Source organism: Crotalus tigris, unplaced genomic scaffold, assembly GCF_016545835.1.
Source record: "Crotalus tigris isolate CLP2741 ecotype Arizona unplaced genomic scaffold, ASM1654583v1 scf7180000018064.1731613, whole genome shotgun sequence".
NCBI lineage: Eukaryota > Metazoa > Chordata > Lepidosauria > Squamata > Viperidae > Crotalus > Crotalus tigris.
Window position 1 is genome coordinate 1,098,887 of NW_024096804.1, and position 144,179 is coordinate 1,243,065.

The window sequence follows — 144,179 nt, forward strand, 5'->3', positions numbered from 1 at the left end:
TAATATTTTCAGGACTGTATCTCCACATTTGTTTATGGCCATCCTACCCAATCATGCAGGATGGCCATGGTTCTAGATTCTGTCAGCTAAGGAATATTGGCCTAGAAGATGACCTTCTTCTGTCATAGTATCCACCCTCTGGAATGGTCTCCCTCCCTCCCTCTCCCGAACTCCGATGATCTTTCCTAAGATCCAAAGACTTAGCCTGAAGCCCCGAGTATGTGAAGCATTCCCTATTCCTGGCCATGATAATGAGCATTGTGGTTTTCTAAACTGCTATGTATTTTAAATTTTGAATATGTTTCCATTTTTTATTTTTTAAATAAAGTTTGAAGCCCAAAGACACTGTGTCTGATGTCTGTGTCCATGTCTCTGAATCTATTTTTGTATGAGAGAGAGACATTGGGTGTATGAATGTGTGTATACACACACACACACACACACATCACCAAGTGATACATATTTATCTATTTTCATGCTTTCAAACTCCTAGCTAGGCAGGAGCTGGAGCAAGAAACGGGAACTCATCCCGTTGAGCAGCACTCAGGGCTCAAACCCGGGCTGTCAGTCCCTCTCCCTTCCCCCCCCCCTCTGATTTAGACTTATATACTGCTTCATAGTGCTTTAGACTATGTATGATTTAGACTTATATACCGCTTCATAGTGCTTTACCACCTTCTCTAAGTGCTTTACATAGTCAGCATATTGCCCCCAACAATTTGGGTCCTCATTTTACTTACCTGAGAGGGATGGAAAGCTGAGCCAACTTTGAGTTGGTATGTTTCAAACACCTGGCAGTGGGCAGGATTAGCCTGCAATAATGCATTCTAAACATTGCACCACCATGGCTCATATAATCAAATTACTATATTGATATTTAATATAGTATTAAATATTAAACATAGTATAATATAACATTATTATATTGATATCAGTCTAGTTAATAAGAAAAAAGAGGAAATTAAGCATCTAAAATAATAAAAATGTTTAAATATCTTGAAATGTCCAGACAAAACATATTTTAAAAATCATCAGATTATTGCATAATGAAAAAGAACAAAGTCTTCTTATAGCACTGTTGTGGTTATTAATTTTCATCAAATAGCATCGTCAAATCAAGCCAGTTGTTTGAAACAAAAGCATTTTCAGACTAGCAATATTCTGTTAATATAGTCTTACAATAAAATAAAATTAGTTCATCTGGTCATGTTTCCTAGTATACCTAGGAGAACTGATCTCAGTCTTGCAAGTCTCCTACCATCACTTTTAATAGTCGGTTCCATTAAGGTGGATCCTTTTTAAGTTTCTTTGCCTTTTAAACATTTATGGACTTCTCCTCCTTTTATCTTTCAGTCAGTTCGCACCAGTTCTTCAGAACCGGTAGCTAATTTTTTGTAGCCCAGGCCCAGAATGGACTTCTGGAAGCGGCATCCACACAGAGAACTAGTTGTTCACATATTTGAATTCCACCACTGCATATCCATTCTGCCTAACTTCATAAGATCCATTCTGCCTAGCTTCATCTACATTGAGGGGAAGATGTGCAAAAGACATATTTCTTCCCATCTCCAGTTGTTCTGGGCATCAGACATTTGTATAAAAGGAATCATTTAAAAAAAATTATTTCCATTTCATTTTTTTCTACTTCTGTTGTTTTCAGTTGAATGTTATGAAAAATACTGAGAATCCCATGGGACGGTTGCAGATAAACATGAATTCAATTTAGGACTGGGAGCAGCACCTGTTTGAGCAGAAGGGGAAACTCGGCAATTTGTCTTTTCTTGACTTTTGTACCTAACTCTCTTTGCCCTCCTCTTGCTCTTTTTTTCTATTTTAAAATGCTACATAAAAGCTTTTCAAGTGCTTATATCTTTATGCAAGCATTATTGACTTTTTGATTGAAAAGCCAGTCCTTTCTATTTATGAGCAGTTTTGTATAATGTAACCTGGCATTTCTCATCACTGTTCATTGCAGTCATATCTTATAAAACGTAATGGATGTCAAAAATGAGTCAACTGAATCAAGTACGAGAAAGAGACAAAAGGAGAAAAAAAAACTTCTCTGCACATGAACCAAACGCCACCCAAAAATCTCTGAAAGTTTTAACCTCCGTGAGACCAAATGGTTTGGGTTAGGCCAAAAAGCTTTCCTTTAATATTCTGACAAGCCAGATCACAAAATCTTTGGTATTCAGTGGCAATTGTTTGTATAGTACATGGCTTCTCCAAACAGTCCTTCAGTTTATGAAGGGATGTCAGAAAAAAAAAGGCGGGGGTCTTTCTTTTCCAATGATTTAGACAGATTAACTGGCCTAATTGGGCCTAAGCTACTGTGAAGAGAGAAAGAAAAAGGTGAAAGCACAGGCACTTCAGGTCTTCCAGTCACATCCTCCTGGTTGACTGGTCTGCTTAGCCAAGCTGAAACCGGTCTTATTGTCATGTGGGATGCATTAATTGGAGGGCAGACTAATTTGCTAGGCTGCTTTAGTGCCCTTAAAAGGTGATTTAAAATTTGAAGTGATGGAAATTGTATAAAAGCATGCTGATCTGATCATTACCCAGAATTCAGTTTGACATTTCTTCTGTTTTTATCTGTTTTTATGATTTAGGCTTTAAGTATACCATTGAAGGCTAACACTAGGTTCCCTGGAATGTTTGATCACACTTATATTTATTATTCAAAGAATGCAGCGAGTGAAGATCCCTGCTGCTTCTTAAACAAATGAATATATTTTGCTGCAAGTGAGTATTGAGTCAAGATTTCTTTTTAAATGTATTTGCTTTTTTCTTTTGCTTCAAACCATATAAAGGAAATGTGATAATGTTATGTGCTCATGTTCTAATAAACAGGATTTAAATGCTGTGATAATGAAGACAAGATGCACACATTCCATAACAAAGAACATGAAATCTTCAGTAATCTATTCAGCAAAGGGCAATGGTTGATTCACGGCTCTGCATTATATGTGAATCCTTGAGCCTAGACAGTGCTTCTCAATCCCAGCAATTTTAAGATATGTGGACTTCAACCACCAGAATTCCCAGCTAGCATACAGTTCCTACAATTCTGAGACTTGAAATCCATGCCTCTTAAAATCACCAAGGTTGAGAAATGTTGCCCTATAGCAACCCTCACTGCACAATTGAATTTTTTTCCCATCATTTTAAAGCAGGAGGTGCCCAACAGCTATAGATTAATCCTAAAACAGCTAAAGCACTTTTAAAACTACACCCTCTAAATCAAACATATCAAACATAAGGCCCAGGGGCCAGATGCGGCCCACAAAGTGGTTTCATATGGCCCGCAAAGCCATCCTGGAAACAGTGAGGGAACAGCCTCTGCTGCTTTGGCCCTGGTCCAGGCCAGTCAGGAGACAATGTACAATTTTGTGGTGGCCATCTATGCTAAACGCATTCAGTCTTAGCTCCACAAGGCTGTCTAGAAATAGCGAGGAACCAGCCCCTGCCGTGTCGACCTCGCCCCCTGGATGCATGCTGGGGAGGTATCACCCTTTGTGAGGAATGAAGAAATGGACCATGCCTTGGCGCTTGCCCCAGTCCCACCCCTTCTGCCAGAGACCCTCAGATCTGCCCTATTCCTACCCAGGCTGCCACAGGCACCCTTTACGCGAATGATGTAGAGCTGGCCATGCCACCCAGTAGGCCACACCCACTCCATCCATGCCCACCCAGTAGGCCACACCCAACCTGGCCACACCCACCCAGCCCCCCAAGAGCAACCGCAATGCTGATGCGGTCCTCAATGAAATTGAGTTTGACACCCCTGCTCTAAATGGACACCGAAAAAAAGAAAAGAAAATCCCAGCTTGGCTCTAGTGCAGAGGCCTCCAACCTTTTGGGCACCAGGAACCAGTTCCATGGACAGAGGTTTTTCCTCAGACCGGAGGGGGAGTGGTTTTGCAAGCTGCCTGCATCCCGCAGATGGGGCTTCACTTGTTTGCGTGGCCCAGTTTCTGCCATGCCACAGCCTGGTGCCGGTCCATGGACCGAGGGTTGGGGACCCCTGCTCTAGTGAATGACACTCTGAATTGCATTTCGGATTACATTCACTGCAAATTTCATCCACTCACAAATCCTGATGTACTTAATATGATAAAACTCCACTTTATGATAAATATAACAGTATTGTTTTAGTTTACATTGTATATATAAGGCAAAGGGTAACCTGAATCACCTTACATAAAAACCCATTTTCTCTTTTTCACCACAATATTCAATTAGGTAGACTCAGAGCCGTGTGCTAAACAATAGATTGTGGCAATTAATTAATTATTAAACTGACATGCCGCCCATTTCACCAGAGTGACTGTAAGTGGCTTATATTCATTCAATTAAATTCAATGTAAAACATTAAAACAATAAATAGGGATCTTAAACTAAAAATTTAAATTTAAAATGAAATTGACCAGGATGGAGAGGGAGGCAGCAAAGTGTACATGGAGAAGAAGGTGGGGGTGCTATCTAATTAATTAGCCATCTCCAAAATGTCACACTCCTTTGGGGCCTGAGGCCAGCTGATACATTTATGTCTTTAAGCATTTTGGAAGGCCAAATGGTTGGGTGCAGATCTCACCTCAGGAGACAATATGTTCCAGACGGCAGGAGCCATGGCAGAAAAAGCTCTTCTTCTGGATCCTGCGATGCAAAATTTCTTGATCAACCACAGAAGAGCAGTGTAACATGGATCTCCCTAGATGGCCCAAGAACTGCCCATGAAGCTGTGTTCGGCACCAGCTGAAGCTTTCAGATTCTCTTCAAGAGTAGCCCCATGTAGAGTGCATTGCAATAGTCTAAGCACCAGATGAAGAGGGCTTGAGGGGTGGGCTAAGAGAGAATGACTGGCCTAAAGTCATCCACCTGGAACTAGGACTTACACTCTCCTACTTTCTAGCTTAGTGCCTTAACCACTAGACTAGACCATACTTGCTGGATCATTCTAAAGAGCTTTGCATATTCTTTGCTTAAAATTTGATAAACATATATTTGACAAGAATTTCATCATCACCATTATTATTAGAATTGTTATCCAATTGAAATCACTTTATTGTCTTTCATCCAGCAAAAATCAAGTTCACTAGAATCTGAAGTGATTTTTAACAATGGATATAAATGGTTTAAATTGATACGAAATGTTACCAGATAGTAATCTAAAGAGCTTAAGTATAGACTGGTATTAACCAATTAATTTGGCATATTTTACTGATACAATCATACTTTATATACTGCACAACTATAGCCACTGTATCAGAGTGATGGCATGAATTATCTCTACATGCTCAGTGCTAAAAACACTTTTGTAAATGTTTGACATATTTTGTGGGGCAGAACCATGTATGTCTTGTCAAGTGATATAACTCTATATGACAAATGCCATATGCCAAAAATTAGAAAGAGATGCATTCATCTCCCTGAAATTTGCTTTCTATATTAGCATTTTTAAAGCATTAGATTTATTTTTCTGCCTTTGTACAATAAAAGTATGCAAGGCATCTGAAACTAGGCAGAATGAATGTGGTAGCATTATCATTCCTGCTTAGAGTCCAACATTCTAGTATCCTATTAGTATACAGCAAATTTTGACCCATTTTGGGCCATAAAAGCTGAACAATATGGAAGGAAGGCCTATACATTTGCTGGACATGAGTTTGGTGAGATAAATAATATTATAACATTCCAATTTTGAAATTTTAAGAAAGTATAAATTTTTACTCCATTTAGTCCAGAGTGAATGCCACCAAATGGAAATATATAAATATATGCTGAGTATTCTTCATATACAGTACACATAGAGGTTGAGAATTGTACCTTCCAGTTGTGGGATTCAAATACCTGAACAATTGGTTCTCTGCATGGTTGCAGGCCTGGGCCTCTAAGGCCTATAACGGACTTCCAGAAGTGGCATCTACACACTACTGGCAAACCATTCTTCCAGGCCTCCAAGGCTTAGAAGGGACTTCCGGAAGCAGTGTGCATTCAGCAGGTTGTCCAAACTCAACAAAATTTAGCTACCAGTTCTACTGAACCAGTACGAACTGGCTGAATCCCACAACTGGTACCTTTACTCAATTATTGTACTATGTATCTTTCTTTTTTGTGAAGCTCTGAATTTCGCAACCCAATGACCTTATCTGGGATTTTTGAGTTCTATTGTATACATGTTCATGAGATTTTATTTATTTATCAGATTTATATGCCACTTATCTCATGGTGCAGTGGCAGTGAGACGGCAGCCATTTTCAATCCAGAATGCAAACTGCTGAGTTTAACACATTGCCATTTTCTGTTGCATCCCTTACCACCTGAATATTTTCTAGGCATTTAATTTACCTTTAAACAAAGCACCAGAGGCAGCTATATATCCTTTTTTTCCCCTAAAAATGGTTGTATGAGGGAAGATTCACATACAATAGCATTCTTGGGAATATTTATATATTTATTTATTAGATTTATAGCCTACCTCTTCTCCAAAAGCTCAAAGCTCCCTTTCTTTTTAACCACTCCCATCACCACCCCAGTGATTTCCATGATGGATTTGAACTCATTGTCCTAATTCAACAATTCATCTGTTGCAATTTCTGCTTCCCATTCATTTTTTTAAAAAAATAACTAAAATGGGAATGAGGGGAATGATGTCATCAAGAACAATAGTGGATGAGAAAGGTATGAAGAGAAATGTCTCTGATGATCCTTAGTATACTATGTCACCCTCATTTAACAGGTGCTATTTCTTAACTGAGGAAGATTTATATTTTCAGCAGTGTAAATGTTGGTAACAGGGATCCTCTTTCTAGAAACAGAAGATGTACTTTCAATGAGATGGTTCCAGTGAGGATTTTGGAAAACCAGACATCCCTGAAGGAGTGGGGACAACAATATGGTGAATATTGGTGGCTAGATCAATAGAAATTGGTTGGCACAAGTCTTTCCAGTTAAAAGAAAGATCATGAGATCACCCACTTGAACTCTGGACTGCCACTCTTCATGAGTAGATAAGGAATTGAAGTTTTTGTAGCTGGTCATAAATTGAATGACTGAGACTCAAAGGATTTAAATTACACTCACAACCACAAAACAATTGAATATGGCTATTTCTGTCCTGGGAAGGGTGTCCTAAAAGAGAGGAATTGCATTTGAAGCCCTGCCCTTTTATGTAAAAGTGAGCGAAGTTTAGATTGCATGGCTATGAGCACCATCTTTGCTTTTTAACCCCTCATGTAGACATTTCCCCACCCTGAAGACTTTCTCTGAACATGTAAAGGCTGGAAGGGAGCCTCTTACTCTTCCTCCTCCCCTTTTACTAATTTAATAAAATAAGTAATTTTAAAGATGAAATTAAAGGAAGCCAGAATGAAAAGGGCAGAAAATGCACTGTTGTTATTTCTAATAACATTTATTTAAATTATGAGTCATAATGTTAGCTATATGTATCTCCCTTACAAGCACATCTCAAACTGGATAAATATAAATACCGTATATTCCGGCGTATAGGGCAACCCGGCGTATAAGACAACCCCCTAGTTTGATACCAGGTCGCAAGACCATCGACGCCGAGTCGCAAGACCATCGACGCCGAGTCGCATGCTTAGAAAGTCATCTTATAAACCGGAAACTACGTTATTTCCGGTGTATAAGATGATCGACACCGAGTCGCATGCCTAGAAAGTCGTCTTATACGCCAGAAACTACCTTATTTCCGGCGTATAAGACGACTCGGCGTATAAGACAACCTCCGAGTTCAGAGTCTGTTTCGACGCTCTCAAAAGCATCTTATACGCCGGAATATACGGTATCTCAGAGGATGTGTAATAGATTTACTTAAACTCATTATTCTGATCCTACTACCCCTGAAAATGGATTATTATGAGAGGAATAAAACTCTAAACAATTTGGAAGGATACAGTTCTGGTGTATTGGCTTCTCATAGCCAGTTTCAGTGTAGCTGATGGAAGATGACCAATTGCTCCTTGTATAATCAGAATGATGAAAGAAGGATGAGGTTGGCATAAGAATTTAATTAGGGTAATTTAAACTTATTTTTGTATTTCTACATCTTTTAAAATATTAAGGTTTGTTTTTAATACAAGAAGCAATTTAACATCACCTTCTTTCAATATTTGAGACAGGAGAGGATTATTAATTAAAATAAATTACTCTCACTTTTTAGCTTCTGAATTTTGTATTTTGGCCTGAAGTAATATGTACTTTCTAAGCTGCATGATAAGATATAGAAATAATTAGGCATCTTTCTTTTTTCTATGAAACTTGAAGATAAGACTTTGAGTTAAATATATATCAGGGAAAGAGAGAGATAGAGATGAAACATGAAAATTATTTCATTACAGTAATGAATGTTACAAAAATGAATGAGAGAAAAAGTCAATATGTTAGTATCTTCTATTCTAGTCCTACTGGGTTCTAATTAATTTGCTTTAAGACTGAACTTCTGTGCTTTTTTGCAAATGGTGAGTAATTTAGTCCCACTTCTAACTTTATGTAGGACAAAATAGTAATGCAGGTTTCATTTAACTGGAGGAACTGGGTTACTTTTTAAAAAAGTTTATAGTTCATGCCAAAGTTCTAAAATAATCTCATTAAGGAAGCAGAGAGATGACTTCAGAAGTAATGGCACAAGTTTTTTTTCAATTATAGAAAAATATTATGAATTACATCAGTCCTTAGCCCCAGAGATAGTTACAGTTGTTTCAGTAATTAACAGTCTCTTGTTCTTTATATGGATTTAGGCTTGATAAATAATTGTATTCCTATATTGTGTGCACTTTTGCCCATTTACTTAGCATTTTACTATACTCCAGGGCTTTTCAACCTTTTCAGCCATTGTACCACTTTTAGGATATGGCAATATCCGAGTACCACTAGTCACCTAGCAAGATGTCAAAAACTTGATGATCAAAAAAAAAAAAAGGAAAAAAGTGATGAAGTACAGGTAGTCCTCGACTTATAACAGTTCGCTTAGTGACTGTTCGAAGTTACAATAGCACTGAAAAAAGTTCCCCCCAAGTCACAGCCGAGCAAGACACCTGCCTGCCTGCCCGGCAACACTCTTCCTCCTGTCCGAGGTTTTCATTGTTGTGACCATTTCTGTTGAGAATTGGCAGCGGGGGTGGGGTGGGGGTGTTTGGTTTTTACTCCCCCCATCTTCTGGGTGGTTGCAGCAGGTTTTGGTCACTTCACATGACCCTGGGACACTGTGACCATCATAAATATGAATCAATTGCCAAGCATCTGAATGTAAATCACAAGACCCTGAAGATGCTGCAACATTCCAGCTGATTGGCACTTCTTCTGGGCTCAGCAGAAGTGACAGGATCAGTGCCGAACTCCAGCTGGAGCCTGGCACTGATCCTGGCGTTTCCACTGAGCCCTGACAGTCCCGAAGAAGTGCTGATCCTGGCACTTCCGCTGAGCCCTGACAGCCCTGTAGTTCCAGCCGTCTCTCGCTCAGGCTTGTGCGGTGCTGCCACTGGTTCATCTCATTCCCCTCCCCTGCTACCACTTTTCTAGGATGGTCGCGTACCACCTGCCAGGTGCCAATGTACCACAGGTGGTACCCGTACCACTGGTTGAAAAGCCCTGCACTAGGCATCCTTAGTCTCCCAAAATAGGCATTTTTGTTTTTATCATTTTTTGTGAGCAAAGAATTCCTAGCAATTGCTATTATCTGAATATGAACAGTAGCTTGAATTCAAAATATTCTTATGATATAAGCATATACATAAAGTAGACATATGGATCTTGGTTTACATTTTAATATGAACCAACCTAATTAGCATTTCCTCAACTATCTTCCTTCCTTTTTTCCTTTAATCTATGCAAAACAATCTCTAGTTAAAAATAATTACAAATTTGTCTACTTCAAGAAAATTCTATTCAAAAGGATTTCCTATATTAGGAAAATCTACTTGCCAACATGGACATCTCCGAGGAAAATATGTTCAAGAATATGTCTAAAGTTTTAAGATTTTTTTTTTAAAATGCAAACTGATAGCAGAAATGGGAAAAAAATGAGCTCATGCTTGAAAAAAAATAAAGTTATAAAAGTAACTTGTTTTGTTTTATTTTCAAGCAATGCCATTTCATCTGCCATTTCCAGATTAAGCTTTTGTTTGAATTGGATTATGTTTCCTTGATTAGCAGCTTCTTTCTGAGGAAGGGTAAATGTATCACTGTTTGTAGGCACAAATTCAAGATTGCTATTCTTTACAATAAACTTGTTGGAATAATCTCATATTGATAACACTGAATTTCATATCTTTCCAGGTGAAGTCTCTAATATAGAAATTAAACTGCATGGAAGCCAAAATGAAACCCACTGGACTCAGATCTCAGTGACCAATGCATAAAACTGGAATCTAGCATATTCTTGGAGGAGATCTCAGTTTGGAGTTCTCTGGTTCAAAAGATTCATGTTCAAAAGAGTTTAGTTCTAGCTTGATATCTGAATCTCCAAAGACCTATGCAAGGGTCCTTTCTGTAGACTTCAGTTCGGCATTCAATACCATCATTTCAGATATTCTTCTCACTAAACTAAATCAGCTGGCTGTGCCTGACCGCATCTATAAGTGGATCATAAGCTTTCTAACAGACAGGAAGCAGCAAGTGAAGCTAGGCAAAATCACCTCAGATACCTGTACAATTAGCACAGCCTCCCCCCCAGGGCTTTGTGCTCTCTCCACTTGTGTTCTCTCTATATACCAACCACCACATCTCAAAGGATCCCTGGGCTAAAGTACTGAAGTTTGCTGATGACACAACAGTGATTGGTCTCATTCAAGACAATGACGAATCTGCATATAGAAGGTTGAACAACTAATTTTGTGGTGTGGCTGGAACAATCTTGAATTGAACACACTCAAAACTGTAGAAATAATAGTAGATTTTAGGAGAAGCCCTCCTATTCTACCACCTCTTACAATACTTGACAACACAGCATCAGTAGTAGAGACCTTCAAGTTTCTAGGTTCTATAATATCTCAAGACTGAAAATGTACATCAAAAATGTCATCAAAAAAACATAACAAAGAATGTTTTTCCTGCACCACTCAGAAAACTCAGATTGCCCAAGGAGCTGCTGATAAGTTCTTGTTGTTGTTGTTGTTGTTAATTGCGAAGTCGTGTCCGACCCATCGCGACCCCATGGACAATGCTCCTCCAGGTCTTCCTGTCCTCTACCATCTTCTGGAGTCCATTTAAGTTCACACCTACTGCTTCAGTGACTCCATCCAGCCATCTCATTCTCTGTCGTCCCTTTCTTCTATTGCCCTCAATCTTTCCCAGCATTAGGCCCTTCTCCAGTGAGTCCTTCCTTCTCATTAGGTGGCCAAAGTATTTGAGTTTCAACTTCAGGATCTGGCCTTCTAAAGAGCAGTCGGGGTTGATCTCTTCTAGGACTGACCGGTTTGAACGCCTTGCAGTCCAAGGGACTCGCAGGAGTCTTCTCCAGCACCATAGTTCAAAGGCCTCAATTCTTTGGCGCTCAGCCTTTCTTATGGTCCAACTTTCACAGCCATACATTGCAACTGGGAAAACCATGGCCTGGACTATACGCACTTTTGTTGGCAGGGTACAGTTCTACAAAGGAGTTATTGAGTCTGTCATTTGCACCTGTATAATTGTCTGGTTTGGCACTGCAACCAAACAAGACAGAAACAGACTTCAACGGATAGTTAGAACTGCAGAAAAAATAATTGTTACCAGCTTGCCTTCCATTCAAGGATCAGAAGGACAAACCAGAAAGAGGGCTGTGAAAATATCTACAGACCCCTCACATCCTGGACATAAACTGTTTCAACTTCTTCCCTCAAGACGATGCTATAGGGCATTGCACACCAAAACAACTAGACACAAGGACAGTTTTTCCCCCATGCCGTCACTCTGCTAAACAACTAATTCCTACAACATTTAGTAAAGCTGTATTACTATTATTCTCATCTTTCCTATTACCTATCCTTATCTTCTTATGACTATAACTTGGTTGCTTTATCTAACAATTTATTTGTTTTATTTAGTATTTATATTGTTTGCTTTGCTAGTATCCTATGACTATCACTAAGAGTTGTACCTTATGATTTATGATGAATGTATTTTATGTTGATTATGATCATGATTTATCACTATTGCTTGTATGTAGACTGAGAGCTTATGCACCGGAGACAAATTCCTTGTGTGTCCAATCACACTTGGCCAATAAAGAATTCTATTCTATTCTAACTTGACAGATGTTCAATAGCTTCATTGTTAATTGTCAGTCCTTTGCGATAGTCCAGACAAGAAAACATAATCATGAATACCAACACTATTTTTATTGTAAGATTACAGTAACAAAATCTGGAAGTCTGAAAACATTTCTCCCCTCCATTGCCTTTAGTTTCCAAAGAACTAGGAAGGGTCCTTTCTGAAATGCTTTTTTCACTCCCATTCTTTCAGAGGTTTGATTTTTCTCAATCAAATTCTTTCTTATTGATTATTTCCAGGCCAAACGTAGCTGAACTTTTAGGCCTCCATTCACTATTAGAAAGATAGTTGTCAGCTAACTAAAGAATTCAACAAGGACTCCACAAATAGAGTCTTAATTCTTGCTTAATTCTTGTTGGGTGATGGTTCAAGATTACAATGTGCTGAATGGCTTTTGCTTACAACCAATTCTCAAAGTTTTGATGTCACAGCACCTCTGTGGTCACATGATTGTGATCTGAGCACTTGGCAATTGGCTTGCATTTATAAAGATTGTAGTGGAACTTCATCCCTGTGGAAATAAGATTGGTCGCCACTTTGACACTTTTTTGAAAGGCCCTGAAAAGATGGTTTTACCAATGAACCTGGGAACCCCAGAATGACAGGGAGCTATCAAGTGGTCCAATTGCTGTTGCCAGGAGGGTAGGATATTGGGATTTTATATTTGTACATTGCCTAGTGTTGGAAACTAGGTGAGTTGGGCAGCCATATACATTTTATGAATAAATAAATAGTGTCACATGTGTTGCCATTTGCAATATTCCCTATTGGCTTCCCACAAATAAGGTCAGTGGGAAAGCCAGCATGAGGTAATGAGTTGCACCTGCAAATTGCTCCCACTCCCTCTCCTGTCCTGAGGAGTCCAGCTTTTGAATACAAGATCCTAACACTAACTCACCTGCATACACACCTGGCTGCACTCCATATTGCAGACATACCGGCTTGCAGCATACTGTCTTATATCTAGCAGCAGCCACCCCCTGCCTCGCCACACTTGTACTGTACCACAACAGCCACTGGCCTGCTTGCAAGCTGCCTGGGACTCACAATTTCCTGCCAGCTTCCCCACTGACTGGGAAGCTAGCAGGAAGTCATGAGGAAGTGTTTGATTAACAACCTATGATCTTTGCTTAGTAGTGGCAGCTGAAATTGCTGGATTTCTGTCTCTAAGTGATGCATTAGCATGACATCAAGCTTTACCACCACATCCCTGAGTGATAGAAATTCAGGATATAATTGCAATTTCTAAACAAGGGCTGATTGTAATTAAAACTCCCCATTACTGCTAGAGAGGATTGTCACAAAATTGTGATATAAAACCTCCTAACTTTTTGCTTCTAATTCTAATTATTCATCGACATATCATAAACAGATTGTTACAGGTTACTTCTCTGATGCCATGGAACTGCTTTCCAGGGAACCTCTTCTTTTAATGGAAAGAGATGAAGTTGGCAATCTGAAATGTTAAAGGGTATTGTCGTCAGTCCATCAAAGTCATGGGATTCTTCACAGTAATTGTGTTTGCTAGTCAGCCTGAATTCTGCCCTTAACAGTTTGGTGATGTGATCCACATAAGTTATACTCACTGTGATTTTAAAGCTTAAGGATTCTATTGGAAGCCTCATTTTTTTTAGAATGTTACACTTGTAAAGTGGACCACGTTTTATCAAGCATTCAGAGTATATCAGATGATACTCAGATTATATCATAACTGATTGAAGAGCTCTCAGACAATGCTAATCAATAATCTGCAACTAAAGCTGAAAGACAAGCTAAGCAAGGTTTAAAACAAAGCAACTAGGGGGAAAGTGCACAGGGTTTATTAAATTAGGGGCTAGCATGTACTCTAACTTTCTTGAAAAATGGGCTGAGTTTACGAAATACTGGAACTGAAAGTTTGGAACCAACCAGAGACAAACAATGTATTATGCATTATTTTATACAAATTCAAAAGCTGGATCTTAACCTGGAATTGACTAAAATAATGATAGCAAATACCTATTCATCAATGAGAATTTTATATCTAGTTACTATAGAAACAGAAAGGGAGCAAATACAAATTCCTCATTTCTAAAAGTGATATATTAGTATCATTACCATAGGAATGATATTTTTATTCAATATCTATACACATAGTTTTATGTCTTATGAGAAAACATATACAGCAAACATGCTGATAGTTGACACAAAAGTTCCACACATCAGCATATAATACTGTTCAATGAAATTTGAAAAACTCCAGTTTCCAAGACAAATTCAGTAGTTTAAAAATGTGTCATGAAAGTTCTAAAAAAAATGATTGCCATGAGGCCACTGGATGTTCACAAAATAGTGACTGTGGTAAATCCATAAAATATCCACTTATGAGAATATAGCTAACTGGAGTATAGGAAATCAAATTGTTTCCTATACTCCAGTTTTTCCTCTATCTATTTTCAGAGGCATATTGTTCATTTTCAACCAATTGCAGTCCTTCGGCTTTTAAAATGTTTATGAGAATACTCATGGAACCCAAGTGTAAATAACACTAAAGAAAATGAGCAACGTTTTTCAAGCATGCTGGCTGAGGAATTTTGGGAGTTGAAGTCAATACAACTTAAAAGTTGCCAAATTTCCAAAAAACCACTGTTGGAAGATAGCATTTTGTTTTACAGCATGGCAGCTTCCCACTTAATTTTTTTAATTAAAGGACTCTGTAGAAAAGTTAAGTGAGGGAATCTATTAGGCAGCAAGGAAATATTCAAATGTCACTAGTTCCCAGAGGCATCACAGTGCTAGGCTGCATTAACAGAGGGATAAAATCAAGATCACGTGAATTGTTAATACCACTTTACAATGCCTTGATAAGACCACACTTGGAATACTCGTGTATTGGTCACCACGATGTAAAAAAGATGTTGAGACTCTAGAAGAAGTACAGAGAAGAGCAACAAAGATGATTAGGGGACTGGAGGCTAAAATATATGAGGAACGGTTGCTGGAATTGGGTATGTCTAGTTTAATGGATGAGGGGTGACATGATAGCAGTGTTTCAATATCTCAGGGGTTGCCACAAAGAAGAGGGAGTCAAGCTATTCTCCAAAGCAGGGGTCCCCAACCTCCAGTCCGTGGACCAGTACTGGTCCGCACAAAGAAGCAAAGCCCCATTCGGGGGATGAAGGCAGCACACAAAACCACGCACCCTCCGGTCCGTGGACAAACCTCTCTCCATGGATCTGAAGGCAAGACAAGAAGCAATGGATGGAAACTAACCAAAAAGAGAAGCAACCTAGAACTAAGGAGAAATTTCTTGACAGTTAGAACAATTAATCAGTGGAACATCCTGCCTCCAGAAGCTGTGAATGCGCCAACACTGGAAGTTTTTAAGAAGAGACTGGACAGCCATTTGTCTGAAATGGTATAGGGTTTCCTGCCTGAGCAGGGGGCTAGTCCTCCAAGGTCCCTTACAATATTATAATAATAATAATAATAATAATAATAATAATAATAATAATAGTAATAATAATAATAATAATACCTAAAAATAGAACAATGTGAGTTACTGAAAGACTACTGAAAATAGGAGTGCAATCTTTTTCAGTTGTTCACTTTGGCTAATGAATCTGTTTATGTGGTGGGAAAAGCCATATGCACATATCTGATGTAGGTGGCAGAATAGATTCTCCTTATCCTTCACAGTTGACTGCAGGCTCCCTAATATAATCCATAGAACTCGGGAGAATCTTCTAAAACACATAGGAAGAGATTGAGAGAATACAGAAGTCTTCTCAAGCAAGAGTTGAATTAACCCAAAGCCCAACCTCTTCAATTCTTCAAGTCAACAAAGAGGCAGAGTCATCAAATATCTGACCACTGAAGCTTGGAACCCTTGTTCAATATCCCCAAAAGAACATTGTCTTCAATTCATTGAAAGAAGAAATGGCACCAGATAACCAGTAAATTGGAAATTGGAAATAAATATACGGTATATGTAACTTGGCTATGATTTTCATTTTCACTGTCATTTGCCTATAATATGCAAATTATAATTAATATTGCTAACTCAATTCTATTTTTAGTAGATGAGCAAGGGGGAGATAGAAAATTCAACAGTCATGTAGAAATTTCTGAGGCAATAGTTTTATTAGAGACTTTTACTGTTTTTATTTTATGTACACATTATTCTCTTCTACAAAAGTGAAAAATTATACTTTGGTTTTCTGAAATCTTATTTCTAAAAGAATCATGGAGTTTACACATTAGTCTTACACCATATATTAGAGAACTCTAGTTTGGAAAATTACCAACCATACATACTTTATAAATATAGTATAGTATTCAATCAAACATGTCCACATATCCCTTTAGAATTTTTCATTCTATGTAAAATACTGGGAAAAGAAGGATGACAACAGAATATTCAGCCTCATAAATCTGTATGCACAAATGCAGAATTCTTAAATACAGCCGGCATTCTGGTATGACTAGATTGCCATCCATTCATATTTGGAAAATGTAAGCATCATTTTGAGAAATCATCATTCTTTACACATTGCATCATCATCATATCATTATTGGCATAGAATATCATTGTCACCATATTGTAAATAATTGATTCTTGGGGAAAAATCAATATTTCAGAATTCCTGTATAAAGCATTGGAACACGCATATTTAAATATCAATTCTGAGATCATTTTATGAATGCAACATTAATAAATATTTAAGTATCAATTTTGAGCCCCCTTTTTAAATGGCAGTTTGATAATAAATGGAGGAATGTTAACACAGAGCTGAAAGAAAAAGAGTTGTCAATCTCTAAAAAATGAAACAAAGTAACCAAGGATAACTGAATACTTATTCATTGGCTTGAAGACTATAATTACTTGGATCTAGTTAATATTATCAACTAATTTGCTGGACATAAAGGCTTTTATGGTGCACTTTTGATCTAGGCTTCCATCCTCTATTGCTAGTAATGTATTTTGCTATAATTACTTGTGGAAGGCTGCAAGGATATTTTGTAGAAGTTGTAGATACAAGTGACCTTTGAAAATTTTGCTTGGAAATAAGCTCTATTAGCCCAGTGGTTCTCAACCTTTCTAATGCCGCGACCCCATAATACAGTTCCCCATGTTTTGGTGACCCCCAACCACTTATATATCATCGGGTGCCAAAGGCATGGCCAAAGAAAAGGGGAAAAAATGGCAGACAGCCTTGTTTGGTGACCCCCGCGAAATGGTCGTTCGACCCCAAATGGGATCCTGACCCATAGGTTGAGAACCACTGTATTAGCCAATAGAATCAACCACACAAAACATTAGCGTAATTAATGAGCTTTGGAAGATAAATGGAAAGTACTTCAATATGCTGAAAAAACTGTTGGATACTTTTGGAGGACAGGAAAATATAACAAGATATGGACCTATTTCTTTTCTAATGAATTCTAAAGACATTAAGCTTTGAAAAAAACATGTAAAGGTTTTTCAAGCATAATAAATATTTTGAAGCAAATCAATCTCTTAATTTCTTTTAGCACTGCACCAAGACAAAACTATAATGGCCACAGAAACACATAAGTTCTAGCTACTCATCAGGTTAAAAACGTTTCAATGGAATCCAGAAAATTTAAATTTTTCAGAGATACTATGAATCTTTAACTACTGAAGAGGACTAGATGATACCGGTAGCTGTCTTCCAATATTTTAGAAGCTGTTGCAGAAGAGAGGGAGTCGTTCTCCAAAGCAGAACAAGAAGAAATTTAGGAAATTTATGGAAATTTAGGAAAGATTCAACCTATAACTATGGAGAAATTTTCTGACAATGAGAACAATTAATCAGTGGAACAGCTTGCCTCCAGAAGCTGTGGGTGCTCTGCCACTGGAGGTTTTAAAGAAGAGATTGGACAGCCATTTATCTGGAATGGTATGGGGTCTCCTGCTTCACCAGGGGGTTGCACTCAGTGGCTTCCAAGGTCCCTCCCAGCTCTGTTATTCTGTATTCTTTAGTTAGGAATTGGATTTAACAAACAAAATTGAGTTACTGTGATATAAGGTTAAGCAAATCAAGTCATCAATAATTAAGGGCTTTAAAAGTGATTGAGAGCTTAAATATAGTTTTAGAAATCACATATAGAACTTTATATTCCATCCCTATGAATTCTCCTGTATCCAATAAATTCTGTTATGTCAAATACTTGGGCTGCAAATCTGTATTTTCCACACAAAATCAGCTTCTGGTTACATCCAGTAGAGTTCTTATGTTCAGATGCAGAATTGTAATGCTATTCTTTTATATTGAGGCATACAGAACTATTTATCTGTGTTGCAAATCTGTTGTGTTTTATATATTTTGCAGAGATATTGACCTTATAACAGACCGAACAATTTTGCAGTGACTTCTTTCAAGATATTTTTCTGGACAAAATGTATTTTGTGATATTGAGACTGAGAAGAGTTTCACAGTTCTTCAGTAGATCTGACCCTGGAAGCCAAGACTGAAGGGTTTCAAGCAGTGGGGTGTCACGAAAGGAGGGGGGCAGGGAGTTGTTGATATTGCTCAAAGCATTATAAGAAAAGAAACCAACAGCTCAAATAAGCCATCAACATTTGTAAGTTGCTGTGAATCACCAAGTTGTGAAAATAAGAGGGGGTAAGATGACTGCTCAGCCCTCAACAGAGCTTGGAAAAGAGCCCTAATGCCTTTACAGGGAGAATTACTTTAACAAAACCACCGTAGCTCTGAACAATGCTTCACAGAGACATGTTCATACTATATTCTCCTGTTAGCCCTCTTGGCCAGAGTTTATTGTTAATGAAGCAGCAATTCTTGCCTATTTAGCAGAACCACTTGGTTACTCTTTTGAATAAAATTTGAATATGATTGACTCGGATTTCATGTCTAAAACCATAACTGCGCAGAGTAACAGATTTAGCCTCTTTACCCGTTGGCATTTATTTTATATCAAGAAACATTCTAACACCCAAGTGTCTGTGGCTGCTACGTATTCACTCACAACAGATTACATGCAGCCAACTCTGCTTAGTTGTTTGGTTCAAAACACTGTGCTTGTCTCCATTTCTTTTTAATTCAGTGTATATAACACTATTTTTATGATATCTTCTGGAGCAGTGGTTCTCAACCTTCCTAATGCTGCGCCCCTTTAATACAGTTCCTCATGTTGTGGTGACCCCCAACCCCCCATCCAGCTGGCCGGGGGGTATCAAAAACTTGACCAAAAAAAAAGGGAAAAATGGGAAAGTATAGATAGTCCTCGACTTACAACAATTCGCTTAGTGACTGTTTGAAGTTACAATAGGACTGAAAAAGCGAATTATGACCATTTTTCACACTTATGATTGTTGCAGCATCCCCAGGGTCATGTGATTTACATTCGGATGCTTGACAACTGATTCATACTTATGACATTCACAGTGTCCCAGGGTCATGTGATCAATGGCCAGGGGGCATGGCCAGCTGATCAGTCAGGTTGCAGAGTGCCTGTGGGGGGGGGAATCTGTGGGTCTCTGGGATGGGACTGGGGTAGGTGCCTGCCTTCCTTCCCACCCTTCTCTCCCTTTGTCCCTTCCTTCCTTTTTTTCTTCCTTTCCTTCACCTCCCTCTTAGTCTCTTCCTCCTTCCCTCCCTCTCTCCCATTGTCCCTTCCTTCCTTCTTTCCTTCCTTTCCTTCACCTCCTTCTTAGTCTCTTCCTCCTTCCCACCCTCTCCCATTGTCCCTTCCTTCCTTCCTTCCTTCCCTTCCCCTCCCTCTCTTCCTCCTTCCGTCCCTCTCTCCCATTGTCCCTTCCTTCCTTCCTTCCCTTTCCTTCACCTCCTGCTTAGTCTCTTCCTCCTTCCCTCCCTCTCTCCCATTGTCCTTTCCTTCCTTCTTCTTTCCTTCCTTTCCTTCCCCTCCCTTAGTCTCTTCCTCCTTCCCTCCCTCTCTCCCATTGTCCCTTCCTTCCTTCTTTCCTTCCTTTCCTTCACCTCCTTCTTAGTCTCTTTCTCCTTCCCTCCCTCTCTCCCCTTGTCCCTTCCTTCCTTCCTTCCTTCCTTCCTTCCTCTTTGTCCCTTCCTCCCTTCCCTCCCTTCCATTGTTCCTCCCTTCCTTCCCTCTCTTATTGTTCCTTACTTCCCTCCCTCTTCGTCCCTTCCTTCCTCCCCACCTTTCGTGCCCAGGAAGGGACAAGGGGATGGGGATAGGCTGCCAGCATGGCTGGGGGCTTTACTGCCAGCAAACCTGCCTGTCACAGGCAGAGACAGAGGAGAGCTCACCCAGCTCACTTGCTCAGCTTCGCCAAAAGGCATGCTGCTTGCTAAGTTAGCAGAAGCTCTAGGATCAGTGCCGGGCTACAGCTGATTCGCGCTTCTGCTAAATTAGCAAGCGCATGTTTTCTAGTGAGCAAGTTTGCTGGGCAGGAGCCAAGGAGAGCAGCTACAGCTGCAGAAGCGCAGATCAGCTGTAGAGGCTCACCCCGATCCTGGACAAGAGGGAAGGAAGGAAAGATGGAAGGGACAAGGCGGAGAGGGAGGGAAGGAGGGGCAAAGAGGGAGGCGAAGGAAAGGAAGGAAGGAAGGAAGGAAGGAAGGAAGGAAGGAAGGAAGGAAGGAAGGAAGGAAGGAAGGAAGGGACAATAGGAGAGGGAGGAAAGGAGGAAGAGACCAAGAGGGAGGGAAGGAAAGGAAGTTCCAGCCAGGAGAAGCTTCCAGCCCAGTTGCCGAGAAACAGAAGAGCGCAAAGCCAAGGAGAAGAAGGTGGCGGTTTCCTCCCAAAGTGGGCTCCTCTTCTCCACCCCTTCCCTGGGTTTGTGGGGAATTTCTCGTCACCAACGCTGGCAGGTGCTGCTTCGAGCCCGCCACAAGCTTTCTCACCCCCTTTGCTTCTTCCCCCTCCCTTGCTTTCGTGAGGATTGTGGCACCCTTGGGAAGTCGATTCTGCTTTGAAGCTTAGGAGAGGAGGAAGAGTCCCTTCCTCCTTCCCTCCCTCTTGCATCAGTTGGTGCAAGTTCGGGGTCGCCAGCTGACGGGTGCAGGAGTTGGGTGCTGCAGCGGCCTCCCCTTTGCTGACCTGCATGCATGAGAAGAAGTCAATCCAGTTGCTGCACAATGAGTCTCTGGTGAGGGCAGGGCCTTGCTCTGCGCCTGCATTCTTCATGCGCCCCCTGCAGGGCACATTTGGTAGAGTTTGTGCAGACTGCTGCCAAGCAGCATATTTTCCACAAACAAGTGAGGTGGAGCGGAGGGGGAGGAGGGAGAGAAGGCGGTTGATAAACCCTGCCTAAGACCACCAGAAATATGTGTTTTCCGATGGTCTTAGGTGACCCCTGTGAAAGGCTCGTGCGACCCCCAAAAGGGTCGTAACCCACAGGTTGAGAACCGCTGTTCTAGAGTGTCAACGCTGCTAACATCGGATGTTCTTGCTTTGACAACAGATGGAAATGTAACCATTTTATCTATGCCTTTAGATTTAGCTGATGCTGGGAGGGGGAATAGGGATGAGAGTCCAGCTAGTCATAACAATAATAGCTCAGCCGTGAGAACCCAAGGACATTGGGCTCAGAGTTGTTAGTGTTTGGCGGGCTGGAGAGCTGGGGAGAAAGCCCGCGCTTCAAGCTAATTGAGGAATGTGATTTATGACTGTGTATTGGAGGAAGGAATTATACTTTGTTACTTTGTATCCAGGGGAGGGGAATTTAGTTTTTGGGTTCAACTATATAGTGCTGATACTTTGTTTCTCGAATAAAAGATTCTTTAAGATAAACAATGCCTCGAAGTTTTTTTGAAGGGTTTTATCTGTCAGAACCATGACATAGAGGTGCTGTAGCTCCAAGATCCAGTAACATTAGAAATGGTGGAGAAAAGCAATTCAGGGCTGTCTGAACCATTAATTCAAATTTGAATTCTGGAGTTCAATTTTAAATGAAAAGCTGGAATCAGAAATGGATTGAGGGGATCAAATCATTAAATTGTTCAAGGTATCTGATATATGATGTGTGTATTTTTAGTAGTTTTAAAAAAATGAAAGAGAATATAGAGTTCTGTTAATGTCTTGATTATTTTAGTCCAAATCAAACCCTAACTAAACCACAATGCACCTGTCACTTTAACGTTCTCCCAGAATGAGTAGAGGTAGGAATTATTAGACAAATAATAGATTATAATCTATAATATAATATAATATAATATAATATAATATAATAATATAATATAATAATAATACAATATAGTACAATATAATATAATAATATAGTAATGTAATGTAATGTAATATAATATAATACAATACAATACAACACAATACAACACAATACAATACAATACAATACAATATAATATAATATAATATAATATAATATAATAAATATTATAACAACAATAATAGACAAATAGTGTTTTTCAGTTGCGGGCCACCTATTATCAAATAATCTCCTTTTGAAAATGACCCTTGTGCCCTCATTGTTGGCATTTTAGAATCTGATAAAGGCAGCACTGTTGTAGAGGGCCTTGGGGAAATGAATGATCACAATTAGGTACTTGCATTGTGGCAGATTTCTGTTTTTACTTTAGGTTTTTGCTGTGATTTATGCTTTTATGATATAAAAAATAATAGTCATTTTCTGAATCTGGAGATATGCAGCTATAATCAATCAATCAATCAATCAATCAATATAGATTTTTATCTGAATTCCAACATAATCATTTGTCCAATGATTCAGATGCAATGAAAAGAAAAATGTTTTTTATGAAATGCACATTCATTTAGAACTTTATTGGGCTTTTAAGACTATTAACTTCATTTTCCTAAAAGTTGCATTTTTTATAGCCCAACTGTCACTTTCTATTTGTGATATTGATATTGAGAAAGATAGATAAGAGAGAGCGGGGGCCGACACAAAGAGAGGGACAGAGAGAGAGAGAGGGAGGGAGGGAGGGAGGGAGAGAGAGAGAGAGAGAGAGAGAGAGAGAGAGAGAGAGAGAGAGCACAATCCACTTAATTCTATCAACTTTAATGATGACCCTAATAGCAATAGCACTTAGACTTATATACGGCTTCATAATGCTTTACAGTCCTCTCTAAAAGAGTTTGCAGAGTCAGCCTATTGCCCCCAACAATATGGCTCTTCATTTTACTGACCTCGGATGGATGGAAGGCTGAGTTAATCTTGGTCAGAATCAAACTACTGGAATGTGTGGTGAGTTAGCTTGCAATACTGCATTCCAACTACTGTGCCACCATGGCTCCACACCTAATGCCTATCCAGATAGTTTATTTCAGTAGTCTAGCAAAGAATTCTAACCACAATAGCTTCTTTAAAAAAAAAGAGGTGAGTCCTGCAGTCCTTTCAGATCCATAATTGTGTAATGCTGACATTCATTCCATGTCTCTTACATGTCTATGCCACTTTGCCTTCAGAAATTTTCAGGGGCAGACAGTATTTCTTGCAGAAAATATTTGCACACATGATGCCCTTTTTTAAAATGTGAATTTTTTTGTAGTTGGCAATGATTTAAGAATGGCAAAATAAAATATTGTTAGTCTGTTTAGGGAATATTACAAGTAACAGACGAAGCCCAGCAATATCCTTCTCATCTCTCAGCTTGTCTGTGTGGGGCATGGCTAGCATCAAACCAAATAAAGTTTGGTTTAATTCAATTCACAAATATATTAATTTTATAACTTTTCACTGGTCTTTCTAAATTTAAAAAAAAACTTTCATTTTTGGAGAGTATTTTTAAATAAAAAACTTACAATCTTCTTGTCCTCTCTTTGTTTTTTATCTGTCTTGTGCTTTTACCATGCAGTTTCCTCTGTATCACATCCTGTAGGGAAATAATGACCTTGTTTCCAAAAATTCAAAACAATCCTTTAAGTTTAAAATTTCAGGTCACTTTCACATCACCCCTTGTTTAAGGGTCACTTACAATGAATAGGACTACGCATACTATTTTCTGTTCACTGTGATTATCCCTAAAAGACCACAATTATGAATGTATGTAAATCTTGCTTTCTTGCCCTATAGTTTAGATCAACTACTATATTCTGAAGCTTTTAAAATGTCGTTTCAAACAGAATTTAAACTAGCAAAGCCTGCTTTCATCATGATTTAAGCCTGAATAACCACCACTTAAATTACTACCTGCTGATGCTAATATTACATAGCAAATGAACCACTATGACTTACCTGGATGAAATGTGCTATGAAAGTCATGCAAAGATGTAAAAATATATTTCCAACAGATAAATAGAGTTATCAGGTACCTTGAGGAAAGTCTGTTAATTTTTTCCCCATTAAAAAGAAATATAAAATTTCTCCCGCTCAGTTGGGGCAATGGGTACCTTTTGTACAGAAGAAGAAATAAACCTTTATAAATAATTGGGAGTTACAACAGACATGGTTTTATGTATATACGAAAGAAGAGAACATAGAGAGAGAATGCTGAATATGTTTTTATGGCTGCTTTGTAAAATGGATTTTGTGTTTTTAGAACACACACATATATCAATCGACAGTTGAATAATACAATTATTAGCAAACTATAAGAAATCAAAAGATTTGGAATGTTTTTAAATATATGGTTTAGAGATGATTCCTGTGCTATAATGAACAGAATTTGGGCAAAGAATTAGGATTTTCCCTTAAAAATAACTTTAACATTTCTGATTATTATTCCTGTCTCTCTGCTCTCTTTCCAGTTAAAAGATTATCTGGGCTCATATGTCAAGATAACTCTTGACCAATTCATGTTTCCAAATGTTTCAAATATTATCTTTCAGCTTGTTTAGAAATAGAATTCACAATCATAAGCAATGGCCTAAAGTCCAACATGTAGTAGTGACAGAAAAGCCTAATTTAAATATGTATGTATGTATGTATGTATGTATGTATTCATTCATTTATAATTGACTGCCCATTTTACCATAGAGGAACTCTGGGCAGCTTACAGTTACATGTACAGTTAAATAAAAAGTTAAAATCAGACATTAAAACACATGGGGAGGCTGAGGGCACAGTGGGGGGAGGTGGGATCTCTTATTACTCAGTCAACCACCTCCATTGTGTTGATCCCCCACTGGAGCCCCAAGCTCATTGGCAGAGCCATGTCTTTTGGCCCTTAGGAAAAGGGAGTTGGGCCAACCTCACATTGGGGGGGCAAGATGTTCCAGAGGGCTGGAACAACAACAATAACCCCCGGATGTAGTTTAGGCTGAGAAAAGTAATTGGCTTAGAGTCACTCAAAATTCCACAGCTAAGAGTTGGCTTGAACCTCGGCCTTCCCAGTTCTTGTTTTAAAACATAGCAAGGATACTGCATTATCTATGAAGAACAAGATGGATCAATAAAAGTATTAATAATTATAAAGCTCCCTATGGAATTGAGATGTTACTCTATTTAATGTAATCATTACTAAACATGCATGCACTGGATATCTGATTTGTAAATAGGGAGAAAATACAACTGGTAGTATTTCTAAATAAAAAGCTATAATCTGACTGAAGTCTTTGCCAATAGTCTACTTTAAATCAAATAAAGAACAGGCTCCTTTCAGGGTGCAATAGATCAGAGACAGTATTAAAAATAATCAATAGCACATCTATAGCAGCATTATTATTTTTTCATGTTAAAACTGTAAATTGTTTCTACTTAACAAGCAAATATATACCCCATCACTGGTCTCTAGGTCACAAAAGAGGGTTACCCTGTCACCATCACTGATTTCTGAAAAAATGTGACATGTATTTAGTTGTCAGCTCCTATCAGCAGCATTCACAAATCAACATTGCATCAGCAGCAAAGCACACCATTTTGTGCTCTTTTTTGAAGATAATTAGAGTTCCCTTTTGTTGCAAATAAGATGTAAAACAGCTATAACTGCTGGGGAATGTGATTAAAGTAACCTCTATAGAACCCCATTATTTTAGACAGATTCCTTCAGATGCATAATTTCCCCATTTTAAGAAAACATAATGCATGCATATAAAATTCAAATTGTCGAGACACCTTGAACAAAAATTAGTTTCTCTATTAAGGCATTCTTAGTAGCTGGTTAACATGTAAAACTCTTAAAGTGTATTTTAAAATAATCATGAAATAATAGTGCATGTCATTGAAGGTAAACATTTAACAGAGTTTTTGCTCAGAAAGAGATATATCAAAGTTTTACTTAAATAAGTTCTAGAGAGAAATATATGAACATACACCCTAGATAAACAATATTTTGTAGTAGATCTGCTCCACATCTTATTAAACAACCTTTACACAAACACATTGGGTTTCTTATGGGGAGCTATTCAGTAATAACTGAATTCCTTTTAAATTCCTGCAATTTTCTCCAGATTGCACTTACGAATGGCCACCTATGGGACAAGGGCCAGAACAGGCTCTAAGCCCATTTTAGCTGTTTTCTGATTCCCTTAAAATTTGAATTAGGCTTGAGTTTGTACAAAAATGTAAAGAGTATTTAAAGGAGTTTTTTGCTTTAAATATGAATAAGGGTATATGAGACATAATACTTTTTGTAATGCGAATAAGCCTGGGAGGTGGCTGGCTTATCAGTTACGAAAGAAACAGAAGGCTAGGATTATAGAGAAAGTAAAATATAAAGGTACCGAGGTTTTTCAGCAAAACTTGATTAAAAAGAGTTTTTATAGATTTTTATACAAAATTATACTCAAGTGATAATATAAAGGGAATGGATATAGATAAATATTTACAATCAGCACATTTTCCTAAACTTTCTGAGGAACAGCAAAATGGGATGAATTGTTTAATTACTGTGGAGGAAATTGGTTTAGCTATCAAGCAGTTAAAGGTGGGAAAGTCTCCAGGAACAGATGGATTGACATTGACGTATTATAAAATCTTATCTGAAGAAATGATGGAGCCATTAAAGGAGCTCTTTAATAGTATTTTGTTGGAAGCACAAGTCCCCCCTTCTTGCAAAAGAGCGTTTATATCAGCAACAATCTGCTCAAATTGTTGTTAATGGGGGACTGACTGAGACTTTTAATATTGAAAAAGGAACAAGACAAGGATGTCCATTATCTCCACTGTTATTTGTTTTAACATTGGAGATTTTGTTGATCCAGATTCGAGAATCAACGGTATTCAAGGGTATAAAGATAAGAAAGAATGAGTGTAAACTGCGGGCTTTTGCGGATGATTTGGTTTTAATTTTGGAACAACCGACTCGAACGGTTGATTGTTTATTAGAACTTATAACACAGTATGGGAAAGTTTCTGGTTTTAAAGTCAATAATCATAAGACTAAGATATTATCTAAGAATATGTCAGTTAATGATAAGGAAAGTTTAGTTAAAGCCACAGGTTTTCAGATGGTGAAAAAGGTTAAATATTTGGAAGTATATTTAACTGCTTCAAATGGAAAATTGTATAAGAAAAATTATGAATTATTATGGGCAAAAGTACAAAAGGACTTAAATAACTGGAAAAAATTGCAATTGTCACTGTTGGGGAGAATGTCAGCTGTAAAAATGAATGTTCTACCAAAGTTTCTTTTCTTATTTCAGATGATACCTATTTTAAAATGATTTGGTGGAACATTCAAAAGATTTTTAAAAGGAAGATAAAGTTTACTCCTCAATTATTCTTACTGGATATTTTTGTGGACTTAAATGATAAAGAAATTATTTTAATGTTGAATTTATTAACTGCAGCAAGGTTACTAGTAGGCTCATATTGGAAGAAAGATTTGTTGCCTACTTTAGTAGAATGGATATTTAAAGTTTCTAATTTCGCAGAAATGGCAAAAATTTCTGTTTATTTAAAGGATCATACACAAGAAAGATATATTATTGTATGGAGAAGATGGATAGATTATATTCAGAAAAAGTATGGGACTACAAAGTATCATTTATTTTATGAATAATGGATTTGTTTATAAAATTATGATGTTAAAGTAAATTTTATAGCAAATGTTGTAGAAGAGATTTGTTTATGATGATGTAATTTAAGGGGAGTTGAGGGCTGAGTATGATTTTTTTTTCTTTTCTTTTCTTTTTTTCTTTTCCTTTTTTTTATTAATTTTGTTACTAATAACCCTGTATTCTGCTTTGGGAAGTGAGGGGGGAGGGTTGAGGGTGGGTGGGTGGGTGGGTGAGTGGATGGGTAAGGATAATATAGATATGGTTGTTTATGAGAGAGGTGCTGCTTGGGCGTTTCCCCTATGCTCCGTTCACGTGCTTGAGAGGGATGAGAGGGGAGGAAGGTGCAGGGAGGAAGTAGGATGGTGAGGAGAAGGGGAGGGGAAGAGAGTAGGAGGTGAGGAGAGAAAGAGGAGGGAAGTAGGGAAGGTATTAGAGAGGGGAATTAGTAGGTAGATATTAGTAGGGAAGGTATTAGAGAGACGCAGCCTGGGGGGAATGGGCAAGCGGTACCAATGGTTATGAATTTATTTTATCTTGTAAATTGTATTCTGTATGTTGAATAAATGGAAAAATAAAAACTTTTTTAAAAAAGAAAAATTTGAATTAGGCTTGAACAAAATATTTTTGCACCATTATACTTTTATAAGAAATCTTATAATTGAGATAGTATTAAATGTCATCAAGGTAATTGGACTGTGCTACAAAATACATGGCTCACATATCCTTGGGAAGACCATGGTTTCCTGTCTTTGGCCTATGTTATTATTTATTTATTTATTTCTGAGACTTATATACCGCTTTAAGTGCAAGCACTCTCTAAGCGGTGTACACCAGTAAGCAATGTATATATATATTTACATTGCCCCCAACAATCTGGGTCCTCATTTTATCTACCTCGGAAGGATGGAAGGCTGAGTCAACCTTGAGCCGGTGAGATCTGAACCGCTGACCTGCTGAACACAGTCAGCTAAAGTGGCCTGCAGTACTGCACTCTAACTGCTGCGCCACCTATTTTAATTATTTTGTTCTGTGTAGGTATTTGAGAGTGTATCTCTATGACAATTTGGTATAGTGGCTTAAGGTACCAGGCTATGAAAAGAGAGACTGTAATTTCTAGTCCTGGCTTATGTACAAAGGCAACTGGGTGATCCTGGGCCAGTCATTTTCTCTCAGCCCTAGAAAACTCACTTGAAAGATCTGCCTACACACACAAATACATACATCCCAGGTTATATGTATAGATATACAGATCTATACATGCACACACATACATTGATCCAGACTCTTGTTGTTTTGTGTAAATATTTTGTAGCCAAAATTAGAGATGACATCTTACCACAAATAATATTCACAATATAACTACCATATTGGACCTGGAAAAATCAATGAAGCTTATTGATGGCAGCAATGAATAACAGAAATATTTCAGCTTTTTGCTACCATCCAGGAGTCATCTAGATCAGTGTTTCTCAACCTTGACAATTTTAAGGCATGTGGACTTCAACTCCCAGAATTCCACAGCCAGCATTGCTGGCTGTGGAATTCTGGGAGTTGAAGTCCACATGCCTTAAAATTGTCAAGGTTGAGAAACACTGATCTAGATTGTTGCTGCACAACTATAGTAGCCCTAAGTCTTAAGCATGAAAATATACCCATACATCTAGGAATCTTTTGTTGATGTGACTTAGTGTGTATCTACATCATTCAATTTCAGTGTAGAGAAAGAATTAAGAAGCATTTATCTTCTACATTAATGAATTCAAATGGAAGATGTATCATGTATTTTATATGATTTGGGGAAATAATCTTGAAGGGTTGATATATCACAACACAATTGTTCATCTACTGACCATTACTTTTATCAATAGGCCTAAAAATAAAATCCTTACTTTACGCAATGGGGTATATCTGTATCAACAGGAAATGTTATTAAAGAAGCTTACAAATGAATAATCATGCCCAACAACTCACAGCAGCAATCTCAGCAGGATTGTATAAGAAACGAGGAAAGTTTTGAAGCCGTAGACTGATTAGGGTGAGCTTGATTCTCTGTCAGGAGAATGTATTGTGCAGTAATCCCTCAGGAGACAGAATTTTCACCTGAAAAGAAACATCATTATGAACAGTACCAAGTGTGGCTTGCAGGACACTGGTCTTATTAAGAACTAATGCTAATTTTCACACCATCTCCTGCTGAACTGGAAGTCAGTTTACCACTGGGTTTGTTAATTTACACAGGACACCATTATCTTTGGTTGGTCTTAATGTTTCTGAGTAGAGGTCATTAACTGCTGGGTTCATTATTATCCAGCAGGAATTACATATAGTATCACAGAAATACAGTTTTTCATACTCTTCATTTCTCCATATGTGTTTCTTTAAAGATGATATTTAATTTTTGACACTTTTGTTCACACAGAGTCAGGTCTAGAATATGATTTTTTTTTCTTGCCCTGTCTGTCTTAAAAGAAGTAATATAATTATAAATTGAGGGTAATAATTCTGAACTCCATCCATAAGAACTAAAATATGTGATAAGATTAACATGCTGCCTTTGAAAATAAAAAGTAAATTGTACAGTTGCTCAAATTTCTCCATGTCATCTCCCCCGCCCCCTGCCAAGCTTGTAATGTAGGCTGTTTGTTCCAAAGTCGAGTAAGGAACAGGGAGGAAATATGCCAGATATAGAAGCTGGGAGAGGAGAAATTTATGCAAAGGGTTTTGAGGAACAGCAGTAGATGTTTCAATTGGTTCCCTTTTATTTCTTATTGTTTATTTATTTTATTTTGCAAAACCAAGATATTAAAACCAAACAACAACTAGAACATAAGCATGCAGCTTCCACATTGTATCCCATCCTGAACCCTGATAATAATAATAGTAGTAGTAGTAGTAGTAGTAGTAGTAGTAGTAGTAGTAAAGTTGGAAGGGACCTTGGAGGTCATCTAGTCCAACCCCCTGGTCAGGCAGGAAACCCTATACCATTTTGGACAAATGGCTGTCCAGTCTCTTCTTAAAAACTTCCAGTGTTGGAGCATTCACCGCTTCTGGAGGCAGGTTGTTCCACTGGTTAATTGTTCTAACTGTCAGGAAGTTTCTCCTTAGTTCTAGGTTGCTTCTCTCCTTGATTAGTTTCCACCCGTTGCTTCTTGTCCTGCCTTCAGGCGCTTTGGAAAATAGCTTGATTATATAACCCACTTCTTCCAGAGGTGGCTGTCACAAGGCTTCCATCTTCTCGATAACATTTCAAAGAAAAGGAGGGTTGGTCTAGAACTGTACAATAGATTTCTTTAGCAGAGGTTCTACTATTGCATTCTTGGCCGTAGATTCCATGGTGAGGGAAATACTCCCTCATCCAAAGAAATGCTTATTACTGCTTTGATTCAACCTTCTGACACCTTCTCACAAAAATATTGAACTAACCATAAATGGCAGATTTCCAGATAAAAATAGCTAACATCACATGAGTAGAACTAATTGCATGGAATCCTATCTACTTCTTAAGCACTTAAAATCTCAAAATTATCCTAGATCATTCACAAGTTGATGGTCCAGTAATCTCCATTGGCACTGTCCAGCTAGTGTCCATTTCATCTCAGATCTGAATGGTTTTGTCTGCCAATTGGTATGCAAATTTTTCACAATAATAAAATAGATTTTTCAAATGGCCCTGGCCTTCTACAAAGAGAACTATTCAACTTTTAAAAAGACCATTAAGCACCCTCAGCAGACATACTTTTCATTATCAATGTCTGGTTAATCTTAAGATATGTCTTCCTCCTGTGGCACTCTAGGCATCTCATATGTTACTTTATCTCCTGAGAGCTTCAGTAAGCAAGTGATATCAATGGATTTGTGAATAGGGATAGGCTACTTTGAATAACTCAGTTCCCCACTCCAAATGTCCCTCCAGTGACACTGGGTGACTAAAGTCTCAATTGAATTGCCTCAGATGTATATGAAACTCCCCAGAGCCTGCTGAAAATTGACATAATCCATTAGACACCTAGGGAGGAACGATCTAATATATATGTTCTTTCCCACTATGGAAGGCGGTTACACAGCAGAGGTCCAGAAAGGGATCTTATAAAATGGGATGAAAGTTGGTGGTGTGCACTATTAAATCATGTCAAATCTGTCCTGAGATAAAAACCATTTGTTGTACCATGTGACTGTCCTTAACAAATGGCTTTGCTTGCTTGCTTAAATAAACAAATAAATCTGTTAGCAACTCTTGGATTTAGGAGCAAACTAGGAAGTATATTCAATAGCTTGTGATTTATGCTTAAATATGTCCTTTTCCATTTCCATATTAATTCATTTTACTTAAATTGAATCAACCAACTAAAAATTCATTTACTCCTTTCATATCAGTAGTAGTATATTTATAATAGCAGGAAATACTTTTGTGTCTCTGCATGATAGCTTTAAAAAGATGTGATTTTTTTATTTATTTAATGCAAATAGTTACAGAAGGTAAATTGCTTAGGCATATACAAAGTATGTTTTCATGGTAGCATGGCACTGTGGAAAATAATATAACATAATTGTACAATAAATGGAATGCAGCAACTTTAAAATTATGTATTTTGTAGACTAGCAGATAAAAAATGTTAAAAGACAGAAATATTATTTGCAAAATCAGAGCTGTTTTTCTTTATCATTGATTTCAGTGTAGTGTTACATATATTTAAGGAATTGCTTCTCTTTTTGTACTAGTGAAGTATCCAAAGAGGAGGCATTTCTTTGATCTCTTTAAATAGCTTTAGAGCTCAAATTGCTGAAAGTTGTTGGAATTATCAGACTCTGATAATACTTGAACCCAACAGTTTAGTGTTAACAGTTTCAACACAATCATTTTTTTCTCCTTTAACACAGGATTCACAGGACTTATGATGCATATACATAATATAGTCATGTGTATCACCCTGAATTTTGTTTTTTGACAATATGAACATTATTTCATTCATAATTTGTATACTTGTAAAATGATTCACAACATGTAATTTCTCAGAAGTAAATTTTATAGGATTCTCTCATACTTCTTTTTTTTTTATTGAATCATGTTCAATTCTCAGATAGTGTCTGGACAAGTTCCTGCAGCTTTTTGAGCAAGGTTTTTCAGAAATGATTTGCCATTGACTCCTTCCTAGGGCTGAGAGAAAGTGACTGGCTCAAGATCACCCAGATGACTTTGTGGAACTAGAACTCATGGACCTGAATTGTATAGATGAGACATTACCATCTCGTGAATACAAACTCATGGAAGTATACAAATTATAGAGCATGAATTAGCAGTAACAGTTTCTCTCCAATATAGAATTTCAGTACAATTGCTGTCAAAAGAGATAAAATAATTTATTGTTGGGTGGTTCTTGTTAATAAACTACAAGCCATATCAGGACTGTTTTTAACGATGACAACACACAATAGCTATAAGTGACCCATAATAAAAAATAATTTATACTTCTACAATACATCTATATATCCATCTACACACAGTTAATTCCAAACTGAATTAGATGAACTAGATGGATATTTAAAAGTTATTCATGTTTTAAAACATTATGGAACCTCACAGAACAAATGATGCTTGATGACATTTTCTGGTGTCCTTCAGTCGATGCTTTAGGACTAAATTTCCCAGAACTTTCAATGGACTAGAATGTTGGCTATTATACACTGAATATCTCTAAAAGAGGTGCCATTTATTTAGTTGCAATCCTCTATTACTTTTCAGGAGAAAGTCAGTCAACTGAAAATACCCACCCTCACCTCCCCAAAGTTGATATTTCTGCAGATTTATGTTTGTTTGTTTATTCAATGTATAGTCCAGTTTTCTCTTCAATTATGGCTTTATCATCTTCCCTAGTAATTTTTGACTTGTGATTGAACCAGAAGAGGCAGCCTGAAGCACTGTTCCCACCAACCCAACTATGATGATCAATAATGAGGGATGTTCTGGAGAACTGTAGGTTCCCGACCTGTTGACAGGTCTATCTCTGAGGAATTTTGCCTGTGGCAATTCCAAATGATGCCCAGTTCTTAGCTTTACAACTAAAATTTCCCATGGAACATGCTACCATTCCTTATCAAAGACTTTTGAATTTTGGATTAGGCAGAAATTCAGTTGTAATGACAAAACTTGTTAGATGTTTGTTTATTAAAAATTCAGGAAGTACAGTCTCTCAAATCCTTGGTCATATTGATCCTATAAATATACAATACGGTATGTATTGGAAGAGCAACATAATTTCATATTTTGAAATGTCATTTCAAAAATACTAAAAATCAAAGATGCTCCCAAAATATGTTCTATAGTGACTGCTGTATTTATGTGGGTTTTCCTTGGTTATACTCAGGGGCTGATATCTGCAAATCAAAGAATCAACCATCAGTATCACTTTGTGAGCTAAGATGGTCAAATACAAGGCAAGACTTGTAAAAGAATGTATAAATATTGTAAGAGATTGAACTTCTTCCAAAATGAAAATCTAGTTTCTGTTTTGTTTGGGACAGTCTCTACAATTTCTCTCTATCCTACAGAAAGACAACTTTGACCCCAATTTTCTCATCTGAATAGCTGAGCCACAATGGAAATAAAACAAAATTTACTTAGCAAAAGAAAAACAAATTAAGTACTAAATTTCTGATCATTTTCACTGGAAATGTCTGCAAGTTGTTTGCCATCTTCTCTGAGTTCTACTTTGAGGGATATTCTGAAGTGTTCTTGGTTATATAAATCCCCATAAACAATCTAATTATAACCGTAGATCAGCTCTTCCTGTTAAAATGTTTGTAATCTCAAAATCACATTTTTGAAATAGAACGATCCATATACTTATGCTTACCTATACCTTTTAGGTGTTATGCCATTTATGTAATCCCATATGCATAATAATAACTTTGTCCCAGTAACTGTAACCATCATTTCATTCTTCTAGTGAGAAACTAAGAGTTGCTTGCACCTGTGAACAACTCTGCTTATTTTCATGAATAGATTGAGGAAGATGGCATGGAAACATCTGCCTGCCCTAAATCGATGTGCACCTGTTCCTACCTGTAAAGGCTGGAGATTGTCAGGCTCTGTCTTCCCCACCTGTGAAGCTGGAGAGCCGGCTTACCCATTTATCTCTGCCATGTGGCTGAGCAAGGGATCACTAAGGTGAGTAGCCTGAAATGTTTCTGCTGGCAGATTATAGACAATGCATAGGTGGGCAATGGCCAAGGCAGAAAAAGCAGAAGCTTATTGATGGAGAAGGGATGAAGGAATCTGTCTGTGCCATGTGGTAGTTGCAAAGGATGGACAGAATTCTAAATTTCTTTTGGGCAGGTGACATGGTTTGGAGGAAGTGGTTATGAATTTTGCTGTGCAATTTCTATAAAAATTCTATCTCAGAAAAAGAAGTTTCTTTTCTCTTACTTCCAGGATGTTTAAAAATTCCTTTAGAATCATAATTTTTGGAGTTTTTGAGTTTGCAATGCTGGTGATAGGAACTGGCATTGCCAGTATTGGTTTTAAGTATACCGTAGACTTCTTTTCCTTAGAGAGATGTATTTGCTTATTCCTCTTGACCATCACAATACTAAGTAAGTAATAAAACAATTGATCCATGAGCATGCTGAAATTCTAGTAATTTTTTTTATTAAATTGAGTTCACATGATAGATTAAGTTGCAGGAAAAAAATTCACTAGAGCGTTAGTTGAAAACCATGAAGACTCGGAGAGCTCAAAATTCAGTAGTATATCCACTTTGTGATTTTTAAACTGCTATTTATTTATTAGATTAAGATTAGATTATATTCTTTTTCTCCAGAAGGTCAAAGCATGGGGATATTTTTCCATTTTTATGCCTACAACAGCAGCCCTGTGAGGATAGACTTGAAACCAAGATTAAAGTAGACCAATACCCTAACCATTACTATACCATACTGATTCACAAATTGCATTAATTAGTAGCACATGGAAATCCCTTTTCTTTTTATTTAACATAAAGTGCATTCCTGGGTTTCTGGTATGGATTAAGAGTACTACTGAGTGAAGAAAGATTTAATCCTTCGGTTTCAAAGACATTCTTTCCCAAATATTTCCCAACATGGCAGATGAAAGAAGCAAAACCTGGATTAATGGTGCTGGTAGAATGATATGTTTTATTAACTGCTATCTGCTGAGTGGGTGACTATAATTGTGTTAGACAGAAGGTGTTAGGAATTCAGGAAAGAAGGGTTGGTTGCCAAATTAAGATCTAGCAGAAAAGAAGTTTTGCCATTTAAAATCTAGCATGTTTTTTCTGTTGTACTCCTGTTCTTTGGAACAATATTTTACTCAAGGTCAGCTCAGTATCAACCCTCCTGGCAGCAGACAAACAAATCAGGGACAAATCTTGGGGGTGTTGAGACTCACAAACCATCTACTGTGCTATTTACTTATAGATCCCCTCACAAATTTTCTACTCTCTCCATACAGATATGAAAAACAGGGGTAAGGGGGATTGAATATTGATATCCACCCAACACAAAGTATGATTTAAATAAAAAGCACTGAAGATCAGCAAAATTTCTGGAGCCATGCATATATGTTCAACAGAAGCATATTGCTGAACCAATTATCTGAAGTTATGCAAGTGATTAAAAAATGTGATTGCCAAGGGATGTATCTATTTATGCATTGTAACTTTAATTAAGAAGTTATAAAAATCTATTCCAGTTGACACTGTCTGCGAAAGAAAATAAAACCTTTGATATAATTGTATGTCCAGTAAATTGCAATGGTTTTAAAACTTACCTAAGATGAAAGAAAACTGCTTTCATCCATGAGGACAAAAATATCTGACCCAAGTCAATTGGCAAAGATGGATAATGATATCATTTTCCCCCTTTTTTCATATGCAGAAGAATACCTTTGCAGGAAACACTGACAGGATGTTGATAGAAGATGAAAGTTAAACACTATTTAGCAGCTTGGAAAGTTGGAAGGTGTACTTTTTATATCTCTCTTCTTTTAAAAAGCAGTGGTTACTTTTATATGTGTATCCTAAATCTCTGGAAAGAAACCCTTAACCTGTGTGAAATTGCATATTAAATTTAGCAAGCAGATCAGCTTATTTCCCACCATCTAAATTTGTCCAAACATTGGCCTTTATGACCCTTTCTGGTATTTATGTATAGTAGGCAAATGTAAGCTTAATTTCAAATGTCTTGTGGCTACACTGACTTATCGAATGACAAGAAAAGTTCACCTCATCCTTAATTGGAAGACAACTTTAAGAGGGAGTCAGACAGAGAGAGAATAAAGAGCAGACAATATATATAATAAACACTGCTGTTAAATTACTGGAGATATGCCGAGAATCAATTTTTAACTCAAATCATGTACAAATTTGATGCTTACTGACACATTGTCCCCAAGTCATTACAGTATATAATAAAATATGCAAATTTAATGATAGCTTTGTTATAAATGATGAGTTAAAGGGAACAGGAGTTTGGTAATAATTGTAATACCTATAATGAAACCATAATGTTAGTTTCCCTCCATTTAAGTTTGTTAATGTATTTATTTAAAACACAGTATTCGAAATGTTGATGGCACTTGCTGAATTCTAATGAAGGTCCTACTCTAGATATGAATAAAATATGATAGAAGAGTAGTAAGAGAAATAATATATGCTTTCTGGTAAGTTAGTTTAATACACAGGAAAATAACTGAATTATTCTGTGCCTATTGTTAGATTAGACTATGCACACAAATTAAGAAAGGACTAGTTACAGGTCCTTTTACAAAGCTGAATAAATAGCCTACAGTTTCTGTTTTAGGGTAGAAATTTGTAGTTTATTTCCATAAAAGGCCATAAACATTTATTGTTAAAATCCTGTTGGAGACCAATTACTTTTCTACAGTTCTTTTTCCTTTCTTACAGTTTAATTGCATGGTGAACACTACAGAACCATGGCTTTGTGACACAAGGCTGAGTTTAGGAGCACAGCCTGCAACAGCATGTCCATTGCATATCTCCTTCCTGATATTCAGGGATCCTCCATTTTCTATTCATCTCTCCAATCAATGGCACAAATATAAAGAAAGTAGAGGAATTGGCATCGTAGGATCAAAGGTATAGGTGGCCCACTGTATTCTACCTTGCGTTCTCTTTCTTGCTGTATGTCTTCAATGAATCTGACTGCTTGCGTAGAGTTACCATCTATTTTCTGAAAAAAATCTGAAGGACCTGTAGCTGTTAACAAAGCTCTTGAGATCACCTTGCTGCTATGTTAGTAGTCAACTCTTAGTCATCAGAATTCAGAGCTCCTACGTATAGTCCAAGTTTGGAGGCGCCACTAGAAGCTATATTGGAAGAGCAATGTGAAAAGAAAAAGGTAGCAAGTGAGGATAAGGCAGCCACTACTTCTACCAATTCTTCTTCTGGACCTACTCCTGGGACAGCTGTTGATTTAACAACAAGAGTTTATGTTGGAAACATAATATGCTGAGGACCTGTGACTTCTCTTTTTCTCTTCTATTTGTCTCCTGTTTCTCACTTGGAAAGACATGAGAACAGAGAGAGAAGAGGGATACAATATCTGAGCTGCAAACATCCAGATGATCATTAGATTGTAGCAAAGAGATATGGGGACTATCTGGATATTTTCAGCCCAGGTGTGGCATCCTAAACAAGAAAGCCTTTCTGCTGGCTGCATTGGGGGGTTCTGAGGAAAGGAGCAGGACTGGGATACTTTTTGAAGATTGAAGTGATAAAGAGAGACCCTTGTGAGACTCATCTCACTGGTGCAGCACCAGAAGAAAAAAAAAAGTACGGATGTGACCTCCTGCTTTCATTTTCTCCTGCCTGCCTGCCTTCAGCTGCCATGGTCTGGAAGGAGTTTCATTATTGGAGAAAATATTTTTTTCCCAGCCCATCTAAAAAGTTTGTCCCGGACCCAGAGGTTCTAGTTATATCCTCACCTCCAGTACAGTACATATTTCAATTATCAGAATCTCTCAAAATTCTTTTTACGGTTTTCAATGTGAGACAAGCTGTCTTGAGAATGAAGAGCTGGGGGGTTCACTTTTATCAAATGGAGACAACTGAGAACAAAGAAGAGCAGATGTTCTTAATTTTCATCCAGCTCAGAATATGCAGAAGCCTACTTAGACAGAAGTTTGGTCCAAAAAGGGATGAGTGTTTTATCTCACTATGTGTGTTTGTGGAAGATTTTTATATGTTATATGAGGAATCTATACTGTGCAGAGAACAAAGAATATTTTGTTTGATCTTGTAGGTTTGTTGATCAGGCCTTGATAGTTATGTACATCTAAATATAATTTCAATTGCTGGAAATCTTCCTTACCATCCTGGTTAGGAATAGGCAAGGCTAGAAAACTTGTCACACTGGGTATTTGAAATTAAATATTAAATATACAGTATTTATTTATTAAATTTGTTTGCTGCCCATCTTGCTGCAAGGAAGACACATCTGTATCTGGTTTGATCTGATTCAAGTAGTCAGTCTGATTTAGAAAATGTATTTGATTTGATCTGAAACATTAATTTGTACGACTGAGCTCATGTATTTATTTATTAATTCTTTCATTCTTACATATCATCAAATCAATACAAATGCATGGAGGCATTCATAGACCATCAAACTGTCAATTTGATTTAAATGAAAAGGACTTCTGAGCATGTGCAAAAGTCCATTAAATCTATCTGGAGGGCATCTGATTCAAATCAAGGCTTAGAACAGTTTTGACAATTCAAATCAGCAAATATATTAAATTAGGAGACTCAAGACTCCAGTTGCTTAGGATCCTTTGAATCAAATCTCCAAAGGGAATAGTTTATATAATAGTGGGTTTAACATATGTTGAAAAATGGTATAAACGAATACATCTATATACAGATATATATTTATAATTTTGAGAGTGACACTGAGTGGGAAATCCATTTCTTTTCTATTACAAATGATTTTTGCATATATTCTTCCTTTGCTCTTCTGTGTTTACCAGAAATAAAAGGATCATATTTTAAAAGTGTTTAATGTGTATTTAAAAACTGGACACTTCTTCTCTTCCCAGTGAATTAAAAAAAAAAAAAAGATCCTGTAGGGCATTGTAGTTGACAACACCTGTGATGAATTATTTGTAAATGTAATGAATTACATTACTAGGGGCATGTCAAATTATACGTCGATAATGAATTTTGGGATGCATCTGCTATGTAATTGTTCCCAGCGGACATGTATTCATCTTCACCTGGCATTATTTTCCTGATTTTTGTGGATTTTTTTTAATTATGCATTTTCGTTCCTATCATAATTGTTACCATGATCCCTGTTCCTTTGTTCTAATCAGGCCTCTTTAATGCAGTGCATATTCTGAACAAAAGAGGAGGAGAAAACACACACACAGGGATATTGGCTAAACAAAACCCCAGTCTTTATGTGTTACTGTGCAACAGCCTACTTGGCTTCGGAAGGTTGGGTGGTGTTGACAGGGACATCAGTTGTTTTCCAGCTTCTATCTGCCAGCTGCTGCTGCAGTGTATTCTGAAGCACAAGAAATGAATAAAAGTTAAAAGCTCTGCCGATGACAGATATGCTTGCATTGCTTTTATTTGGTCTATCTTGGATTTTAATAAGGCAAATAAAGCAAATTGAGAGTATAAACCAGACCGTGTCTCGCCTTGACTTTTGTTATGGAAACATTCTCAATGAAACGATCTTTCATCAGTTTACGAGACCAGAGAGCACTAGTTTTGTGTTAGCCAAGTATACACAACTTTTCAACAATAATAGTATTTGCTACCCAGCACTCAGCTCCACTTCACAAATTTATTCTGTGGAGGTAAACCTTGTCATTAATACCACAGCTCATGGATAAAAAGTCCTTCTGTGAATAATACAGTTGTTTTCCCTATTTGATCTGAGACAGCTGATTGATATGTAGCCCAGTCCAAAAGAAGAGTTCAGCTGAAATACCAGAATTGAAGTTAATTTGCAATCTATTTTGATTCTGAACCTTCTGGGAAATGTGATCTAAGGTCTGATTTTTCACATTGCTTACTTCTAGTCTAAGCTGCTCAGGGTTCCCTGAAAGACACCATAGTTCAAGTTATATTGGAATAACCACAAGTAAAAGTAGTCCTCGACTTACAAAAGTTCATTTAGTAACCGTTGAAAGTTACAGTAGCACTGGAAAAGTGACTTATGACTGTTTTTCACACAACCATAACAGCATCCCCATGGTCACATTATCAAAATCCGGATGCCTAGCAACTGTCTCATATTGATAATGGTTGTATGTGACCATGTGATCCCCTTTTGCGACACAAGCAAAGTCAATGGGAAAGCCAGATTCATGTCACAACCCTGTTACTAACGTAACATCTGCAGTGATTCACTTAACAACTGTGTCAAGAAAGATCATAAAATAGGGCACTTCACTTAACAACTGTCTCATTTAGCAATATAAATATTGAACTCAATTGTGGTCATAAATTAAGGACTATCTGTAGTATATTGGAGTCATAATTTTTTGACAATTAAGCAAAAATATGCTGTAAGTAGAGGTCATAAAACAACTTTAAAAGAAAGACGGTCTTAATTTGACCCATGCAAAAATTATCAATATAGGACAAGTTAAAGATATTTCATTACCTTTCAAGGTATTCATAATGAGATGTTATGTAACCTCAAGAGTTGTAAACTCTTAAAAATAACAACATATGCTATTAATTATTACTGCTGTTCAATCACAAATAAGTACATAATGAAATTTGATTATGACAACAGTTTTAAGGTTCGGGTATTGAAATGAATTTAATTGAATTTTATAATATGAGATTACATTGAAAACTATGGATTAAATTGGGTTTCTTTCCAAGTAATTGTGTTCAGCGTTAGGTATCAAACAATTCTCTTTGAAATATAAACATAAAGGAATTCCATGATAAAAATAGATATTGTACAAAATATCTTGATAAGTCTAAGTAGACATGAAGTAAGCCTCTTTTGCATGCCCCTTAAGTGAATCCTATATGGAAGGTACTTTCCTTTAACTCACCTAAAATATATGTTCCTTCATAGATTCCCCAAATTTCTTTGCTTCATAGATAATAGTGCTGGAAAAAAATATGTCACATAATATCTGATTAATTTTGCTATTGTTCTTTGCACTTCTGATTCCTCTTTTCAAATAACTATAATATGAATGCTATAGGACATTGGAATTTTTAATGCACAACTTTTTGGTAAGTAAATCAACATTTTTATGCTAGTCAACCATGGGGTGTCTGCTATTATTCATTCTTTATCAAATTTAGCAGCATTCAAATCAAATTACTGAACTAAAAGTTTGAAAATGACATAAAAGAGTTTGTGCTCGTCACCTGCTTAAGAAAGTGGGCATACTAGATATATTTTATTTTTCTAGTGGTTCATTTTGATTCTTACTGACAAGCAGTCAAATGGTAGATATTTTTAATGCAACTCTATGAGTAAACATAGAATTTTAGAAAACCTTGCTGGTTGACAGCAAAAATTTATCTATAACTCTTTGTGCTAGCCCCATAGAAGCAAATATTTGTGAGAAAAGATGACAGGCAAACAAATAAAAATGACTCTTCTCCATTTTGCCAGTCAGGGCATTCCTTGAGTAAAAATCTTCTCAGAAGATTTTTGAGGAAGTCACTGGGTAAGAATCAAATTAAATTATTTACCACTAAATTATCCTTTAGTTTGTGTTGATCTTTGTTAGAGAACCAGTTGAGGCATTAGGCTAGAAACTGGGAGGCTGTGAGTTCTAGTCCTGCCTTAGGCACAATACCAGCTATGTCACTTTGGACCACTCACTTTTTCTCAGCCCTAGAGAAGGAAGCAATGGTAAACACTTCTGGAGGGGGGGGGGAACTTGCCAAGAAAAATGCAGGAAATTGTCCAGGCAGAATCTGATAATCAGACATGATTGAATGGTAAGGGGGGAAATTCCTTAGTCAAGAGATCTATAATTACTATTGCAATTGGAATGAATAACTGGAGCAAATAAATCTCATGCCTAAGCAGACCCTTGGAAAAGAGGTGGCAATTTCTACTGTTAATGGAGGTTTTTGTAGTGTATCATCTAACTTACACTTTTTAAAATTTATTTTGGTTATATTTAACTTTTTTTTACCTTGCCTTTTTTATGTTTGGCCAAATAAATGTAATCAAACATAATGAATTTATTTTGATTTGAGTCAATCCCTCAGGTTTTGTTATTTTATATGAAACTGAAACTCCCCGTAATTGTGTGACATGCTGTCTTTTGAATCCTAGAGCCAGCAGACTGAGAACTGGTTCACCAGCAGAACTTAAGACTACAATTTCTTGCCAAAAATCAACCAGTCAAACTTTGCAGCTTCATTTTTTTAGCAGGCATACAATGATAGCTAGGCAAAATTAATAGGTTTGTGGTTCTTGTGGGAAATATTTCATTGCTTTTGTTCACAGCTATATGTCAAATGATTTGATGTCTTTATTTCATGTATTCTTTCTAATATCCATAGCTATTTTAAGAGCTATATTGCTATTATATTAGTCTGAGGTGTTTGGGTCCCATTATAATTCATAATCTATCGTCCATACATTAACCTTTTATTTTAATGATGCTTGTAAAGTAACAGTATCTGGCAGGCAATATATGAAAACTTCCTTAAGTTTTGGAAGTTTGAAAAAAAAAAATCCAACAGTAATTAAGACCAATCCATGAATTATCTTTCTTTCTTATGTGCAGAGTCTAAACTGTAAAAAGAAATAATATAAAATTTGCACAAGGCTACTATGCACTTCAGAGTCATTGCTTATGTATTGAACATATTAGATTAGGACAACCTTTTTAATGCCACGACCCCCAACCGGTCGTAAGTCGAGGACTACTCAACCGGTAGTAAGTCGAGGACTACTCAACTGGTGCAGCACCGTTTTCAGAATGGGACTTTTGGCGGGCTCAGCAGGGCAGAGACAGCCTGGACAATTCCTATTGGCTTTTGAAAGCCAAAAGAATTAGACTCTATTCAAGAGAGTCTGTTCTATTGGCTTTCAAAGCCAATAGAATAAAAGGGAGTAGCACAGCTAAGGAAAAGGGGAAAAAAATGGCGGACTGCATTGTTTGGCCACCCCCGTGAAATGGTCGTTCAACCCCAAATGGGGTCCCGACCTACAGGTTGAGAACCACTGGATTAGGATGAATGGCTGATGCAGAGTTGGAAAATTATAATTCCATCTCTACGACTGGAAAAATTGTGTCCTACCCTTTCCAGTGGGGATTTAAATGTTCATTGATTATCTGGGAAAGGCTGGGGTACTACATGCAGTTTACAGTCTAAATGTTGCCTATTTAGGGTCCAATGGACAACTCTGTGTAAAGTTGTTCATATAAAGCAGGATATCAGATTGATTTAACTAGGCATTGCCCCATCCCAAACAGTATGGAAATTATCTATATCTATATCTATATCATCTATATCTATATCTATATCAGTGGTGGCGAACCTATGGCACGTGTGCCAGAGGTGGCACTCAGAGCCCTCTCTGTGGGCACATGTGCTGCCACTGCCAGCAGCTTGCGCAGGTCCATTAGGCTGCCACTTGGAGGGGCAGCCCCACCCAGCACAAAGGAGGTGAAGCGGTCAGCTAGCAAGCTCGAGTAGAGGTGGTAGAGCATGCCCACACCCAGCAAGCCAAAGGCCACCCCGAGCAGGGAAAGCCGGATCCCCATTGGTGCCATGCCCCCCCAGTCCCAGCTAGGATTGCATGCCCCCCCATCTATCCTGGGCCTCCTGCCCACCACCCCACCCGACCCCCTGGATCTCCCCCAACCTTGCCCGCCCCCCAAAGGCATCCCCCCATGAGCAACATCAAGGTGGCCATGCCCACCCCAGCCATGCTCAACCAGTCTGCCGTAACAACCGCAGCCATGCCCACCTAGTGGGCCATGCCCACACAGTGTGTCATACCCCCATGCCCCCCTGAGGACACCACAATGCTAATGCAGCCCTGGCACTTTGTGATAAATAAGTGGGGTTTGGGTTGTGGTTTGGGCACTCGGTCTCTATATCTATATCTACTGGACCAGAGGGAAAGGGAGGGGGAAGCATTTTACATGTATGTGCGTGTGCCTGGGACTGCAAGCATGTGTGTGCTGCAAATGGGGTGGGGCTAGTGCCCACATGGTACTCACTAGCCCTGCTCCATTTTTGCATGGCATAGTGCCCCATTTCTATGCCCTGTGGCACAGCGGTGCCCATTTTTGCACCCTGCAACATGGCAGGATCCCAGTTTTGCACCCTCAGTGTGGAAGCATCGCATTTTCACGCCCTGAGATGCAATGGCATCCTGTTTTTGTACCCCACGGGACATCGGCATCCCATTTTTGCACCCTGTGGCACTAGCACAAGTGGGATGTGTGTGCATGCACACGTGTACACACTGGCCAGTCTGTCCCACTACAGGCCGTGGCCCACAGGTTGGGGACCCCTGATCTATATCATCTATTTATCTATCATAGAATGGAATTCTTTATTGGCCAAGTGCGACTGGACACGCACAAGGAATTTGTCTCCGGTAAATACAAGCAACAAGTAATAATCATAATCATAAAATACAATCATCATAAATGTTATATAATATATCAATCCTATATTGCAACCTACTCCAACTCAATTCCTTGCATATATCTAAGGCTGGCTGAAAATCAGTTCCAGCATTCTGAAGAATACCAAAGTGTGGTATTTAATGATGGTGATGTATGAGAGGCATATTTAAACAGGTCATCAAAGATATAACATCTCAAAGCATTCCATTTTTTCAGACTTAATATTTTTAGTGAAGTTGTTTGATGTATTTAACTTACAGTTGTCAATATGCAGAATTATTTTTTTAAAAAAATGCTCAGTAATGGTTTTTTTTTCATTAGGAGTAGAGGGAAAAGTAAACAGTCCTGAGACAAGGAGAAAGAATGGCTACCAAGTCAATGATTAGGTAAAAGAGAACAGAGATCAGGGCAGGAATGCCTTGAATCTATGACTGTGTCTGAGTTTCAGGTATAATTGTCCCTAGTTCTCAGGAAGAGAAAGAGGGGGAAACACATTTAGACTTGCAATTTTCTGTTGCTTCAGCTTTACAGTAAAAGTAGTACTGACCTACATGACATTGGATTCTTCATCTGATTTCCTTTGAAGAGCTGAGATTGAATGCTTAAACTGAGGGTAGGTGGCCATCTGTCAGGATTTTTTTTCTACATCCTATATTGTGAATCTTGTAATAAATAGGAAGTGGGATTTGAAAACTCTCTGTTTCTAATGTCTCTCTCACATCTAATTCTAATTGTAGTACTAGTGGTTTTACCACAAGACTGATGAGGAACAATTGGATAGTGATGTACAGTATATTCTCTTTCCTACATGGGCATGATACATAGAACTTTATATATAATGGTGGAATATGTAATATAGAATTAAACAAATATTTATTTTGCTTAATAAATGGGTATAACGGAGTATATTTTGTTTTGCCCTGCCCTTGGTGGGACATCTGTATAAAGTAGGGTAACTTTTCTCATCATCAATCAAAAAACCTTGGGAAACAGATTCTCTTTAACTTTGAAATGGTCTCATCTCCACCTGATATAAACAAATTCTCCTTAACTTCGACATTTCTGACAAGCCTAGGCAAAGCATTCCACCTACAAGATAATATACGGTTGTCCCTGGCAAACTCCAGCAAGATAAGAACATCATAAAGGAGTGTGAGTAATTGTAGTTCAGGTCCTAAATTAACTAGTCAGAACTGATAGGATGGAACTTCAATACAGACCTAACTTAACTAAGTCATGTTTGGTGGCTTTGAAAAGTGTCCATCTACCATCTCTTTGGGGTTCCTTAACTGACAGAGGGATCTTTACATTCTTCAGTATAGTGACTATGTTTTGATTGCTGTCTCTTGTTATATTATTAGGCTATTTCACTACACTACCTTAGTATAAAACCTGAAGTATTATTACAGTGTGGTCATTACTTTGAAATCCAAAAGAACCTGTAACCCAACTCTGCTGGACTGTGGACGGAACTATACAATACAATGAGCAGAGGTGGCGCAGCAGTTAGAGTGCAGTACTGCAGGCCACTTTAGCTGACTGTGTTCAGCAGGTCAGCGGTTCAAATCTCACCGGCTTAAGGTTGACTCAGCCTTCCATCCTTCCGGGGTAGGTAAAATGAGGACCCAGATTGTTGGGGGCAATGTAAATATATATATACATTGCTTACTGGTGTACACCGCTTAGAGAGTACTTGCACTTAAAGCGGTATATAAATCTCATAAATAAATAAATAAATATTCGTGGTGCTGGCCTTAGCCATAATAGTTGGTCTGGCTTATTACTAGACCCAGAAACCTGGTCCCTTCCTACATAACCTATATGTAGAAAATGCCTATCATTCTAGGTACTCATGAATGTATGAGCTAGCACTGAAATGCATATACATGCATCAAAAGCATATTAATAGCATCTGAATAAAAAGAGCTCTTTTCTCTAGAAGCAATACTTTCTGTTTTGTTTTAAAAAATAGCTATGGGGTTGATGTTCTCCATCTGCAAATATCCAGCATTTCCCTCCATGGAGAATGATGCCCCAATGTGATGTAGTGTTTATTCAAATGGGAACACAAGGAAAGTTTGACTGTCCTGCAATGAATTTGGCCTGCTTGCCACTACAGCATGTGTGCACATTTTTGAGGGGAGAAAGATGCATAAAATTTTCAGTTCAGCAAAGAAATGAATTATCCAGTCTCTTATACACTTTCTAGAAATGCACAGATCTAGGTTACAATCTAAAGACCAGTCTTTAGAAATAGCTTAATTACAATTAGGTTCAGATGATGAAGTTTTGTTTTCCCATTGTCTATTATGGAAAAACGCAAATGCTATCTTTGTTTTTAATCCATAAAATGATGGAATGAATGGAACAAATAAAGGGATTAATGTCAGGTTGTTTCATTTTTCCAATCATTTCAACTCTGCCAAATTTTTACACACTTAGTTAGGGTGGGCATCTCCAAGGGAAATGATATAATAAGGAATAACTCAAATTCTTATCTATGGTGGTGCTATTCTTATTGGGGTCTAGTTATTGATTAAAGGAAGGTAAAAATAAAGAAAAGGATTAGCAAAAGGAAGAACTGAAGGAAACATGGGCCAACTAAGTAAATAATAAATTGCTTAAGAGAAATTAAAAAAAAATCAAAGGATAAACCTAAAACACATTGTTGCTGATGGCAGCAGCAAGGCAGATGCTGAGAGCTCTGTCATATAGCAGGAGATAAATTAAGAAAAGATTTGACAGCCAAAGTTGGTAAATCATTTGGGGTTTTTTTGGTTGATAGGGACAGTTACCTTGTTTCCCCAAAAGTAACATCTACTCCGAAAATAAGCTCTAGCTTGATTTTTCAGGGTGGGCCTAATATAAGCCTTACCCCAAAAATAAGCCCTAGTTTGGGGCCAAGGTACACACTTAAAAATCAAGCTAGGGTAGGTGTGGGGGTATGAAACTGCCCCACAAGCCCTGCACCCACTTACCTTGCAGGCAGGCCTTTTCTCACCGGCCCAGTTCTTCTGCAGTGTCTTCCACAGCCAGGCCTGCCTTTCTCTTTCTGGAAGGCCTCTGCAGCTGAGAACCAAACTATGGATTCAATCCATAGCTTGGTACTTGGCTGTAGTGGCCTTCTGGAAAGGCCTGACTGCAAAATGCAGGCCGGAAAGCAGCTGCAGAATGAAGCTGTTCCTTTGGCTGCAGAAGAAGTGGACTGGCTGGGCAGTGCTGTCAGTGCTGGAGGTGAGCAAGACATCCCCTGAAAATAAGAACTGGTGCCTCCTTTGGAGGGGAAAAAAAAAAAAGACCTGGTCTTATTTTCAGGGAAACACGGATATGTGTGACAACCCAATCTTCTCAATGCCTTGTTCCCCTCTCCACTCCAACAATTTCAAAGAAATAAATGTTGCTACTGTTGATGTTGTTTTAAAAGAAGCACTGCTTGTTTTTATACTTTCTGGAACTTCAGAGCCTGGAACTGGAATCAGAAATATATGGAGACATATATTTGGACCAAATACACATTCTCTACCGAATATCCTTTCCAAGACATCTTTCAATATAGATGTTACAGGGAATTAGGCAGTGACATGCATATTGAGCTACAATCCTACATATCTTCATACTACCTGAGGATACTAGAGGTTTTCACATTGGGTAGAGTTGGCATTTGCTACTGGAATAAAAAAACATTCATTCCGTCAATATTAGAAAGAATTAAAATAGGAAGGGAGGAAAAGTAGAACTAAGAGAAGAAATTTATTTGAATAAAATAAGAAGACAGAATGGATCAGTTTAATCTATGTTTAGGATCGAGAAAGATTTTTTTTTCCCTCATCAACTTTTTACTAATAGTCATCACAAAATGATAGAATTCTTGGGTGCATAAGATTTGTAATAGTACTCTTGACATAAATGAAGATTTTTCGAGAGCTTCCGGTGGGAGGCGACGGCGATGGCGGCTAGCTTTTAGCCGTCCAGCTGGGGAAGTGTTAGAGCCGCGGAGCGCAGCGCGCATCAGCTGGCCCGCGGCTCGGAAATCCCTTCCCGGGCAAAGGGAAGGGATAGAGAACGCAAGAGTAGAGGTAGAACCCCTGAACCCCCTCTGGATTTATTTCTAGAGGGGGTGAAAGGAGTGTTCCCTCGGAGCTCTTGCTGATCTCCGCCTCCCAGCTGTTTTTGCTTCCTTGGAAGCAAAAGAAACCGCCGCTTCTATCTCCGTGTTTACAGCATTTTGGTGAGTAATTTTTAAACGGACGGAGCAGTTTAAAGGACTTTTTCTTATATTTTAGGTGTTTATTTTTTTATCTTTTGATTTTTACTATTTTTCCTCCTTTTCTTTGTTATACTAGTGAAAGGACTTAAGATGGCGTTTTGAAAGTGTCGGAGTTTTTTTTTCCTTTCTCTTTTGTTTTACTTTCCCTTTTTAAGGATTGTTTTTTGCTTTTGCTTTTGCTTTTGGCTTAGAAAATTTTTTTTTTGAATTGTTTGCTCTTTTATTACTTATTCTTGGGATTTATTCTGGACTTTTAATGATTATAGTTTGTCTCTTTTTAAAAATTCTTTTTTTCTTTTTTTCCTCCTCCCTTTTTGGCTGGAGGGGAAAGGGAAGTGACAATTGTGCTTTTTAAAATGGCTTCAAAGAGGCAGCAGCCTTCCTCAATACCCAAGGTTATTTCTTCTCCTATAACTTCCACTGCACAGCTACAACAACAATCTAAACATGCACCACCGGCTCAGCCACCACCCTCCCCTCCTCTACCTGGACTTTCAGTGCAAGAGGTTAGAGGCATAATGGGAGAGATTGTAGTTCAAATGAGAGAGGAAATGACTCAATTTGTTTCACAGATTAAATCAGAAATTAAATCTGATCTCAAAGAAGAGATAACGGGGATAAAGTCTAAATTGCAAGAAAATAATAATGAATTACGACAAGATATACTGGCAGCTGTTTCAGGTTTGGCTACTGTGGTGGTTAAGCTCGATGCAAGGCTTGAGGAAGTGGAAGACAAAGTTGACTCTTTAGATGACAAAATTCAAGACGTGGAAAGGAAGGTGGACTCCTCACAAGAAGATATTTTGATGTTTCAATACAGACAAATGGAGTATGCTCTGAGGATTAGAGGCCTCAAGGAAGATATGAATCAAGATTTGATGGAGGTGGTTCTTAGTGATCTGGCGCTGGCTTTGGATATGGATAAAGGAGAATTACAGAGAGAAGTAGAAAAAATTTATAGACTCAACTCCTGGATTGCTAAGCAGAAGAATTTGCCCAGAGATGTGGTGATTTACTTTACAAAGAAGTCCCTGCGGAATGAGATTATACAAGCTTTTTACAACAAAAGATTTCAGATTGCCGCCCAAGATGTCATCATTCTAAAGGAAATCCCATCTAAAATTTTAAGAAGTAGGAAAGACTTTGCTTTTTTAACCAATGAGCTTAAAGCTAGATCGATGCCATTCAGATGGGAAATTCCGATGGGTATCGTTTTGAGCCATGCTGGGACACGTTACAGATTGAACACAGTTGACAAAGCTAGAGATTTCTATACTTCGGTCCTGAGTGCAGGCTCAACTTCATCTGGTCGGAAATCTTTGAGTGCTAAGGAACCTGAGCAGCAATCTGAGGCACTAGATTTGGTTTCCGCAGGGATGATAGAAGTGGCAAAGCAACGCCAAACGGAGGCTAAAGAGCAGAGGATGACTCGTGCAGCTTATAAGCGTAAAGAGAAAGAGCAACGTAAAAAAGAGCCCAAAGAGAATTCTCCTGGAAGTGCATCACCGCCGGTGGGAGGAGCAAGACCCAAGAGTTATGCAACACACGCAGCTCTGTCAGAGTTTGATGGTGTCTTCTCCAGGCTGCGTGCCAAGGGAGATGGCAAAGTTTTTGACCTGGAATGTTAATGGATTGAATTCTCCTCAGAAACGGAAAAAAATCTTTTATTATTTGAAACAACATACCAATGATGTTATTTGTTTACAGGAAACTCATATTCTACTTAAAGATCAGAAATATTTAGTTAATGCTCGTTTGGGATCTCATTTTATATCTCCTGCACCTGGGAAGAAAGGGGGAGTTGTTATATATGTCAAACAAAACCTGCCAGCTTGTCTGGTAGAATCAGATCCCCAGGGGAGATATGTGATGATTGAACTTGGTATTTATGGTAAGAAAGTACTTATAGTTGGACTTTATGCTCCAAATCAACAACAGGAACAATTTTATAAACAGTTACACCAAAAAATAACTTTGCTTGATTATAGATCGGTGGTATTAATGGGTGATTGGAATGGTGTCTTAGATACACAAAGGGATAAGAAAGGTTCCTCTCCTTTTCTTAAACAAGCAAGGCTACCTAAAGCCTTTTTTGATATGAAAGAAGACTGGGAATTAAGGGACTATTGGCGGGAACGTAATCAAGAGGAGAGAGACTTTACTTTTTTTTCTGACAGACACCAATCTTTTTCAAGAATTGACTTTTTCTTGATTACCACGGATTTGTATAATAAAGTAAAGAATGTAAAGATTTTTCCTAGATCACTGACGGATCATAGTCCAGTTTGGATGGAGTTGATTCAAGAGAAAGAGGAAAGAAGATCCTGGAGAGTTAATGAAAATTTGTTTAGACAAGAGAAGAATGTTCAAAAACTAAAGGAGTGTTTAAAGGACTATTTTGCTTTGAATATGTATAAGGGGACTTCAATGTCAATGGTATGGGATGCAGGTAAAGCATTTATGCGCGGTGTTTTGATAAAAATGAATAATTTTTATAAGCGAAATCAGATTCAGAAACGTAGAGAACTTGAAGATGAAATTAAACTAAAAGAAAGGGCTTTGATTCTAAATCCTTCTGATGAAAGTACTAAAGAATCTGTAAAGTTATTAAGGTCACAATTTAATATGTTGATAGCAGATCAAGCTGCAACCAATTTATTATTTATGAAACAAAATACATTTTGTAATGCTAATAAGCCGGGGAGATGGTTGGCTTATCAATTAAGAAAGAAACAGAGACTGAGAATAATAGAGAAAATAAATTATAAGGGTAAACTAGTTTCTCAGAAGGAATTAATTAAAAAATCTTTTTTGGATTATTATCAAAACCTATACAAATCTACTAATGTACAACTGTTAGATATAAATAAATATTTAGCTGAGGCAAGTTTTCCTAAACTGACTGAGGATCAGAAATATGAAATTAATGGTTTAATTACTAAGGAGGAAATTGCCTCAGCAATTCAACAATTGAAATTAGGGAAAGCACCGGGTACGGATGGGTTAACAGCTGTTTATTATAAAGCCTTAATGGAGGAGATGATTCAACCATTAAATGATCTTTTTAATGGTATCTTACAGGGTTTAGAGATTCCTCCTTCATGGCGTAGTGCTTTTATATCATTGATTCCAAAGGAGGATCAAGATCTTACTTTACCAAAAAACTATAGGCCTATATCTCTTTTAAACGTGGATTATAAGATATTTGTAAAAATTTTGGTAAATAGGCTTATGAGGGTGGTGCATCATCTTGTGCATAAAGATCAATCAGGGTTTATAACAGGAAGGTATATGAAAAACAATGTTAGACAAATTATTAACTTATTAGAATACTTAGATAAGAACAACCAAGTTCCTGCAGGGCTCATATTTTTAGATGCTGAAAAAGCATTTGACCAACTGAATTGGCATTTTATGCTAAGAGTAATGGAAGAAATGAATTTTGGTGAAAACATATTACAAGCCCTTAAGGTAATATATCAAAAACAAACAGCACAACTTATTGTTAATGGAGGTTTGTCGGAGGTTTTCACAATAGAGAAAGGTACTAGACAGGGGTGTCCTTTATCGCCATTGTTGTTTGTTTTAACATTGGAAATATTATTGATTAAAATTCGAGAGTCTCAGGAAATTAAAGGAATATATGTTAATAAAAAAGAATATAAGTTGAGAGCTTTTGCGGATGACTTGGTTGTTACTTTGTCGCAACCTGATTATTCTGTAGTAAACTTATTACAGTTGATTCACCATTATGGTTTGGTCTCGGGTTTTAAGATTAATGTAAATAAGACTAAAATTTTACCTAAAAATTTGTCGAGTCAGGAGAAGCAGATTTTGGTTAACTCGACGGGTTTTGAGATTGTTAATAAGGTAAAATATTTGGGGGTGATGCTGTCTGTTTCTAATGCAAAACTATTTAAAAATAATTATGAAAGGTTGTGGGTCGGGGTACAGAAAGACTTGAAGAATTGGGAAAAGCTGCAATTATCCCTCATGGGAAGAATTGCAGTGATAAAAATGAATATTCTACCCAAGTTTCTTTTTTTGTTTCAAATGTTACCAATTTTGAAAAATGAGATTAATTTAAATGAGTGGCAGAAGGGTCTCAATAAATTTATTTGGGCAGGGAAAAAACCAAGGGTTAAGTTCAAAATTATGCAAGACTTCCGTGAGAGGGGCGGACTCAAGGTACCAAATTTGAAATTATATTATGATGCGGTGGTTTTAACATTAATTAGTGACTGGGTAAATTTGACAAACTCTGAGATACTTTATCTAGAGGGATGGGATTTACTTTATGGGTGGCATGCCTATTTAATATTTAATAAAAAAATAGATTGGGCTTTTAAATCTCATATTTTAAGAATTTCTTTACTTAGGATTTGGAGAAAATATTATAAAAGTGATTTTAAAGTACCATTATGGGCTATACCTTGGCATGCGATAGAAGGAATAAAAAGAGGGGTTAAAATGGATATGGTGTCTTACAGACAGTTACTTAAATGGGATGGACAAAACTGGCAATTAAAATCACGGGAAGAATTAGCACAAGAAAATTTTACTTATTCTTGGTTCCAATATAGGCAACTACTAGATAGATGGAAGATGGATTGTAAGGTGGGTTTTCTTAGAGAAGATGAAAATCTTATTAAGCAACTGAAGGATCAAAGACAAACCCACATTAAGAGAATTTATGGGGTTTTAGTTGAATTGGACTCAGAAACGGAACTAATTAAAGATTGTATGATTAGATGGGCGCAGAACTTTGGTGAGCCAGTTTCATTGGACACCTGGGAAACTATTTGGGTGAGAAATGTCAAATTTACTCAAGCACAGAATTTAAGGGAGAATTTTTATAAAATGTTTTATAGATGGCACCTTGATCCACAAAAAATGTCTTACATGTACCCTGACGTGCAACCTAAATGCTGGAGATGTGGTTATAAGGAGGCTTCCTATTATCATATTTGGTGGTCATGCAGAGAGATAAAAGCATTTTGGATCAAAATATGGTGGAATATCCAGAGAATTTTTAGAAGGAGGGTAAAATTTACTCCGCAATTATTTTTGTTAGGTATTGTTACAGATTGTGATACAAAGGAGGTTGTATTGATGTTAAATTTGATCACAGCCGCGAGGCTGTTAGTTGGACAATATTGGAAGAAGGAATCTTTGCCTACATTGCAGGAATGGTTTTTTAAAGTAGCTTATCTGGCGGAAATGGCAAAGATTTCGGCTTTCTTAAAGCAACAAACGCAAGAGAAGTTTTTTGCTATCTGGGACAAATGGATAAAATTTATACAATTTAGATTGGGTATACAAAAATATCATATAGCTTTTTCATAAGTTTTATTTTTATATATATTATAGATATCTTTTTTGTATATATAAATATAAAGTTTTTAATTTAATTTTTATTTTTTTTTATTGCTTAAGCCTATATTCTGCTCTGGGAAGCTCAGGGGGGGGGGAAGGGAGGGTTTTTGGGAGGGGTGTGGGGTGGGGTTTTTTTTTTTTTTATATATGTATTGTTTAATTTTCTTTTTCTTCTGTATATGTTGTTTTTTGTTTTGTATTGTTCTTGTTTTTCTTGTAAAATTTATAAAACTTTTAATAAAAAAAAAAAAAAATGAAGATTTTTCCTTTTTGCTATTTTTTAGATAATTAATTTGAACATATTTTTTATTTCTCACTTCTGTATTTCACCTTGCCTCCTGTCAAGTATGAGGAATCAGGAAATCCAAGTAGTTCAAATGAATATAAGGGTTTATTGTAAGTTTATTTATTGTTATTATTTATTGTTTATTGTAAGTTTAAGCTCTCTACACTTGAACCTGAACTACTAACTGTCAAAGAAAATTGGCAGTAGATAAGAGATAGATAAGATAAGAGTCAATGGAATTCAAGGTGGGCAAACTTAGATCTCTTCTGGCCACGAAGAAACTCAAGACAGATGATGTGTTTGACCTCTCCCTTGGGTTCAACCTAGTCATCTCCTACACCTCCCTTCCTCTAACTCTAAGGCTCTAACAACTTTCAAGCATTAAGATGATATATCCAAAGAACTAATTTAAAATAGCTCTAAGAGCACTGGGCCCAGTGCTCTTCAACATCTTCATCAATGATCTGGATGAAGGGATAGATGGGGAACTCATCAAATTTGCAGACGACACCAAGCTGGCAGGAATAGCCAACACTCCAGAAGACAGGCTTAGGATACAGGAGGATCTGGACAGACTTGAACACTGGGCGCTATCTAACAAAATGAAATTCAATGGTGAAAAAAGTAAGGTTCTACATTTAGGCAAGAAAAACCAAATGTACAGGTATAGTATAGGGGGTACCTTGCTCAATAGTAGTAACTGTGAGAGGATTCGGAGTCCTAGTGGACAATCATTAAATATGAACCAGCAGTATGCTGCAGCTGCCAAAAAAGCCAACACAGTACTAGGCTGCATTAACAGAGGGATAGAATCAAGATCACGTGAAGTATTAATACCACTTTACAATGCCTTGGTAAGGCGACACTTGGAATACTGAATCCAGTTTTGGTCACCAAGATGTAAAAAAGATGTTGAGACTCTAGAAAGAGTACAGAGAAGAGCAACAAAAATGATTAGGGGACTGGAAGCTAAAACATATAAGGAACAGTTGCTGGACTTGGGAATGTCTAGTTTAACGAAGAGAAGGATGAGGGGGACATGATAGCTGTGTTCCAATATCTCAGGGGCTGCCACAAAGAAGAGGGAGTCAAACTATTTTCCAAAGCGCCTGAAGGCAGGATAAGAAGCAACGGGTGGAAACTAACCAAAGAGAGAAGCAACCTAGAACTAGGAGAAACTTCCTGACAGTTAGAACAATTAACCAGTGGAACAACCTGCCTTCAGAAGCGGTGAATGCTTCAACACTGGAAGTTTTTAAGAAGAAACTGGACAGCCATTTGTCCAAAATGGTATAGGGTTTCCTGCCTGAGCAGGGGGTTGGACTAGATGACCTCCAAGGTCCCTTCCAACTTTATCATCATTATTATTATTATCAAAGTGGTGAGAAGATGAAAAATGTTTACACTTACTTGTCTTGAAGTAAGCCCTAAAACCCCTAATCCAAATTTTAGGATTCTTGTAGTTAATCCTACCCAGATAAATAATAAGAGAAGAAATGGATTAGTTTCTGGATACCCCAATGATCTATAGCTGATTTCATGAAGCATAACAGGTTGACATTATAAACCAAGATACTGCTCCTGTAGCTACTTGTTAAGAACTCCCCCTACACACACTTTTGCAGGAAATACAACCCATAGTTTATAAGGTAGATATTATAATGTCCAAGGGCATTAACTTACTACTTTCCACAAAGTACGTGCAACTGCCTCCACTCCTATTTATTGTATAATTTAGAATAGAATAGAGCTGGAAGGGACCTTGGAGGTCTTCTAGTCCAGCCCTCTGCTTGAGCAGGAGAACCTATACTATTTCAGACAAGTGACTGTCCAGTCTCTTCTTAAAAACCTCCAGTGATGGAGTGCCCACAACTTCTGAAGGCAAGCTGTTCCACTGGTTAATTGTCCTCACTGTTAGAAAGTTTTTCCTTAATTCCAGGTTGCTTCTTTCTTTGGTCAGTTTCCAACCATTGTTTTTTGTCTTGCCCTCTGGTGCTTTGGAGAATAGTTTGACCCTCTCTTCTTTGTGGCAGCCCCTCAAATACTGAAATAATGCTATCATGTCACCCCTGTTTCTTTTTTTTCTTTAGACTAGCCAAACCCAAGTCCTGCAGCCATTCTTCATATGTTTAGTCTCCAGGCCTTTGATTATTTTAGTTGCTCTTCTCTGACCTTTTTCCAAGGTCTCAACATCTTTTTTGTAGTATGGTGATGAAAATTGGTTGCAGTATTCCAGGTGTGGTCCTTTTATGAATAGAATAGAATAGAATAGAATAGAATAGAATAGAATAGAATAGAATAGAATAGAATAGAATAGAATAGAATAGAATAGAATAGAATAGAATAGAGTTGGAAGGGACTTTGGAAGTCTTCTAGTCCAGACCCCCGGTCAAGCAGGAGAACCTATACCATCTCAGACAAGTGATTGTCCAGTCTCTTCTTAAAAACCTCCAGTGATGGAGTGCCCACAATTTCTGAAGGCAAGCTGTTCCACTGGTTAATTGTTCTTACTGTTAGGAACTTTCTCCTTAGTTCCAAATTGCTTCTCTCTTTGATCAGTTTCTAACCATTGTTTCTTGTCCTGCCCTCTGTTGCTTTGGAGAATAATTTGACCCCCTCTTCTTTATGGCAGCCTCTCAAATACTGGAATTCTGCTATCATGTCTCCCCCATTTCTTCTTTTCTTTAGACTAGCCAAACCCAAGTCCTGCAGCTATTGTTCATATGCCTTAGCCTCGAGGCCTTGGATCATCTTACTTGCTCTTCTCTGAATTTTTTCCAAGGTCTCAACATCTTTTTTGTAGCATGGTGACCAAAATTGGTTGCAATATTCCAGGTGTGGTCTTACTAGGGTTTTATAAAGTGGTACTAATACTTCACGTGATCTTGATTCTACGCCTCTGTTTATACAACCCAGGATTGTATTAGCTTTTTTGGCTGCTGCTGCACACTGTTAGCTCATAGTCAAGTGATTGTCCACTAGGACTCCAAGGTCCCTCTCACAGTTGCTATTTTTGAGCCAGGTTTCACCTGATCTGTACTTAAACCTATGATTTTTCCTGTCTAAATGTAAAACTTTGCTTTTCTCCACATTGAAATTCATTTTGTTGGATAAGGCCCATTATTCAAGTTTGGCAAGATCTTTTTGGATCCTGAGCTTGTCTTCTGGGGTGTTGGTTATTCCTGCCAGTTTGGTGTCATCTGCAAATTTGATGAGTTCCCCTTCTATTATCTCATCTAAGTCATTGATGAAGGTATTGAAGAATACTGGGCCTAAGATGGAACTCCATAGCTCCATAGCTATTCCTTTGGGAATCATGATTTCCTATTAGTCGATGTTTATTTCCTTCTTTCTGCAGCCAAGAAATTAAAAGATGCTTGCTCCTGGGGAGGAAAGCTATGGCAAATCTAGACAGCATACTAAAAAGCAGAGACATCACCCTGCCAACAAAAGTGCGTATAGTCCAGGCCATGGTTTTCCCAGTTGCAATGTATGGCTGTGAAAGTTGGACCATAAGAAAGGCTGAGCGCCAAAGAATTGAGGCCTTTGAACTATGGTGCTGGAGAAGACTCCTGCGAGTCCCTTGGACTGCAAGGCGTTCAAACCGGTCAATCCTAGAAGAGATCAACCCCGACTGCTCTTTAGAAGGCCAGATCCTGAAGTTGAAACTCAAATACTTTGGCCACCTGATGAGAAGGAAGGACTCACTGGAGAAGAGCCTAATGCTGGGAAAGATTGAGGGCAATAGAAGAAGGGGACGACAGAGAATGAGATGGCTGGATGGAGTCACTGAAGCAGGAGGTGTGAACTTAAATGGACTCCAGAAGATAGTAGAGGACAGGAAGACCTGGAGGAACATTGTCCATGGGGTCGCGATGGGTCGGACACGACTTCGCAATTAACAACAACAATTTCCTTCTTTATAGGGAGCATATAATTATATATATAATTATAATTACTGGGGTTTGTTGGAAGACTACTTACCAGTACTGAGTTTTCTATTTCCAAAACTGGAACTGATCTCTGCAGGTGATTTCTATGCCAGGCTAGGTCCTGACAATTACTCCATTTTCTTGCATTCTGCTTACTTTTAGAGTTTGTTGTTGCATTTATAGAGTCAAGTACAGAGGAACGAATAATGGGTGATGGAGGTTAACTTAACTGGCCATTAAATTTGTCCTACTAATTTTAAATGGTTACATCCATAATGATCTTGAGAGTGGGCCCATTTTCAGGAGAGGAATGGACACAAGGACACTTGATTATGTAGACCACAATAAATGAATGCAAGATTGTTTTTGAAAGATTCAGAAACAACATTAATAGGTTATGAGTTTTATTAGGCAAAAATTTCATCAAACTTATCATATGCCAAACATACTTAAATAATTTGCTTAAATGCAATGTGAGATAACATAGTTTGTATGTGAGGCTGATGCTATTGGTAAGCAGGGGAAGAGGATGCTTTGGCTGGTGTCTCCCTTCACACTCAGTCTCAGGAAGATTTTTTTTTCTTTATTCTAATTTTGGCTTGGTGGCCAGAAACTGTATTCTTTTCTCATAGAAAAGATAATATAGAAAAATGGAGAGAATGTACAGTTCCCAAATCAGCCTTACAGGGACCTTTAAATCCTGGGAGATCCTGGAAAAAGTGATTAAACTGCAAGGAAAGACCATCTTGGCATATGGGGTCCAGGCCTGGCCTTCCTATTAACCCATATTGATAAGCTTTTATAGATCCCTAAACACTGGAATTAGTATATATTAATTCTAATATTTTAAAAAGGGTAACAGATTTGCTACAGTAAATATTCAACCAATCACACAATTATTATATATGAATCATATGCTAAACACTTTTATGTAAATCCTACTGACTGGGTGATTCAAGAGAAGGTGCTAGCAAAGAATCAAGGAAGCTTTAGAACTGGTCAATCAACCTTTGATCAATGTTCTATCACTTGGCAGAAAAATATTCTTGTCACCTACCAGGAACTCTTGGATGCCTTCCTAGAATTGAAAGTGACATCTGACTCAGTCCTTATGGAGAGGTTATGGAGGAAATTGTCATCCATATTGATGTATTGCTAATTATTCTGTTTGGCCATTAAGCATGAGCACATCTATCTGCAGGTCAATATATTGTATTTCTTTATTAATCCCTTCTCTAAATTTGTATCTTTGTCTCTCTAATTTTTAGCTTGACTATATATGCTCTTTTAAAATGTAAATTCCACCTTCCAATATTAAACAATAATATTACAACCATCTTTTATGCCGATGACACCATCATTCTCTGCCAGCCTTCATTGTCAATCTTCAGATTAACCTTCTGGACTCTAGCAAAATATTTCCATAAGAAAAAGAGGAAAAAATCAGAAACAAAGGTAGTTTTGTTTGCTTTGGAATTCTAATTGCTGTCACAGCTGGAAAATTAATACCACTCATATTAAACAAATTAAAATTTATAAACATCTAAGAATTTATCTTCAGTTTACTACTACCAGAAAGCAACTATTATAGGAAATACTGCCCATGCTAGTTACAACAACAATGTTGTTTGTGCAACAGTAAAATCTTTTAGAGCAGTGGTTCTCAACCTTTCTAATACTGTGACCCCATAATACAGTTCCCCATGTTGTGGTGACCCCCAAGTGGGTGTGGCCATCAATAAGAGGGAGTAGGACAGCTAGGGAAAAGGGGAAAAATGGCAGACAGCGTGGTTTGGCGACCCCCCTGAAATGGTCATTCGACCCCAAATGGGGTCCTGACCCACAGGTTGAGAACCACTGTTTTAGAGTAAAAGTCTTCTTCTGCATGGAGCATGAATTTCCATTTACAAAGATACAAAGAAACAATAATAGTTTAGAGCAGGGGTCTCCCAACCCCCAGTCCGTGGACCGGTACTGGGCCGCAGCACACCAGCAACCAGTCCACATAAACAAGCAAAGCCCCATCTGCAGGAAGCAGGCAGCACACAAAACCACATACTCTCCGGCCCATAGAAAAACCTTTTTCCATGGAACTGGCCCCTGGTGCCCAAAAGGTTGGGGACCTCTGGTTTAGAGGAATTTCTTTTTGTGTTTTTCAAATCATACCAAAACTATTTATTTAGCAGGAACTGGGCTACACTTCTGAACTGGACTGAACTGGCTGAAATTCATTTTTCTGAGATGAAAACGTGGTTCATCAATCTTTGGTAATAAGTTTACCTCTTCCTAGAAAAAAATTGTAGTCCTAGATTTGTTTCATTCTGGTTTCTGACATCAATCCCTGCTATTTGCTGGAGCAGAAATACAATAGAAATAAAAAAGACAGTCCTTAATTTGGGAATACAGAACAACAGATCCAAAATCTCATCCCATTTCTATTACTAGTAGACTTTTCACTATTTTGTCTCAATTATTTTATCCATTTGATACAAGAGGACATTTACATTAGCAAGACTCTAATGTAAACTTTACTCTAAAGTTTATTCAAGGGTGGTAGCAGTGAATAACATCCCATATCAGAACACTTTCATCCATGTTTGGATGGGCGCATATATATTTTTTTTGTATTGCTTCATAGTGTAACATTAGGACACACCTATTGGGAATTTGGTGTAGGAGGAACTATTAAAATGCTAGGTAAATTCAAAATCCATTAGCAAGGCAAAGTTTTAAATCTCCATCTGTCAACAGTATATAAAAATGCTTATAGGCTTCATATTTGGAGGACAAAATAGGCATCAGAAGCTGATAGCATGCAATTTAAAAGTAACCAATTGCAGAGATTACAATTTTTAATGAGAAAATAATTCATAGAATTATTTTTGCTTTATTGGGGAATTTTCAGTACCAAAAGATATTGGCTGAATGTGTCTAAAATTAATAGAAGAAGAATCAAGTGGCTCAGTTCATAAAAGCTGCAATGAAATAAATGCCACTTTCTTGATTATGATAAACCAATTAAATCTAATTTCTGTTCTGTTTTCATACATAAGCAACAGCTGTACACGCTATCCATGAGTAATTAATTGCTTCCAACTGCCTGCCAGTGAAAATGATAGTTCTTTACATTGATGACACAACACAACATGTGTCCCTAAACACATTAGGGTTTATCATATGATTACACAATATGCCATAGGGATTTACAGAACAGGCAACAGATTTAGATCAGAACAGGAAAATGTGCAAGCTTTGTTCAACATGACTGGCAGAGGATGAATACAGCACTTTCTAGAGATATTACAGATTCAGGAGGGGTGAGCACCAAGTAGGATATCTTTAAAAAACCTTTAGGCAGTGCCTGCACCTTCCCACATTGCCATTAAAATGACAAGAAATGCAGGGAGGGGAGTTACTCTATATTTTCAAAACACGGACACTGTACTATTGTTGTGACACTACAAAACCCCTCCCCAAGGCTTCAGTAATATTAAGCCACTAGTGTTTTAAAGTTTTTCCTTTGAGTGTTTTCTAATGATTCTTCTTCAGTTTGATGGAAATAGAAATGGCTTGGGTTTTTCTTTCTAAAGGCAAAGAATATCTCAATGAATCAAAAAGTATGGTACAATACCTGCAGAATGAAAAGACAGGTTACAAACTGAAATAATTCAAAGAAAAGGGAAAGACATTCCAAAAAGCACCTTCAGAATAAAGTATAAATATATATATTTTAAAAAAAACCCTCTCATGACAGACTTTGAGAAATAAGGATCTGTTTAACTGTGTATGTGTTAATGCTTTTATTATCTTAATATGATTTGGTTGAATTGCTCCTTCTTGGAACGTTTATAATGGAAATTTAGTAATAAGTAGTTTAATGAAGAAATGGATGTTCACTGCATCCCATAAATGTGGCAATCTCATAGCACTTTCAGTTTTTTTTAATACAAAAAGTTTAAAATAGAATTCCTTTGACTAGTTAAAATTTTGTAGTTGTAGTGTTGTCCTTTTTTCTGCCTTTCTCTTTTAGCCCTTAACAATTGTAAGTACCTGAGATGCCCTTACTCAGGACTTTAGTCCAATTTCTGATGAAATGGAGTGTCGTTCATGAAAGCTTGCTATATATGAAAACAGGTTTCACAGTCCCTAACATGTCAAAAAAAAAAAACCCTCTTGGATTATATTCTGAAAGGTGTAGTTTATTTCTGTCAATCTTAACCAGATTCATCCATGATCACTCTGAAGATGAAGTCATCTGACAAATCCATTGTGAAGGAAACTAGGAAAGGAAGAAAAAGAAAAAGGGGCGTTGTCTTACCTGAACGCCTTTTCTCAGCATGATGATGGAGAATCCACAGATGGGTTGTCTTAGTCTAATTGGAGCAGATAGATTAAGACAACCCATCTGTGGGTTCTCCATCCAATCATGCTGGAGAAACATATTTTCCTGTGACCCTCCACTACAATTTGAGTACTAGAATCCAAATATAGACCAATGAAAGCTGGAGAGAAACTGTGTGCAAATAATATTTATTATTTATTGTGCCTTCAAGTCAGTTTTTGACTCCTGGGGACTGCCTAGATATCTTCCTGTAAGATTTCAGAACTGATTTGCCAAGTCTCTTTTTCAGGGCTGAGAGAGAGGGGATGGTCCAAACTCACCCAGCTGGCTTCGTGTCTACAAGCAGTACTAGAACTCAGAGTCACCTAATTTCTAGCCTAATGCCTTAATACCAAACTGGCTCTTATAAATAATAAGCACCAGAGAAAAACACTGCACACATTTTGGGGCAGTAGCTGCAACATAGTTAATCTACTACAATCCATTCATACTAAACATCATCATGACTTCACTCTCCTGCATATCTATGTTGTTTGTATGTGAATTTATGTGCATATCTGCATGTAAATATCTGTGCCCCTGATAGCTACATGTTTTCTGCTTTGCTCTCTATAAATTATGCTTAGTGTACACATATAAGCCAGTCTACTTTTACTATTCATTATGCACTACAAACTCCATAAACTGCCACTTTCCAAGAATACAACTGAGGCCTAAGTCAGCATTTTTATGATATCATCTGTACTGGCAAAACATTAGAGGCTCAATATTTAATAAACATAATAAACATCCCCATGAAACAAATTGTTCATAAACTACCTGTTTAATTTTTCAGGGTTCCTGAACCACATATTTTCTTATTAGTAGCGAGCCTGCTGGGCTGCAGGATAGATAGGGCCTGTCAGGGATAGAATATAATGTAGCGGTTTTATGAATTATTTCTGTGAGGAAAAGCCTATTACAGCTGACAAGATGATGATATTAGCCCATCATCATTCCAAAGGCACCACCCTTCCCCCTTTCATCCATCAGACCTCTTGTATGGGAGCGGTTCGCCAGGCAGGCTTTGCATTGCCAATACAAAGACAAATACTTCCCACTTTTCCGAGTCCATGAAACATTTAGTATTTCATTTCAAATCATGGCAGGTGACAGTAACAAATGGCCTAATGAATCTCCCTTATTGTCCCCGATGAATCAGAAGATGAAAGAAAAGTCAAATCTCTCTCTCTCTCTCTCTCTCTCTCTCTCTCTCTCTCTCTCTCTCTCTCTCTCTCGGATATGCTTGTTTGTTTATTCACTTGGCCTGAGTTAAAATGGTTCCCACCAGATTCTAAAATGAATTTCCAAGTTGCCGCAATTAGCAATCAGCAAACAATGAGTGAGAAAAAGCAGAAGATTGGTTATGTTCTTTGATGCTCCTTTTTTCTCAATTTGGAACATAATTACCTGGAAATGGATTTCAGTCAGGTTTTTGCATTGTATTTTTAAGGAGTTTTTAAAAAGAAACATGTAAGCATATATTAAAGAAATAGAAGTGAAGCTGGAGAGAAATAAGCTTAAAAAAAGAACATGAAATTTAGTTGTATATTAGATAATTCTAGAAAAATGTTTGTGTGGGAAGAATGTATCACTTCTTATTGCCTTTTTTGTTTTATTTAAAGGGCAATTACATAGATGGTGCTTTAATTTTTTAGCAATGATATACCTGAGCCATACAAGTTTTATGTAAGATTGTTTTCTAAATGTGGTTTCAAACAGAGAAATCTCTAGCAGAAGTATGAAAGATAGTTTCTCATTCTAACCTTGCACCGGAAGCTGAGACACTTTCCCACAGATTATTCTACATGTTCTCTCTATTGCCTTTTCTACAACTGCCTTTTAAAATTTTAAATATTTAAAGACTATCCACCATCTACAGCAGTGTTTTTCAACCTTGGGAATTTAAGACGTGTGACCTCCAATCCCAGAATTGTCCAGCCAGCATATCCCATGCGGAATTTTTTTTTTTTTTTTATTAAAGAGTTTTATAAATTTTACAAAAAATAAGAAACAATACAAAAACAAAAAACAACATATACAAATAAAAAACAAACATTACCCAACAAAACCCCCCTTCCCCCACCCCTACCCAACCCCCCCTTCCCCCCCCCAGGACCTCCCAGAGCAGAATATAGGCTTAATTAAAGAAAAAGTTAAAAAAAATTATAAAAAAAGAATATAAAATAGAAAATATATATATATATAAAGTTAAAAATTATGAAAAAACTATATAATATTTTTTATATCAAATTTAAATTGTATGAATTTTATCCATTTATCCCAAACAGCAAGAAATTTCTCTTGCGTTTGTCCCTTTAAGAAAGCCGAAATCTTTGCCATTTCCGCCAAATGAGACACTTTAAGAAACCATTCCTGCAATGTAGGCAAAGATTCCTTCTTCCAATATTGTCCTACTAACAGCCTCGCAGCTGTTATCAAGTTTAACATCAATATAACCTCCTTTGTGTCACAATCAGTAACTATACCTAACAAAAATAATTGTGGAGTAAATTTTACCCTCCTTTTAAAAATTCTCTGGATATTCCACCATATCTTAATCCAGAATGCTTTTATCTCTCTGCACGACCACCAAATATGATAATAAGTAGCATCCATACAACCACATCTCCAACATTTAGGTTGTAAGTCAGGGTACATAAAAGACATTTTTTGTGGATCAAGGTGCCATCTATAAAACATTTTATAAAAATTCTCCCTTAAGTTCTGTGCTTGTGTAAATTTGACATTTCTCACCCAAATAATTTCCCAGGTGTCCAATGGAACTGGCTCACCAAAATTCTGCGCCCATCTAATCATACAATCTTTAATTAGTTCCGTTTCTGAATCCAATTCAACTAAAACCCCATAGATCCTCTTAATGTGGGTTTGTCTTTGATCCTTCACTTGCTTAATAAGATTTTCATCTTCTCTGTAAAAACCCACCTTACAGTCCATCTTCCATCTATCTAATAATTGCCTATATTGGAACCAAGAATAAATAATATTTTCTTGTGCTAACTCTTCCCGTAATTTTAACTGCCAGTTTTGTCCATCCCATTTAAGTAACTGTCTATAGGACACCATATCCATTTTAACCCCTCTTTTTATTCCTTCTATTGCATGCCAAGGTACGGCCCATAATGGTACTTTAAAATCACTTTTGTAATATTTTCTCCAAACCCTAAGTAAAGAAATTCTTAAGATATGAGATTTAAAAGCCCAATCCATTTTTTTATTAAATATTAAATAGGCATGCCACCCAAAAAGTAAATTCCATCCCTCTAAGTGAAGTATATCAGAATTTGTCAAATTTACCCAGTCACTAACTAATGTTAAAACCACCGCATCATAATATAATTTCAAATTCGGCACCTTGAGTCCTCCCCTCTCACGGAAATCTTGCATAATTTTAAATTTAACCCTTGGCTTTTTCCCTGCCCAAATAAATTTATTAAGGCCTTTCTGCCACTCAGTTAAATTGATCTCATTCTTCAAAATCGGTATCATTTGGAACAAAAAGAGAAACTTGGGTAGAATATTCATTTTTATCACTGCAATTCTTCCCATGAGGGATAATTGCAACTTTTCCCAATTCTTCAAGTCTCTCTGTACCCTAACCCACAACCTTTCATAATTATTTTTAAATAATTTTGCATTAGAAACAGATAGCATCACCCCCAAATATTTTACCTTATTAACAATTTCAAAACCCGTCAAGTTAACCAAAGTCTGCTTCTCCCGACTAGTCATATTTTTAGGTAAAATTTTTGTCTTATTAACATTAATCTTAAAACCCGAAACCAAACCATAATTATGAATCAGCTGTAATAATTTTACTACAGAATAAGTAGGTTGCGACAAAGTGATGACCAAGTCATCCGCAAAAGCTCTTAACTTATACTCTTTTTTATTAACTTTTATTCCTTTAATTTCCTGCGACTCTCGAATTTTGATCAACAGTATTTCCAGTGTTAAGACAAACAGCAACGGTGATAATGGGCAGCCCTGTCTAGTACCTTTCTCTATTGTAAAAACCTCTGACAAACCTCCATTAACGATAAGTTGTGCCGTTTGTTTTTGATATATTACCATAAGAGCTTGCAATATCTTTTCACCAAAATTCATCTCTTCCATTACTCTTAACATAAAATGCCAATTCAATTGATCAAAAGCTTTTTCAGCATCTAAAAATATCAGCCCTGCAGGAACTTGGTTGTTTTTATCTAAATATTCTAATAAATTAATAATTTGTCTGACATTATTTTTCATGTACCTTCCAGTTATGAACCCAGATTGATCTTTATGCACAAGGTAGTGCACAACCCTCATAAGCCTATTTACTAAGATTTTTACAAATATCTTGTAATCCACATTTAAAAGAGATATAGGCCTATAATTCTTAGGTAAAGTAAGATCTTGATCTTCCTTTGGAATCAATGATATAAAAGCAGTACGCCATGAGGGAGGAATCTCTTGACCCTGTAAAATGCCATTAAAAAGATCACCTAATGGTTGAGTCATCTCCTCCAGTAAGGCTTTATAATAAACAGCTGTTAACCCATCCGTACCCGGTGCTTTCCCTGGTTTCAATTGTTGAATTGCTAGCGAAATTTCCTCCTTAGTAATTAAACCATTAACTTCATGTTTCTGATCCTCTGTCAATTTAGGGAAACTAACCTCACTTAAGTATTTATTTATCTCTAAAATTTGCACATTAGTAGATTTATATAATTTTTGATAATAATCCAAAAAAGATTTCTTAATCAATTCCTTTTGAGAAACTAATTTACCCTTGTAATTTATTTTATCTATTGTTCTCTGTCTCTGTTTCTTTCTCAACTGATAAGCCAACCATCTCCCTGGCTTGTTAGCATTACAAAATGTGTTTTGTTTCATAAACAATAAATTGGTTGCAGCTTGATCTGCTAACAACATATTAAATTGTGTTCTTAACAACTTTAAAGATTCTTTAATACTTTCATCAGAAGGATTTAAAATCAAAGACTTTTCTTTTAATTTAATTTCATCTTCCAATTCTTTACGTTTCTGAATCTGTTTTTGCTTATGACAGTTATTCATTTTTATCAAAATCCCACGCATAAATGCTTTCCCTGCATCCCATACCATTGACATTGAAGTCCCCTTATACATATTCAAAACAAAGTAATCCTTTAAACACTCCTTTAGTTTCTGAACATTTTTTTCTTGTCTAAATAAATTCTCATTCACCCTCCAGGATCTTCTCTCCTCTTTTTCTTGAGTCAACTCCATCCAAACTGGACTATGATCCGTCAAAGACCTAGGGAAAATCTTGACATTCTTTACTCTATTATATAAGTCCGTTGTAATCAAAAAGAAGTCAATTCTTGAGAAGGATTGGTGTCTATCTGAAAAGAAGGTAAAGTCTTTCTCCTCTTGATTACATTCCCGCCAATAGTCCCGTAATTCCCAGTCCTCTTTCATATCAAAAAAGGCTTTAGGTAATTTTGCCTGCTTAAAAAGAGGAGAAGAGCCTTTTTTGTCCCTTTGTACGTCTAAAACACCATTCCAATCCCCCATTAATACCACGGATCTGTAGTCCAGCAGATTTATTTTTTCATGTAAGAGTCTATAAAATTGTTCCTGTTGCTGATTTGTTGCATATAGTCCCACTATAAGTACTTTCTTACCATATAAGCCCAATTCAACCATCACATATCTCCCTTGGGGGTTAGACTCCACCAGACAAACTGGTAGATTTTGCTTGACATAAATAACAACTCCCCCCTTCTTCCCGGGAGCAGAAGATACGAAGTGAGATCCCAGACGGGCATTAACTAAATATTTCTGATCCTTAAGTAAAATATGAGTTTCCTGTAAGCAAATAACATGCGGAATTTGAGGGGTTGAAGTCTGTACATCTTAAAACTTGCCAAAATTGAGAAACACTGATCTAAAGCTTCTCCTATTGGGTTACCATCCAGTAGAAAGTAAGCTTAAATAGTAAAATCAAGTACAATTAATAACAAACATTATTATGTTAATGAAAAAAGTACATCTGACTGTCCCAGGTCCTTGGGAAGGACTGGATATGAGGACAAAAATGTCAAATCCAGTCTAAATATTTGGCTGATTGAGTGATGAACCTTAATATAGAACACTCAGTCATGATCTTAGTCAGAAAGACACATTAGAGATTTAAGACATGATAATTTACAGTAATTAAATCTTGAATGAAAGGATAATACTGGATGTTTGTCTGAAAACTAAAGGCAGATTGTATTAGTACACACCTGTCCTCCATAAAGGGCACTACAAAAAAAGTATCTCCCTTGCAAATAAAGACCACTCTTGTGTCCTCTCCCAAATGTTTCTCCAACAGATGGATGTTGTTTTTTCCGTAGGTATCTTACAAGGTTTCCAAACTTCTGTAGAGTGGGTCACTTCCATTTATTTTTTTGCTAAGTCTTAAAAATAGTAGTAAATCAGGAACTTTTGTGAGAGACAATAGAATGAAAATTATTCTGGCATTAATCCCTCCACCTTTTGTTCCTTTATTTTATTTTTTTAAGTTGGCAACATAAACTCTAGATCTCAATGGGGAAAAAAATGAATGTCCCCAGTGGGATTCTCACATCCTCTTTCTTTATTAATCACATCCCTCTCAGCTTCCTCTTCTTGGGAATTTTCTCTCTACCTTCTTTCCATTTTCTTTCTGCCATGCTCAGAAGTAACTGTTAAGTTGTTTAGAAGAATTATCTGCATCAACTTTTAAAATACTTGATCTTGCCTGATAACAGTAAGAATAGATTTTCTTAGAATAGATGGAAATCCTTCTTAATTGTTCATCCCAATTATTTTTATTGTACTATCTGTTTTTGTTAATTAATATTGATTTGATTTTAGTAATGGTTTTGAAGCACAAATGGACACAAGATCATCTTTATAACCATATCAATCTAAGGTTTTAAAATTTTCTTTCCATTTTATACAATTTGTAATTCTCTTTTCTCTTTTATTTTGTTTTCCACTGATTGTTTGGTTGTGCTTTCAAATATCATTAAAGTAAAATACTGCCTTTCTTGCTTACGTAACTCTGTGAAGCTCAGTATCCATGGATAGCACTGAATAAACTGGCACTCAGATATAAAGAATGGTTTCTTAATTAAACTGACAAAAGTAGGAAAGCACTTTAATGCAGGAACATTTTATTTTTTCCCATTCATACCCATTGTCTCTCTTGATACCACAATACTCTTCCTAAAATGGAGGACTGACTGGGAAAATGGAGTCATTCGACAGTTCTACATTCTTTAATTTGCAAAATCTCAAGTTCTCTTGGTTGTGCAAGAAAGGGACAGCAGAATGGGACAGATGTTCTGACCAAAATAGAAGGCATATAGCTCCTTAAAAAGATGATGCTTGGCTCTTTGCTGTTATAAATGGTTCTATGACTTATGTGAAACTGTTAGATGTTACTGAAAAGGTCATTTTTACAATGCTATCAACTATGAACAAGCTATAACTCTTCAGTACACAACCTATGCTTTATTTGCCTAATTCCACCTGGTCTGCTGACAGGTATGCTCTCAAATGATGCCTTACACCTGCCTCTTTCCCCACTTGAACTTCAGTAGAAAGTGATAATAACACTTGCTTTGCATATTTTATGAAGTATTTGAGAAATGTTATTTTATTTCACTCCCTCTCACAGCTATATGTACTGTGGAACAGCAGTAATAAAGTCTTGGGTAATGCCATACCTAAAACCAGAACAATATCTGAGAAGGGAACCCATTCAGGACCTGATCAAATCTAAGTAATACACGCCAGGTCTTATCTGTGATTTAAGTCACAGATGAGGGAAGTTTTATTATAAGTTAATCTGGTGTTCAGCAGCAGCAGCAAAAAGCAAAGACCTCTGAAGACCTGCTAACCAGGGATTGGAATTGAAGTCTGGGATCAGATCATGAGACTGTTCCTTTGTTCCCCTGTTCCCAGAGAGAGGTCTGCTACTGTATATATTATCATATCTGTGACCACCATGATATTCCTTCTGTCCCTAACCCTGCTGAATTTGCCACACTCCCCACTGCATGCCATCCAGTGCTCAAAACAGGATCCACATATCACCTTAAATCATTCATTTGTCCAAAGAAACATCTCATGCAGAAGAACCACCTCTCTTCTGCAACCAATCAACCATGGCCTACCCCCACAACTCATCAGTTGGTCAAGATCACCCACCAATTCATGTACACACACACACACACACACACACACACACACACACACACACACACCTCAAATCTGCCCTCTGGCTCTCAGTGGAGGGAGACAGGATGGTGGTTTCTAACAGGGAAAACCCCACATCCTTCAGGACATGGCTTATCTCTGGGGTACAAACAGTGGTGGGATTCAAATATGTGAACAACTGGTTCTCTGTGTGGATGCTGCTTCTGGAAGTCCATTCTGGACCTGGGCAACAAAAAATTAGCTACCGGCTCTGCCGAAGTGGTGCAAACTGGCTGAATCCCATTACTGGGTACATAGCTGAAGTTTGCCTGGTTGAGGAATTCTGGGAATTGAAGTCCACAAGTCACAAAAGGGCCAAATTTGAAGACCCCTGCACTAAACCATCTTGTAGTTCTGCTAGCAATTAGAAAAAGCTTCAAATTATGGTAAAATCAGAGAGCCTTTATGACAATCTAAATTCAATGTTTATTTTAAGCTTACCTGTCTGGTCTAACTCCACATGTCATGTGAATCTTGACTGATACTAGCTACTAAATACTAGTTCAGCCATTACTTCTCCACTATCTGTGTTGCTCAGGATCTGATTTTCAAAATAGAAAGGCTGCCATTAGAGGCTTAGTGGGAAAGACTAAGACAATGGCTTGGGGAAAATACCTGATAGATAGAATTCTCCATTTCCAATACTACAGGACACTAAAGTAGAACAATAATCTGGCTGAATTTTCTTCCAAAATTAGCCTAATAAGTGTATCTATAAGGGGAGCACTCAATATGAAAAAGCAAAGCAATCCTAAGGAATCCAAATCTGGATCAGGACCATGACATGTGTTTGCATGCTCATGTGAGTATTTAAAAACTATGTTATTAATCCACAGAAATCCAGTATGTTCCCAAATAGTCCATGGGTTGAGTCATTTCAATAAATTCTGAAATTCAAACAATGAATATATCAACTCTTAGGCGGTTGGCAGCTTCTCAGAAGATATTAGCACTTTTAAGAAGAAGAGAAATATGTGTATTTTCTGTTTCATAAGGGCTTCCTTTTCTTTTCTAAAGGATGTGAATTTTTGCAAAGCTGGTATAGATTCAGTAAACACTCTTGAGACATCTTTGCTTGCTCAGAATCCCTGTCTGTTAATAATGCCTTTGAATCCCAAATCCAACTTAAAAAGTACAGCTGAGCAGGAAGCTTTTGTTAAAAGTAGCATTTTGAAATGCTGTCAGTAACTATCATAAATATTTGAGAAGTTAATATTTTAATCTTCAGCAATCACACTGAAAACATTTTTAGTGACAGACAGTGCTTCATTAATAGAGTTCTATATGTCTAATTGCTTTAGGCAATGAGAGTTGCATTATTTTGACACATGACATGCAATTAGTACATGGTCACACGGCTAAAGGGAGATTTTACACCTTTTTTCCTCCTACATTCAGAGCGAATAATTAGCATATTTTTTCTGCTGAGAATAATCATCAGAGCCTTAGATCAGAAATTGTCTAATGAGGTAAAACTCCAGTTGTTGACATTAATACTTATGACATTTCATTCTACTTTCTTACTTCCCATTGCTATACACACACACACACACACATACACACACACACACATACTACTTCATTTACCCTTTTCCAAGATGTTCAGAAAATTCAGAAATGTTTTCCTGCTGTGAAAAAAGCATCTTCACAAAGAAAGAAGGGAACTTTTCTTGCAAATTTCCAAAAGTGCTTGCTGGTCTCTTGATACTTCCAAAAAGAAGAATGAGCCATCTGATCCAGATCGACATAGTAGATGGTTTTGCTTGTCATACCGTAAATTCAATTCAGTGGTCATGTTCATGTTTTACTTGGGTGTGGGATGATCATGTGCACACACGTAGGAATCTGGTTTATCTCTGCCAAGTTAAGTAAGCAATTTATGCTTATTTATTTGTTTGTATTCTGCTTTTATTATTTTTATAAATAACTCAAGGCAGCGAACTTGTCCAACACGCTCCTCTTATTTTCCCCACAACAACCCTGTGAGGTGAGTTGGGCTTAGGCAGGACTAGAACTCATGGTCCCCCACTTTCTAATCTGATGCTCTAACCACTACACCAAACTGGTCTAGTGTTCAATATATATTAGCAATAGCACTTAGCAATAGCACTTAGACTTATATTTGTTTCACGGTGCTTTACAACCTTCTCTGAGCAGTTTACAGAGTCAGCATATTGCCCCCAACAGTGTGGATCCTTATATTACTGACCTCGGAAGGATGGAAAGTTGAGTCAACCTTGAGCCGGTCAGAATCAAACTCCTGGCAGTAGGCAGAGTCAGCCTCCAATACTGCATTCTGACCACTATGCCACCTTATTAATTAAGACTACAGATTTTTAAAAGTAAGAATTGGAAGGATTGCTTTAGACATGAGGACAAGAACAAGAAAGCACCTCTCTCCATTCCATTAAAGCAGACGAGCTTCGTTCAGGATTCTGCATGAGTTGGAAGAAAAAAAAAAATGTTTTTTGTACAAGTCTCATTTCTTTCAGTAAGAGGATGCCTTAAAGCAGCATCTTTTCTTTTTTCAAGCTAATACAAATGCCCGTAAAAATGTCAGGCTGCTTTAATTAATAGAAGAACAATTCTGAGCTTATGCAAGTTCTGACCCACTGCTTCCCAATTGGGGAAATCATGGCTTGGCTGAATTTACTGCAAAATAAAATGAACTTGATGAGATGTAATGCAATCATGTTATACTGAAAGCAGGTTAGCTTCCAAGATGCATGACACAAAAGGAATATCTGAAACCAGGAGAAAAATTCAATTTGATCTCATGTCATTTATATTTCAGTTTAATTAAAATTATATAAAAATATAATTTTAATTAAACTGAAATATAAATGACACGAGATCAAATTGAATTTTTTCCCAGTTGCAATGTATGGCTGTGAAAGTTGGACCATAAGAAAGGCTGAGCGCAAAAGAATTGAGGCCTTTGAACTATGGTGCTGGAGAAGACTCCTGCGAGTCCCTTGGACTGCAAGGCGTTCAAACCGGTCAGTCCTAGAAGAGATCAACCCCGACTGCTCTTTAGAAGGCCAGATCCTGAAGTTGAAACTCAAATACTTTGGCCACCTAATGAGAAGGAAGGACTCACTGGAGAAGGGCCTAATGCTGGGAAAGATTGAGGGCAATAGAAGAAGGGGACGACAGAGAATGAGATGGCTGGATGGAGTCACTGAAGCAGTAGGTGTGAACTTAAATGGACTCCAGAAGATAGTAGAGGACAGGAAGACCTGGAGGAACGTTGTCCATGGGGTCGCGATGGGTCAGACACGACTTCGCAATTAACAACAACATATATAAAAAATGTGATTGTTCTCTACCTCAGAATTTAATTATTTATCTTCTGATGCAGTAAAATTTATAATTTAGTAACAATTGTTGGAGCTCCCTAGATAATAGTTCTATGACCTTAAGAGGCAAATGCCATTCCAGGGCTTCTAAAATAATCCATCAGAAAACTGAGTCTCAATAAAAGTGCATTCAGTTTCACTGGTGCTGATTGAGAGCTATGTCTGCATGATGTGAATATGTTTCAGTTTTTCCTCTAATTTCTGTGAACTAAAAACTATTCATTAGCCCTTTAAGCTAACAATTGAATGCTGACACAAGGCACAGCTTTAACTATCAGCCTCAGCTATGACACATAGCCCTTTAGTTGCATCTCAGACAACTTCTCAGGATTGTTATTGTGCACCACCCGAAGCTCCTGTCTGGCTGGGGAATTTTGGAAGTTGAAGTCCACACATCTTAAAGTGGGCAAGTTAGAGAAACATGACGCTAGAATCGCCAGAATCCCCAACATTTGCTTCTTTGAAGTGTTATGGGCTCTTTGCAATTTCATGTCCAGGCCAGACAAAACAAAGCCAGTTTGGTTTAGTGGTTAAGGCACCAGACTTGAAAGCAGGAGCTATGAGTTCAAGTTCTGCCTTAGACATAAAAGCCAACTGGGTGATCTTGGTCAGTCACTTTATCTCAGCCCAACTCATCTCACAGGGTTGTTGTAGGGAAAATTGGAAGAGGAAAGTGTATTGGATTTGTTCACAAATATTAAAATAATATAAAATAATAAAATAAAATAATAAAATAAAATAAATAAAAATAAAATAAAATCCCTTTCTAGCAGGGAAGGATTTAAAATCTTAGCAGCAGAACATAGAAATTACTAATGATCATCATCTTTCTCAAATTTAAAGAAATGGAATAGTTTAAATTGTGTATGATATAATACAACCCTCAAAATTTCTGCATGGTATAATGGAAGATAAAGGAGAATTTAATATTTGAGCACTTACAAGTTTCTAAATACCTGACTTCATATTTCTTGTAATAGAATATGTGAATTTTATAAGCAGAACTCTTCCAGTTCATATTCTCAATGTCTGACTTGGGAAAAAAAAGGCTTTATTGTGTGTGTGTACATTCTCACTTCACTGACTTGAATATTAATTATGCATACATTAAAATGGAGGGGAGAAAACAGCAAAATTTCAGTGCCTGGAAAGATCATATTGCATACAAGATAGTTAAAAAAAAAAAAAAGAACCCAGTCAAATTAATAGTCCAGGTTCATAGTATTCTAGTCTGTGGGAGATTCTTCCAAGAATAGCATCAAACATTTAGTATCACTTGTAACAAAGGGCTGAGTTAATATTGAACATAGTAAAATATGTCTTTTTTAATATTCAATATCTTTCTGTTAATTTGCATGTATATATGAGTGAATTTCAGTGGTGAGTGAATATAAATTATACTCCTGACTCGGAATACATACTGGACATTTTCCTAGGAACTATATACAACAAAGGAACAGTTTGTATCAAGAAGTTTCAAAACAAATAATTACAGCTAACAAACAGCTTGGAAACATGAGATATATGACAGCTTGGCTACTACCTGTGTCTAGTAATATTGATCATAACCCAAATTCTTGGGACCCCGCTGCAGGAGCAAGCATACATTAAAAAAAAAAATTTCCAGGATCACTAATACCATGGCAGTGGTGTGTTGACATCAACAAAAGGAGAGAGTGTCAAACATTTTAGCTTTGCTTGTTTCGTGCAAAATTTCAGGGTCTCCAAAACAGTTACAAAAATGTAACAGCAGGTATTCTCAACCCTGCTACATGATTTTTCCCCTATTGTTCCTCATACCCAGGATGAAGTGTGAGAAATAAGCACTTGCCAGCTTTGATAGCTTTTTTTCTTGAATTTCTGTGCAGAGCACCACAGCAGTGTTATGCATAAGCAGTCATAGTCCCTTTAGTGGAGGTGAGGAATCTGTGGCTGAATTACAATTCCTAGCAGACTAAGCCAGCAGAGACCTAGCAAAAGAAGAGAAACAGTTCAGCAGCATTTCGAAAGCTGTAGGTGACCTGCCCTTGCTTGTGTGTTTCTGAGGGGATGGTGAAAGTCAAATCCAATTCTCCATTTTAGCTTTTGGAGCATCCTGATTTGGGAAAACCTGTCTGGATCTGTCCTTCTATCTATTTTCCAATACAAGATGTATCAAATACAAGATGAACTCCATGGCTTATTTGAATATTTCATTTTTCAAACATTCCCAGAGATTAAAAATTATAAAACTTCTAGAGAGGGTTTTGTACTGCCCCATTTCCTACTACCTTGCGTACCATTTTATACCTTCTAATCTATCCTGCTTAGCATACATTTCCTCACATATGGCAATGACCATTCATTTCACAGTCACTTAGATCTTAAATCTTATAGCAATTAGCCAAACCTTAGTGCAACCTTATGCTAGGAGATTCCACAATCCTCTCTTCATATTTGCCATCCTGTTTTTTTCTGTTACTGAGATATGCTTACGGAGATCAACAATTGCCAGCTAAAGCACAAAAATCTTTTACTTAATGATTCTGTATGTTTTATTGCATTCTAAATGACATTTCATCTCTGCTATAAATTTAGAATCTTCAGCTGCTTGCCTAATGTACCCATAGGTACAATATCTTTAGAATACATTTGTTATAAATAATAAAGCTGTTTTGGATATTAAAAAGAAAATATCTTGGAATTATCTGAATTAATGCTGTCTAAAAATTCCAGGTCCCAAACCCCTATTCTCATGAGGCTAGAATAGGTCCTTCAAATTGTTATTTTTATTTACATTGCAGTTGGTGCAAAAAGTTCTCAAATTCATTGATAAAAATAGATAAAAATAAGTATCTTCCCAAAGATAGTAAATTATTGCAGCTTTTGCTCATAGCTTGCTGATTAAGCTGCTTAGGAAAGAAAGTGCATCAGCATCTAATATCACATACTCATGACATGGAAATGTGTCCCTGAATGTACAGTTAATCCTTTCTTGCAGAGTTAATGCTTTGTCTCATATAAATTATGATTGGAAAAAATTAGAAATGGCAGCAAATATTTTGCAAGATGTATTACAAAATGAAAGTAATCTTTTAAAGCTCCATGAGAGTTATACTGTTGTGTTTTCCGTTCGTTGGCAATTGACGAAGACACATAGTGAAAACCACAAGCTCTTATTACTATTGTCCTACAACCAAGCAAACAGTAAAAGGCACGCAGGCCTTTTATAGTGCCTGAAACCTGGACAGTGTGAACCAATAGGAATTGACCATTTTCACGCCTTGCACATGTGCACAAGCCTGGCGCCAACCTGTCTGGTCCCGGGCAGCTTTTGGATTGCCCAGAACCATTTGCAACAATTCTGAGTCTGCTTTCAGCTCTTGCAGGCTCAGTACACAACACCCCTCCCCCCTAGATAAAACACACCTAGCTTACGCACAGGTGCCTTGTTCAATTGCAGGGAGAGTGGGATACAGATGCATTATTCAAATGTAAGGAGAGTGGAATTGCTCGGGTCTGCACGCAGGCAAACACCTTACAAAATAATTATGAACTTAAATAACATGTATCCAAAATCATAATAGTATATGAGACTCATACTGAGTGTTACCCCCCTCCTTCAGCGACCTCATAGCAAGGTTCCTCGTGTGTTGACAGAAACCTCACATAATCTCCTAGATGTTTTGGTGGGCACTTTGCCCACTGTGACCTAAAGGCTGATGAGATTGCCTGGCCTACCTGCTCGCCTACCAGGCTAGGCAAGCCTGGGCTTTGATGCCCCAAATACCCAGGTGACCCACCCATCTGCTGACTGGCTGGACCCTCTGAGTCCAAGCCAGTGTACCTTGGAGGGGTGGAAGTCCCCAAGTCCACAATGGACTCCTCTTGGGAACACTGTCCTTCAAGCCTGAGGCCAGCTGTTGGAGAGGTCTGAGTGATGGAAGTGCCCCAGTACTCTGTAGCCCCTGTGCAAGAGCCAGAGGTGCCAGACTCAGGAGCCGCCTCCATGGCAAACCCCCTTGCTACTGACTTCCTTTTCGGAGCAATAGCTGAATTATGATAGTGCCCCTGAGGGAATTCCCTGTCTATGGCTGTGTTTGATTTGTGAGGATACCCCTGATGTGTCTCCCTGTCTGGAGCACTATCTGACATGTTTGAATAATGTGGATACCCCTGGTGTGATTCCCTGTCTGGAGCAAAAACGGATGTGCAGGGTGACGCCCCTTCCTGGAATTCCTGCTCAGCGCACTTGTGGAAGCTTGTGATGAACCCCAAACAACTTCATCAGCTTGTGAGGCCCTATTAGGCCTAGGGACCTGTGACCCCGAGCCCATATTATGGTCCTCCTCCCCCCCAGAGCAGAGCCAGGAGCAGAAACATGGCTGTCCAGCCTCCAACGCAGTTGGTCTATGTGTCTGCGAAGAACACAGCCATCATCCAAGGCTACTTCGTATGACAGTGGCCCGGAGATCTTGCATACCACTGCTGTGACCCAGAGATGACCAGACCCATAGTTCCTTGCCCAGACCAGATCGCCCACCTGAAGTCTCCTAGGTGCCCGCTGTTGTGACACCTGAGAAGCCACCCGGTCTGAGTGCAAACTGTCCAGTTTGGTGATGAGGCGACGACCCCAGCGGAGTTCTGCTGGGCTCTTCCCTGTGGCTGTGCAAGAAGGAAATCTGCTAACCTGTGATGCCAGTTACCGTAAGTCAGTTTCTTGAGAGCATCTTTGGTAGTGCACACCATTCTCTCTGCTTGACTGTTGGAAGATGGGTGGAAAGGAGCAGAAGTTGCATGCCAGATCAAGTTGGCCTGAAGAAAATCCTGGAACTCAAAAGAGGTAAATTGAGGGCCATTATCTGAAACCAGGACATCTGAAAGCCCATGTGAGGCAAAAATTCCTCTCAACACGTGGATGGTCCTGGCAGTAGTAGTGGAGGAAACAGGAACAACTTCTAGCCACTTGGAACGGCTGTCAACGAGGAGAAGGAAGAATTGCCCCTGAAAGGGCCCAGCATAATCTATATGTACCCGTGACCATGGGGTTTGAGTTTCCTCCCACCTATGTACTGGTGCCTGAGGCATTTCAGGCTATGACTATTGCCACACTTGGCACCCGTGTACCTGAGCCTCAATGGCTTTATCGAGCCCAGGCCACCAAAGATGGCTGCGCGCAAGCGCTTTCATCCTTACTATACCTGGATGTCCCTCATGCAGAGAGAGCAAGATTCTAGACCTCAATGAGGCTGGGATGACTACCCTACTACCCCATAACAGGCACCCCTTGAAAGTGGAAAGTTCATGCTTCCTTCACCAGAAGCTTTGAAACTCAGTATCTGGGCATGTGTCAGGCCATTCTGACAATACCCAGGTTAGCACGTGTATGAGCATGTGATCAGTGGCAGTTTCTGCAGCCACGTCCCTGGCATTTAGGGAAGATTCAGGCAACTCCTGAATAGAAAGAATATTAATAGCAGGAGCAGGATCTGCCTCTATCTGTTTAAGAGGTAATCTGCTGAGGCCATCTGCATGGTCCATCTTTTTTCCCGGTTTGTGAATTAGAGTATAGTCATATATTGACAGGAAAATGGACCATCTCAGTTTGTTAGTGGTAAACAACCCCAGCAGAGGCTTATGGTCTGTGTAGATCGTGAAGTGGCGGCCATATAAGAAATCATGGAATTTCTTTATGCCAGCCACTATGACCAAGGTTTCTCTGTCAATCTGAGCGTAATTCTGCTCTGCAGATGACAGAGTCCTTGAGTAGTAGGCCACATGGACTTGTGTCCCATCAGCCTTCAAATGGCTAAGTACTGCTCCCACCCCATAAGGAGATCTATTGCATGCGATGCAAACAGGCAGTTGCTCATTGAAATGTGCTAACACAGCATTTGAAGAGAGCAAGGCCTTAACCTCATTGAAACTCCTGTCATGGATTTTAGTCCACTGCCATGGAGCCTGCTTGTCTAAGAGTCCGTGTAATGGCTCAGCCACTGCAGCCTTATGTGGAAGGAATGTGTGATAGAAATTTAAGAGCCCCAAGAAGGCTTGCAGCTCACTTTTGGACTTGGGCCTTGGGGCCTGCTGAATCACTTGCAGCTTGGATTCAGCAGGGTGAATGCCTTGTGCATCAATCCTGAACCCTAAGAAGTCAATGGAAGTGACTCCTATCTTGCATTTATCCTGCTTCAATTTAAGGCCTGCTTTATGGAAACAGAGCAAGACAGCCCTTAACCTTTCTGCTAAATTTTGAGATGACTCCCCAGCAATGAGGACGTCATCGAAGTAGAGACAGACCCCAGGAATACCACGAAGAGTGCGCTCCATGACACTTTGGAATATGCCAGGGGCTACATTTACTCCAAACTGCAGTCTTTTGACTTTAAAGGCCCCCCTGTGTGTTACAATATCTGGGCCTCTGCAGATGCCTCATCAACAGGTAGCTGTTGATAGGCCTGTGCCAGATCAGGTTTTGCAAAAATGTACCCCCCTTTGAGAGAAGCCAGAATGTGGCTTACAACAGGTACTGGATATGTGTGCTGTTGCAACACTTTATTCAGTGTGCACTTATAGTCTGCACATATGTGGACTTCCCCATTAGCCTTTAGAGGTGTTACTATGGGGGTTTCCCATGGACTAGAGTCCACAGGTTCTAAGATGCCCTGCTGGAGCAATTTGTCCAGCTCTGCATCTATCTTGCTTTTGAGGGCAAAAGGCACCCTTCTAGGCTTGACCCTGATGGGCATGATAGTTGGGTCTAAACGTAATGCAATGGGAGGCCCCTTGTAGGACCTTAGCTTTGAACTAAACACATCAGCAAACTCCTTACAGACTTCTGCAAGACCTAACGTTTGCAAGCTGTGCAGCCCAGTCACTTGGATTCCCAGGGCCTTGAACCAATCGAGCCCAATAAGACTCGTGCTTTCACTCCCAACAACCATCACATCTAGGAAACCCTCAAAATCCTTACGCTGCACTTTGAGCATGGCCTCCCCCTTTACACTGACTTTGGAATTTTGAAAATCTGTGAGTATTAGATTCGATGACCTGAGTTTAACTCGAAGGCCACTACTGCTGCAAATCCTCTTGAAGGTGTCAAGTGAAATGATTGATAGAGTGGACCCTGTGTCCAGCTCCATCAACAAGGGAACCCCTTGCAACTTCACGTTAATGCGAAGTTTTTTCTTAAGGGGCTTGTGTGTCCCTGTTATCAGAATACTCCTGTGTGATGTGCAGAAACCCACCCTGTGTTGGCTGGGGACCCTGGTACCTTTCTGAAGCAATTCTTCCCGAGGTTGGACCTTCTGGCAACCCAAATAGATGGAGGCAATGTGTCCTTGCCTGCCACATGCCCAGCAAATGGCGGAGCAAAATCTGCAGTCAGCTCGCTTGTAGAGTCCTCCACACCCGAAGCACCTCCTCTTCAGGATCCGCTTCTGATTCTTCTCGAGCGTCCTCTTGATGGACGGTAGCGGTGGCTGGAGGGTTCCTGGCAAGCCACAAAGCCTTCACAGCATCACCTGCTGCTTCCCCAGCTGCCACCTCTCTTAATGCATCTTGAAACGAGGCCTCTTCTTTCGCAAAGTTCTTCTGTTGTAGGTCTCTACTTCTTAAACCACACATGAAGCGATCACGCAGCCTTTCTTCCTGATCCTTGAACTCACAAGGCCTGGCCACTTGTCTTAAAGCAGCAATAAAGTCTACAGCAGATTCACCTGGCCTCTGGTCTCTCTGCTCGAACGCATGCCTCCAAGCAATGACAGATAATTTAGGCTGAAAATGTTCCTTCAGCATCTTCTTCAAGTCAGCGTACGTGACTGACTCTAGAAGTGCAGAGGCCACCAGATTTTCCGCGATTTCAGAAGCTTCCTGTCCACAGGCACACAGAAGAGTTGCTGCTTTCAGGGCATCTTCTCTGATCTGATTTACTCTAAAGTAGTTCTCTACCCTTGCTACGTATGAATTCCATCTCTCTGAGTGGGAGACATCAAAATCAGTCAAGCGGCCAATCTTCAACATCATAAGCTTTACGGCCTTCGCTAATTGCCTCCTCTGCAAGCTAATAGTTGGGAAAGGGTCACTTTGGCGAGCTCACCTCCAGTGACGCTGTACTGGCAGGCTGAGTCGCGAATGCAGGACGCCATCTTCCCAATCGTCAGGACTTCAGGGTGAGTCCTAGTTTTTTTTCTTGCTTGCAGGGATTCCACCTTTGTCGCCAGTGTTGTGTTTTCCATTCATTGGCAATTGATGAAGACACATGGTGAAAACAACAAGTTCTTATTACTCTCCTCCTACAACCAAGCAAACAGCAAAAGGCATGCAGGCCTTTTATAGTGCCTGAAACCCGGACAGTGTGAACCAATAGGAATTGACCATTTTCGCACTTTGCGCATGCACACAAGGCTGGCGCCACCCAGTCTGGTCCCGGGCAGCTTTTGGATTGCCCGGGACCATTTGCAACAATTCTGAGCCTGCTTTCAGCTCTTGCAGGCTCAGGACACAACATACACTAATGACAAAAATGTGGTTTTCAATTAAGAGGACTACAATACTGTATATGATCAAATACACAACTATACAACTATGGGTTCTGGGGACTGGACTTGTTTTACAGAGCTTGTAAGGACATATGTGAGCATGGTCAGACTTAATTTGGACACACTGTCACACTGTTTCTTTCTGTTGTGCCTATACACATCATTATGGGCATGTCCTTTATCCCCGTTGTAATTTTTACAGGTATTACAGAGTTTCTCAGCCAATAACAAACCCCAAAATCACTAGAAAAGACCAGAAAAGAGCAGGTGAGGGATTTTAGTGTTTTGCCTAGCAATCATTACAAAGAAGGACCTTAACCTTGAATAAAAACCAACTATGTCCACCGTAACCCCTTTTCAGAATTTTGTATCAACGCTGCATCAGTTTCTTGACTTGATGGTGGTCTTCATGATTGCAGACCAATAGGGTGTTTCTGTTTGGTGTCAGACTGAATTCAGATAACAGTGCTGAATGTCTAGGCCTCCACATATTACCAACAATACTCTTTACAATATTGTCTGAGACTACTAGGGTTTGTAGTTCAGAGTGTAGGTCACTTTAGAGGACCACATCTATTTTATAAATATAGGCAGATAGCATAGGTTTCTACTTTGCACTGATGATTATTCAGAAACTGCAAAGGTGGTAGAAGGCATAGCTCATTCTAGTAATTAATGATTTATTATTCTAATTATTCCTATTTCTACCTAACTTTTTCAGAATATTAACCTGAGGTAACTTACTATAAATACCAGTTCTGATGAATTCTCTGTTCTGTAACTTCAGGATGGAGTGGGAGAAAGAAGGTTGTAACATATGCTGTTCTTTTCCTTGCTGTTCTGAATTTAGGAATAACTTCTGGGACACAAGGTAATGGCTCATTTTCTAACACTAATTTATGTGTTAGTGCCCAATGATTTTGTGGGTATATGCTGTATATGTAAAAACTATATCAGAATAGTTATATCAATGGTCCCCAATCTTTCCAGCTCCGCACATCGGCAGTGGTGGCGGTGAATGGCAGCAGCAGTGGGGGGAAGTGATGGTTTCACACACACAAATGGAGCTTCACACACTTGCTCATTGTTTGCATGGCCGGTTCCCAATGGTCCATGATCCGGTACTGTTGGGACTGTGAACTGGGGGTTGGGGACCCCTGAGTTATATGGAAAATTTATTTTCAAACATAGAGTAACTCTGGTGCCAAAGTGTGAAATAAATAGTGAATAATAACTACCATCTGATGATCTTATCTTTACATTGCTTGAAAAAGAGCAATGGACTAAATTAATGATTCTTCTCTTGCGATAAAGACCTTGATTTGAGACAAAAATACATTAATAGAAAGTGAAAGGGATCTTAAAACTAATATAGTCCAGTTTCCTACCAAGAAGGAAAATCCCTTGTACAACATCTCTAAAACGTGACCATTAGTTTTGGCACTGAGAACTTAAAAAAAAAAAACATACTGATTGAAGCTATTCTTTTGTCAAAATACTCATTCCATAGGATTTCTTCCCAACATTTAACTGAAATCCTCTTTCTTGTTATTTGAAGTAGTAAATTGTTATCTTTTGAAGTAACTGAAAACAAATTTCCTCCATTATCTTTATAACAGTACTTCTGATATTTGAAAGAAAAGCAGAAATAAATCTAATTTTGTGCAGCTGTAATTCCTGAGAAACCAAATATTCTAATGAAGGAAACCAAGACCTTTGTTCTTCTTGGCTCAACTGGATTCATCTGCTACAACAAGAATAAAGAGAATTGTGACAAATTATAATTGAGCAGAAAAGAGACAAAACTGGGGAACAAGGGGGTGAAAGCTTTACACAGAAATGAAGTGTAGAAATTGTAGAGAGTGAAAATTACTTGAAGATAGTGGCTATTGACAAAATAGCTGTTGTTACACATAGTCTTTTACTACTCTGCGGATTAACACATGTCATGTGATTAAAAAATAGGACTGAGCAGCATTTCAGATCTGAAGGCAAAGAGGTGCTTCAGAGTGCGCTGTGATCCTCATATAACACCTGTCTGTTTTTTCGTAAAGCAGATGCATCTTTTCTCAGGCTGATCTGATTTCCCTTATTTGTAGCAAAACTCAAATGCTTTTACAAAGTAATTGGACAGAGGAAAGTCTAAAGGACAAAAATAAAAGCAAATAAGGGATAAACAATGTGATTTCATCACAAGAGATAGGTTAACAATAACAACATTATAGTTATCGACAACCTCCAGCAATGATGCTCTGGATAAGTCCTTGTTTTTTTTATTTGATCTTTTCCTAGAAAACTGGCACCCCATTTAGCCTGGCATCCTAGGCAACCACCTAATTCCCCATTATGGGAAAGCTTACCTACAGATATGATGACATTATCTACATTATGAATTATTAATAGCAAAACTTACTCAAAAACTTCTTGATATTTTTAGAATTTGTAGTTCCTGGTTCTGATTTCAATCTGCCACACTTGCCAACAGAAATTAGGTTGCAGCTAGTTCAACCAGAAATTTTTAAAAATGATGTGACTTTGTCTTTCTAAAGTCACAAGTTATAGCTATAGGCTACATTCTTTTTTCAAAGGGCACGTGTTCCACTAATTAAGGGTAATGGAAATGACAGCTCTGTATGAAGGAAACTTAAGGTTTCATAGAAAATAATTTTTGCAACAATAATAGTAATGAAGAGTGAGGAGTGTAATCCCGGAGATGTAAATGTTAGCTGTTGGGTAATATAATAAATATATATAAATAAAGTACACAGTTGATACCCTGAAATTAGAAAGACTTAATTCTCTGCAGAAATATATAGAATTGCAAGAAGAATTATACATGGAGTTCTTTTGATTTAAAGATTATGCTAAATCCTTTTCAATCTGTTCTTTGCTTGTGTGTTGTCATATGCTGTCCAGGGTCTGAAGGTGGGACTGTACATCAGATACCAATTGGATGCCTTTCTCTTTGACCTTGAATGCATGAACGAAGTGCCTCCATACAATCATTCAAGCAAACCTCTTTGCTGATGACTATGCACTCTCGGCACACAAAGACAATGATCTACAATTGATGCTGCACAAATTCTCCAAGGCTGCTGTGCTCTTTGGCCTCACTATCAACCTTAACAAGACAGAAGAACTTCACCAGACCTTGCCAAATCAATCCCATAGGGCCAAAATCATTGCTGACATCACTCAGCTGACAAATATAAAGAGTCATAATACTTTGGGAGCATTATCTTAAGCAATAGGTCTTTGGACAAAAAAAATTACTCCAGGATTGACAAGACCAGCCAGTTTTGGGAGTGACTGCATACTAGAGCACTCAATCAGCACAGCGTCCCTATCACCACAAAGCTGAAAATCTGAGCTGTAGTTATTTTTCCCTTCCTAAATGGATATGAGTCCTGGACTCTTTATGATAACACATCAAATAATTAGAGAACTTGTTGCTCCAGCCTTGACATCTGTTGGCAAGACTGTGTCTTCAACCTAGAGGTATTGAATTGTGTGACTTTTAGTCCCTGATTACAGAAACCAGATGCAGTGGGTGGGACATATCATCAGAATAGATAACCACTGTATGCCTCACCAGTTGTTTGGTGGTACACTTGGGACTGGGTAGGTAATCGATGCTCATCTAATCCATCAATTGCACCCTTTCCTAGCCTGGAAGGCCTTGCTCTCAGTCACTCATGCCCTGGTCACCTTCTGTTTGAATTATTGCAAAGTGCTCTACCCTTGAAAACCACCCAAAAACTACTAGTCCAGAATGCAGCAGTGCACACAGTGATAGTTTCCCCTATGTTTGCCCATCTAACACCTCTGTTGTGTAAGCTACACTGGCTTCCATGTGTAGCTTTCTTTCCAGGTGCAATTCAAGGTGCTGGTCATCATCTTTAAAGACCTATGTGGCACAAGGCCAGATTATCTGCAGTACTGCCTTTCCCTAAGGATATTTACTTGTCCTACTAGTAGGTAAGATAGGGTGGGCACGCTCTTAGTTTTTTCCCTTAAACATTGCTTTCTTATGGAAGCTAGGAAGCATACCTTTGTCATGGCAGCCCCTTTCTTCTGAAGACTTTTGAAATTCAGAACTTCTAGTTTTTTGTAGAAAGGCAAAAAGAAAGTTAGAAAGGCACAAGGAAGGCACCTTTCTTATGAAAACTGCTGAAATTCAGCACTCCTAGTCTTCCCATAAAACAATGAAGACCTGACTTTTCCCCCCAAGCACAGAGATAAGGTGAGGTGACTGCATGTTGGAAGCTTTTTGTTTTTAAAGTGATATACTCTCAGGATTAAAAACTGTTGGGCATTTGCAAGAAACAATAGGAACTGAAGTGGGGGGAATCGAGGGCTACTATTCTTCCTTTTTCTTTTTGCCATATAATTCTTCTTTCTCTTTTATTCCCATTTTTTTATTTTCCAATACTTTTTCTTCTTTCCTCTATTCCCCTGTATATCTATGGTAAAAACAGGAAAAATAGTTTGAGTACTTTTATAGTGCAATTTTAAGCATCCCAATTCATAAGACAGAGGGCTTACTCCTAAGTCACTCTGTCCAAAATGGCAATCATAGGGAGCAGTTCTCAATACTAGCTAAGACCGGGGTCCCTAACCCCCAGGCTGCAGCCTATTACCAAGCTGTGGCCTATTTGGAATTGGGTCATGCAAGTGGCTGGCCAGAGCGCATGCACACAAATGCACAACTCAACTTATGTGAGTGCCAGACTGGCAGGAACTCTCACGCATGTGAACCGGCCCACTGCTCTCGCAAGTGTTGACCCAGAATTAGGAGACAGCATAGGAAGTATCAATTGTGAATTTGTGCAGATGGCCTTGCTGTCTTTGGGCACTTGGAGAGTCATGGATGCAAGGTCATGAAAGGACAGGAAGGAAAACACCCAGTGTCCTAACCCACCCAGGAACGTATGTTGTCTTTAGGGAAACACCCAAAAGGGAACATTTTTAGCTACTTCTGCTTTCTCCCTTCTTTTTTTTTTTTTAATTGAAAATTTTTATTTTTTAAAACATACAATCATTTATAAAAATACAATAAAATTTTAGAATAGAGAACCCCCCCTTACCCTCCCTCCCACCCCCACCCCCCCTCCCTTCACTTCCCAGAGCAGAATACAGGGTTAGAAAAAAAAAGAAAATTATAATAATTAAGAAAAAAGAAAAAAAAAGAGAGAAAGAAAAAAAAATATCATAATTAACCTTTAACTCCATAACCTATAAAACAATTCTCTATAATATTTGATATTCATTCATAAAATAAATAAAACTTTTTAATTCCATACTTTTTCTGAATATAATCTATCCACCTTCCCCATACAGTAATATATCTTTCTTGTGTATGATCCTTTAAATAAGCAGAAATTTTTGCCATTTCTGCAAGACTAGATACTTTAAATATCCATTCTTCTAAAGTAGGCAAAGAATCTTTCTTCCAATATAAACCTACTAGTAACCTTGCTGCAGTTAATAAATTCAACATCAAAGTAGTTTCTTTTTCATTTAAGTCAACAAAAATACCAAGTAAAAATAGTTGAGGAATAAACTTTATCTTTTTTCTAAAAATCTTTTGAATGTTCCACCAAATCATAATCCAAAAAGCCTTTACTTTTTTACAATTCCACCAAATATGAAAGTATGTCGCATCATTATTGCCACATCTCCAACATTTGGGCTGTATGTTGGAATACATACAAGATAATTTTTTAGGATCTAAATGCCATCTATAAAACATTTTATAAAAATTTTCTCTCAAATTTTGAGCTTGTGTAAATTTAACATTTCTTATCCAAATTATCTCCCATAAATCCAATGAGATCGGCTCCTGTATATTCTGAGCCCATTTAATCATACAATCTTTAACCAATTCTGTTTCCGAATCTAACTCTAATAAAACATTATATATTCTTTTTATATGAGCCGGACCTTGGTTTTTAATCTGAATAACCAATTGTCTATCTTCTAGTGTTATTCCCTCTTTCTTGTCTACAGTCCATCTATCCATTATTTGTAAATATTGAAACCATGACTGTAGAATATTTTGCTGCCTTAATACATCTAGGGATTTCAAATGCCAATTCGAACCAGAACAAATTAACAATTCTTTGTATGAAATTTTATCAAAATTTGTCCCCTTAGAGGTTCCCTCAATTGCATGTCTGGGAATCCCCCAGATAGGTATTTTATAATTTAATCTATAATAATACTTCTTCCAAACACGAAGTAAGGCATTCCTCAAAATATGTGATTTAAAAGTCCGATCAACTTTCTTATTAAAAATTAAATATGCATGCCAACCGTATATTAAATCCCAACCTTCCAAAAAAAGAATATCCATATTTGTTAAGTTAAGCCAATCACTTAACCAAGTTAGGGTGGCTGCACCGTAATATAATTTCAAATTAGGTGCCTTAAGTCCCCCTCTTTCTCGAGCATCCTGTAATATCTTAAATTTAACCCTTGGTTTCTTCCCGGCCCATATAAAATTATTGATACCCTGTAAAATCTTTTCTGGCTCTTAAAATTTTTGGAGGTATCTCTTTTAAAATTATCACGTCTTGATCAGCAATCTGAAACTTTTGTTTGTAGAAGGCCTGTATAATTTCATTACGGATAGATCTTCTAGAAAAATAAATAACCACATCTCTTGGTAGATTTCTCTGTCTAGCAACCCGTGAATTAACTCTAAAAAAATTTTCTATCTCATTCTCAATTATTTCAGGCCGCCAGCCAATATTAGGAGCAATATCTTTCACAATAAGCATCTTTAAGTCTTCCTGAGGGTTATCCCTCAGGCCTCTGATACGCAATGTGTGTTCCATCTCCCTATATTGTGAAATGATTTGTTCATCCTGTGTAATTTCTATCTTGTTCTCTACCTCCTGCATTCTAAATTCCATCCTTGATGCATTTTCAGTAATCTTTTCCATCTGGTCATCAATCCTTTCTATGTGCAGGGCTAAGCCCTGAAAGGCCAGAAGGATATGGTCTCTTACTTGTTTGTTCTTTTTCTCCAATAATTCTTCTGTATTAGCCCTCTCTGCAATTATAAGATCTTTTACCTCCTCCTTAATATCCAAGGCATGCTGTTTTAAAGCATCTTGTAAATCATTAAGAGAAATTGCAGGAGGAGGAGGAGAAGGTGGAGGTGATTTTGGTTTCTGAGATGCAGGCTGAGGCATTGGAGAAGAAATAGGAACCTTAGGGGCGGGAGGCAGACGTTTTGAAGCCATTTTCTTAAGTTCCAAGAAGAAAGATTCTTATTGAAAAAAAAAGGGCACAGTTCTTTTAAGTATTCTTAAAAAAAAAGAGAGAAAAAAAATAAAGAAAAAAAGAGGAAAGAATAAAAGCCAAATTCTTACTTCTGTATTTAAAGAGTTAATCTGTATCCAGGTTTTACTCTGTAATGCAAATCAGGCAAGAAAGACAATCGCCATTTTACTTTTCACTTTCCCTTTCTTCTAAAGGGAAAGTGAACAAAAGAAAAGGAAGAGGAAACTTGCTGAAGTTAAAGGCACCATCAAACTTGAGCACAGTCTCTCCTGGTCTGCTCCGTCTGCTTTCAAATACTCACAAGCAGCTGGAAAAAAAAGCAGATGTGGAAGCGGCAACTTGCTTCATCCCAAAAGCTTCGGAATGAAGTCTCCCTGGAACGCGGAGTTGCTCAGGCTCCGAGGGAACTCTACCCTCCGATCCCCAAAATAGCAGGGATCCAGGGGAGCTCTTACCTCTACCTGAGAGCTCTCCTCCTCCCTTTTTCCCAGGGAGGAGATTCAAGCTGCGGGACAGCTGATTGTCAAAGTCCCACGGCTTTTACACGCACCAGGAACGGGCGGCTTTGTAAAACGCCGCCATTCGTCATCGCTGGAACCACCGGAAGTCCTGCTTTCTCCCTTCTTATCTACCAGACTTACTGGGTGAAATCTTTATTTTATGTGTGTCAGCTTTGCTGGGTGGATTGCTTATGTAATCAGAAAGAATAAATATAAGGACTTCTTGTCATTTGGGGCTTCTCTCTTTTAGTGTAGCCCATCTTTGTTCAGCTGAAAAAAAAAACATAAAGCTTAAAGGCAACTTCTGGTTTTCTGTATTTTTTTATCAAGCAAAACCTCAGAACCTGCACAACACAAGTCGAGCTACACGTGTGTGTGCTGGCCCACTACTCATGCAGCCCAGTTCCCCTCTCTGCCCATCAGCTGGGCCACCAAGCTGCAAAAGTTGGGGACAGCTGAGCTAGGAGATTAGTTTTGTCTAACCTGATGATTATCAGATCTGCTATGCCTATATTTTCCAGCATCCCTGTCCACTATAGCTATTCTGAGCAGACAAGAATAAGGTCAATTGTAAAGTTCTCTGTTCATTTATTTATTCCATGAACTCTGACTACAAATATGTAGCACTGGACTGTAAATGGCCTTTTTCAAAGGACTTCTATAGTTTCTGCATTGCTTTGCATGTAACTAAGTTCTATTTAATATAATTTAAGAGTTAAAACTTTTTTAAAATCCTTGCATAAATTATTTACTGTGCTCATTTTGAAAACCAGTGGTAATTACAGTGACTAGTTAATTATAACTTCATCATAACTTGACAACAATGCTAATAATGCAGTTGAAGAAATGTGTGTGGTTGATCTTAATTGGAGGAGATGACATTATTTACCAGAATAAGTGATGGTACATAATCTCAGATTCCTAATTATCACTGACAAACCAACATAAAAAGAAGTGGAGTCTTCATTCTTTCAGATGAAGCCTCCAAATATTATTTATTCGCTGCATGTCTGAACTATTCAGAATTTGTATAGGTATAACAGGCAAACATTTCTTATCCTATCTAATCTTAATTTAACTTATTAAATCCCATTATGTGATGACCTAGTAAATACACAGATTTTTACTAGGCTTATCAAATACTCTGTGTAGCTCAATTCCAGAGGTTAATACTAATTTGAGCATAATATAGAATTATATCAAACTGGTGCCCTCTAAGAATACTTGATTAATAAGATCATACAAGTTGTAATACAAAATGCTTAGATAATACTAAATTGAAAATAACTGGATTCAGGCATGATCTTAGATAAGCATCACTCTGTATCTTGGTACAATTATATTTTTTATTTCTAAAGTACATCTCTTAAAAATTATCAGGTTTTTGACATCATGCTGCATGAAAAAAGAAGTTTGCATTTCTTGTACCACTCATTTTATTTTTATTTATAATTCTTATTTCTGGTTCACTAGCTTCTATTGTCCCCACAATAATCAAAGAAATCAGATTTGCAGAAGGTGTTTAAAGTCTTTTTTTCTTATTATTAAGAGTAGCATTATTTTGTAGGATCAGAGTTAATATATAAAATTTCAGCACTAGGATGTCCAATGTAGATAAACAAAGCATTACAGAAGATTTTTTAAAGGATGATGTTTGCCTTTAATCAAATCCTTTCATTCACAAGTTTATTGCTTTGTGATTAGCTTGGAGGGTGGAGTGATAAACAGTCTTTTAATTGTTGATTAAATAACCTTTATTAATTGACCCAGTTCCAGTACCTGATGGTGGAGAGAATGATGCTTTAATTGCTGACTTTTCATCATTATTTTTTAAATAGAAAATCAGTGTTACTGGAAGGTCAAAAAACGAAATAAAATAAAAATTTTAAAAATTAAAAATAGGAAAAATATAATCACATCTTGACTAAAAAGAGACCCAGAACAATTTAAAGTTTATTTAAGGAACTGTTCATGGGTGATTTCTGCCAGTAATTACCCACCAACATTAATGGGGAAGATATTAGGACTGGATTTATTTGTGTAATTAAAGAACTTGATCAGAAATAAAGGTTTCATTAAATAATATGTAGGTTATATGGACTATATAACCTTTAACTGTGGGATACAATGTGAGATACTGTTTCTAAAGAACTCTGGTGTGAAGTAGCAGAACAACAATTTTAAAAAACAGCTTAACTTAACTGGTAAATAATTGTGGGTTTTTTGTTTTTTTAAAAATTATAATTATAATTTTTATAATTATTTTTTAAAAATAATTTTCATCTCTTTTCTTCCCAAGTGCCCTAGCATTACTGTACTATTCAAAGTATTTTTATGCTATGCTTATGATGTAGAGTATCTTCCACACAGAACAATCTATTAATATTATTTTGAATTTACCCAAACTACATGGAGTTGGCATGATCGATCTGTCCATTTGGGGTGGCTAATACCTTAATTTTGTGCTGATATTTCAGCTACACAGAACATGTTTTCCTCCACCTTTATCTGAATGTGAACACGCCCATCACAATGTGTGGTGTATAGAAGCTGTTTTTGTTCTGGATTTCTGCTGATATGAAGATATTGGGATTACTATCATTTGCCTTGAAAATAGGTTTTGACAGCAAGTTTAGGGACCCCATTATGAGCTGATCAAATGTTTTTTTAAAAAATTCTGATGTCACTGCCACAGGGTGGGGTGGAAAGTTCAATTGTGAATTTTTAACTGTGGATTTTTAATGTTGTATGCCAACTGGAGTCACTCTGTGTAACTTGGATGGCTATATAGCTTTGTTTAATAAATAAATAAAATAATTTGCACAATCCCAGAGCAGATTCCAATGCTGGAATTTCTATATTCATCACCATAACTAACGAGGTTTGTATTTGGAATTATGAAATTATTAAGTACCTAACTGTAATTCTATGAAATTAAAACTATTGTTAGAAACTGAATTTTTAGATTCAGATCTCAAGATAAATTGATTTTTGATTATATTATAGTAGCAAAAATATATATATATACCTATCTGGAGATAACCCCTATGAAAAAGAATGAGATTTGTTTTTGAACAGGCATCTGGAATTATGCTGTTTATGTTTCTATTCCCTATTCCGTTTTCCAAACATATTATTACTCTTGATTCCTTTAGTACATTTGTCTTCTTTCTTGTCAAAGCAGTAAAAGTGCTTTGTTTGTTCTCTTCCTTGTGATAGATATCTATAGAACAAATAATCCCCATTAATTTATAGTAGCTGTTGACAATCCACATAAGATAATCTTTTTTTTTTTTTTTTTTTTTTTTTATTGAAATTTTTCAAAAGTTTTACAAATAAAAATCCACCCCCCCCTCCCCAACCACCCCACCCCCCCCCGACTTCCCAGAACTGAATATAGGATTATTTAACAAATATTTTAAAAATAACATTTGCAATTTATAAAATAATTAATAATAATAATAAAAATCACAGTAATAATATATATAGAAATAATATACATAACATAAACTTTAAAATGAATAATATATACTAAAAAAGAAAAAAAATAAAAAATAAAAAGAGAAGAGAGAGAGAGAAAGAAGAAAGAAGAAAGTAGACGAAAAATAAAGCATATATATATATAAAAAAAAAAATATATGAATAATAATACATTAAAAATGTATATATATAAAAAAGAAAAAGAAGAAAGAAAGAAAGAAAAAACAATCATTACAAATTATAAAAAGGCTAAATAATATTTTTCCATATCCAAATTATGTTGTATAAAATTTATCCATTTTTCCCATACCGCAAAAAATTTTTCTTGAGATTGCTCCTTTAAGAAAGCCGAAATCTTTGCCATTTCTGCCAAATACGAAACTTTATGAAACCATTCTTGTAAAGTAGGCAAAGATTCCTTCTTCCAATATTGTCCTATTAACAACCTAGCGGCTGTAATCAAATTTAACATCAATATAACCTCCTTAGCATCACAGTCAATAACAATACCTAGTAAAAATAATTGCGGAGTAAATTTTACCCTTCTTTTAAAAATTCTTTGAATATTCCACCATATCTTAATCCAAAAAGCTTTTATATGCTTACACGTCCACCAAATATGGTAATAGGTAGCATCCAAATATCCACATCTCCAGCATTTCGGCTGTAGATTAGGGTACATAATGGACATTTTCTTTGGGTCAAGGTGCCATCTATAAAACATCTTATAAAAATTCTCTCTTAAATTTTGCGCTTGTGTGAATTTAACATTTCTTATCCAAATAAGTTCCCAAGTATCCATTGAAATCGTTTCACCAATATTCTGTGCCCATTTAATCATACAATCTTTAACTAGTTCAAGTTCTGAATCTAATTCCACTAAAACCCCATAAACTCTCTTAATATGGGTTGGCCTTTGATCTCTTACTTGTTTTAAAAAAATTCCATCTTCTCTAAGCCAGCCCATTTTACAATCCATCTTCCATCTATCCACTATTTGTCTATATTGGAACCATGAATAAGTTAAGTTTTCATGTGTTAATTCTTCCAAAGATTTTAACTGCCAGTCTTGGCCATCCCATCTTAATAACTGTACGTAAGAGACCTTGTCCATATTTACCCCTTTCCTTATACCTTCTATGGCATGCCGAGGTATAGCCCATAATGGTATTTTGAAGTCACTTTTATAATACTTTCTCCACACTCTTAGCAAAGAGTTTCTTATAATATGAGACTTAAAAACCCAATCCACTTTTTTATTAAATATTAAATAGGCATGCCATCCAAAAAATAGGTCCCAGCCTTCCAAATGAAGTATTTCTGTATTTGTTAAATTCACCCAATCGCTAATCAATGTCAATACTACAGCATCATAATACAATTTCATATTTGGTACCTTGAGTCCACCTCTCTCACGAAAATCTTGCATTATTTTAAGTTTCACCCTTGGTTTTTTCCCTGCCCAAACAAATTTATTAATACCTTTTTGCCATTCATCTAAATTACGTTCGTTCTTTAAGATAGGTAACATTTGGAACAAAAAAATAAACTTTGGCAGGACATTCATTTTAATAACTGCAATTCTGCCCATAAGGGATAACTGTAAATTATTCCAGTTTTTTAAATCCTTCTGTACCTCCATCCACAGCTTTTCATAATTATTTTTATACAATTTTACATTAGAAGCAGATAATGTAACCCCCAAATATTTTACCTTATCAACAATTTCAAAGTCTGTTAAGTTAACTAGAGCCTGTTTATCACCATTAGTCATGTTTTTAGCTAATATTTTGGTCTTATTATTATTAATTTTAAAGCCAGAAACACGTCCATATTGTTGAATCAATTGTAATAATTTCACCACCGAAGAAACAGGTTGAGACAAAGTAACAACCAAGTCATCTGCAAAGGCTCTTAATTTATATTCTTTTTTATTAATTTCTATTCCTTTTATTTCTTGAGACTCCCGAATTTTAATCAACAAAATTTCCAGTGTTAAAACAAACAATAACGGAGACAACGGGCATCCCTGTCTTGTTCCTTTTTCTATTACAAAAGCCTCTGACAAACCCCCATTTACAATAATTTGAGCAGTCTGTTTTTGATATATATTGGATAATACTTGTAATATATTTTGTCCAAAATTCATCTCCTTGATTAAACACAGCATAAACTGCCAATTCACTTGATCAAAGGCTTTTTCAGCATCCAAAAATATCAGGCCTGCAGAGACTTGGTTATTCTTTTCTAAATACTCTAATAAATTAATAATTTGTCTAACGTTATTCTTCATATACCTTCCAGTTATAAAACCCGATTGATCCCTATGTATAAACTGCTGCAAGATCCCCATAAGCCTGTTAGCTAAAATTTTTGCAAAAATTTTATAATCCACATTTAAAAGAGATATAGGCCTATAATTTTTAGGCAAAGTAAGATCTTGACTATCTTTTGGAATCAATGATATAAATGCATTACGCCAGGATGGAGGGATCTCTAACCCCTGTAATAAATTATTAAACAGTTCACACAACGGTTGGATCATCTCTTCTACTAAAGCTTTATAATAAATAGATGTCAACCCATCCGTACCCGGCGCTTTGCCCAATTTCAATTGTTTAATAGCTGTAACAATTTCTTCCTTAGTAATTAAACCGTTAATCTTTTTTTCCTGATCTTCTGTTAATTTAGGAAAGTTGACTTTGCCTAAATAATTATTTATATCTGTAATTTGAATATTGGTACCCTTATATAATTTTTGATAGTATTCTAAAAAAGATTTCTTAATCAATTCTTTCTGATAAACCAATTTACCATTATAATTTATTTTATCTATATTCCTCTGTTTCTGTTTTTTTCTTAACTGATAAGCCAACCATCTCCCTGGTTTATTAGCATTACAAAATGTATTTTGTTTCATAAATAGCAAATTAGTTGCAGCTTGATCAGCCATCAGCATGTTAAATTGTGTTTTTAACAATTTTAAAGCTCCTTTAATCTTTTCATCTAAGGGATTTGAAATTAAAAGTTTCTCTTTTAATTTAATCTCCTCTTCCAAGTCTTTCCGTTTCTGAATCTGTTTCTGTCTATGCAAATTATTCATTTTTATCAAAATACCACGCATAAAAGCTTTACTTGCATCCCAGACCATTGACATTGATGTTCCCTTGTTCATATTTAAAGTAAAATATTCCTTTAAACATTCCTTTAATTTATGAACATTTTTTTCTTGTTTAAATAAATTCTCATTCACCCTCCAGGATCTCCTATCTTCCTTCTCTACAAACAGTTCCATCCAAACTGGACTATGATCGGACAATGTCCTAGGAAAAATTTTTACATTCTTCACCCTGTTGTATAAATCTGTTGTGATCAAAAAGAAATCAATTCTTGAGAAAGATTGGTGTCTATCTGAGAAAAACGTAAAATCCTTTTCTTCTTGATTACGTTCACGCCAATAGTCTCTCAATTCCCAATCTTCTTTCATGTCAAAAAAGGCTTTAGGTAATTTAGCCTGTTTAAAAAAGGTAGAAGAGCCTTTTTTGTCCATTTGTATATCTAAGACACCATTCCAGTCTCCCATTAAAATCACGGATCTATAGTCCAACAAAGTTATTTTCTGATGTAGTAACCTATAAAATTGCTCCTGTTGCTGGTTTGGTGCATACAACCCCACAATAAGAATTTTCTTGCCATATAAACCAAGTTCAAGCATAACATATCTTCCATAAGGATCTGATTCTAACAAGGTAGCAGATAAATTCTGTTTAACATAGATTACCACACCCCCTTTCTTCCCAGGGGCGGGAGATACAAAATGAGATCCCAAGCGAGGATTATTTAAATATTTTTGATCTTTAGCTGTAATATGAGTTTCTTGCAAGCAAATAATATCATTGTTGTGTTGTTTCAAATAGTGGTAAATTTTTTTTCTCTTTTGAGGAATGTTTAATCCATTAACATTCCAGGACAGGAGCTTTGCCATCTCCCTTGGCCTTCAGCCTGGAGAAGATCCGCTCAAATTCTGCTGCTGATGAATATGTAGCAGAGCTTTTGGGTCTTGCTCCTCCCACCGGCACTGAAGCAATTTGCTGAGTAGATTCTTCAATTTCTTTTTCTTTTTCTTTTTTCTGTTGTTCTTTTTCTTTACGTTTATGTGCTGCACGGGTCATTCTCTGTTCTTTAACCTCTGGTTGAGACATCCATACCACCTGTCCAGCAGTCATCATCCCTGTACCTTCAGATTTCTGTTCCATCTCTTTGTCACTCAAGACTTTATGCATCATGGGCAAAGGAGAGCCTGCTCCCAGGACCGTTTTATAAAATTCCTTAGCTTTAGCAACTGTATTAAGTCTATAACGTGTCCCCGCATGGCTCAAAACAATGCCCATCGGAATCTCCCATCTAAATGGCATTTGTCTTGCTTTAAGTTCATTTACTAAAAAAGCAAAATCTTTTCTGCTTCTTAAAATTTTAGGTGGAATTTCCTTTAAAATAATAATATCTTGGGCAGCAATCTGAAATCTTTTATTATAAAAAGTTTGTAGAATCTGATTTCGCAAAGACTTCTTAGCAAAATATATCACCACATCTCTAGGCAAATTCCTCTGTTTTGCAATCCAAGAATTAACTCTATAAATTCTTTCCACATCCCCACGTAACTCTTCTTTATCAATATTCAAAATAACAGCCAAGTCATTAATCACCATTTCCATCAAATCTTGAGTTTTATCTTCTTTCAGACCCCTTATTCTCAAAGCATATTCCATCTGTCTATACTGGAACATAAGAATATCATCTTGTGAAGTCTCCACTTTTTTCTCCATATCTTGAAATTTATAATCCAAAAGTTCAACTGTTTCTTCAATTTCCTCTACTCTGGAGTCCAGCTTCACAACCACTGAGGCCATTCCAGATAGAGCTAGAAGTATATCATCCCTCAAAATAGCATTATTCTGTTCTAAAAGCTCCTTCATCTCTTTCTTCATTTCCTCCTTAGTTTCAGATTTATTCTGATCCAAAAGTTGTTTCATTTCCTCCCTAAACTGTGAGACAGCACTTACCATTATTTCTTTAATGTCTTGTGCTGATGTGCCAGATGGGGGAGGTGAAGGTGGAGTAGATTTAGGTTGCTGCACTGAGGGTATTATTTTAAGTTGTTGTTGCACAGTAGAAGTAGCAGGAGAAGAAGTTACTTTAGAAGCTGCAGTAGCTGGTTGTCGTTTTGAAGCCATTTTAATTTATCTTCCTTTCTTCTTAAAAATACCAATAAAAATAAGTAATCCAAAAAAAAATTAAAAATAAGATAAAATAGAATAAGATAAGATCAATCTAAAAGTCCCCAAGAATAAAAAAGTAAAAAAAGTAAAAAAAAAGCAATATTAAACAACAATTCAGCCGATCCGTCTTTTAAAGGAAAAAAAAACTTTCAAAACGCCATTTTACTTTCACTCTCACTTTTCCGCCCAAAAAAAAAAAGAGAAAGCTCAAAAAAATAAAAAAAAATCAGCAGATACTAAATAAACTAAATAAACTAAAAAAAATAAAATAAAGCTAAACTATAAATAAAATCCTTTAAACAGTTCTGTCCGGTTTAAGATTACTCACGGTTTCTTTAAGTACGGAGATGGTAGCGGCGTCTCGCTTTGTTTCCGAAGAAACAAAGACAGCTGAGAGGCGGAGAAGGCAATGAACTCCGAGGGAACCCTCTTTCTACCCCCCTAAAAATAAAAATCCAGGGAGAGTTAAGAGGTTCTACCTCTATTCATGCGATCTCTACCCCTTCCCTTCGCCCGGGAAGGGGATTGCGAGCCGCGGGCCAGCTGATAAACGCTGTGCTCCGCGGATCTGACACCTTCTCAGGAGGACGGCTACAAAGTAGCCGCCATCTCCACCGCTTTAACCACCGGAAGTCCATAAGATAATCTTCATAACAACAAAGCAGTAATAGAGAATAAACCCATTAATTGACCAGTTGTTTAGTTCAAAAATGGTCTTTTTTACACATCTACAAAGATTTATAGAATTTGTTTTATAAGTAAGAAAAATGTAGAGCAATAGAGAAATATTTCCAAACTACTGGGCAGCCCCTCTCTTTTTCTCTGCTAATTTTAAATTTTTATTTAATAGTTCTGCCTCAGAAAAGCAAAACATCTGCCATAACGGTATCCAACATTTTTCAACACTGGGGATTTTTTTTATTCAACATGGTTTATTATTCATAGAAAAAAAGACATTTGTGAAATAGCTGCATAATTTTTAGAATAGACAAACTGAATATCCTTTTACTTTTTATAAAAAAGTATTTCCCTTTTTATTAACATATGAAGCATCTAAGTTGATTACTTTATTGCAATTCTATCTATAATATAGGAATCTCCCCAGACTGTTTGCCTTCCCTTGGGAACAGATAGATAAAGTTTCATGGACTTTAAAGGGGTCAATCCTGGATCTCTTGAGGCACTACAGGGATTCAAGGCTAATTCCGTGCTTGATTCCTCCTGCCTGGCTGGCTGGGCATTTCCCAGCAAAAAGCTATGTAGACAATATGAAGCAAATCCATCATTTTTAGTTCAATTGATGTAGCTAAATTTAAGCTTCTGCTTAATACTAACTGAAATCAATGCATTATTGCATGTTTTTTAAATATTCATTTCATAATATAAATTATATAATATAACATAATATATAATATAAAAATGCTTGTGGGTAGGACACTAATTTGTTGGCCTCTATTTCTGTTGACCCAAATTGGTCTCTGATCTATAGAGACTTACAGATTTGTCATATGGAAGTGCAGCTTTTTAGAATTCTACTCTATTTTTCTAACCTTTGAAATGCGTAAAAACAAAAAAAAAAACCAAATCCACATACATGCACACAAGTCATAGATTAAAGTAAGATCAATGATATGAGGACACAATCCACTTCCAATTATATTTTCAGGAGGGCATTTCATTTCATTATCTTGCTGCCAATTATTCTTCTCTACTTGTTTAATGTTGACATGAATGTTCAGTGCATGCCCATAATTTACACACAAGTGTGCTCCTTGACTAATGGGTTAAATTAAAGATGCCAGGGATGAGCTTCCACACATTTTGAATTAATTCCAGAAGAGTAGCTATATTTTAGTAGATTATGTCAAAGATATAATGTAATTTTAGCATTGATTTTACAGGTTAAGTTTGTATCATAATATATTGACATTGTACTTTATTCAAGACTTGCTTTGGGGTGTTGCCATATACAGCACTGAATAACAGGCTAATAAAAATTGTTCGTAGGAATTGCTTTCCAACCCTCCACTGACTTGGGTTTTCCATTATATTTTCTTAAGGCTGACACCTGAATTAAAGGTTAACCAACATCATTTAATGAATTGTCTAAAGGACCATACACAACACAGATACACATCTATTAATACCATGTAGATGTTGCCCTCTATGCATATTTTAAAGGAATGGGCATTTGTAATAAATGTACATGGGCATCTTAGGAAAGTAAAAGATAACATTTTAGCAAGACTTGTTCCAATTAAAAGCACTTTTTCCATTCCATTCAATTTTCAGAGGTAGCCTGGAGAAATCCCTGCAGTTTTCTTCACAAGTGGTCAAGAAGTGGTTTGCCATTGCTTCCTTCCTAGGGCTGAGAGAAAGTGACTGGCCCAAGAGCACCCAGTTGGCTTTGTGATTCAAGCGACACTAGAACTCACAGTTTCCTGGTTTGTAGCCTGGTGCCTTACATTCAAACTAGCTCTCAGTTAAGAGCATATTCATCATTAAACTGATCTATCCTCATTTTAACAATATCATTAACCTTGATAATGCTTCATGGACATTTTGGACTTTTTTAAAAATTATATACATATGCACACTAAGAACTCAATACACAAAATCATAAACTCTCATTTATATAAATAACAAAAGCAAATTGTCAGGTGGAAAGTCAAGATAAAGGCTAAATAAATAAATTGGAGGAAAAATTGAGGCATTTTTACCATAAGAAAAAAGATAACTGATAACAGTGCAGTAACTTTATAAAAAGATTATTTATCTTTCCTTCTAATTTTCAAGAAATAAGGTTTATGATACTATAAAAGTTTACTAACCCCATACATGTATAAAATCTTTCATTTTATATATATATACTGTATATATACTAATAATTAAGAAACATGCTTAAAATATACTAAACTCTGATTTTACTTGTATCGCTTTTTTAAAAAATACAATAAATTTGACTGTGTAACAAGACTTCCAAAGTGCAACTGTGATAGCAATTTCCATTTTCTAATCAGTTAAATTTATCTTAAAGGTTTAAAACATTAACAAACAGGGATGTCAATATATTCTATTCTGCCATAAACTAGGATGAAATGATATATATACTATCCAAAATATTTGAGACTGACTGGTTTATTAATATCATCTTCAAATTAATGCCAGTATGTCATTCTGGTAAAATATTTGCTTTATTAAAATTGTGTTCCGTCTTTTACATATACTTAATCTATTCTCCTTTTTAATCACATTTCAGATTATATAAATCAAGCATCTAATTTTGTTGAAAACTCAGTGACAATTAATTCATTTGCAAAATATTTTAAAATTATTTTAACTGAAATGAGAAAGATATAAAGGGAGCATATTCAGAACACAATCTTCAGAAACCCTGTAATCCAAAAATTCTAATGTTATATTTTTTTTAAACTGACTGAATCTTGGAATACAGCACTTTCCAGCTTTTGTAGGTGAAAAATTAAGTGGTAAAATATTTATTTGCAGCAGGAGCTTGAAACAAGATCATCAAGCACTGATTGCAATTTTAGCTGTTGTTTATTTATAAAGTTCTAGGAGATGTGGTAGCACAGAGGCTTAATTACGCTGAATGTGCTAAGCAATTTCCAGCACTCTGATGGTTTGAGTCCAGCTCTATGAGACAGGGTGAGCTCTTGTGTCTTGTCCCTGTCTCCTAGCCACCTAGCAGTTTGAAAGCATTGTTTGCGAGTAGATATATAGGTACCACCATTTTGGTGGTGGGAAACTGTTGGCTGCATTCTGCACAGGCAGCTGGAACTGGTGCTGGATTGCCCAGATGTGATTGGTGGAGGAGAAATGGAAGAAAGTCCTGGATAAACCGGGTTTCTCTGAGAACCTTGCTGGAAGCTAGTGTACTCTCTTGCAACAGACTAGCAACTGTCTGCTACCAGGACTTCTATTATGTGTATAACATTGTAGCCTTCCTGACCTTGTATGCCATATGCTAAATAAATAATAAATACAAAGTTCTCCCTTTATTGTTGATGAATTTGATCAATTCTCTCTCTCTCTCTCTCTCTCTCTTTTTGTACGGTACTAAACCGGTCAGTCCTAGAAGAGATCAACCCCAACTGCCCTTTAGAAGGCCAGATCCTGAAGTTGAAACTCAAATACTTCGGCCACCTAATGAGAAGGAAGGACTCACTGGAGAAGGGCCTAATGCTGGGAAAGATTGAGGGCAATAGAAGAAGGGGACGACAGAGAATGAGATGGCTGGATGAAGTCACTGAAGCAGTAGGTGTGAACTTAAATGGACTCCAGAAGATGGTAGAGGACAGGAAGACCTGGAGGAACGTTGTCCATGGGGTCGCGATGGGTCGGACACGACTTCACAGTTAACAACAACAACAACAACAAATCAAGGTCCTGATGTTGTGTTAAAAAGTAAGACATGGCAAATCCAAATGAAATTATTGCAACTCATCCAGCTGCAACTACTTTACCAGAGACATGTTTGGTGGTGATTTTGATTTTGCTACTATTATTAATTTGGGATGAGGAGGACTATATGAGGAGGGTAATTGTTGATGAAATGGGTTCAATCTATTTAGTTGCAAGTAGCCTTGCATAAAATGCAAGTGTTTTATTGCAATTCAAAAATCCAAGAAAGCGCGTGAAGTACTAGTACTATATATCTTAAGCAGTATATTGTAAGGGGATGACGTCCTACAGTCAAAATCCCAACCGGTGTTATGGTGGGAAAAATAACTATATACTCATTTTTTTAGGGATTCAAGCTATAGAAAACCAAAGGGAAATGTGACAACTTTCTATTCTTTCCCCAATATATTTTAGCAACAAGCAATAACACTAATTCACCAAATGCGATAGAAACAGTCATATGCCTTGTTCCCTTCTGGAACATTTAGTTGGAGTCTGTGCAGGCACAAACCACATATTTCTCCTCAGCTATTGATTGGAGTTCGCTAATGGTCTTACTTATGGCTATTGAAAAAGTAATCACTCTGTTGAATGCAGTACAAGTATGTAAAATGGTAGTGACAACAAAATATATGGAGATAAATTATGTTTTTATTTTTATTATCATGTGTTATTATTCAATTAATCATATATAGATAGCCCATAAGGGGACATGTATATCTTCTTTTTCCTGGGCCACTAACTGATGTCAGCTGCAATGCAGTGTTTGGTTGACAATTTGGCAACTCAATCAATATTTAAGTAATTTATGATCAGCTTCAAATAATCATATCCTATTGATTGACATGCCAAATGCTTGGCAGCCTAAGAAATTATGGATCATGCAAATTACTGCCTTCCCACAAGTTTAATTAAGCATCTTTATGTTGATGTAATTAAAACAGCAGTGGCATCTGAAATTTATCAAACACGATAGGCCAAGTAAGATAGCTTTCTAGAGTGGTACTTTATGCTACAAATTGTTAGTATTTATTTTCAAAACATTACTGAATTTGGGTAAGTAGAGATGCATTTAATCATACTCTTTTCTTATTTCCCATAAGAGATTACAATGTTTAATTCATTCATTTTGACTGTCATGTGCAATAATTTCAAGTGTTACCAGTAATGGTTTATTTCAAAAGAGTACAAACTCTCAAGATACGCTGTTGTGAAAAGTCAAGTCACTTCATTTGGTCTTGCCAAACTTTTATTCCCAGCAAGCTTTGGAGAATATTTGGTAAAAGTTAACTTTTTTTTCCTGGATTGGACTTGTTGGCATTATGGAGATTTTCCAATATATGGCCCAGATGTTACATGAAGCTCTCAGAATCATTTTCTGCAACCTACAATATTACTTTATAGGTCCTGAAGACACTGCCCATCAGGACATTTGTATGTTGGCCTACATGAAGCAAGCCATGAAGAGAAATGGTCTAGTCTCATCAGGTCTGCTGGCAAGAGGAGGACTTGATTAGCTGAGCTAGGCAGCCATTGTCCTAAAACCTTCTTTGAAAGTCAGCACCCAGCTTGGAACTGGACCTGAAGTTTACTCCCAGCTTGGAACTAGACCTGAAGATTTTTCCTTCAACATGCTAAGAATCGCTGCTGTCTAAAAATTCTGCCTGTTCTCATATTTCATGCCAGATAGTGTTTCTGGGATGGCATTGGAGTCTGTGGACAAGGAAGATAGGCTGGATGGCTCAAGAATAGTGGGATGCCCTAAAGAGAAAAGAAGAAGGCAGCTGAGGAGGAAGGCCAGGTATATATCTCTGTGCTGTGTAAAGAATGGGAAAGACAAAGTGAAGAAACCTGTTGCCTTAACCACTATAATTGGCTCCCTTTCTGTCTAGGGCTATGCAAAGCATTTAAAGGTCTACAGTTTTTCATAGCAGCATTGGCATAGGCCAAGTGTCTCTACTCAAAGATTTGAAATAGGCATGTCCTCTGGAAGGCTGACTCAACGGCTTCAAAATCATCTCCACAAGCATATCTATGACCAACCACTTCACTTACCTGTCAGTCCTAGCAAAAGTTTTTTTTTCTGATCATACAAATCTGCATGCATAAACTGGGTAAGCCTTTGAGAAAGCTTTGTACTGTCTAATATACAAAATTTTGTCTGTCATCTGTCTGACATTGGTCTATCCATCCATCCATCCATCCATCCATCCACTAACAATTACTAAAGTTCTATGGTTGGATTGCAAACTTGCTTAACTTTATTAAATGGAAAAATAATAAAATATAATATTATAAAACATATCAAGTTATTATCCCACTGTAATGCACAGTGTGCCTCTCCAAGAAATGTCTTCCATAAACACCTTCTGTATCTGGGAAGAATCTCTTTTATATAGTCATCTTTAAATTGCATTTGAGTTGTGCCAATTGCATAGTTTTTTTTTCTCTGGGTAATAGCCCACATCTTTAATCTTCTTTAAAGGAAAAACTGATCCTGCCAAAAAATTCAGAACATTTCCCTTCCTACCTGAAGTGCTGATTTTGCTCCCCATTATCATTTTCGGAGCAAAATAAATTACATAAAAGAGACATTCCAACCTATTAAAATCCCTGCTTCCTTTTGTTCCTGTAAAGTACTTTGAAGCCTTTAGATTGAATTATGACTGAAGTTTAAGGATGAAAAATCTGACTAAGCTTAGATATAGAAAGCATAGTCAGAAATAATGTCCTAAAATCCATAATCATAAAAACTAGTATCGGAAGGGGATTCAAGAAAATTATACACAGTTATTAAATATTTCAGAGGAAAATGGAACAAGGAGATATATCTAGATTTTTAAACAAGGTAAATGGTATTATTGGATTAAATTTGTTTGTTTGGATTAAAATCTTACTACTTAAATTAAATGTAACACTAAATGTTCAGTATGTTTTCAGAATGTCAGAAAAACAATAATGATATTTAGAGTCCTACTAATAATAGCCAATCTCTTTCAGAGATACAGTATCTGTTTTAAATATCCATGGCCACATTCCCATAAAATCCCAATGCATATACAAAATAAAGATATATTCTTCAAGCACAGCCAAGGGACTCTAAGAAATGCTATAAATAATGCAAGCACAAGAAGCTTAGAGCTACTAAGCAATTGCATGACAAGGAAGGCCTGGTAGCTGTGCAGATTTGCTAGCACCTCTAATTTGGAAAGTGAGAGGAAAAGGAAAAAAAAAGTACTGAGGATGATGGATTTACAGAAAAAGATGTAAATATAACTTTAAGGTTAAAGTTATACTTCTAAAGTTATTTAGGAATCAACTCCTATTAACAAGGAAAGTGATTCCTTTATAAATACATAAAACTATTTCAGACAAGGATACATTACTAAAAGTATTTTGGTTTAATATTTATCTATTTAATCAGTTTTATGGACACAATGACGCTGGCATTTCAAATTCTGAAAGACTATCGTGTTCTTTTGCCCAAATCTAGCTATTTTGCTTTAATGCTATATTTAAAGATTGCTTAAAATCAAGAAAGAAAAATGTATTTTAGATCTAAGTTGTATGACATGAAATAGTGAAAAGCACAGAAGGTTTAGAAAAGCAGTACCTAATCTCACTCTTTCAAAAGTCAGCTATCAAGATATCTAGTTTCTAAGATCCTGCACATATTTAGCAGATTCCTTTCCTCTATGTTATCAGCTCTTTTCATATGAACTGCTTAGAAGAAAAATAGCAAATCTATACCCTATCCCAACATTAATAGACGTTGTATACAAAAATTTCTGCATCCAGCTGTTGGAAATTTTTTCTGTACTTCTTCAGAATGTATAGCTGTGCTAGCAAAGCCGATTGAGTGTTTTATAATATTAAAAAGTTAATATTTTAATTATTTTTCTTTTTAAATGATATTACTTTGTAGGAAACAATATATTAATTTGATGCTTAATAACTGCATTGTTTCTCTGAAACCCGATTCATCGACAAAGGGGTAATGTGCCTCCAAAGACATTAATAAACCAACAAACAAAACTTTTTTAATAGATTCTTTCTAGTAGTCAATAGAAATCACCATGTAACAAGTTTTCAAACTTCCTTCAGATTTAGGCTGAAGTTAGATCAAGCAGCTTTCATATTTGTCTGAATCAAATTAGACTGCAGAGTCCTCTCTGAGCTTGGTTGTTTTCATGCAGACATTTCATTATCTTCAATGTGGAAGGGAATGGAGTTGCTCTCTGGTTATAGATAGGGTTGGTGGAGATGATATTTTCACCTTGGCAGTTCTGACTAGGCAGTTGTTTATTGCTTGATTGTTTGTTTATCTAGGATTAATCTTGATATTAATTTCTGCTTTTCTGGGTGTTGATTGATGGCCAGGATCTGTTCTGATCTTTTGGTTTCCTTTTTGGTAATTTTTTTTGTCTCTTTTGAATGGGGTCAAATACTCTTTATCTTTATGCTATATCAGAGTGGATTTAAACAGAGAGCAAATTCCACTCCCTTCCAACAATGAAGTTGTTATCTATCTAGATATTGAAATGTCTGCATGAAAAAGACCAAGGATTCCATACTTCAACCTAGAAGTACATATGTTCTTGTCTATTAAATCAGACTTGTTTCTGAATAACTGTTTTCTGAATCGTTGATTCTTCAACGTTTATATGTATGTATATATTCTATCGTATATATACATTACTGTACCTTGAGTATCCATACAATAATTAGTGTTTCATCAGCCATATCTCTATTTTTTGTTGATGCCAGACATTTTAGACCCTGGTAGGAAATCTGCAAGTCTCCACCAGTTGGACTACAAGTCCAAGCAGTCCCAGCTAGTATGTTTTAGTGCAGCGGTTCTCAACCTGTGGGTTGCGACCCCATTTGGGGTCGAACGACCATTTCACGTGGGTCGCTAAGCAATGCAGACCGCCATTTTTCCCCTTTTCCTTAGCTTTGCTACTCCCTTTTATTCTATTGGCTTTTGAAAGCCAATAGAATAGACTCTATTCAAGAGACTCTATTCTATTGGCGTTTGAAAGCCAATATAATCTATTGGTGTTTGAAAGCCAATAGAATCTATTGGCTTTTGAAAGCCAATAGAATAGACTCTCTTGAATAGAGTCTAATTCTATTGGCTTTCAAAAGCCAATAGGAATTGTCCAGGCTGTCTCTGCCCTGCTGAGCCCACCAAAAGTCCCAGTCTGCAAACAGTACTGCAAGTTGTCTGCAGCTAAAGCGAGCTTTCTGGATGTTTCCACCCCTCCCTGCTGAGCAGCTACTAAATGTAAGTAAAAGAGAGCCAGGGGTGGGAGGTGGGAGGCCGGCGGGTGCAGGGAGGGTTTCTGGCATGCATGGGGCCTGGCGGGTGGCTTACCTCCCTTGGGCTGGGCCAGCTGGTGGCCCAGCCAGTGGTCGCCCTGCGCCCTCGCTGCCACGTGCCATGGCCACCCAGGAGCACCTGGGCCTGCCTGCCGCCGCACCAAATGTGCGGTGGACAAAGTAAGGCTAGCGGGGCAGTGGCGGGCTCAGGGAGGGTTGCTGGCACGCGTGGGACCTGGCAGGTGCCTTACCTCCCTTGGGCTGGGCCAGCTGGTGGCCCAGCCAGTGGTCGCCCTGCGCCCTCGCTGCCATGTGCCATGGCCGCCCAGGAGCACTTGGTCCTGCTGCCGCACCGAATGTGCGGTGGCCAAGGTAAGGCTAGCGGGGCAGCGGTGGGTGCAGGGAGGTTTGCTGGTGTGCATGGGGCCTGGCGGGTGCCTTACCTCCCTTGGGCTGGGCCAGCTGGTGGCCCAGCCAGTGATCGGCCTGCGGCGTCACTGTCACTTGCCAGCTATGCCTCGGCTGGCGCAGGGGGCAGCACCACGCATGAGGAGCTTGTGAAAAGGGGTGTTTATACAGTGCATAGTATGATGTATTAAATGTATTTCTTCGTATTCTTCTACAAAAATGACACTTCAAATAGTTCATTAAATCTCTGGTGGTTTTTCCCCACTAGAGAGAATTGGATTTGAAGTTTTGTTTTCAACTCAAGTTTCTATCAGCTAACTTTGCTGCATCAAATCACAGTTACTGCCATTACAGAAATGCTGAATGAATGCTACTTGCTGCCATCATCTCCATTTCAAACATTTGGGCCTGGAGCATCAATGCCAGAACAATTCTTATTTTTCAACCAGCCAAGCATTGCTGGGGCAAAAAAGTCCCTAATTAAGTAAATAGGTAAATACATTAAGTTTAAAATAAAGTATATGCAAAAAATTGCCCTATGCTATATAAGCCTATCTGAGTATGCATGAAAACTGAATGGATTCTCATGAAAGCACAATCTCCTTTGCTGCCTATATTATTTGTTCCCATCAGGAAAAAATAAATTTAGCTACATATTGTTTTGCCAGATTTTTTTTGTTTTCAACAACATGGTAATATCAGAATATCAGTATAAATATACATGCAATTGTCAGCTAATATTGTGGTATGATTTTCTCAGTGCCTGGGGCAACAGATCAGTATTGTCAGAAGGAAGAAAAATAATGCAGAAAGAAATACATTAAAAGAAGACTTTCCAAATGCTTTTTTAGAGTCGTAACACAGAATTGGCTCATTATCAACATGTGGTCCTGTGCAGTTGAATATGAATAATCTAAATGCTGTATATTCCAGCAATGCCATATGCTGCACATATGGACTTATGAAAAAAAACCCTGCAGTGCCAAAAGGAATCTGCATTTGAAAGCAAGTAGACAATCACTCCAAATGCCACAGATAAAAAGGAACTGGATTCCTCAAAATCTACAAAAGAAAAACAAAAACAAAAACCAGCACAGGGCAAGTCAGCATTGTTATCCTTGTATTTAAAAAAGCTGTGGCCAAAGTTCTAAATTGGACAGCAGTCATACCAGACTTTGCATGGACAGATCCTCTGATTTATTGCACAGTTTCTCTATGATGTGTAGTGCTTGTCACCAGTTATTGAGAGGACCATTGAAATGTTGCACGCACATTTTAGTCTACCAAAACAGGTAATCCCAATCTTTGATGGTTAAACATCAAGCTGCTGCTGCTGCTGCTGTTATTCATTCAGTTGTATCCAACTGTTGGAGATTCTATGGGCCAGTTCTCTCCACATCTTCCAATCGTGCATTGCTTCTTTGAATTTTTCTATTGCTCTGGCTGTTGTCAGCTTTGATGGTGTCCAGCCACCATGTTCTTTGGTGGCCTGGTTTCCTTTTACCACTAACTCTTCTCAACCTAATTGCTTTCTCCAGTGAATTCCCCTGCATGATGTGACCAAAATAAGTGACACACAGTTTTGTGATTTTTGTCTTCCAGGGATAGGTCTGGTGTTCCAGTACTTGCTTGTTAGTCACCTTTGCTGTCCAAGGAAAACATCAACCTACACTTCACAATCATCTCTCTAACCATGATGTCAGAGTTCATAGTTTGGGAAAGAAATAATCTGAGAAGCAGAAAGATTCTTCTAATGTATTTTTCTGTCAAAACTAGAATGTGCTCTCTCTCTCTCTCTCTCTCAATCTCTCTCTCTCTCTCTCTCTCTCTCTCTCTCTCTCACACACACACACACACACACACACACACACACACACACAGAGGGGAATTCTGAGGCACCATAGAGTTTCTGGGATACTGTTCCAAGATTATAATATTTACTTTGCTTTTTGTGTGTGGAATTTTAAATAGTTCATTGTTGTATTCTATAAACTACTCTGAAAGCAGCTTTGAGGAGAAAAAAACATAAATAAACGAAAAAAACCCCACCACATTTGGACTGGGTCATTTTCAGCTATTTTATGCATGGGGAAATTTGGGATTGGCTCTATCTTTCTAAAGTGTATGTTTACATGCAGTCAATCAGATACTTTTATGATAATAATCACACTTGATTATCTTTACTCAAGATTTACCCGCAAAAGTCTACCCAGGAATGACTTCAGCACAGGAAATTCATCACGTGTGAAGCAATCCATACAATACAACTGACTTTTGTAAGCATGCTCAGTTATGAATAGAATTGCCTGACTGTCAGTCATCTTATTTTAAAATACCTATGTTGCAAAAACCGTATGTGTCATTATAGATTTAGCAGTAGTAGCAATATCCTCTTTTGTTAAACAAGGAGGCAATAAGACTAATTAACACTCACTAGGGAACCTGAAATAATGATCCCTCTCTCTTTGGAGAGCCAATTACCCCAAATATTCACATTAACTACTTAGTGCTTCTTTGAAAGAAATGTCTTGATTTCTTCTTTTCTTTTTAATTTAAAGCATTATATAACATGTAGCATCATGTTATAAAATGTTATGTCACATCCTGACAGGATACAGCTAAGGGTATGATGAATACGTTGGGAACAATCTGAAATCTGCTAAAATTAATAAAGAAATGAACTTTACTTGGTAAGAGAGCTTAGGTGATATCTTCGGCTCCCAATCACCGATGAGAACACATCAAAATAAAGTTGTCTACCACAGTGTGTCACTATTGCTTCTCATAGAGACATGGGACACAATATCCTTTCTTTCTATGGAGGAAATAAGTAAGGGATGCAATGTATAACTGAAACCTGCATTTATTGTCTTACTTTCCCATCCTTACCATATGTAATCTCATGATTTTGAAGGCACGTTCGGAAAAGTATTTGAGGGAGTATTTCTTGGAGATGTTTCATTACCCAAACTAGGTAACATCATCAGTGCTGGAAAAAGTATTTACAGTTCCTGACAGAATTATCTGTATAAGAGGAAAAACATGTGAAGATCCCCTTTTAAAGTTTTTTTTAATCCTACCTTTATTCCTTTTAAGTAATTCAAGGTGGACAGCATACATAACACTCCTTTCCCTATTTTCCCCATAACAGTAACATTGTTGTGGAGTCCTCAGCTCTCCCTGATTAAAGATACCAATAGAAAAGAATATATATGTTTCAGGGTTGAACTGTGGAATCCTTGATGTTCTCTGAGCTTGTTTGCTTGTTCTGTGGACATGTTTCATCACCCAACTTGGTCCTCCTTCATCAGTGCTAGTGAGTACAGGTAGTCCTCAACCTAGGAACACAATTGAGCCCAAAATGTATGTTCCTAAGTGAGATAGTTTTAAGTGAGTTTTACCTATTTTATGGCCTTTCTTGCCACACTTGTTAAGTGAATCGCTGCAGTTGTTAAGTTAGTAACACAGCTGTTAAGTGAATCTGGCTTTGACTCTGCTTATCAGAAGGTTGCAAAGTGATCACATGACTTCGAAACACCGCAACCATCATAAATATGAATTTTGATCAGGTGACCATGGAGATGCTGGAATAACCGTAAGTGTGAAAAATAGTCATAAGTCACTTTTTCAGTGCTGTTGTAACTTTGAACTGCCACTAAATGAATGGTTATAACCAAGGACTACCTGGATGGAGTTTGCTCTCTTCTATTTATATAATAGCTTACACCCCAGCAACAATGGCAGGGAAAGCTACTGTATAAAAAGAAATAGCAGACCCCATACTCACTAGCACTATTATCATTAGTCAGGTGGTGAAACATATACAAGCAACCAACCAACCTCAGAGATTCCAAAGGTTTTTTTTCAAGAGGCAACTGGACTTTCTCCTTTTTTTTTTAAAGATGTTTCGCTTCTCATACAAGAAGCTTGAAACCACTCAGAGAGCACCAGCCTCCAAAGTTCAACCCTGGGCTACATATATTCTTTTCTATTGGTGCCTTTAGTCTTGTGTGGCAATTTTTGTTGAGGCGTACTATGGTATTATTAGTATAATTAGTATAATTATAGGAGAAAATGACACATCTGGGTTTGGGTTTAGGTTTGGGTTTGGGTTTGGGTTTGGGTTTGGATTTGAATTTGGATTTGGGTTTGTTCCAGGATCTGGATTCATGTTGGCATCATTTTATACTGTTTCTGATTGTTTGTGAGAATCTTCTTCGGTATGCAAGTATGGTCCTGCCACCCTGTGTCTGAGAAAATGCAATGTTATTGACCAGTATATGAGTTGTAACTGAAGAATAACACATTTGAATGGCATGAATTGTGAGCTGTAGACAACAACCAGTGGTGCTTTGTTCTATTTTTGTGGCCTGTCTCTTAAAAAGTTCTTCCTGAGAATCAATCTGATTGATTTGTCTATTGATCTCACTGGGTGGGTAATTCAGTTCCCTGAATGCCTGGTTAATTCTATCAGTTAAGATTCTTACAGTATTTGCTTTAGTAAAATTAAAGGCAGTGATAATTTTGGGGGGAGGACCTCTACCACATATACCCAATAAAACAGTTAAAAATACAATACTTTTCTAGGATTAGGAACAAAATAGGAAAATATTTTCTAGCATAGAATGCAGGAGAGTAACCGTATTCTGGATGCTCTTTTGGACAATTTTGGAGCAACCTGGTTGCAAAAACCAGAACCAGGAGAATTGAATAGGGCAAGGTTACCAACCTCATTCTTTTCTTAGTGGTTCCTGGCCTTTTGTACTGATACACACACACACACACACACACACACACACACACACACACACACTTCCCAGTGCCTTCTCTTCTGTATTGTATTTTGTTCATCTGATGCGGATATCTCAGTATAATGAGACCTACTAACTATCCTCTCCCCCACTCCTGATCTTCCTAACACATTCCCTACTCTTTGTCAGCAACTGATATCCCAGTGCAGCCCCTTCCCTCTGCTCTACCTGCTCCTCCATTTTTTTTCTACTGAATCCTCTCCTTTATCCCCTCAGCTGCAGCCCCTCCCCTCACCACAGTTGATGTTCTAGTCTATTCTACCAACCAGCCCAGCCCAGCCCAGCCTGCTTATATCCAGGCTTTCAGGATATGCTTTGTGGATGTTGTTTTAATTTTGCCTATATATAGCTTAGAAAAACTGACAGAACTTGACAAAGAAAAATTAGAATTATATAAAGCTGCCAAGTAAAAATAGGCAAATATGATGGATGGCACCTCTCACCTCTAACAAATGAGTCATCGTCATTTTATCTCTGCAATTCTTGACAATAGGCCACATGGTATCCTTAGGAGCACATGACTTTCTTCTTTCCACCTTGTTCAAGGGAGAAGTATTTAAACATATGCTTTACTTTTAACCTAAAGTGCACAGCCAGCTATGCTGGGTAAATCTGTGGAACATGTTGCTTAGTTATAAAATTCTCTTTTCCAGATGGATTTGCATAACATATTATTTATGAAGTGTATGCATTTTAAAATCTTCATCATGAACTATTATGAAGATGTTTATATGACTGGCAAAACAAGCATATTTTTGGTATGTGTGTGTTTTCCTACCACCCAACTGCAAAGATGGGAATTAATTACTTTTCAACACCGACTTTGTTCTCCAAACAAATAAGAGAAACAAGTAAAGGAACTAAATAGATGGCTTCCGACCTTCTTTTCAACAGATATTAACAAACCCATCATGTCCCCTCCTTCTTAACTAGTTCAGAAATCCCTTTAGCCCCTTATTTAATTCCCATCTTTTTCAGTCATTAAACCCATAAATCATCATTGCACTTTTTTCTTCTTTTAGCAGACATAGGGCTGGACTACAAAACATGTGTTCATTTCCTGAAATAGGCATTACACCAACCTCTTTGTTTTTGTAAGGTTTTGAGCCCAAATGACAAGAAGCCTGGTTACTTTTAGATTAATGTGGAGATGATTTGAAGCGAGTCCAGCAAAATAACTTTAAAATAAAAAATATGAAACTTCAGACCATGAATGCTTCTCCTCTGGTATTACCTTTCTATATAGTACCTGCACACACTTGTAATTAGAGATAGGTGACTTTGTAAAACTACCATGCTTCCACTATTAACTTTTGATCCTAGGATTTAAGCAGAGACGGGAAAAAAAGATTCAGCACTGATTTCAACTGTTGTGGTACTCATTATCTATGTTCTGTTTCTCTTGCTGTTAATGCTTGACTTGTCACTGCAATCTTTCCTGTTCACTTTTGAACTTGGTTACTTTTAAACTATTATATTATATTATATTATATTATATTACTTTCTGGATGCAAATTATAACAGATAACAACACTGCATCTTTTTTTCTTGAAAACCAGATATGAATTTGCACACAGCTCCAGGCAGTGGGATTAATAGGTTAAAGGTAAAAATCATGGAGATATTTATAGAATAAAATAATATTTTCACGTTTCATACTTTTTTCACTATGATTCTCAAGTGGTTTTTCTCAACAATATAATATATGTTTGCTACATTAGATTCTTGTATTTGTTCATCTGCTCCTCATTGGAGAAAACACTTTCTACCTATTCCAAATTCATATTTCATTCATATATATTTGTTAGATATTCTGTATACCCAAACTATTTAAAAATAGCGAGCATTCATTATTTTCTGTTTATATAATGTGTGTATGTGCATTCCACTTATACTATTTTTTTTCATCTAACCAGTATGAGACAGGTTTTTCCCCCCAAGCATAAACTACTGTAATGTTTGGATCTGACTAGTAGCAGAATACATTTTAAGGTATAATAATTACCAAAGAAAATAAAGCTGGTGACTTATAGAACGTACAGCACAAAGTCAATTAGATACACTTCAATTTAAATTATTGTATTGGGTATAGAATCTTGTATTCTAAGAAAGAAATGGCTCGCTTCATTTTTCCTAGTATTGTATTGCTTATAAATTATTTGGTAATTGATGCCATTATCCATGTATTTTTATTAGACAACTTATTTCAACTGACTTGAGTCTGTGAGGCTTTCTATTCCAGCAGCCTGTTTCCCAATTTTTAAAATTCATATGTAGATGAAATCATGAGTTATCTATTTGGAGATATAGTCATATTTACAGCATTAGAAGCATGGTCATGCCTACAATTTTAAGTCTAGAACATCAACTTCTTTTCACATAGTTTCATTAAAACTATTTATTATTCCCCATCCCATTTGTATCTCTCCAGGGGAGGGAGGTTTTTTTCAGCAAACCTTCTCTAGATAACCAGGTTAGACATACGCATAAACATAGAATCATAGGACTGGAAGGGATCTTGGAGATCTTTTAGTCCTGTCCAAGTCATGAGACCATATACTATCCCAGACAAATGATTGTCCGATCTCTTCTTAAAAACATCTGGCAATGGAGCACCCACATCTTTGAGAGGCAAGCTGTTGTTTTCATTAATCATTCTCACTGTCACTTCCTTATTATATTCCAGTATTGTGGTATACAATAATTTAACTGCCAGTGCTGATATCATTGGAATGCTATTTACAGATATTTACAGGATGATTTTTAATTCCATCCACAAGGAGAGGCAGCTGCTTGCAGGTATTATATCTATTCTAGTCTCAGATGGAACTGAAATTCTGAAGGAACTTTCTAATTGTAGTGGCCATATTGAAACTTACAAAGGAAGATCCTGCTTTTCACTATTTGGGACCATATTGAGGAAGATATAAATATCTACCCATGGAATGATGGAAAGACTTCTCATTCATGAAAACTGCCAAGTAATGGGGAATTCTATCACTGATGTAAAAAAACAAAAAGACATCTGAATCTCCTCACTGTCAATAACAGATAGACCCTGCCTTGTCACACCCTGTCTTAATGAATGGTGAAGCCCACCAAGATGAGGACTGAAAAATCAGGAGGAGCCTGGCAGAACCTTCCTCAACTAATAAATTCATGAGCTACAGCTCACTCTATCAGGTGCAATCTAATCTAATTGCATCTCACTTCATCAGATGCCATCTGAAATTGCATGAAGTGAGCTGTAGCTCATAAAAATTTGCGCCTTTCGATAAAATGTGTTAGTTGAAAAAGGTGCCACTAGATTCTTCTGATTTGGGACTAATATATCTCTCCTCCTCCAACATCTAAGATGAGGATTATGCATTAAGAGTATACAATAGTCACCAAAAGATATGTTTACCTGGGATTTTATTCAACAACAATTTGAAGAGAGGCCAATATACCTGAAGGAGTCCGTACAGTTTGCAAAACTGCTTCCAACTGCTCCAGCCTTCTGGAATACCAAAATGAATGTTGGCTGGCACCAAAGCAACCTTCTTATGCTTTACATTTTGTTCTACAATCCACGCAGAGCCCATGAATAGCTGCTGCATGCAAATATCTACAAATATCAAGTATTTTGAATTTTCAATGTCATCTTTCAATTAGCAATGCACATTGGTTACCAGCATTTCAATATAAGAATAGTGAAAGGAATAGTACATCCTCAAAACTGTTGATACAGCAACCAATAAAATATTGGCATGCTTTTCAAATGTTAAGCAATTTATCTTGCTAAAGGCTACATATTTAGAGCAGGAAAGCACTTCAACTAGATTGATACAGTTGTTGTTTCAGTGCTTGTCAAATAGCCTTTTATGTTGCAATCAAGTAATAGATACAAGATTGACAAGTTACAAAGAAAAGGAGCTTTCAGTCAACAAACAGACTAAAACCCATTATTGCAGTGTGTGCACTGTGTCCTAGACTTGTAAACACATCTTCATTGATCCCATAGAAAGATAGTGATACCTCCCCTTGTATGGCTCAATCAAGATGCTTTTCACAAAGAAAAAGTGCAAACAGTACTGAAAAAGCCAAAAGAGACTGATGTTACAGTCGAACAGTAAATAATGGTTGATGTCGGGAAACCTATCTATAACCTATCAAACTCTTGTCAACTGGAATGAAAGTTATAACATATATTGCACCTACAGAAGATCAAAACTATAACAAGATGTACCAGTTCTCTTATTGTCATTCATGCTTTAACAGTTTATGAAACCAGCGAAGGGAAAAAAAAAAACCTTTTCTAGTTTGGCATAATACGTATAAGTGTGTCTGGGGTGGGAGAATTGATTTCAAAAAGTTTATTGCTCAGCACTTGTTTTTCAATAAAATTTGCAAAGTTCAAACAGTTTTATGGCTGAATCCAAAATTTTCGTTATATCCAAATAACAATTTGAGAAGATTCATCTGTCACTTGAAAAGTTTCCTTTTTATTCAAGTTGTCTGTTTTTTTTATTATTATTAAAAAATTGGGCCATGTATATTAGCTTGGATTTTTAAAAGTCAAAAATTATCTATTTTACTCTGTTGGGTATAATTTTGTTTGTTCGTTTGATTTAAACTATCCTCCGAGAATTCAAACAAGTAAACGTTTTAAGCCTCATTTCTTCTACTGTTGTCACCCAATCATCACCACATTCCATATGACCACAAGCAGGAGGAAGAAAACTAACCATGATTGCAAAAATATTCCTTCTCCACGCAGATGAATAAATTTATATAATACATTTTGGTAGCCAATATTTATAAGTGTACATTTACATAATTGGTGGGGGGGCGAGATAGTCCTTTCAGGTAATATAAATTGGCTTAAACACTGGGTTTCTGGCTTGAGGAAACTATGTTTCTCGTTACAGATAAAATGGCTGTCTTGTATTTCAGTGGCTAAAACTAAATACAGGGAATACAACCATTCATGGGCTTCTTACAGTTTAGTAAAGAAAAGGGAGTTTGAATGAGACCACTTTTGACATTTCCATTGATCTATGTGAACTTGGTGGAGCGATTTTAATATGGTGGATAAACAAGGTTAATTTGTGTACTATGTAGGTTATATGTAGGTTACTATAGTCAGACAGGTTGAGCTGTGATTTAGTCTTGCTGAGGTCAAATCTTTGTTTAGTAGCTGACAATCCTTAAGAAGAATAACAAACTGAATGTAAGAATTCATATCATAATTGCAGCCAAGTACTCCAATCATGGTTGTGAAAACTATTTGCAGAAATATGCATGATACACAGATATGTAATGCAGAAAGTTGAGGTGAGAAAGGTGAAGTCTCACTCCTGTTACAACACAGCAAGGTTATGCTCAAACAACACCTGCATATAACTTGGACATTAATCCTTTCTTCTATATATTTTCTTTTTCCATTCTCATCTACCCTAGCACAGACTTCTCTCCTTCTTCCTCTCCCCCTCTCCTAATTTCCAGTTTCTAACTATCACTTAATAGGATATTCAGTTGGTCTTGACGTGAGAAAAAAAATATAAAATGCCAATCTGTCAACACGTTTGCTGCTTTGTTGCATGTTGCAACAGCAAAGGGAAAAGAAAAAGGGAATTCCTCTTATGGAAATAAATGCTACATTATGATCATTATGCATAACAGTCCCAGAAATTGTTGAAGAATTTCTCCTTGCCCAGGAAAAGTGACAAAGAAACTTTGAAAAAAAATGAGAATAAACCAAAATGAGGTCAAACAAATTCTCAGGAAAATTGATAGGAACATTACATGAGCATTATGTCCATTTGTCTGTCTGTGTCTGTCTGTCCATCTGTCTGTCTGTCTGTCTGTCTATAGTATCTATCAATCCCATCTAATTTCATGGAAAAAGGATTGGGATGTCTGAAGGGAGTGTTTTTATTTGTTTGTTTGTTTGTTTGTTTATAACCAAGTTATAGAGCTAGTGCACCTCCCTCCAGTCTGCTCTGGTTAACTAAGTAGGAAAGGCAGCATCCATCAACTAGACTGAAATAAAGTGAGAACCAAAATTCAAATAATTAAGTTGGGATGGGAGAAATCTGTTTGTTAAACAATATACTTCTAGTTTTAGATTACAAACTCAAGTTCATCTCAGCACTGACTCCATTACCAAACCAAAAAAATATAATTTTCACAATTGATTCACAGTTTTCTTTAGCAGGTGAAAGTGATATCACAATGCATCTAAGACATTAAAATAAAGCATTGTAAAATACTATTTTTTCATAACTACAAGTACACATGGAAATGGTGTAAATTGTGGGATGCATGCGGAGGACAAGCAAAAAGTTGTATTGAAACACCCAAAACTTTAAAAAGCAATTAGTTCAGTCTATTAAATACATCTAATTAGCACTGCACCTTGCTAATAATGTTGACTAATATTCAACCCAATTAACATAGGCCCTATGTGATTCCTGATTTGTGATACAAATACTCTGCCTCCATCATTAAAAGTTATTTTGTCAGTGACCTGACAATAATTTGAAATCTAATCATCTTGCTCTTTTCTCATCTTATGGTTTTTCTACAACTCCTTTTTTGAAACTTGTAAAAAAAAAAAACTAAGTTTGAAGAAGCAAAGCATGGCGAAGTCCTTGTCTAAGACTTGACTGTCTGGAAGCATCTTGTGTTAGAAATGTTTGGAGCATTTAGGTAGCTTGTTTGTGCAGTTTTAAATGTGGATATTGGTAGAATTTTTCCCTATCTTTATTCTGAAATGAATGAAATAGGGGCAGCCCAAACAGAAGCAAATCATTGTTGTTATAATAGAAAAACTTTAATTACTACTTTTTAAAATATTATGCACACTTTTAAAATAAACCTTCAATACAAGATATTATCTTATACTGTATCATGGTATTCATCATTTGGTGAGCAAATGTGAGTGTTCAGGGAATGCAGTTGATGCTTAAAATCTGCATTATACAGATGAAAAATGAGAACAGTTCTTTTTCTTCAATTAACTTTTCGGGAAACCACATTACTATGGCAGAGATTGCTTTACAAAACTCTCATTGATCAATAAAATGTAGTGAATACACAAAGCTGCACTAACTCATTAGGAAATCATACGTTGAAGGACTTGGTTTATTTGAAACAATCTCAGATAAATTGTAGTTCATTGGAAGGATAGAAATCCATAATTCCCATCATTTTGCTCAATTGATTACCTGGGGAGAAAATATGATAGAAGAAGCTCTATTTCTCTAATAGAGGAGAGGGAAAGCCATTTGTGGCCTCATTTTCACAATTATGACCTTAAGAGTACACATACATGCATTATTTAATTTCTGTGTTTCTTTGATACTTAAGATGCTTGTTTTTTATATTATAAAATCTAAGTCTGCAATTATACAAACTAAGCTACCAGCTTGGCTGACTTTACAAAAAAGGTTTGACCAATTTATGGGGGTCAATGGCTATTAGCTTGAGGGCAGTGGAGCTACTGATGGGAGACTAGTGGGCTTTTTTGTGCAGTTAGTTGGCCACCATGAGAGAAGACTGAGAGACTAAATGGGTCAGGGGTCTGATCTAGCAGGGTATTGTTTATGTTCTTCTGTTAATTCTTTAGCAACTTATTTGATTAAATCTCATAGAATACAGCTGAATATTTATTTGAATAGTGCTATTACAGTTTTCCTACTGAGTATAGCCTAGTTAGAGGCACTTAGCCAATGTTGGCTGATCTAAGAAAGCTAAGGAAAGTCAGGTATGAATAGGTCTTAAACTGGAGACCACAAGGAAATCTAAGGTTTATAGGCTAGACTGGGAATTCATATCTGTCTTAATTACAGATCTGATGGAGAGTTCATATATATTATTTAGCTTGAGCAGCTATAGACTACTAGATTAGTGATTAGGGAAGGGCTGCCAGTTATAGCAGAATGAAAGTACTGTAATAATTGGAAAATCACGCTCTTTATCATGTTTCCCTTTTTCACAATGCTTTATATCAACACTGCAGCACCAGAAAAGGACAAAGAAGGAAAGTGTACAATTGGATGACATTACAATCAAACTATTGCAAGATAAACATACTAATGCTTTACAAGATATTTTAATTATATTGTAGGTGACAAAATTTAAACACTTTTAAGAACTCTGGGGAAGGCAGAAGTTGCACAAGTTCAATTCAGTGTATTAACAAAAGCTCCTTCTATTTTTAGACATTAATTATGAGAAAATAATCCTTGGAGAACCCTTGAAAGATCCATTACTTCTGGAATATATTATTCAAAAATTCATTAAATGTTTCATTTGGATCCACTTCAGAGAAACAGAACTGGATTTCAAGCTTCTAGTAGAGCTTCCAAACTTAATTCATATTCCAGGACAATCAGCCCAATTTTATGCCAGCAAATTGTTGTTATATTGTAATGGCTTATGGCAAACAGCCTGATAACTGTTTTGCCGATATACAATATCACAAGATTTCATTAGATGCAGTGCTATTCAAGCTGCATGAATCACTATACTTTCAATCTAGGCAAGGTTCAAAGTGATTATTTTTCCATCAAGGAAAGCGCAGTATTCAGACCTGAAGTGTGAAAAGTGTTTCATATCTGCCACTGACACACTCTCTGTCCTTTTGGTAGTTCTTAAAGTTGCACCCTTTCCTGAGCTCATGGGTTGCTGGATGGCACCAGAAAAATCTATGCTGAGTTTAAAGAGGCAATAAGAATTAAACAACAGGGCAGGATATGACAACAGGATGCAAACAAGTCTCTACATTCTGTCACAGTCTCCTTAATTTTACCTTAACTCCAACAGGTATTTTCCTGAAATGTCATGATTACCATGCAAACCTTCTTCCCCCACTGAATACTTGATAAATCCCTAATTTGTGATACAATAAGTTCAAAGTTTGTCATATATAATTCCAATGTATAGGTATATGTTTAAATTGTATTGAGTTCTGTAATACCATATTAATATTCTCAAAAGAGACCACTGCTACACCAAGATCCATTATGCATATAATGGTTAGGACAAAGATATGACTACTAACATAAATGTCATATACATTTATTAATATGCTATTACAGGGATCAAACTACAGTTTAGACATGTGAATGTATGCTGGAATTGTATACCCCAAATTTTGAACTTACTGTATCAAGAAGTATGGGTTCATCAAGAAAGTTCACTTTTTAATATTGGAAAAAGAATGAGACCTCTGATTTACAATCTTCAATCATGTTTGCTTTCTATTTATGATGTGGGTCTCTATTGATTTATTGGAAAGGTTGATCAACATTACTCCACACAGCCTAGGTATAATGATATATTTTAAAAATTGGATTGAATGATTTTTTTGGTCATATAAATTTGTTTTTGTTTCCTTCTTTCCTTTTGTGGTTTTGTCCTTTTTTATTTTTCCTTTTCTTCATTCTGTTAGCAATAAAAAATAAAACAAATAATAAAATGTCAGTGGAAATGAAATGGACAGAACTCAGAAAGATGAATTAAATTAACAGAACCAAGTATAATATTTTAATTCCCCCCCAGGGCCACACTTAAAAACATTCAGCATTACTGGATACATCCAACACCATTCATTTTCACAAATGGAGTCTGTTTCAATTCTCAGCTGTTGCCTGATGATTTGACTTAGAGCAAAGGCAGTATAATTGGGTAGCAGCTGAAATGAGCTTCATTGGAGACAGCCATTGCTGGATTTTCAGGAGTGTGAATTAGAATTCCAAGAATATATCAAGCAACTAATTCTATTCTTTAGAAGTGGCAGCATAAAAGAAGTAGGTTCTCTTATTTCAGGCTTTAATTGAGGCCTAGGTTGTAACTCATTTTCATCCTTGAATGGGTGGTAAAAACATACACAGCAGGTAATTCACACTACCTGGAAAACTGTTGGTGCTGTAAGAAGACTAATCAGGATACGCTTCCAGTAGCAAATTATCAGCTACAAATTAAAATCTTGGCTTATGTCTGTTAAAAGCAACCTTTTTACTCCATATATATATATATATATATATATATATATATATATATATATATATATATATATATATATATATATATATATATGGACTGTGGGGGAATTGGGTGAGGGAGAGAAATGCTCTGATTTGTTTTTATGTCTGTAGTTTTGTACACACATAAATCTGAGCAAGTTCCACTGATCTCAGTTTGAGGTTTCTGAATAGCCATGCATAGGAGAGCACAAGCACTAAAGGAATCTGAAACCAAGAAGATTTCAGTGGTTGAATTCAGAAAGCAAAGGTGCAATGGGGTTCATTTTGAAACAACATTAACAGCCAAGGTTTTGCAAACAGAAAAGTCTTTCAACTTTTTAAAGGAAACAGTACAGAGATTTGCCTCTTAGGGGAATGATGAAAAAGCGAAGTAAGAATTAATTTGGGATATTCTAGAAGAAAGGGGAAGAGCTTAGAAATAAGGATGAAAGGAAGAGACAGTGATAAGCAGGACTACTCTACTACAATGGTAGAAAATGGAAAGATTTGAGGGTTGAAACTAACTCCCAGCAGTCTGAATGCAGCCCTCCAGCCACAGGATGTATAGTCCTGGGTTAAATAAGTATTTGTGAATAGGAAGCTTTCATCAGTGTCAATGGTTGAGTTTTTCCCTCTACACATACTGGGGGTTAAGATAAATTCTACTCCACATGCCAACGGAGAATGATCTGCCTCTGAACTGAGACACGTTCTTTCAAGTGGAAAACATATCCCAGAAGATCACCTGTAATAGAACTGCAAAAGGTTTGCTCTGATAACATACAATTCTTCCAAAAATCGCTGCTTGCTTCAGTTTGAGAGTAGATCAAGCCACTTCAGAGATGAGACACATGGTATGAGTTTACACCGAGGTCAGATTTAATTTGCAGTTTCATCAATTTTTATTGTAGTTTAATTATTGTATTTTTGTTGTCTTTTTTCTCTTCCACATGTTTCTCCACTCCCTCTTTAACCTGAATTTTTACTCTTTGATAACACTGTTGAGAAAAATTAAAAAGATTCTCACTGAATTATTATACAAAGGGATCAGAAGACTGTTGTCTATTAGAAATGAAGTTAATTTGTATATTTCATTAAAGGGATCATTAATTGATAAGTTATGAAAGTATATTTTTCTTTTTTATATGAATACATGCAGCTATATTCCACATTTATTAATTATAGTACCAAATGTATGCCTTTAAAATTTTGTCCTAGAAACCACAAGCCTAACTTTGAAAGCTTAAATAATATGGCTATTTTCTTAATGATTGGGGAGGGAGATAAAAAGAGTGCACCAAACTGCTCTATATTAAGAATTCTATTTATTTTTAGTCCCTACAATTGAAAAAAAAGTCCTTTAACCTGAGCACAACTTTTATCAATAGCAACATTTTTCTTTCTTGGAGACTATTAAAAGCCTGACTTTTAAAAAACATTATGTTACCTGTAAGCCTATGAATTTCTCTGCTGCTTGCTTTAAAGCAAGCCAAAGAACAAATACATAGTTTGATACCATAAAATAAAAATCAATACTCTTGATTCCACATTGACTTTAGCCAGCACCCTTATTGCATAACATACAAAGAATAAGAAGAATGTGGGGAAAAAATCGTAAAATAAATTTTCAAGGAAATGTTAGTTATCTGACTATTACAAGTCATAACAGTAGGAGTCTTAATAATGATCATGATAGCAATAGCACTTAGACTTATATACTATTTCACTGTGCTTTACAGCCCTCTCTAAGTCGTTTACATAGTCAGCATATTGCCCCCAATAATCTGGGTCCTCATTTTACAGACCCCGGAAAGTTGAAAGGCTGAGTCAACCCTGAGCCCCATCAGGATCATGATGATGATGATGTCATCCATTCAGTCTTAATAATAGGAAAAACAAAACTTCACTGTTGGATTTTTTTGTCTTTCCACTTTATTTCTTCCTAGCAATTAATATCCAGCAATATCAATCGTAAAACTTTTTATATCTGTTTTCTCTAAAATTCATGCAAAATTAATATTGGTTTTCTATTGTTATTCCGTGATTGCAAAACAATTGTCCTGTTTAAATTCTGAATCATTTAATCATGTGTCAGATTTATGAGTTCACTAAAACCTTGCAAATGAACCTCAACTTTTAAATAGTTTTTTTTGTAATACCTTTTGAACTATCCTGCTTATTTGAGGACACTGAAACCAATAAGGTAATTCTGATCATTTTGAAGAAATGCTGTATTATGTTTTTACTATGTTGATTGGAAGTATAACCTTTCCTGAAAGGTGGTTTTATTGTATGAAGTAAATAAATAAAAACAACAACAGTAAGAATCTTATCAGTACAAATCGATTCCACAAATTGAATCTTGACAATGTAGTTGGTTCTAATAGCTCAGTTATTAGACATTATTTCTCATAGGTTGTACTCATAAAGATCAGCTATACGTTTGTTTGAAAGCTTTATTCCCAGACATTAGCAAACTGGTCTCCTTGTTTACCTTCTTTCATTGTAGCATCAACGGTATTACTTAATTCCTACTATCACACCAAGCCATAGTTTGCTTAGTTTTTATAAATCTTACTTTGCTGGGCTTGCTCAGCACACTAAGTCATAAACTATGGTTTACAAATTACAATGAATAGATTCATACAACCTCTTAAGTCAAAATCAAGCCAAACACAATATGGTTTAGTGCGATGCCTAAAGCATTCAAAGAATATACAACTTAACTCTAATATGAATGTGAGCTGAGAAAAGTTTTGAACCACCCTATAATTTTGTGATTACACTTGTTCTCATCTTTGGATTCTTGAGCAGTTTTGAGATTAGGCGCCTGCCTTAAGCGGCATTGATATCTGGATGACTTGTGCCAATTCTGAGGACATTTGAGGAATGACCTATAAATCAACTAAGATAACAGTCTGACATATTACTCAGTAGATGAAACATCAAACTGTTCTTTAAAAATCAGTTAAATTACTTGAAGGAGCAACAAATTCCTACATTAGCCTATTCTTTATGTTCTGAACTGCAATTTACAGGGCTAAACCAAAGTATATGTCATACCTTTAATTTTGTAAAAAGTTATGTACAAGTCTATTATTCAAAATAATCACATAACTGGGAATTTCACAGAACAGCTACCTTTCACCCCAGCAGGGTGCCATTTTATAGACTTTAACATTCACTAAGTTCAAGCAGCTTTCATTCTAAATAATATGTGTGCTAAATTTGTCACATTGAAAGTGCTTTTGGCATGTAAATGATCCGTTTTCACCTAGAAATGCTTTTAAAAGAATCTGAGCTCACTTTTTGGGAAATTATAAGTGCATTGAATTTCATTGTCCTACAGAACCATGCAGAGTTGATAGAAATGAACTACAGTGACAAACCAGCCCTTGTCAGCCCATATACTTATGTATCATTTGAACTGTCAAAAGTACATGTAGTTGACTTCCACACATTTAATTTCAGTTCAAATTGGGAGAAAAAAAAAAGATTTGTTTTCCGGCTGCCCTCTCACCTTACCACATATTTTTTAAAAGTCTAAATGTTAACAGTGCATTTTGCAGCAGATGGAACATTAGCATTTTTTTTAATGCCAAACTCATTTTGTTTGTAAAATGTGATTGTTATCATTATTAGCTTTTATCTCCATCTTGTACATAGGCAGTATTTCCATTAACCATGACTTTATCATTAAAGCACAATATGTTAGATTTCATAAAGGGGATCCCTCTCCCCAAGACTGAATTCTGAGTATGTATATGAAATGAACAAAAAAATATTATTTTTACAAAAAGCAGCTCCTTGTATTTACAGGTCAATGTTGTGACCCAACATTTCTGTTGCTAATCAAGACAGTTAAGTGAATTTTTCTCCATGTTGCCACCTTTTTTTGCTACAGTTTAGAAGTTGTTAACTGAATCATGTGGTCCTTAAATTAATGTGTTTTTCCCCCAATGACTTTGCTTGTCAAAAGCTGTCTGGGAAGGTTAGAAATGGTAATCACATGACCCTGGGACAATGCAACTATTATAAATACGTGTCAGTTGCTAAGCGCCCAGATTTTGATCACATGACTATGGAGATGTTGCGATGGTTCTATAAAAACCAGTCATAAGTCACTTTTTTCCAGTGCCATTATAACTTCAAACAGTCACTAAATGAACAGTTGTAAATAGAGGACTACCAGTACACTTTTATTCTCTCATAATGCTATACCCACCAAAAATGAGATTTATTCATGATAACTTTAAGTCATGCCAGCAGGAAGGTATGATGGGAAGGTGACAGAACATTTGCAGTACATTCTTAAGGTGGTTCCCTGATTACACCTACAAAAGTCCAAATAGAAAAACCTCTTGCTGACCAAATAGTCTCTCAACCTGTCTGCTAGCTTCCTCCTTAAGTGATAGATGTGCATAGTCCTCCCCAGCATCAACCGCTCACATGTTTTGCTTCACACGTTGGGGTAACAGATCAGCTGTATAGGCTCCATATTGGGCTTCAGCCCTGCAGACACTCCAACTGCCTGAGTTCCTGCTTCTCAAACTATGGGTCTGGACAAAGGCCAATGAAAAAAAGAGAATGATAAATAGCATGCAAAACCAGACATAATAAAGAATGAAATAAAGAACATGGTAACAATGATCAAAAGATGAGGAGAGGATGTAAGCTTGCCAGTCTTTTCATACATAGTAGTGAAGCCAGCAGACCTTGGCCCACTAATCACATTTAACCTAAGAGATGACTGAACAACCATTTTTCCATTGCTAGAGGACATAAGAAACCAAATTTCCTTCCCCATGATTTAAAGCTTCACTGGCTGACATAAGCAGCTTTCCTCCCTTCATTATTTGGGATGTGGGATTGCATTGCACCTTCTTGCCACCATCCAGAAGCTTCTGTTTTTTAAAAAAAGAATTGTAGGAGTATCATCTTGCATCCTTCATTTCTCTTTTGTTCTTGTGAAAGGAGGCAAAACAACATTCTCAGTTCGAAACTGTTACTTTATACTAGCTCTCATTGACAGAGGGACACTATAAATTTGGCAAATAAACCAGCTGTCAAAAACACTTGCTTATTTTAAATATAAAATCAAAATCTGTTCAAAGTCTGAAACCAAATGAAATGTCCTGGTTGTGAATGAACGACAAAGCAAGAAGGGGATACAAATAAAGCATATTGTTAACTGCAATAATGGGTTGGTTCTATTTTTTTCCTCTTCAATGACAAAGACTGTGATGTTTGTCTATAAAAAGAAATTTAATCATCTTACTTTTTTTAAAAAAGGCATAAATTGTTATGTCATAACCAATTTCTATATTGTTCTTACAATATTTGTCCAATAATACAAAAGTCTAGAACTGAAGAACTATAATTTACATCACACTGCTGTTTCTGTGCTCCAAAATCACTTTGACAGCAAAATATATTTTACCCAGGAAACAGTTATTTGAGTAATATCATTGTTATTATTACCAATTCATTGTATGCCATATTTCCAAGAAAAAAAATGTTGCTAGGGTGACATAAAAAAAACCTGCTGCTTAGTAATATATAGCTTATCAGTTCATTAACTTTAGGCTATTTATTTGTCAATAACATTTGCCAATAGGAAAGCTATGCCAAAATCTGTCTTTCAATTTCCCCATTTTTTTCTTCTTCTTCTAAGAAATGAGGCTTTTGTTTTTCAGGATACTTTAACGTTTCTTTTAAATTTGTTCTAGTGATGCTTTAGAACTTATTTTTTTTTAATTGAAAATTTTTAGATATTTTTACAAAAAGCAAACAAAAAACAAAAAAAACCAACCCTAACCCACCCACCCCAACCCTCCCTCTCCATCCCCCCCGACCTTCCCAGAGCTGAATATAGGCTTAATTAAAATTTTTAAAAATCTTAAAAAAATTGAAAAAGTATAAATTATAAATATATCTAAATACCTTACATAAACAATTTATAAAGTAATTAACAATAAAATATATGTAAAAAAAGCATACGTATTAAAAAGAAAAAATACTTGAAAGAAAAAGAGATAATAAAAAAAAGAAAAGAGAAAGAAGAAAAGAGATATAAAAAAGTACAATCTATAAAATATTAAAGTTTATATACAAGTTATTAGAAAGCTAAATGATATTTTTTTATATCCAATTTATATTGTATAAAATTTATCCATTTTTCCCATACCGCAAAGAATTTCTCTTGCGATTGCTCCTTTAAGAAAACCGAAATCTTTGCCATTTCCGCCAAATAAGAAACTTTAGAACTTATTGTTGTGAGCCTACAAAAGTTGCTGCAAATGTTGTTCTTTTACACAACCTTATTACATTGCTGCCACCGGTTGCTCACACTCCCTGATCTGAAGCCCCCAAAGATATCCTTTTTGATGTCTTCTCTCAAGATTTAACTGAAGCATAAAACATCAGGAGGCAGCTGAAGAGATGGAAGACAGTGAAAGATTCACTGCATTTTTCAATCACATTGCAACTTAAGTGCAGAAATCTGCATTCCATTTATGAGAATTCTGTTGAATTCTGTTGAAACATCCCTGGGGGGGGATCAAAAGCAGTTTCTATTTCATTGAATGACTAGAAAAATGCGGAAGGAAATTCAACCATGTTCCTGTTTTAGTTTCAAGAAAAAACAACACTTGCCTTAATAGTTAGGAAAACTAGTTTAAAAACCACTTTAACTTAAGCACACTGCAGCTTAAGACCAATTTACACATAATAATTTGGTCTGATTTTTCCAACTATATCCTGATAATATGAATACATTTCAACTAAGATCAGGTTGTTCCTATTAAAAAAAATAGGAAGAAACAATATATTTTCATAATGCTCAATGCATTTCATATTCTGCTTCGTTCTCACCTTAAAATTATGTAAGGGATACAATTTAGAAAACAGGTTCAATAAAAGGCAGAAATAGGCTCAAAATCACACAGAAGAAACCGTTAAAATGACAGGAAGACTGAAAACAGAACAATAAAGAATGCTTTATTAGTTAAAAAAAATGAAAAAAAGCAGGAAAAAAAGAGCTAAAGGTGGTTGGGATGTTAAATTGGGAAAAAAGACTCCTAGAGCTTAGCATATTTACTTTCAGAAAGCGAGAAATGTGTCTTCCTCTGTAATATGCTTCAGCTATTAATGTAGGCTTAATATACATTGAAATATATAATAGAAATAATTGTTTTTGTTGTTTTTGTTTTTGACAAACAGGAATATCACAAGTAAGTCTTTCCAAAAGGAACTTTCCACAATTTCAAGTATTTTTAATGAGAGTACCAAGAATACTTTTCATAAGTGTGGGCAAAATAATAATATACAGTTGTCAAAACCTGTGATACCTTAGAACCGAAGCCAAAGATGCTTTAGCAGCAGAGACTAATTTATCTCCACTCATAGACTTCCTGTTCACCTCTTTATCTATCATTAACATTTGGTCTGTTTTGTTACTTTCCGGTCTATAACTTAAATGAATAAAGACAAAAAATAATTGGAAACCACAATAGCCAGGTTCAGGAAGTGGCTGAAACACCTACAGCAGCAAGGCTAAATCCAGCTAACCTTCAGCTGTACACAGCTGGCTCTCTTTAGAGATCTGCAGGAAATGATACAGTTCCCATGCAAATGTGTCTATTTCTTCAGGCTAAATGACACTGAAGCTTTTTAAGAGATTGGTGCATCATTAAAAAAAAAAAAAAGCTATAACAAGCAGTTCAACAAACTGCTTTTTGCCCATCAGCTTTAGTCTTCACCTGAAAGTAATTTAAACCAACTATACATGACCCAAAAATTTAGCTCTTTTCTAAAATCTGCATTAAGAAAATTATGCTGGGTCAACCAGAGCTTATTTTCTGTTTCAAAGTATCTTAAACAGGCCACATAGAAGGAAGGAAACCTGTTCGGATTCACATAATTGGTTGCCATAAGTTCTAGCCAACTATGATAGTATTTGCAATAAACAGTCCATTTTCATCTACTGTATCTTTTTGTAGATGAAGCAGCTGGTGAAGATATCCCCTTTAAATGGTATCACACTTTAAAAGTTAGATGTTGTTGTCAAACTATTGAACAATAAAAGCAAAATGTAACATTTGTAACTGATTGTTTATGTCATCACTTAAAAGATGGGTGAAAATAATACTAGAGAGGGGAAAGCTGTCCTTTTTTGTAGTTGTTTATCAAATGATAAGTAAGGGCAGTGCAAAGTTGGAATATATGTATTATATTATTATGTAATGGGCTTCTGAAAGTTGAAAAAGTTCTCCTTAATTCCCAAGAAGTTAATATTATTATTAAAACTGAGAGTGGAGCAACAGCCTTAGAAAACAACTTGAGCACAATTTGAAGGTGGCATGAGGAAAAAAAAAACTACTAAGTAGAAACTACCAAAGTACTCAACTAAGTGCTCCACTACCAAAATAACAACCCAACCTCCCACAAGATAAGTAAGAACACTATTTAGATGAGCACAAACACACTGCAGCCACCTTGAACATCAGAAAAAGGAAACAGATCAACTATTATAACAAAATGGATATCCATGCAACTTCACCATAAAAATGTTCAGACCTTTTAACAACATTCCTCCAACTACTGGGCAACTACTGAGTGAACTGGTAGTGGGCTAAGAGGCCCCAGGGGCAAGCTTCTCAGTAAAGTCTCCTTTGAAACATCTGTCTCTCTCACTCTTTTAGACACACATGATATTTGATCCTCTTGTGCCTTTTTGGGCTTCTGAACGGCCTTAAAGACTTGGCCCTTTAAGATTTAGTCTGTCTCCAGGCTGGCACTATTATTGGGCATTGATTGACTGATGATTCAATGTTGGATGTTTTTAAAATTTTGGCATTCTGTAAACCACTTAGTCTTACAGCGTGTGTCTCCTGTGCCAGCAATTACAGGTGTGAGACATCGGAACTTAGATAAAGGTCTTTATGTCAGCTACAAATCTCATCATAGTCCAGAAATGCAAAAACTCAGGAAAAATAAACAAGATTACTTCAGAAGTCAAAAATCCAAGATTCAGGGATTAAAGCATGACTGTAGTCTTATACAAGTCCAGAGATCAGCCAGCGAATCAGAGGCAGCACATGTTCAGGAAGACAGATGCAAGGTTGGAAGTTTTCTCTTAACAGGTTCCCAGGCTCTCCTTTTATAGCACTGTCTCAGGCATGCCTAATTTCCTGAGTCATACTTCTTTCTTTTGAAGTGCTTCACTAAATATCCCTTTTGTTGTACCGACTTGATTTTTCTCAGTGTGTGTGGGCTGAGAAATCTTTCCCCCTCCATCTTCGAGAAACAGCTGACTCACCTGGCTGCAGTGATTCCGCAATCGGTGGCTGATTGTTCTAGACCAGGGGTGTCAAACTGCCAGCCCACAGGCTGGATATGTCGTGGCGAAACCTCCCCCCCCCCATTGCTGGCAATGGAAAAAAAGTCACGATACATCGCAGCACGTCATGTGACGTTGCGAGTTTGACACCCCTGTTCTAGTGCTACAGGCTTATTCTTCAACAAGTCCTGCTCATCATGAGGGCTCAGTTATAAGGCAGATATCTAAAAGCTCATTGGCTCCTAGGTTGTAAAGCCAGAACTCTGCTCCTTTGATTCGAAATTAGTGGTGTCATAGAAGTCTTAGTAAATAAAATAAATGCATAAATTAAGTGCACCTATCCTGAAAGAGTGGGAATAAATTGGCAATTGTATTAATGAATGGAACTAAAAAGTGGAGTCTCTCAAAGGTTTGTATTGGAGATGAGTGCTTTTTAATTTATTCACAAGGGCACTAGTCTTTCAGTAAACAATGAGCTGATCTAGTTAGTAATGATACTCAACTGTTCAGTTAATAAATTCTTAAGAATCCAAAGAAACTTTTTAAACTGGGTAAAGATTCAGCCAAATGAGAATGCTGCTCTATTCAAGTAACTGTAGAGAAATTAATACTGAGGTTAACGTCAAATCTGCCTTGAGTTGAACCTTTAAGCAAGAACGATCCTTAACTCCATTTGCTGAGTAAGGCATAGTTTACTAAAGATCAAGTGAAATACAGTAGAGCAAAGCCAGAACTGAAAACTGCACACCAAAATCCCAAATATAACTTTCCCTCCCTTAGGTGAATCTCCCTGCCTGGCCCCATTGTCCAATCAAATTCAAATATTTTTTGGGAATTGTTGCTTCACATGTGAGTTGGAATGCCACTGTGGTCCATTCTCAGCCATCTGACCTCAGCCATCTCTGGCAGATACAGTGAACTCTTTGTTACCCCTGATTCCTGCCCCTTCCCATCCGTCTTCCCGGAGTTCATGGCAGACTGGCACCAAGCGATAGCAGAGCACAAGAGTGAGGTGGCAGTTCTGACAGATAATTTCATATACATATAGAAATGAAAGTATAAAGTCACATATACAATGATGTGATCTGAGCCGACAATTGTGACAAAGACAAAATCCAAACAAAAAAATGTAAAAATGATTGAAAATCAATTACAGAGTATTTATACAGTAATTACACAAATCTTTGGTACATGCACATCTGGAATATTGTGTATAGTTGTCATTGCTAAATTTTATAAAGGATATACAGTAACAAAGCTAGAAAAGGTTAAAAAAAGGGCAACAGCCATAATTATCAGGGAGCTCAGACACTTCTGGAAAAAAAACCCTGAAATATTGATTGCTTGATTCAACTAGGCTTATGTGCTGCTGTCTTATCAACTGAGGATCTTACAATTTTACCATATGCAAATAAGGAGAGAAGCACAAAATCAGCTGAATTATAAACCATGTTACATTATATAGAACATTCCTGTATCAAGAAATCCTACACCTTACTCAAGAGGAATCCTTCTTCAATTATCTTCCCTAATGAAATTACAGGTTTTAATAGAGACTATTATCTTTTGGGGGGGGAAACAGCTGAGGGGGAGATGTGACCCAGTTGCATGTGAGAGAAAGTGGAGAAGGAGTTTTCCATTTTTCAAAACTCTAAAAGCAGAGCGCATTCAATGAAGCTATTCAGAAGGATATTTAGAACAGGAAAAAGAAAGCTTTTTTTCTCAAAGAACATAATTCGCTTGCAGAATTCATTACCCTGAGGCATGATATTGACCATTAAATTGGACAGTTTTAAAGGAGGATTGGATAAATCCATGGAGAGCTATCAAGAGCTATCAGCCTTGAGGGCCAATGATGGCTCTGGGTTGGGAGCATTGTGCATTCCAACATGAATTATAGGAGAAAGATGAACGGGAGTGAGGCATGTCTCCAGGACCTACATGCAAGCATCCCAAAGGCATTCGATTAGATGTTTTGAGAAGGTTCTTGGACTGACCCAGCAGGACTTGTTTCGTGTTCTTCTGAGCAGGCAACTCTAGACAAGTCCAGAAAATAAAATTTTGCTACTTAATATGTTCCAGGGATACCCATTCTAGACAATATGAGATTTCTATTTTTTTTCTTACCGCTGATTACCAGCAATAAAGATGATACAAATTTCACCAATTCAAAGAAATTTAAATGTGACCTAGCTGATGCCCTAAGATCTGCTGAGTGAATTCAATAAATCTCCCAAATAAAACCTTCATATAAGGAAAGGTTTATGATGTCCAATATACTGAAGGATCAATATATGGAAAGTAAAGACAGAAAAAAAATAAAAATATAAAAAATGAGAATATTAAACTGAGCGCACAAGCACTAAACTACGTTTAAAAAGCCTAAATTCTTTCTCTTCTGTATTAAGAGGCCTGATCAGAAAGTTAATTTACTAACCTAACATCAGCCTTTATATGTTAAATGAAATTTCCTATCGGCCCTTGAATTTCTAATTATTCACTGACATGTTAGAAGTTTATCAGTGCATATGGAGAATTATCTTTTTACCAAAGAAAGGAAAATTACGGCAGTGATCAACTTTTGTTTTCCATAGGAGGAAGCAAGAGAAAAGAAGCTGTTTATGCTTAGAAGTATTTTCTACAGTTTTTTTTCTCAAAAATCAAATAACTTGCTTCTTTAAGTGGTGGAAACTGTAAGCTACAACTTATTCAAAGCATTATTCTCAACACAACTCAGAGGCTGATGAAGTCAACTGAAACTGAGGATTTTAGAAATTATCTCACAGTGGATCCCATTTCCAGTCACAAAGACTTAGCTGCTTTTAATGGGAAGGAAGAGGCAGGAAAAGGGAAAGAAATCTAAAATATATTTTGAAAAAGCAGGATCAACTGGTACCAGGTTTCATTCCCTTAAACAGGAGATGGAGTTACATTAACAAACCTATTTTCCTACATATGCACAAACGTCAATTGATAGTCCAACTCTAGTAAGCATTTTTGCCTTTATTGTTAATTTTATATTATGGATTGTCTATAGCTTAAGTTCCATTGTATCTGAAAAATGTGTCCATAATTATTCATTTTTCAATGAACTGTACATTGCAGAAAACGCATTAGGATTGCATTGTGAGAATCTATGCCATTCAAATTTGGTTTAAGTAAACAATAGTATAAAATCAGTGGAATTACAACTTTATTTTTTAGCATCTATTATTTAATACTTCCAACATATCTATGTTACAGAAGAGTTTCATAAAAATCAGAGTAGAATAAATTCAACATCATCTTCATAATCTCATGTGATTAAGGGACAGCTACAGTATTTGCAAACAGATTATAGTTTTAAAAAAGTAATCATTTAAAATTTTAGTTATTTGACCATTTTATTTAACCACACTAATTTAGCAGCAATATTGTGGCAATGCTTCTGAAAGCAAAATCTACTATGATAGCCTTGCTTCAATATTTTTATTCCAAAGAAAGAAGCTTTCTCCTGCAGCAATAAAAGTTTTAATGTCAGAACAGCATCTTAAATTTTATATAGAATAGAACTCTAATTTTGATCACATATACCAATAAAATAGCACAACTACAGGAAATTTTTTAAAAATCTGCTTCAAATGTCACAAGCTTTGTTCCAAATCTTATTATTCTGTTGGAAACTGGGCAATACCCTTTGATTAAAAAAAAAAAGGTGTGAGCATTATTACGTTTTGGTAACAAATACATGTTTTTAAGAAGCAAGGATTGCATTAGAAAGCCTCAGATGAATCCTTTGTGGATATGTGGTTCAAACAGGTGACTCAAAAAATTAGTCAGATTGGCTAATTGATTCTGATTATTTATTCTCTAGAGGGTATGACATCAGCAGTTCAGTGTATCAAACTAGACCAGAGGTTCCTAACCTTTTGGGCACCAGGGACTGGTTTCATAGAGAGAGATTTTTCTGTGGATCGGAGGGGCCATGGTTTCATGTACTGCCTGCATTCCGCAGATGGGGCTTTGCTTATTTGCACAGTCCAGTTTCTGGCATGCCGCAGCCCAGTACCAGTCCATGGACCAGGGGTTGGGGACCCCTGAACTAGACTATAGGATAATTTGGTACAGGAATGAATGGCCAAAGCCAAAGTATGGTGTTCACCTGCAGCACTTGGAATTGTTTATAGACATATTTTTCAACTGCCTTATACTTTAGTAAATACAGAATAGCCATTTCAAAAGCTAGAACAAATATGCTGTATGGTAGATTTCAAAAAATTCTCTGCTTTCAAATATTTTGTCCCTGTTAAGGATACTGAACCTGAAATGATGAATTTATTTATCTATGGAAGTAACTGTATGAGTTTCAACAACAAGTTATGTTTTAAAAGTTATTTTAAAATCTAGACCAGGAAGAGATATTTCTGAATATGTAAAAAATTTACTTCCAGATGAAAATCCTAATATTTTAGTGGCAACAGGCAAATCTTTAACTATGACTTTAAAAACAAGGTTTTGGGGAACAAATAAATGAACTGGAATTTTAAGTCTTTTACTGTTCATTAAATATTTTATAACTTGCTTTTGTGCATTCTGGCAATAAATAACATTGATTAGAAATCATTAATTTCTAGGAATTTACTACCAGAAAAAGAAACTTTACCATGTGATTACAAGTGATACTTTATAGTACCACTTCATAAAATGCATATAGTGCTTAATGCTTTGTTTCACAGCTATGCAAAATGAATTTAAAAGTTTGTATCTGCTGCTATCTCTTATTTTCCTCCCATCAAAACAAGTGCCAGGTTGGAATTCTGTTTCTCCATTTTTTTAAGAAAATAAAAAATACACAGGCACCCTACCAATTAATTATGTCTATTTCATTCACTACTATAATCAAATCAATCAAATTCCTAATACATATTCCCAAAGCCTCCATGCCCTCCTCTTTTCTTCCTTAAACTTTGTATCATCTCTTCCAGTTAGCATTCCTGGTTCTTTTTTTTTCCTTTCCCCGCTTACTGGTTTGCTCATTCCTTCTCCAAGGTAAGTTCTTCCTTCCTTTACAAAGGAAAATAAAAAGAGGGAACACTATGTATAAATCAAGAATGCAGAATATGAATCTATCAAATAAATATCCCCACATTTCCATTAATTTAAATAATTTGTAATGGATCTGGGGGCTGGAGAGATAACTTCCTGGATAAGTCCCTGAAGTTTTCTTGGCTTGATTTCCATGTAGTTTGCCATTACCTGTTTCCTAGGACTGAGAGAAAGGGGCTGGCCTAAAGTTACACAGCTTGGTTTTACCTAAGACAGGACTGGAACTCACAGCCTCACGGTTTCTAGTCTACTGCCTTAACCACTACAGCCAGATTGACTCTCCTTTATGGATCTACTCATCCTTATTTTTAAAGGCTATTTATATTAAGTATCACGCTAAGAAACAACACCTGCCTGACCTCAAAAAACTAAGTGGATTCAGTCCTGATTAATATATGGATGGAAAACACTAAGAAGTCCTTGGCCTATAGACTAAGTGGGTAAGTTGAAAAAGGAAGACAATGGAAAACCTTTTCTGTAATGCTGCCAGGAATATGTCATGAATCACCATGAGTTCAGCATTTCAAGAAGTCACCATGAGTTAAGCTTCAGTTTACAAAGACTTTACCATTTATATTGAAGAAATAATTTTGGTAGCAATTAACAGATGTTAAGCATTTATCTTAGCTTGACTTTTGAAAATGTTTAAATTCTTTCAAGAAAGAAGCTGGTCCATTTGTTCAAAATGATAAATGCATTAAGTATCAGTCTACGTAAGCCACTTCCTTGCAGTTTTGAACAAAATTGTTCAGGAGCTGTTGAAACAATCCCAGGGGTTAGTTAAGACAATGGATGAAAATGCTGCAACTTTTGTTATAAGACATTTGAAGACAGCAAGAACACTGCAGGCATCCTGCTTTTTAATTAAGCTATCATTATGGATAATTGTACCTCCAACTACTGGATTGCAAATATGGTGTAGCTCTCATTCCTATATTGTAAGAGCATCATCTTCAGTACCATTATAGTCACAGGAATTCACAGTTTTAATTGTCAAAAGTAAATTCCAACTAATAGTTTGATTTAATAAAGATGTAGCTTAAAGAAAGAAATTCATGTTTAGTTTTTTCTTACAAGAATTTCCAAACACCAAACCTTTATCTTAATTTGAACTACAAAACTAATATATATTTCTGCAAGACAACCACACAAACTGATAAATAACTCAACAACACTTTGTGTGCTCAGACTGAGTCCAATACAAAATCCAGCCTTGTTTATGGTCAAACATTACAAAACTGAAAGAAAACTTTGCAATTCGTTTGGGGACAGTAGGCCTTCTGGACTTCCTTCTTTGCTCTCTGTGGCTTCACTTCACCTTGAAACATTTGAGATTTGGCGTCCTAAGATGGCCTTTTCTCACAAACTCTCAGTTAGTATGAATGGGGTGGACTCCTCTAAGTTGGAAGGGAATGTGGAAAATCCCTTGGCTGGCTGTTGTTTTATGGATGTTTGTGGTGATTTTAATGGAATTTCTGTTCTTTGAATCTGCTGCCCAGATTCATTTGGAGTTCTATAACTAGAAAAATAAAGAAAGAAAGAAATCAAGCCTGTTTATGGGGTGAAGACAAATGCATAGGGCATGCAGATACCCAGTAGTATCTGAGTATCAGGGTAGAAGGAAAAGAAAGAGAGAGAGAGAGAGAGAGAGAGAGAGAGAGAGAGGGAGGGAGGGAGGGAGGGAGGGAGGGAGGGAGGGGGGAGGGAAGGAAGGAAGGAAAGAAAGAAAGAAAGAAAGAAAGAAAGAAAGAAAGAAAGAAAGAAAGAAAGAAAGAAAGTCATTGCTTTACTTTATTTTTCCTCCAGTGGGAAAAATACTGCTTTATATTATACAGAACAACTTCACCCACATCCACACCCATGCACACTTTCACTTTTTTGCTATTAAAAGGAAAAATGCAGGCAAAAAATTGCTTTGTAATTCTATGCAATAAGATACATGTAACTCAGTTTCTGAACTGAAACTGTGTGAGTTTTTCTTCTCTACATAAATACAAGCACACATTTATATGGCTGAATGTGTGCACACATACATGCCTATGCACATGTCCATACTTTGCACACTAAATCTTAAAAATGTTGTATTAGAATAATATGCATCAAATAGATGGATTATTGCTTTCATTCATAAAGCGGTAGTCCTTACATCTATACTTTGAAAAGTTAATATGCATGTTCTGTACTTGAAGCAAGTAATTTCAGGAAAACAAAATAACATGTTATTTCTGATATGGAAATGAATAGATCACTATGTCAGAAATGCCAAATATAAATGCAAATGTTTCTCTCAATTGATAGCATATTTTCGGAAAGTAAAGGACATATGTGTTTTTTATGAACATATTCAGATGAAATGTTATAAAAAAAAATTTCCTGTACAACATTTCTAGTACATCAAGCCACTTTTTCCAAAAATGTATTTCACCCACCCAGCTTTAAAATATCCAATATCCAGAGTTCATGGTCACGATGAAATCCATTGCACTGTTATTCAGAATAAAACTTCCAAAAATCTAGTTTGTTTTCTAGACCTTTCTGCCATAATTGCAGCCACAATTTATCTTTACTTTTATTATTATTTATATAGTTTTATTGATTTGCTTACGAGGTTAAAAGATAAATAAAAACAATATACTTTCAGTATATAATTTTAGAAATTTTAAAAATAAAGCTATGCAAATTAATATGCAGCAAGGAAAAAAAGAAAGAAAAAATAAAGAAAAAGCTAAAGATATAGGAAAGAAAGAAAAAGGAAAGGAAAAATGGAAAAAATGGAAATTATAGAATTAGCTTTTAATCTTCTTTACAGCAGTTATAAGTACAATTAAAAAATTATCTCTTTCTTTAAAGTTACAATATGGCTTTCTTCTTTCTATAATCTATCCCATCAAATCATCGAAACCATAAACCATAAGTTCATTTTTTTCTGTTTTATACTAAGGGGTTTCCAGTCATCAATAAATGTAGATATTGTCTTTTCTCTAATCAAATAAGTCAATTCAGACATCTCAGCAAATTTACAACAACCATTCCTCCATTGTTAAGTATTGCCAAATCTTTCTATCTTTGTGCATACAATCATTTTGCTGCAGTTACCATATACAAAAGCAAGGTTGCATGGCTTTTTTTTCCAGTTGTTTTGTCCATCAGTCTCAAGAGATTGCTGCCTGCTGTTTCTGTTCTGTAAAAAGTCCAGTAAAGGTGTTTTCAGGCACAATCTGGGTATATAATCTATTCCATATGATTAAAATGGCACTGCTAACATAATGATTTTTGAAGTCTACATTAGCTTTATCATACCGTAGTTAGCCATGCCACCCAAATCCCAGGTCATGCTCTTTTAATTGTAACGTTCTCTTATTTTTTTTGGGTAACATCCATTTTTTTTAACCACAATTCACCTTTACTTAAAATTGAGAGGACAGAACCATTCCAATTCTTAGATTTTAAAAATGCAAACAATTGTGACAGTAATTCTGTTCCAGGCAAAAGGGTTTTTCTTAGCCTCATATGCTATTAGGGGGTCTGTTAGTCAGGATCCTTGCACCTAGTTAGCATTAGTCATTCAAGGTCAGCTTTGGGATAGATAGGCATTTAAGAGATATAGATAGGCATTTAAGAGATACACCTTCAATCACTTGACAGAGATGCCCCAGATCAAATTCTGCCTACTGTGAGGTGAGGCAAAGCTTGTCTAGCATGTTATATTAAAACCAGGGGTTCAAACTGCAATACAACATGCTTCAAAAATTGAATTTGCACCAACTGATTTCCTTATTTCTCTGTCTTGTTTAGTTTGCAAAATCCCTTCTCCTTTTAACTCTGCTGCATTGAATTTCCTGAATCTGCACATTATACTATGAACCATAAACTAATCACACAGGGTGGCTTCAAACATCCATTATTCATTCATCAGTGTGTCACACAAACATAATTTTTTTATCCTCGTACCCACCTCAACTTGACTTGTCTCAGAGGATGGTTGTGCAGTCAATATAAGAAGAACACTGTATATTCCCCTGCTTTGTTAAATAGGATAAGAAGTGTGAAGTTATTTAATAAAGTATTT